Raw genomic sequence first — 123244 nt, 5'->3', positions numbered from 1 at the left:
CATTCTCAAGATGGCAAGAGCAGGCAGGCTCAAAGAAGAGCAGCTGCCCCAAAGAAAAGCCGGGCTTGGGAATTTATTACAGTTAAAATGAAGGCACAAAATATTCAAGACTTAGGGGTTCCTAGGTGTTCCTAGGTGGGGCCTTGCTGACTACTCTATCCCCTCTGGAGGAGGGATTTTTCTCTTTGTTTGGCTCTGTCGGAAACTGTCATGGTGACACAAGGGTGAAGATTTTCCTAAATCACAATGCTAATAATATTATAATCCATTAGAATTAGCTGAAGTTCACCTAAAGTGGCTCTGTTCTTCCTGCCAACAGTAACACATCCATTTTGTAATTATGCAGATAATTGTAATGGGTATAAAGCATAAAGATGTGACTTCCACATCGCTTTTCTTCCCTTTTAAACCCCTTCTCCCCTTTCCAAGTCTCTAGCTCTACTTCTATCACTTGACCTAAATATTTCTCTTCTTTCCCCTATCTCCTCTATCTTTCTCATTTGTTATTTTCTTAGTTGCGTTTAAACCTCAGAGCACCTAAGCTCATCCTTTATTGTCCTGACCTGTCTCCAGGCATGGGAGTGGAGCTAGGACGTCTACCTTCAATCCCGGTGTGCTGCGGCGCAACTCTTTTAATTTTTATATGGAGGTCCAGGCTGGGTTGTTTTCAAGGAGAGAGCTAGTTGCTCTGGATTTGTGTTGGACCACAACAGATCATTTCCAAAAGGAGGTTGAGCTAATTTAAGTGAGAGGAATAGGAAACTCATTTATTTTTGGAACCTAATCTAAAAAACCACAGGTCCAAAATGGTGTCATTCATATTGAAAGCCCATGTACCAAACCTAGTTTTCAGACCTGTTCCAACTGCGATTTCAACAAGAAACATAATCTTAATCAATCAGTCAGCCTGGAATTTTCTGGCCGGTAAGGTAATCTATTTATTACATGGGCCCATTCCATCCTCCATAGAAAAAAAAAAAAAGAGAGAGAGACAATCTGCATGATAAAAAACTGCTTCCTTTTCTTTCCAAAGAAAAGGCATCCTGGCTCAAAAATACTTTCTTTTTCTAACAGCTCCCCTTGCCCCGCCCTTCTTCCTATAAAAAATCTTCCTGATAAGACCACTGCCTTTCCCTGAAGGGAAGGTGACCTTGCCTGAAACAATCTATTCTTTAAACTTCTTAGTCCCACCCTTACTGTGCCTATAGAAACCTTCCATTTTGTACAATTCCTGGTAGCATTGCTAGATGGGATGCTGCCTAATTCATGAATTGCTTATTTAAAGCTAATTAGATCTTCAAATTTACTCAGTTGAATTTTGTTTTTTAACAAAACAAAGTTCTGTAGCAAGAAAAATTGAAGCTAATTCTTCAATTATAAACTGGCAAATTATCATGTTGTCTACCGAGCTGCTTACTTGACATCTCCATGCAAATATCTAGTAGGCATCTCAATTTTATCACATGGCCAAACCTGAGCTTCTCTATTACTATCAACCCCCAATTCTATTTCTACTGTGTCTTCCCCATTTTAGAAAATGGTGACTCTATTTTTCCAGTTACTCAGGAAAAATAAAATATGACCAATCATCAAATAAATGTCAGCACTACTATCAAAATGTATTCAAAATCCAACAACCATTTTTACTATTCTGGTACAAAACCACTATTTCTTACCTATTAATGCAAAAGTCATCTGACAAGTTTCCCTGCTTCCACCTGTGTACCCTACAGTCTATTCTCAATAGAGCAGCCAAAATTATGAATCATGTAATGTCAGTCTGCTCAAAACTGCAGTGGGTCCCTATTTCAGTTAGTGTAAAAGCCAAAGTATTCACAATGGCTTACAAAGTTCTGCCTATTTCTCACTGGGTACTTGTTTTTTGTTTGTTTGTTTGTTTCCTTAATTGTATTATAGTTGTTTTTAAATATATTTTATTCACTAGTCCTTTGTCAGATAAAGTTTTGCAAATATTCTCTCCTGGTTTGTATGGCAAGCCTATTCATTTTCTTAATGGTATCTTTGGATGAACAGAAATTTCCATTTTGATGGTCTAATTTATTATTTTTTAAATGGCATTGCTTTCTCTGTCCTTCCTAAACACTTTTTTTTACTTGATTTACTTTAATAATAATTGCTAAAATATATTGAACACATTTTTCAGTTACCATATTTTTTTATTGAAAATTTTTTGGGTGACAATGGTCAACAAAGCTACATAGGTTTCAAGTGTACAATTCTATAATGCATCATCTATATATTGCATTATGTGTTCACCACCCAGAGTCAGGTCTCCTTCCATCACCATATAATTGACCCCCTTTACCCTTTTCTACCATCTCCCTTCCCCCTGCCCCTCTGGTAACCACTAAACTGGGAAATAAGTCAGACAGAAAAAGTCGAGAACCATATGACTTCACTCATATGTGGGATATAAAACTGAAGACAACAAAGGAACAAGACAGATAAAGAAACACAAGCTCATAGACATAAACACTTTTGCCTATCTTCAAGATAGTCTTCTGTTTTCTTCTAGAAGCTTTATGGCTTTAGATTTTACATTTAGGTCTATGATTAATCTTGAATTAATTATTGTGTATAATAAGAGGTAATAGTCAAAGTTTATTTTATTTCCATGTAGGTATCCATGAGAGAGTAGCTTCTTTCCCTTACTGAAGGACTGATTTAGAAATAATTAGTATAATCCAAAATCAGTGCTCCCCAACCACCACCACCACATTGGAAGAACTGAGGTGTATGGGGCAGGTGGGTTGGAGGGGAAAGAAATGACCTAAAGAAAATCAGTTGATGACTTCTAGATCTTTTAAGACTTTCTGGGTTAATTATAATCTTTTTTTCTACCGAAACACAATATGCATCACTTCCTTCCACCCATTTCCTCAGTCAAATGGAAAAGCTGCTGGGTGGAGCCTGGCTGGCTGGGCAAGTTTGGTGGCTGTTTTATGAACAAAGCCACTGGCAATGGGCAAAGAGGTATCTAGTTTTTTAAGCATAATGTGTTGAAAAATCTTTCCTTCCTCCATTGGAATGCTTTCAAATATTTGTTGAAAATCAGTTTGTTTTTCATATATGTGAGGCTATATCTGGGCTCTCTTTTCTATTCTATAGATCTACTTGTATAATCTTATTCCCATTGTATTAATTATAATAGGTCATAATAATCAGTATTAAAATCAAGCAGTATGACTTCCAATCTTTTTATTTTCTTCATAATTACTTTGGACATTCTAGATTTTTTGCATTTTAACTTAAATTTTTGAATCAGCTTGTTAACACAGGATCATATTTTGATTGGAATTTCATTGACTCTCTAGGTAAATTTGAGATGAATTAACATTCTAAAGATATTGAATGTTTCAATCCATGAACATGGTATATCTTTAAATTTTTTTTCCATTTATTTTGGGTTTATTTTGCCCCTCTTTAAATTTTTAAGGTGAAAGCTGAGATGATTGATTTTAGACCTACCTTTCTTCTTTCTTTTTCTTTTTAAAGATTTTATTTTATTGGGGAAGGGGAACAGGACTTTATTGGGGAACAGTGTGTACTTCCAGGCCTGTTTTTCCAAGTCAAGTTGTTGTCCTTTCAGTCTTAGTTGTGTCGGGCGCAGCTCAGCTCCAGGTCCAGTTGCCGTTGCTAGTTGCAGGGGGCACAGCCTACCATCCCTTGCGGCAGTTGAACCGGCAACCTTGTGGTTGAGAGGATGCACTCCAACCAACTGAGCCATCCGGGAGCTCAGCAGCAGCTCAGCTCAAGGTGCTGTGTTCAATCTTAGTTGCAGGGGGCGGAGCCCACCATGCCTTGCGGGACTTGAGGAATTGAACTTGTGGTTGAGAGCCCACTGGCCCATGTGGGAATTGAACCGGCAGCTTTCGGAGTTAGGAGCATGGAGCTCTAACCGCCTGAGCCACCGGGCCGGCCCCCAGACCTACCTTCTTTCTTAATATAACTGTCTAAAGCTATATCTTTTCCTCCTTGAACTGATTAAATGACATTACACAAATTTTGATATATTACATTTTCATTATTGTTTAATTCAAATTTTATTCTCATTTCCCTTGTGAATTCTTTCATGCATGGCTTATTTTTAAGTGCTTTTTAATTCACAAATATTTGCAATTTGTCTAGATATATTATTATTGATTTCTAATTTAACTTTGTTGTGGTTAAAGAACATATTCTGCATGATTTTATTTCTCTTAAATTTATGGAGATGTGTATAATATTCCACTTTATGATTATCTTGGTGATAATCATGTGTACTTGAAAACAACATAGTTCCTGCAGATGTTGGTTGTATTGTTCTGTAAATATCAGTTATATCAAGAAGGTTGATAGTGTTCTTCAGATCGGATCTCTCTTAATTAAAGTTTTATCTAGTTGTTCTATCACTTGTTGAGAGAGGGGTATTAAAATTTTCAACAAAGATAATGGGTTTATCTATTTCTCAATTTGATTACGTCAATTTTACTCCATTATTTTGAATATCTATTATTAGGGGGTATACACATTTAGAACTATTATGACTTTTTGACAAATTGATCCCTTTAATTCTATGAAATGCCCCTTTTTTATTTCTGGTAATATTTTTGTTTGTTTGTTTTATTATCTATTATAGCATTAATATAATCACTCCAGCTTTCTTATGGTTATTCTGTGCATGGCACATATTTTTTCTTCTCTTTTCTCTTTTAATTATTATTTTTAATTTTTATATCTATATCTATCTGTATATTTAAAATACACTTCTTGTAGACAACATAGAATTCAGTCTTACTTTTCTTTTTAAAATCATTATTATTGAAGTATAATTTACATATAATAAAATGCACCCATTTTAAATATACATATAGTTCAATGAAGTTTGGCAAATTTTGACCCATGGAACTACCAGCACATTCAAGATATAGAACATATCCATCACATCCAAACTGCCCCCTACCCCTCCCTAGTTATTCCCACTTTCTGCCACTACAGGTAAGTTTTGCCTTTTCTAGCATTTCACATAAATGGAATCATACAGTACATAATCTTTTGTGTCTGGCTTTTTTCACTCATCGTAATTCTTTTGAGATTCATCCATAGTTCATTTCTTTTTATTGCTGAGCAGCATTCTATTGTATGGCTTTACCACAGTTTGTAGACCCTTCACTTGTTGATGGACATTTGTATTGTCTCCAGTTTGGGATTATTCATATTAAAACAGCCATAAACAATAGTGTACAAGTCTTTGTGAGGACATATATTTTCATTTCTTTTGGGGAAATATCTGGAATTGTTGGATCATCATTATGATTAAATGTATATTTAACTCATTAAGAAAATGACAAACTTTTTTTTTTTAGTTAAAGTTTATTGGGGTAACAATTGTCAGTAAAGTTACATAGATTTCAGGTGTACAATTCTGTATTACATCATCTATAAATCCCATTGTATGTTCACGACCCAGAGTCAGTTCTCCTCCCATCACCATATATTTGATCCCCTTTACCCTCATCAACCAACTCCCTCCCCCCTTACCCTCTGGTAACCACTAAACTATTGTCTGTGTCTATGAGTTTTTGTTTCTCATTTGTTTGTCTTCTTTTGTTGTTTTTGGTTTATATACCACATATCAGTGAAATCATATGGTTCTCTGCTTTTTTCTGTCTGACTTATTTCGCTTAGCATTATACTCTCAAGATCCATCCATGTTGTCACAAATGTTCCTATATCATCTTTTCTTACTGCCGAATAATATTCCATTGTGTATATATATCACAACTTCTTTATCCATTCATCTATTGAAGGACATTTTGGTTGTTTCCATGTCTTGGCCACCGTAAACAAAGCTGCAATGAACATTGGAGCACACGTGTCTTTATGTGTAGATATTTTCATATTTTTTTGATAGATACCCAGGAGAGGGATTGTTGGGTCAAATGGTAATTCTATTCGTAATTTTTTGAGGAACCTCCACACTACCTTCCATAACGGCTGCACCAGTCTGCAACAACAGTGTATGAGGATTCCTTTTTCTCCACAGCTTCTCCAACACTTGTTACTATTTGTCTTGTTGATGATAGCCATTCTGACTAGGGTGAGGTGATATCTTACTGTGGTTTTTATTTGCATTTCTCTGATGATTAGTGATGTTGAGCATTTTTTCATATGTCTATTTGCCATTTGTATGTCCTCTTTGGAGAAATGTCTCTTCAGGTCCTCTGCCCATTTTTCAATTGGGTTGTTTGTTTTTTTGTTGTTGAGTTGCATGAGTTCCTTGTATATTTTGGATATTAGTCCCTTGTCGGAGGCACTGTTTGCAAAAATCTTCTCCCATTCAGTTGGTTTCCTCTTTATTTTGTCAATGGTTTCTTTTGCTGTGCAGAAGCTTTTAAGTTTCATATAGTCCCATTCATTTATTTTAGCTTTTACTTCCATTGCCTTTGGAGTCAAATTCATAAAATGCTCTTTGAACCCAAGATCCATAAGTTTAGTACTTATGTTTTCTTCTATGCAGTTTATTGTGTCAGGTCTTATGCTTAAGTCTTTGATCCATTTAGAATTAATTTTGGTACATGGTGACAGATAGCAGTCCAGTTTCATTCTTTTGCATGTGGCTATCCAATTCTCCCAACACCATTATTGAAGAGGCTGTCTTTCCTCCATTGTATGTTTTTAGCTTCTTTGTCAAAAATTGTCTGTCCGTATTTATGTGGTTTTATTTCTGGGTTCTCAATTCTATTCCATTGGTCTATGTGTCTGTTTTTCTGCCAATGCCATGCTGTTTTGATTATGGTAGCCCTGTAGTACAAGCTAAAGTCAGGGAGTGTGATACCTCCAGTATTGTTCTTTTTTTTTAAGATTGCTTTGGCTATTCGGGGTCTTTTGTGGTTCCAAACAAATCTGATGATTTTTTTGTTCTATTTCCTTAAAAAATGCTGTTGGAATTTTGATGGGGATTGCATTAAATCTGTATATTGCTTTGGATAATATGGCCATTTTAACTATGTTGATTCTTCCAATCCACATTCTGAGCACAGAATGTCTTTCCATCTCTTTGTGTCTTCTTCAATTTTTTTCAAAAATGTCTTATAGTTTTCAGCATACAGGTCCTTCACATCCTTGGTTAAGTTTATTCCTAGGTATTTTATTCTTTTTGCTGCAATTGCAAAAGGAATTGTTTTTTGTGTTTTTTTTTTCTGAGATTTCATTGTTAGTATATAGGAATGCAATGGACTTTTGTACGTTGATTTTGTAGCAAGCAATTTTAGTGTATTCGTTGATTGTTTCTAGTAGCTTTTTGGTTGAGTCTTTAGGGTTTTCTATATATAGCATCATGTCATCTGCAAAGAGTGATAATTTAACTTCTTCATTCCCAATTTGGATGCCTTTCATTTCTTTCTCTTGCCTGATTGCTCTGGCAAGGACTTCCAACACTATGTTGAAAAGCAGAGGTGATAGGGGACAGCCCTGTCGTGTTCTTGAACGTAGAGCAAAGGGCTTCAGTTTTTCACCATTAATTATGAGATTAGCTGAGGGATTATCATATATGGCCTTTATTATGTTAAGGTATTTTCCTTCTATACCTATTTTATTAAGTGTTTTAAACATAAATGGATGTTGTATCTTGTCCAGTGCTTTTTCTGCATCAATTGATATAATCATATGATTTTTGTCCTTTATTTTGTTTATGTGATGTATCACATTGATGGATTTGCAGATGTTGAACCATCCTTGTGCCCCGGGGATGAACCCCACTTGGTCTTGATGAATGATCTTTTTAATGCATTGTTGTATTCGATTTGCTAGAATTTTGTTTAGGATTTTTGCATCTGTATTCATCAGAGATATTGGTCTGTAGTTTTCTTTTTTTGTGTTGTCCTTCCAGATTTTGGTATCAGGGTAATGTTGGCCTCATAAAATGAGTTAGGAAGTACTGTCTTTTCTTCAATTTTTTGGAAGAGTTTGAGCAGGATTGGTATTAGATCCTCTTTGAAGGTTTGGTAGAATTCACCAGTAAAGCCATCTGGTCCCGGACTTTTGCTTTTGGGAAGGTTTTGGATGACTGATTCAATTTCGTTACTGGTGATCGGTCTGTTTAGATTTTCCAGTTCTTCATGGTTCAGCCTAGGAAGGCTATATGTTTCTAAGAACTTGTCCATTTTTTTTAGGTTATTGAATTTGGTGGCATATAGTCCTTCATAGTATTCTTGGATGATCCTTTGTATTTCTGTGGTGTCCGTGATAACTTCCCCTTTTCCATTTCTGATTTTTTGTTAATTAGTGTCTTCTCTCTTATCTTAGTGAGTCAAGGGTTTGTCAATTTTGTTATCTTTTCAAAGAACCAGCTCTTTGTCACATTAATTTTTTCTATTGTCTTTTTGTTCTCTATTTCATTTAGTTCTGCTCTGATTTTTGTTATTTCCTTTCTTCTGCTGACCTTGGGTTTCACTTGTTCTTCTTTTTCTAGTTCTTTAAGCTGTAACATGAGGTTATTTACTTGGGATTTTTCTTGTTTCTTGAGATAGGCCTGTAATGATATAAATTTCCCTCTTAAAACTGCTTTCACTGCATCCCCAAAATTTTGGTAGGATGTATTTTCATTGTCATTTGTTTCTATGTATCTTTTGATCTCTCTTCTAATTTCTTCTTTGACCCAGTGATTCTTTAAAAGTATGTTGTTTAATCTCCATGTATTTGTGTTTTTTCCTGCTTTCTTTTTGCAGTTGATATCCAATTTCAAAGCCTTGTGATCAGAGAATATGCTTGGTATGATTTCAATCTTCTTAAATTTGCTGAGGCTGATTTTATGTCCCAATATATGGTCTATCCTTGAAAATGTTCCAGGTACACTAGAAAAGAATGTATAGTCTGATGTTTTAGGATGAAGTGCTCTATACATGTCAATTATATCCATTTCATCTAATGTGTCATTTAGGGCTGCTATTTCGTTATTTATTTTCTGTTTGGATGATCTATCCATACTTGTCAATGATGTATTTAAGTCCCCTAGTATAATTGTGTTTTGGTCAATTTCTCCTTTTAATTCTGTTAGTAGTTGCTTGGTATATTTCAGTGCTCCCTGATTGGGGGCATAAATATTGATGACTCTTATGTCTTCTTGTTGTATAGTCCCCTTTACCATTATGAAATGTCCCCCTTTGTCTCTTGTTATTTTTTTCAGCCTGAAGTCTGTTTCATCTGATATCATTATGGCTACACCTGATTTTCTCTGGGTACCATTTGCTTGGAGTGTCAATTTCCACCCTTTCACTTTGAGTCTATGCCTGTCCTTGTAGCTGAGTTGTGTCTCTTGGAGACAGCATATGGTTGGGTTTAGTTTTATGATCCAATCTGCTACTCTGTGCCTTTTTAGTGGTGAGTTCAGTCCATTTACATTTAGGGTGATTATTGACGTGAGGATTTCCTGTCATTCTACCTTTAGTTTTCTGTTAAGGCTGTGTCTCCATTGTTTCTTTGCCTTTTTGTTGTTGTCTATTATTTCTGTGCGGTGGTATTCTATGATGTTTCCCTCTGTTTCTTCTTTTATTACGGCATATATTTCACTTCTGGATTTTTTTTGAGTGGTTACCTTTAAGTTTATGTAAAAGAAAGTTTGATACTTAGAGTATTCCATTTTCTTCAGCACGCTTACTTTCTCCATTCCCATATTCTGGTTCAGGTCTTTACTCCCCACCTTTTTATGTTTTGGTTGCCACAAATTGTCCCTGTTGTTGGTGGTCGGATATCCTCCTTTAGTATTTCTTGTAGTGTAGGTCGTGTATTAGAAAATTCCCTCAGCTTCTGTATGTCTGGAAAGGTCTTTATTCCTCCTTCATATCTAAAGGATATCTTTGCTGGATATATTATTCTTGGCTCATAATTTCTCTCTTTCAATAGTTTGAATATTTGGTTCCACTCCCTCCTGGCTTGTAGAGTTTCTGCTGAAAAATCTGATGATAATCTAATGGGCTTTCCTTTGTAGGTTACCGTCTTCTTTTCCATGGCTGCCTTGAGGATTCTTTCTTTGTCATTGATTTTAGACAGCTTCAATACAATGTGCCTTCGAGAAGGCCAATTGGGATTGAGATAATTAGGTATTCTATTTGCTTCTTGGATTCGAGGATCCAGTTCTGTCCACAAGTTTGGGAAGTTCTCATCAACAATTTGTTTGAATATATTCTTTGTTCCCTTCTCTCTTTCTTCTCCTTCGCCCATTATTCTTATATTGCTCTTTCTGATGGAGTCAGAAAGTTCTTGTAGAGTTTTCATTTCTTTTAAGTCTCAAGTGTCTTTCTTCTTCCATCCGTGTAATTTCCAGGTTTCTATCTTTGATGTCACTGATTCTTTCCTCCATCTGGTCAACTCTACTACATAAGCTGGCTATTTCATTCTTAATTTCTTCTATTGAGTTCTTAATCTCCAGAAATTCTATTTGGTTCTTTTTTAAGATTTCAATCTCTTTCATAAAATGCTCATGTTGTTCTTTGATTGTGTTTCTGAGTTCATTAAACTGCCTTTCTGTGTTTTCTTGCATCTCGTTGAGTTTTTTTCAGAACTGCAATCTTGAAATCTCTGTCATTTAAGTCACATATTTCCATATCTTTAAGTTCCTTTTCTGGAGACTTTTCACTTTCTTTCTGAGCTGTCTTGTTGCCTTGGTCATTCATGGCAATTACTGTTTTATTATTTCTCTTCCTAGACATCTACAGGAGTGGCTTCTGCAACAGGTTGATAGGAAGAGGTCTCTTTTGTTTTCCAGTACTTGTTGGTATAATGTTTTATTTTCTCTCCGACTGCAGCCTTTTTTTCTCTTTCACACGGTAGTGCTATGTTTTCTCTGCACTATTTCAGCTTCTCACACAATGGGGGGATTCCCTGGGAGATGGACTTCTCCTCTGTTAATAGTTTGCGTGGGTCACAGGGCGCAGTGTCCCTGTGGGTATGCGGAGAGCTTTTGAAGTTCCAAAGCTCTTCCTGCACCAGATTCAGAGCCCATTTGTTTCAGCAGTTCTGTTTATTCCTGCAGGGATCCACCCAGATAGGTGGGGTCAGGGGTGGGGTGAGTTGTGAGAGATAACCCAGAGCCATGGTGGCGACCACCACCACAGCTGGTCCTATTTCCACAGCTCCCTCCCCTTTGCCGGAACTAGTTGGGCTGCGAATCTGTGTCTGCGGTCCACAAGTCTCAGAACAGCAAATATTCTGTTCTTTTGATCTGACACTGCTACTATTCCAGTTCTAGCGCTGGGCAGGTGGGGGCGGGGTGAGCTCTGGGAGGGTAGGGAGGGGGCGGCTAGTCTCAGTGCCTAAGGCTTCCATTCTCTGCTCAGCAGTGAGGGCTTAAACCACTGTTTTCAGCCTTCTTCCTTCAGTCTTTTCTCCGAGGTCTCTGCCTTGAGTGTTGGGGCCATAAGAGGAGCCCTAGCAGTCCAAGTTCTTCCCTCTCCAGCAGCTGTGGTAGTTCCGGGATGCAGCAAGCTTGGAGCACTGAGCTAGGTGTGTGTCCTGCGCCCGCCTGTGCGGCTCTGTCTCAGCACTTCTCCCTTCCCTCCTCCCCCGCTCACACGATTCGCTCACCTTTAGGTGACTTCAGTAGTGGGTCTCTTCGTCTTGCCTGTCTGCTGTGCAGGGAGTCATTTGTGGAGTTATTGTTGCTCGATTAGTTGTAAATTCCAGGGGAGCTTTACAGAAGCTCACCTCACGCCGCCATTTTGATGACGTCCCAAACTTATATTTTCAATTTAATGCTGGAATAAATTAAGACTTTTGGAATAGAATAAATTTTTGTTGTTGTTTTGTGTGATAAGGACATGATTGGTGGGCAGGGGAATAATGTTATGAACTGAATATTTGTATCCTTCCACAACTCATATGTTGAAATTCTCACCCCTAATGTGTATTAGGAAGTCAGGCCTCTGGGAGGTAATTAGATCATGAGTGTGGAGCCTTCATGAATAGAATTAATGCCCTTATAGAAAGAGACATGAAAGATCTTCCTTCCTGTCTCTGCTCGCTATCATGTGAGGATACAATAAAAAAGCAGCCATCTGCAAACCAGAAAATAGGCTCTCAGCAGAAGATTAACATGCTGGCATCATGATCTCTGACCTCCATCCTCAAGAAGTGTGAGAAATAAATTTCTATTGTTAATAAGCCACCCAGTTTATAACATTTTGTTATAACAGCCCAACTTAAGACACCATTCTTTCACTTTCAACTTATTTGTGTCTTTAGATTTAAAGTGTGTCTCTTGTAGACAGCATAGAGTTAAGTCATGTGTTTTTATCCATTCTTTCAATCTCTGTCTTTTGATTGGAGTATTTAATCCATGCATATTTAAAGAAATTACTTAGGTGGTGAACACACAATGTGATATATAGATGATGTATTATAGAATTGTACACTTGAAACTTATGTGATTTTGCCAACTATTGTTATCCCAATAAATTAAATTTTTTAAAAAAGAAAAAGAAAGGAAGGAAGGAAGGAAAGAAAGAAAGAAAAAAAGAAAGAAACAAAGAAACAAAACTAAGAGGAGGTGTAAAAAAATTATGAATAAAAAAAGAACTTCTGTAATTTTGCTATTTATTTTCTATATAATTTATAGCTGTTTTTGTCCATCATTTCATGCATTAGTGTATTCTTGTGTGTGTGTGTGTCTGTGTGTGTTTGGTTTTTTGTTTGTTTTTTGTAGTGAAGTGTTAAATTCACTACACTTACTCATTTCCTTCTTTGTATGTTCTAGCTATTTTCATTGTGATTACCATGGAGATTATATTTCATAGCATAAAGTTGTAGCTCTTTGATTTGAATTTATACTAGCTTCACTTTAAGAACATATAAAAACTCTTTTTAACAGCTCCATCTCCACCCTTTTCAGTTGTTCATGTCACAAAATTACACCTTTATACATTGTATGTCCAAAAACGTAAACTAATAAGTTTTTAAGCATTAGTCCATTAAATTATGTAGAAAATAGATTATGTAGATCATGTAGAAAATTATGTAGAAAATAGATAATCCTAGCTTTTAGACTAATATTTTTTTTTAAATTAAAATTTATTGGAGTGACAATTGTTAGTAAAGTTATATAGATTTCAGGTGTATAATTCTGTAATACATCATCTACATATATCACGTGTGTTCACCACCCAGAGTCAGTTCTTAATACACCTCAATTTAATATAAAATAATATTGAATGTCAAAAAAAGAAAACACACACAGAAAAAATGTTCTTTAAAAGTGAGGGAGATATTAATATAGTATTAGATAAGCAAAAATTGAAGTAATGTATTACCAGTAGACTTGCAGTGCAAGAAATGCTAAAGGGAGTCCAGGTTGAAGTACAAGAACACCAGACACCAACTCAAAGCTGTATAAAGAAATAAAGTCCTCAGTAATGGTAATGCTTAGGCAACTATATAGGCTACTGCTGTTTTTAAAAATGTATTTGTCTTTTTAAATCATATAGAAAACTACTAGTGGAGTAACATACCATTGTAACAATAGCAGTAGCTTTCATAGTTGCCTAAGCATTACCACTGCTGAGATCTTTATTTCTTTATACAGCTTCGAGTGGCTGTCTAGTGTTCTTGTACTTGAACCTGCAGGACTCCCTTTAGCATTTCTTGCACTGCAAGTCTATTGGTAATACATTACTTCAGTTTTTGTTTATCTAATGCTATCTTAATATCTCCCTCACTTTTAAAGGACAATTTTTCTGTGTGTGTGTGTGTTTTCTTTTCCTGACATTCAATATTATTTCATATTAAATTGAGGTGTACTAATTTCATAGTGGCTAGACATTTATATAAGTTATGAAGTGATGTGCCTGACTAGTCTAGTATCCACCTGGCACTATACATAGTTTTTACCAATATATTGATTATATTCCCTAGGCTTTACTTTACATCTTCAGGGCTATTTTATAACTACCAATTTGTATGTTCTAATCCCTTCAGCTTTTTAACCTTTTCCCCAACCTCTCTCCCATCTATCACCCTGATAAATCTAGTACCCATCTTACACCATACATAGTTTGATTATGTTCTCTATGCTTTACTTTACACCCCTATGCCTACTGTGTAACAACCAATTCATACTTCTTAATCCCTTTCCCTTTTCACCTACTCCCAACCCCCTCGCATGTGGCAACCATCAAAATATTCTCTGTATCTATGAGTTTGTTTCTGTTTCTTTTGTTTGTTTATTGTATTCTTCAATTTCCACATATAAGTGAAATCACATGACATTTGTCTTTTGCTGTCTGACTTACTATATTCAGCACAATACTCTCTTGGTCTATCCATGTTGTTACAGATAACAAAATTTCATTCTTTTTTTATGTCTGAGTATTATTCCATTGTATATATGTACCATCTCTTCTTTATTCATTCAATCATTCACAGACACCCAGGTTTCCTCCATATCTTGGCTATTGTAAATAATGCTGCAATGAACATATAGATGAATACATCCCCTCAAAGTAACATTTTGGGTTTCATTACATAAATACCCAGTAGTGGGATTACTAGGTCCTTCTTTGTCTCTTATAGCCTTTGTTTTAAAGTCTATCTTTGCTGTAAGTATTGTTACCTCAGCTTGTTTTTTTTTTTTAATTTCCATTTTTATGAAACATCTTTTTCCATCCCTTTACTTTCAGTCTGTAGATGTCTTTCAATCTGAAGTGAATCTCTTGTAGGCACCAAATATATGGGTTTTGTTTTCTTATCCTTTCAGCCACCTCATCTTTTGATTGGAGCATTTAATCAATTTACATTCAAAGTAATTGTTGATAGATATGTAGTTATTGACATTTTATTATTCATATTTTTGACATTCTTTTCTACTTCTTAAAGAAGTCCCTTTAAAATTCCTTGCAATACTGGTTTGATGGTGATGAATTCCTTCAGGTTTTTCTTGTCTGGGAAGATCTTTTCTGTCCTTTGATTCTAAATAATAGCTTTGCCAGGTAGAGTAATCTTGGTCCTTGCTTCATCACTTTGGATATTTCATGCCAATCCCTTCTGGCCTGCAAAGTTTCTGTTGAGAAATCAGCTGACAGTCTTATGGGTGCCCCTTTTTGATAATTAACTACTTTCCTCTTGCTGCTTTTAAGATTTTTCCTTTGTCATTAACCTTTGGCATTTTGATTAGGTGTCTTGATGTGGGCCTGTTTAGGCTTATCTTGTTTGGGACTTTCTGCACTTCCTGGGCTTGAATATCTGTTTCCTTCACCAGGTTAGGGAAGTTTTCTGTCATTATTTCTTCAAATAGATTTCCAATTCCTTGCTCTCACTCTTGTACTTCTGGTATCCCTGCAATGTGAATGTTGGTATGCTTGACATTGTCTCAGTGGCCCCTTAAACTGTCCTCATTTTGGGGGGCAGGGCGATTCTTTTTTCTTTTAGCTGTTCTTATTGGGTGCTTTTTGCTACCTTGTCTTCTAAATTGCTGATTAAATTTTCTGCTTTATCCAATCTACTGTTGATTCCCTCTAATGCAGTCTTCATTTCAGTTATTATATTCTTCATTCCTGACTGGTTCTTTTCTATGTTTTCTATTTCCATTTTAATGTTTCCTGTCTCTTTGTTGAAGTTCTCCCTGAGATCACTGAACATCCTTATAACCACCAGTGTTTTGAACTCTGCATCTGGTAGATTGCTTATCTCCATTTTGTTTAGTTCTTTTCTGGAGCTTTGTTCTGTTTTTCTGTTTGGGACATGTTACTTTGTCTCCCCATTTTGGCTGCCTCCCTGTGTTTGTTTCTATGTATTAGGTAGTGCTGCTGTCTCCTGGGCTTTGTAGAGTGGCCTTATGTAATGGGTGTCCTGTGGGTCCCAGTGGTGCAATCTCCCTAATTAGCAGAGCCAGGTGCTCCAGGTGTGTCACTTGTGTGGGTTGTTTGTGTCCTCTGTTGTACTTGAGCCTTGGTTGCTCTTTTCATGTTAATAGGAGGGATTGACCTTCATGCTCATTGGTTGTGAGGACTGGCCATGAGTACAGTGTAGGAGCTGCTATGCAGGAGCTGACTTACAGAGCAGGGTTTGCTTTACCATGTTTCCCTGAAAATAAGACCTAGCCAGACAATCAGCTCTAATGCGTCTTTTGGGGCAAAAATTAACATAAGACCCAGTCTTATTTTATTATAATTTAAGACTGGGGTTTTAATAAAATATAATGTAATGTAATGTAATGCAATGCAATGTAATGCAATGCAATGCAATACAATATAATAATATAATATAATAAATATAATACTGGGACTTATATTAATTTTTGCTCCAAAAGACTCATTAGAACTAATTGTCTGGCTTGGTCTGATTTTCGGGGAAAACACGGTAGGGCCCTGGTCCCTGCCCAATCTGCTCTTTGGGTGTGTTATCCTTGGAGGTGGCCAGGAAGTGGTCCAGCTCAGTTTGAAGCTGACCACTGGGTGTGCAAACCCTGGGGCCTCCTGTGAGGAGACCCACTGTAAGCCATTGAGCCGTAGCCTGTACCCTGCCTGGGGCCATCTGGCATGAACCCTAAAGCAATCTGCAGATGGCCACCACCTGCACTGTGCTTGGAGTTGCCTCAAGAAGCCAAACTATGAACCAATACTGGCTGCTGCTCATAGCGGGCTTAGGGTTGCTCAGCCAGAGGAACAGGACACACTGAATCCAGATAATTCTTGTTTGGGTTTTGTGAACATTTATGAGATTTTAGGAAAGTCTGCAACATGAACCAAGGCTGGAAGTTTGTATGAAAAAGCCACTGGAAGTGGAGTGGATGTGACTGAACTTTGGGTGGAGTGGGGTCTCAGATTCACCAGGGTGTGGCAAACGAATGGTGTTAGCCAGGTTGACAGAGACTCAGATATGGCAGCCGCCTGCATATGCATGCTGGGAGGGGGAGAGTTCAACAAAGAAACAATGGCTTCCACCAGCTTCTTTGTTTGGGAGAAAAGCTGCCCTTTCAGGCTTTACCCTGCAGCCAGACAACTCAGTTCCTCCCCATATAGGATTCTTGGTTGACAGTTTTTTTTTCAGTTATTATTTAAAGCAGTGGTTGTCTAGTCTGCTTGGCTGCTATGACAAAATGTCATGCACTGGATGACTTAACCAGCATACATTTATTTTTTACAGTTCTAGAGAATGGGAAGTTCAAGATCAAGGTGCCAGTGATGAAGTACATGGTGAGAGCTGCCTTCTCACTATGCTCACATGTTGTTTCCTGGGTGAGTACTCCTATCTCTTCCTCTCCTTTTAAGGGCACTAATCTCATCAACAAGGTTCCACCCTTATGAGGACATTAGCTAACCCTAATTATCTCCCAATGGCCCTTCTCCACATACCACCACACTAGGGGTTAGGACTTCAACATAAGATTTATGGGTACCTAAATTCCAGTTTCAAATGATGATTCAATAAATACGGTCCCAAACAATCAACATTAACATTACTGAATCAGAAACTATATTGGTGGAGCCTATCTGTTTTAACAAACTTTTAAGGTGATTCTAAGCCTACTAAAATTTGAGAACCTCATTTTTTAAAAAGCTGAAAAAAAAAGATATAATAAAAATGTTTTGAAACATACCTAACATACACACCATAAGATTCTGCCATAGTCAATCAACAAATCAGAGTATAGAAATACTATTCTAGTTTTGATTGGTATTTCTTTGTTTTTACCTAAATCCAATATTTTCTTTTCTTTGAACACATTGGATAATCTTGTTAGCAATTTTCTAAACAGTAGAAGGTACTATATAATGATGAGGACAAAAATTCACACACATACAAACACACATACACACACACACACACACACACACACACTTACACACAAAAAGAGAGAGAAACTATGAATTCTTTTAAGTCTCCAGGTCAGGAAAATGAATACATGTTTATAATAAGGAATAGTTTAATCAAACGTTACCAGTGTTCCAGACAACTCAGTGAACTTAGCAATATATCATTTTTTTACACCTAAATCAACATTAAATAATACATATGTAATTTCATAGTTTCTTTTTAAAGCAATCAACAGAGTATCTTGTCTAAAATGTGGTTTCTACACTGGTGTATATTTTACCTCTTTCCCAACATGCCATTGAAGTAACAAAAATTAAGTCCAAAAACTAAAAATATCTATAACAGAAGTGAGAATGGGATCACTTCAATGGATGGATTTTGCATGGATTTCTGGAAGGCATAAAGTAGTTGGGATTTCACTGAAGAAGAAACCAGAAAGGGGACTCTGTAGACCAGACATGTATAAGAGAAGCCTACACAGGAATTCTGAGTTTCTGAGAGGTTTTCAGCAGTTTTCCATAGTCACCCAACCTAAAGTAAGACTTGACAGGTAAGACACTCTGCTCAGATTTTCATAGCTTGATGTCAACTTTCTGATTCAAGGAAAAGAACAATTAGGGAAATAGATATTATGACGGCAAAAGTTGTTTGTATTATCGATTCTAGTTTTGGTGTCCTAATAATGAAAGAACAAGTAAAAAGACAAATGACAGGAAACCATCAGCACACTGAGAATATTATATAGCAACAAACATATAAAAAAAACTATAGGCATATGCAATAACGTGGATTTTCTGGGAAAAAAAGCATAAGAGCAACTGAACTCTGATCCATCACTCCCTTTCCTACGGTTTCAGGGTATACCTCAGGGGAACCAAAAAGAGGTCAGATGACATGGTCTAATCTATGAAGTAGACCTCCAGATTATAGAATAATTATATTTTTGAATGTTTATCTATTTTAAACAAAATATCTTTTAAAGCAACAAATGTTTAGACCCAATATCTAATTAAATAGGTTCTCCCTGATATTTTGCTATATTCTATTCCAGAAGCCAATCCTAGCAATAAGAACAAAAATAATTCGCTTTTAAATATATAATACTTGCTATTGTCATGAAAGAAATTTAAGCATCTATCCCAGGCACAGTAATCTCCTGGGGCTCATTATAATATTGAAAAAGAGTTAATGTACTCTTGCTGCATTCTATGTATTTCTGCTGTCAGATTCAATTTAATTTTACAAATATTTCACAAATACTTATTTAGGACCTTAGGTGTAGTGCTTGTGCCAAGCACTACAAATGATGGAAAGGGACTAGAACATCAAATTTATAATTAAAAAGATCTCGGCCCCCAAAATAAGTATTATGCAAGGTCAAGGCCTAATAAGAATAAATAAATTGCTAAATGTTTCAAATGAGTAAGTATTACTATCCTCATCAAGATAGACTGGAAATGCATCATAGAAGCTGTAACATTTGAGATAGGCCTTGAAGAAAGGACACCTTTACAACTGTAAATAAAGATGGAGGCAATTGTAGGGGGCATAGATTCTTTATAGAAAAATCCTTATTAGCAAAAGCATGTGCCTGAGTAAAGGGTGTCCAGAAAACTTTCTGCAATTCATTTTGGATATAACACAGGGTCCATTAGAATTCTGGAGGAAGAGACTGCAGAGCTAGACCAAAGTTTTATTTGAAAGGACCTCAAATAATGTCAGGGTGAAGAAATCAGGGTGAAGACAGAAGTAGAGATGGAGATAGACATGAGCTGGGGTTATAAGGAGGTATGGATATAGGTATAGATGTGTGTGTGTACACACACACACTCACACATGCACACATACATGGTGTGATAAAAAACTATGGCAAATGCTGCTGCCGAGTGCCATCCAACGGAAAGGCAGGGATCTTCAATAGGGGAAGCAGCACATCAAACCTTAGTAACAGTGCGTGACAAGTTTCAACTTGTTCAGTGCAGTCAGTTAGGTGTGAGCTACGGTTGAGAGAAGGTGTTTTAAATTGTGCCATAAATCATCCTCCGTCATGACAATGCTCTGTGTCACACATCGCTTCTGGTACAGCATTTTCTGTCAAATAGAAACATTACATCCTTATTCACCGGATCGGGCACCGTGCGACTTCTGGCTCTTCCCAAAAGTAAACATGACCATGAAAGGTAAACATTTTGAATCAATTCAGGACATCGAGGCAGCAGCAACAATGCAACTAAAGGCACTCATGAAAGAGGACTTCCAGAACTGGTTCAGAAAGTGGCAGGAACAATGGGATAAGTGTTTTTGAAGCAAGGGGAGTCCTTTTGGTGGGGGGGGGGGTAGTTAATGGCAATGTGTCTTTTATTGTAATAATTTTTTTAAAACTTAAACATTCACCACAGTTTTTGATCACACCATATATATATATGTGTGTGTGTGTGTATATATATATATATATAATGCAAAAAAATGTATACATATTTTAAGAAAGGAAAAAACTGCATTAAAATTGTGCTGATGGTAACCACTTTGAGCACCTCTTGTAATTGCAGACGTCAACCGTAACTTGTATTCATCTTTTGTTATCGGTATATATTGAGTATTACAATTTTAATACAGTTTTCCTTTCTTAAAATGTGTATATATTTTTTGGCACCCTCTGTATGTGTGTGTAGATATATTATATATGTATATAATGTATATAGTATATAGAGCGATCTGCGATCTCTCTCCTCTCTCTGTCTCTCTCTATGTATATATGTACACACACACACAATCTGGGCATGCAAATGAACAAATAAACAAATGCATGTGTGTGTATACAGATCTAGATACATATACCATATGTACATAATCTAATAGCAATGACAATCCGTTAAAAGTTATTGAAAAGGGATGTGGTTTAATCTGAGTTCTGTTTGTAAAGAATAACCTGACAGCTTTGTTTTGTGAGTTAGAGTATCAATAGGATATAGAAGATAAGTAACAAACTCATAGACACAGATAATAGTGGTTGCGAGAGTAAGCGGGGAGAGGGATAGTAAATGAGGGTAAATGGGGTCAAACATACAGTAATGGAAGGAGAACTGACTCTGGGTGGTGAACACACAATGTGATATATTGATGATGTATTACAGAATTATACACTTGAAACCTATGTAATTTTACTAACCATTGTCACCCCAATACATTTTAATTAAAATAAAGAGTTTTGGAAAACACAGAGGTGGGTAGTTTTTAGGTAAGGGTTTTAGTGTATCAATAAGAAAGTGTATGGATTTCAGTGTTGAGAAAGGAAGGTCCGGAGGGGACCTGAAAATGCGTCACTCATTATACTTTGAATATGGATTGAGATGAAAGCTAACATTTGAGGACTTTTTGGGCACAAGACATTCAAAGTCTTGTTTATTTTCATGTCTTTCCCAGCCATCCACTGGGCATTATGGTATCATATTATCTTAACATAATTTTAACTTTGGTAATATGCATTTAGAGCCCTCATGTGAACAACACATTCCAAAAAAAAAAAATTATATTTACTGATTTCTTTATCTCACTAGCTTCATTTTTTTTTTAATTCTAAGAAGATTGAAAATTTTCTTCCTGTTCTGCAACTTCTCTTTCCCTTTCTATGCCCATCCCAATTAAATTTTGCAATCTCCACCCTTAGTTTTCTGATTAGTGAAGCTTTTTAGAGTACCCTACAATACACAAACACGGCTGCAAAGTGCTTTTCAGGGTATCACAGACAGAGGCGACTTCCCTCTGTTCATTATTCATGAAAGTATACTGAGCTAAGAACATCCTCTTACAATTTGGCCTGATCTTCACTATCTTAACTTCCTTCTCATTTTTTTTTAATCATTGCTTTACCATTTCTGTTTATTTCTCTTTGTGATATAAGAGTTGAACCCCCAAAAGAAGTGAAATTTGCCATAACCCAAATGAAATGGAATGAAAGACCTTTTGATGACTAGCAGAATTTCTGGGATTTGTCTCTGTTCACTCAAATACAAACTTGCCTGCACTGTAGAGTTAAATGTAATATGAGTGTTCAGGCTGCACAGCTGTATAAGTATCGAAGTTGACGTAACCAAGTCCTGCTTAGAGGAACTATACTATTTCAGTGCTTAATAATTTCATAAAGCTACATATAAGAATATAAAAGTACGTAAAATGTTTTCATTTGTTTTTAGCTTTAATAATTCTGGTACATGGACAATTGTTTAAAATTATTTGTATACTTTGAACAACATATACAAGTATTTTAAGGAGTAGATTAGTACTACCAACTAAAGTCATTAAAATACTAAGGCAATTATAATTGCAAAAACTTTGAACATTAACCAAAACAGAGCTACATCTAATCTGCATAATTTTGCGACTGTCTCAATAGAAAAAGAACATATATAGTATGAGATCTAAAAATTTCTCCTCAACATTTTTGCCAGTGAATCTGTAACTTTCTTATTTCTCAGGCTGTAGATTATTGGATTTAACAAAGGAATGATGACAGCATAAAAGAGAGAATCCATCATAGCTTGGTCATCTGCTTGTGCAGATCCAGGACGCACGTACATGAAGAGAAGAGAGCCATAGTATAAAGACACAGATAAGAGATGGGCTCCACAGGTGGAGAAGGCTTTCCTTATGCCCTGTAGAGATTTCTTTTTTAAGATTGTAAAGATAACAAGTGCATAAGAGACAAAGACAAGAACAGTCACAATTGTGAACACCTGTATTGATCCAGAGAAAATAAAAACCATCAGAACATTAATTGAAGGGTCAGTACAGGAAATCTTAAACAATGGCAGGATGTCACAGTAAAAGTGATGTATTATATTAGAATTACAGAAGGTTAATCTGAATAAAAATCCTATGTGAATTAAGGCATGAAGAAAACCACCTACAAATGATGAGAGTACCAGCTGGATGCATAGTCTATTGGTCATAATCACTGGATAAAATAATGGTTTGCATATAGCTACATAGCGATCATATGCCATTGTTGCCAGCAGAAAACATTCTGTGGTTGCACTGAATGCAAAGGAAAACAATTGTGTCATGCATTCAGAAAGAGATATCATCTTACTCTTAGCTAGGAAGTTCACCAGCATCTTGGGGGTGACTGTGCATGATATCCAAGCATCCACAAAGGCTAAACACCCAAGAAGTAAGTACATTGGAATGTGAAGTTTAGGGTCATTGCAGATGAGAGCTATTAGACCAAAGTTTCCCACAATGGTGATGAGGTATATCACCAAAAATACCAAAAACAGAGAGATTTGCCATTCTGGTTGATATGTAAGTCCTGTGAGAATAAACTCTGTCAGCAGTGTTCCATTTTCAGTACCCATGTCATTACTGGATGGCCCCTGAAATGAAATGCAGTAAATGTAAAAAGAATGTTCACTAAGATTGTATAAAAAGAAAACTGGGAAAAAGTAGTTGAAGTAACACCGTACAGAATCAGAATGCCCTTGATTTAATTACTATTACTATAAAATATGGAAACTAATTTGGTGAATTGACATAATGGAAAATGCAATTATTCCAGTTCTAAAATTGTGCAGGAATTAACAAATTTAGAAAGAAAAACGACATTCTAAACATGAGCTAAATTTACCGGTATTCTTGAGTGTGTTAGAGAAACTGGGTGTCTGGGACATGGATGAATGTCTAGGGAAAAGAAGTTTGAATTGTTATAAATGAATGCCATGGGAAGGATTTTGAACTTCATTCCTCAGTCAATAGGCATGTACTGAAAACTTTTATAACAGGGAGTGACATGGAAAGATATTTTAAAAATTACACTGAAAAATATTTTTAATTAAGTATTTGGTAGTGGAGAAAATATGCTGCGGGGTGTGGGGTGGGGAACTAAAGTCAGGGACTGATCAGGAAGCTGCTACTATTGTCCAGTAGTTCCCAAACCAGATTATACTTTATAATAGTCTGGGAAAATATTGGTACAAAATATAGATTGTGAGGTATTACCGTAGATATTGATTCAGTGGGTCAAGAGTGAAATCTAATAATCTGCATTTAAAAAATGCCCTCTGGTTGATTGAAATGCACGTGAAGTTCTTAGTCCATATATGATGTGATATTGGGAGTAATGAGGAAGACAAAAAAACAGATCAAAATTAATCAGAATGTAGACTTATTAGGATTCGGTGACATATTAGATGTGAAGTGGTTAGTCAGTAAAGGAGAGAGGAGACACTTATATGTAGATGGTCATCAAAAATGCAACTTGAGAGCTCAGATGCCTTGGATAGTTTGTGAGGAGATCATCCGCTGAACATCCAGGTGAGATACGCTTAGTAGTATGAGTCTACTGAACCTTACTAGAAACAATGACGAGGAGTCATTGGATAGCCGAAGGCATACTTAGGGATGACCCATCCATTGGAGAGTGTGCCTAAGGTGAAAAGAAGAAAAGTATGGAAAGAAAGTTGAGTAAGTTATATTAAAGAGGTTATAGGTGGAAACATATTATTTTGAGATTGCTAACAACAGATCCCCTTTTTTACCACATGAGTCTTGGTGTCAGGCCAAGGCAACCACTCACTCTAGAAGCCAAATGAGCCAGAAACTCACTTTCCGATGCCCCTTGCACCTAGAGTGAGAGGACTTGCTCTAGGTTTCAGCAGTCAAACTCACCCCCACTGGATTTGGAATATGGGGGGGGGGGAGCCAAAGGGACAGGGGAAAAAGAGAATTTGGGGTTTCAAAGTCAGCCAAGGCAGCAATGTCAAGACCCCAGCAAACGCACCCTGCATCCGCACTAATGGCATTGTCACTGTGAGCTGTGGGTTCCCAAGTTCAGAAGCAGTGACAGCAACTCCCATTGGACTGTTGACTGGCTGTATTGCTTCCTTCTGTTCCTCCTCAATTTTCAGCTGATTCCTCCAATTTCCTAGAATTTCTAAGTTTGAGCCAGTTTCCATTCAACTATCTGATTTCCTGTTGCAACGAAGTGCTCTGACTCCGACCAAAGAGAGATAAGGGAGAAACCAGAAAATGATACTGAGCCGTGATCAGAGAAGCAGAAGGGTACATGGAGAGCTGAGTGTTGTGAACATAAAGATAAGATTCTCAAGATCATAATGAAGTACAGCAGTGATTGCTAACATGAACGCTGTGGTAAAACAAGGAGTGACCAGAAGTCATTTAGAGTGGGAAATAAGAGATTTTGAGTGTATTTAGTGAAAGCAGTTTCCATTACATGATAGAGTTGAGGCCAGAGAATAATGAGAAATGAATGGGAAACATGGTACACATGGTACACAGCATGAGGGGAAAGTATCTGAATACTCCCATAATGTGGAGAACAGTTGACATTTGTCTCCTGCCTGTAGGCAAAAGTAAACATTTTTTCCTGTACAGCATTTTAATAAAAGTTTTCCAAAGAGAAGAGAGGAACAGAAGACATCACGAAGAGAAAGGGGACAGGAAAAGTGGAAAGGGGAAATTTGGGTGGGTGAAAAAAAAAAAGGGAGAGGAAGAGAATAGCAGAGACATGGATAAATAAGGATGGGAAAAGGTAGGAGAGAGACAGAGGAAATGTCGGAGAAAGGCTGAAGAGGAAATGAGGAGAAAGGCTCACAGGTTGCAGATAAATTTTTGTGTTAACTTTGGTTTTCATTTAAAGTTGTCAACACTGGGAATCCTTTCTCTCTTTTTTATTCAAAATTTCAAATTATTTTCCTATGAAATTTGTGTATGAAAGAGAGATTTTTTTATTTTAAATTTTACTTTACAAAACTTGTGTTGTTCTTAATTATACTAGCACTGCCTGAAAGTTCTTTCCAATTTTAATAGTTGCTTAATCTTTCTCCTTACAAGTCCTGCTGGTTTTACTTCAGAGCACTTCTCCACCAGTTTTTTTAGTAGAAGAAAATTGATCCAAAGATTGGAACCTATTTCTGGCAATATAAATAACCAGTGCCAATAACTATGATGGATATATTTATTTTTATTTGGAATGAGCTTCTGCTATGTAATCCCAAATCAGTAACTGAAAATTCTCAAGTTCGATTTGTGTGTGGGTACTTATTAAGTCATAAAGCTGGAAGGAGCAGTGCAGGAACATTTTCTGCTATATGTATATAAAATACTCAATGAAGTTATTGTCAGAAGTGGGTGAAATGATAGAGGAGTTAATACATAAGTGACCTACCTTAAAAATTTAATCAGAGAATGTGATTAATTAAATAGAAGGGATCTTTTCATCAGAATAACCAGAAAGATTTCTTACGTAAGAAACATTATGACCTGATATTTAAACCCAGTTTAAATTGTTTAACATTCTAGTTTACCAAAACTTATCTTATAAAGTCATTCTAGTTAGGTCGAAAAGATAAATCATTTTTAAAGGGAACAATTAAATCTTACAGGTATTTTTCTTATTCAGATTTATTTACAAAAATAAGATATAGAAATAAATCACTAATTGCTTTACGTCTTTCATCTGATTTATTTGGCATCTTGTGAACTGAATCTAAAATATTACATCTTATACAGTTTTACCTTTTTATATAAAGAATAATGAATTATAGAATTCATTTCTCTCTTACCCATATCTTGTAAGAAATTGTGGAGATCTTTTCAAAGTGTTAGGCTTTCCAAAGTACAAAACAATACAATAGCACTAGACTAACAATAACGTAGGTAGCACCTCTTTGCACACTGATGCATTTTGGAGTCTTCATTTCCCAAGCTCAGGAATGTTGTATATATATATTTGATTTAAACACAGGAGTCAGCCAATTATACAACTGTGTGCTATTGCCAGAAGACAAAGGAGTACAGAACTAAAATTCCCCTAATAGCTCTCAAGGATTCCCTTTAGGACAAACTAAGCTGTTCTTCTGGGTATTGTAGATTTGAACATGTATAAAAGTCCATGTTGTCCCACAGGAGAGGGGCTCTGAAATTATGGGCATCAAGTCATAGACAGTTCCAGTTGAAATGAACAGTTGAAATTTCACTTTATGCCTCTGTTTATCTACCACAGATAGCATTTCTGACATGTTTATGCAAACTTCAATTTACCTAAAAAATTGTGATACTCTGAGTGCTTTGATGAGTATGGTCTTGTCTGAGTTAATCATACATGATTTTAATGAGGCCAGAGTTCTGGTTTCCCTTCAGAAGACAACCCCAAGTTGTCCTCCTCATGCAAATTGCAGCTCACATTCCAGACCTACTTCTCACTGGCCATTCTAAGCTGATGAAAAATCTTACTGGGCAAATGTCAGTGGAAGGAGCAAATGGTAACCAAGACAAAGGACCACAGTGGGAAGTGGCCTAGATCAGTGCTTCTCAAACTTTAATGCCTGTGAATCTCTTGGAGATTTTCTTAAAATATATATTGTTTCAAAAGGTCAGGGGAGGGGCCCCAAGGATCTTTATTTCTAACAAGGTGATGTCTCTGGACATTTGCCACCCTTAGGGCTTTCCATCATTGGAGAATCCAGATGATCAGAGAGCTATATCATTGGAGAAACAAACAAACAAACAAACAAACAAAAAATGCAAAGAGAGAAGCAAAGAGGAGCTAGATGGAGCAAGGGAGGCCAGCATGGGTGGGAACACAGGGGGTCCAGAGGCTAGGTCAGAGACTTTGTTCTTTAACCCCAATTTAAAGGAAAACGATTGAAGGATTTGAAAATGATGGTGAAGTGTTTATATTTCTTTTAAGTATTGACAGAGAAGTTGACAATGAATGTTCATTCAGAAAAGTAATGACATTATCTATGTGAAAATCATATAATGTGAAAATAGTAACATTTTGATTTGATATCTGAAGAGTAGAAATCATGTTAACCTCCACCTGCAACTTGATTGGCAGCTAGGGGGAAAGCAAACGGAATATATTTGGTAGACTCACTGAGCAATTATCCTGTGTGCTTAGAATTTTACTAGTAAACCAAAAGAGAGACAGACAGACAGAGAGAGAGAGAGAGAAAGAGAGAAAGAGATAACATAGATAAAAACAAGTCACTGTGAAAACTCATCAGGAGGGTGGAGTAAGCAATTTGTGTATTGATAGCTTCAACATAACACATACTTCACTTAAACGTACTGCTCCCTTTAATTTTGTGCAATTATCTGCTAACTCATTTATTGCCTATCTATGTTACAAAGGTCTGCATTGTTGCTCCAGTATGAGTAGTCTTCAGTTTTAGTCATTTTACTAAGTGGGTCATACTATCTCATTGTAGTCTTCATTTGCATTTCCCAAAATGACAAATTATATTGAGCATATCTTTGTCTTTATTTGATATCTGTATACTTTGTGTGTCTGTCGAAATCCTTGCCTATTTTTTACTTGAGTTATATATTTTCTTATTAGTGAGTTGAGAATTCTTATATATCCTGGATACAAGGCTTTTATCAGATACATGATTTTCCAATGTTTTCTCAAGTCCTTGATCTTTCCATCCTATGAGATATTGTACCGATCCATTATAGTGATTGGTCCTAGTGAGCAAGAAGTACCAACTACTGTAGATTTACTGGTTGATGTTTACATGCCAAAAGGTGAGAAATAAATTCAAAAAAAAATTGCGGGTCCATTTACCTCAGTGAAATTTCTAGGGTCCAATTGTGGGGGTCATGTGGAGGTATCTCTTCTAAGGTGAAGGATAAGTTGTTTCATCTAGCCCCTCCTGCACCAAAAAAGAGGTCAACACCTAGTGGGCCTCTACAGATTTTGGAGGCAACATTGTCCCCATTTGGATGTATTATTCCAACCCATTTGCTGGGTAACCAGATAAACTGTTGGTTCTGAGTGCAAGCTCAGAATAAGAGAAGGTTTTATAAGTCTAGGTTGCAGCATTAGCTGCTCTGCCATTTAAGTCATATGATCCCGCAGAAACAATAGAGCTTCAAGTGGTAATGGCAGGTAGGGATGCTGTTGGAGCCCTTGTCAGGGCCTCTATAGGTGATCACAGTGCAGAATCTTAGGTTGGAGCAAAGCCCTGCCATCCATTGCAGTTAACTACTCTCCATTTGAGAAATCTGTTGGCCTCTGCTACCGAGGAGACTGAATGCTTCACCATGGGCCACCAACTTCCCTTGTGACCAGAGCTGCCTTGCATGAACTAAGTGTTATATGATCCACCAGACCATAAAGTTGGGAGTGCACAGATACAACATCATCAAATGGAAGGAGTAAGTACATGACCTAGCTTGAATAGGCCCTAACGGCCCCAGAAAGTTCCATAAAGAAGTGGCCCAAATGCCCGCTGTCCCCAAACCTGCTACACTGCTTCTCAATCCCGGCCTGCCCTTATGGTCTCATTGGAGTCTCTGGAATCAGTAGCCAGAAGAGATGACCAGAGCGTGGTTTTACTGATGGTTCTGCATAATATGCAGACACCATCTGAAAGTGGGCAACTACTGCTGCATACTGCCACTCTCTGGGACATCCCTGAAGGACAGTGGTGAAGGAAACTCCTCCCAGTGGGCAGAACTTTGAACAGTGAACCTGGTCGTTCACTTGCATAGAAAGAAAAATATATGATTCACTTGCCATAGAAAGAAAAATATATGATTATATAACAGTTTGTGGGCTTTGATGAATGGTTTGACTGGATGATTAGGACTTTAAAGAAATATGACTGGAAAATTGATGACAAGAAAAATCGTGGGAGAGATATATGGATATTTCTCCAAATATGCCCCCCAAAATGAAGATATTTGTGTGCCATGTAAATGCTCACCAAAGCATGATCTCAGCAGTGCAGGATTTTAATAATCAAGTGGATAGGATGACCTATTTCTATGGACACCAATCAACCTCTTTCTCCAGCCACCCCCGTTATTACCAAATAGGCTCATATAAAAGAGATTATGGTGACAGGAATGGATGTTCTGCATGGCTCAGCAATGTGGACGTCCACTTAGCACGGTCAGCTTGCAATGACCGTTGATTAGTGTCCAATCTGCTAGCAACAGAGAGGAATACTGAGCCCTCAACATGGCACCATTCATTGGAGTGACCAGTCAGCTACCTGGTGGTAGGTAGATTATATTACATTCCAATGTAATGGAAGGGGCAGTGTTTTGCTCTTATTAGAATAGACACTTACTCTGGATATAGATATGTAATTCTGCAAGCACTGCTTCTGACAAACTCTATCCACAGTCTGATAGAATTCCTTATCCACTGTAATGGTATTCCAAACAGCACTGCTTCTCATCAAGGAACTCACTTCACAGTGCAGCGCTGGTCCCATGATTATAGAATGACTTGTCTACCCTTTTCCCAACCATCCTGGTTACAGGATGTTTGATAGTGTGGTAGAATGCCCTTTTGAAACTCAGTCACAGAACCACCTAGATGGCATTACCATGCAGGGCTACACAAGATTCTCCAGAAGGTTGTGTGTTTTCTGAATCAGCATCCAATATATAATACTGTTAACCCCATGATCAGGATTTCACAGGTCTAGGAATCAAGTGGTAAAAATGCGAGTGGCACCACTCACGATTACCCTTAATGACTTACTAGTATATTTTTGCTTCCTGTTCCTGTGCCTTTATGTTCTGCTGGTCTAGAGGTCTTAGAGCCAAAGGAAGGTAGGTTTTCACCACACACATGACAATGATTCCATAGAGCAGGAAGTTAAGACTGCCTTTGGGCCACGTTGTGTTCCTTATTACTCTGATTCATCATGCAAAGAAGGAAGTTACAGTAATCCCCCTTTATCCACGGGGGATACCTTCCAAGACCTGCAATGGGTGCCTGAAACCATGGTCAGTACCAAACCCTAATATATTGTACTAAGTTTTCTCTTGTGCGTATACACCCTTTCCACTTAAAGGAAGTATTTTTAAGTCTTCTCTTGGTGTATCTGAATTGACAGTCTCACCACTACTCTTGTGCTTTGGGGGCCATTAGGTAAACTAAGGGCTACTTGAATATAAGCACTGTAATGCCACAGCAGTCAATCTGATAACCTACATGGCTACTAGGTGACTAATGGACAGATAGTATATACAGCATGCATACACTGGACAAAGGGATGATTCACATCCATAGGAGATGTTATCACTCTGAATAGCTCACAATTTAAAACTTATGAATTATTTATTTCTGCAATTTTTCATGTAATATTTTTGGACCACAGTTGACTGTGGGTAAATGAAAACTTGGAAAGCAAAACTGCGGATAAAAGGAGACTACTGTATTGTGCTGGTTGGTGTGATTTATCCTAACTACCAAGGAGAATTAGACCACTATTACACAAAGGATATAAGGACAAGTATGTCTGATATTCACATTACTTAGGTGTCTCTTAGTACCCTTCTCTGTAATTAGGTCAATGGAAAACTCCAACACATCAATCCAAGCAGGACTTCTAATGGCCCAGACTCCTCAGGAATGAAGATAGAAAAAAAAAAGACCAGATAAAGACAATTGACCATTTGAGGTGCTTGCTGTGGGAAAGGGATTAGGGACTGGGTAGTGGAAGAAGGTAATTATACATACCAGCTATGACCACATGACTAGCTACCAAATTGAGGACTGTAATTGCCATGAATATTTATTGCTTAGTTTGGTAAGAATACATTTGTATGTGTGTGTGTATACACACACTTACATATTTGTATATTTATGTATGCATACATAGATACATAGCAAAGACCTTTGTTTTCTTTCCACTCTTATTCCTTATCATGTAACATAAAATGTGTTGACTTTATATCGTAGTAATTGAGTATTGTTAATCTGACCTTATAGTATTTAAGTTACCAGAAATCTAGGAGCAGAGTAAATATCACTCAAGGATTTTGCCTTCTTTCTGGGGAAGAGGTTAGTGCATTTTCAGTTTTACACGGCATAATTATATCAGGTTAGGTGGAATTATGACCTTGCTATTGTCTTTATTTGGTTTAAGGAATTGTGTATGGGTACCAAGCAGACAACAGATGGACTTGTGGTGGTTCATTTTATGTCTTGACTTGGCCATGGATGTCTAGATATCTGGTTAAATATTATTTCTGGTTGTGTGTGAGAAGAGATTGGTGTTTCTGGAACAGATTAGTATTAAATTAGTGGACTGAGTAAAGCAGTTGGTCTTCCCTAATGCTTGTGGGCCTCATCTAATTCATTGAGAAGCTGAATGGAACAAAAAGGCAGAGGAAGGCTGAATTCACTCTCGGCCTGACTCGTTAATCTGTGGCATTGATCTTCTCTTGCCCTTGGCCCTCTTGGTTCTCAGGCCTTCAGTTTGCTGATAACTATGCCACCGGGTTTCGATTGCCTATCACTACTGCCAGTCCTGGTTCCCAAGTAAATAAGAACAATGGGAATGTGACATAGCGATAAATATCAACAAATACAGATCTGTGCAATCCCATGGATTCTCCAGTGAGAAATAATAAAAGTGTCTGGACGGTGATATATTCACTCCCTTTCCTGGGAATAGTGGAAACCCCTCAGGGAAACAAAAAGAAGGCAGAACCTATCTAATCTTGTGAAGTATGTTTTCAGAAATATAGATTAATAATATTTGTTTTAAATACTTACTATGTTTTGTATCCTTTAAGGCAAATGTCTAGTTGAACAGCTTCTACCTGACATTTTATCATAGTTTATCCTTAGAGCCAATTCTAGTGATTAAAAGAGCAAGAATAATTCACTTTAAGTGTATGGTATTCACAATTGTCATTAAGAAACTTATGAAGGCTAGTTGACATGCAGCGGCCATCTCAGGCCCAGTAATCTTCTGGAGCTCATTATAAGATTGAAAAGTAATAAGGTGCTCGTACTGTATTCTATATACTTGTACAATTTTACAAACATTTCCCAAATATTCATTTAAGATCTCATGTGTGTAAACTACTGTGTTAAGCACTGCAAAAGACAAAAAGAGTACTAAGACTTCCAAATTATAATCTAAAAGCCTGAAAAAATAGGTATTATATAAAGCCACTTGTGTCTTAAAAGAATAAACTAGTGAATATTTCAGATGAGGGAGCATACTTATCCTCTTCAAAGTAATCTGGAAACGCATCATGGAAACTATAACAATTGAGATAGGTCGTGAAGAAAGGATAGCATTTAAATTGTAAAAGAAGACGGAGGCATTTTATCGGGGGTGGGGCTTTTGGTGTATTAATGGAAGCATGTATCTGAGAAGACAGTATGTCCAGAAGACTTCCAGTAACTCATATTATATATAACACAGGGTCAATTAGAAGAATTGTAGAGGAGGAGTTTGAGTCCGACCAAGGTTTTATTGGAAAGGACTTCAATAATTTCAGGAAGCAAATGTGGGATGAAGCATATATATATATATATATATATATATATTTATAATATATATGTGTTATAATATAATTATATATAACGATATATAATTATATGTATTTATATAGGTATTTTAATATATTATATATAATATTTACATTTTTATATGGATATGTATGTGTTCATATATGTATATGTTTATATATAATGTTATCTGATTTACACATAAACAAATAAACATAAAAATGCATATATACAGAGGGTGCCAAAAAATGTATACACATTTTAAGAAAGGGAAAAACTGTATTAAAATTACGCTGATGGTAATCACTTTGAGTACCTGTTGTAATTGCAGACATCAAACATGACTTTTAATCATCTTTTGTTATCAGTATATATTGAGTATTACAATTTTAATACAGTTTTTTCCTTTCTCAAATGTGTATATATTTTTTGGCACCCTCTGTATATACATGTACCGTGTTTTCCCGAAAATAAGACCTAGCGAGACAATCAGCTCTAATGTGTTTTTTGGAGCAAAAATTAATATAAGACCTGGTATTATTATTTTATTATATTATATTATACTGTATTGTATTATATTATATTATACCATATTATATTATATTATTATATTATAAGACCCAGTTATATTATAGTAAAATAAGACTGGGTCTTATGTTAATTTTTGCTCCAAAGACGCATTAGAGTTGGTTGTCTGGCTAGGTCTTATTTTCGGGAAACCTGGTATACAGGTCTAGATGCATATGCCATATATGCATATCATCTGTTAGCAATGGCGATCCATTAAAAGTTGTCAAAGAGGGGTATGGTTTAAATAGAGTTCTATTTGTGAAGAATAATCTGACAGCAATGTTTGGGCAGTAAGAGAGTACCAGCAAGATGTAGGAGATAAGGAGCTAGAGTTTTGCACATCAGAGAGGCTGTTAGTTATGAGGCTGAGGGCCACAGTGGTATCAGTAGGAACGTGTATGGAATCACTGGTGAGAGAGGAAGGGCAGGTGTGGACATGAACACAGATCATTCATTATACTCAGACTATGCAGTGTGACAAAAACTAACATTTAAGGACTTTGGGGGCACATACCATCCAAAATATTGCTAATTTTATGTCTTTCCCCGATACTCACTAGCCACTATGACATTATATCATCTTAACATTATTCGAACTTTGGTCACATGCGTTTGAAGCCTGTCATTTTCAACAATGTTTTCCAATAATCTTTCTATATTACTGTATTACCTATTGCTTTATCTTACTAATTTCCTCTTTCTTAATTCTAGGAAGATTGAAACAATTTCTTTCCTATTCTACCACTTCTTTATCCGCTCTATGCCCATTCCAATTAAATTCTTCAATCTCATCTTTTAGCTTTCTGAATTAGTAAAGCACTTATTGTTATCCTACAAAGTGCAAACAGCTGGGAAGGGCCTTTCCAGGAATCATACTCATAGATAGCGAGAGACAACTCCCTCTCCTTGTTTCTTGTGGAAGCTCACCAGGCTAAGAGCGTCCTCTTATCATTTGGCCCCACCTTTACTGCCTTAACTCTATTCTCATTTTTTCCTGCATTGATTCCCATTATTGTTTATTTCTCTGTGTGATATATGAGTTGAATCCCTACAAGAAATGAAATTCGCCATGTCCCAAATACATTGGAAAGAAAGACCATTTAATGATTAGCAGAATGTCTGGGATTTGCCTGTGTTCACTCAAACATAAACTTGCCTCCACTGGATTAAATGTGATATGAGTCTTTAGGCTGCATAGCTGTATTACTATCAAGATATCAGAATAAGTCCTGTTCAGAGAAACCACACTCTTTATTGCTTAATGCATTTATGAAGCCACAGTGAGAACATATATGTATCTAAAATACTTTGTTTTCCTCTTTAATTACTTTAATTAATTATTTATTATGACTAAATTGGTTTAGTCTAAAATGTTTTCTATGTTTTGAATAACATAGGCACATATTAAGGAGTTTATTAGGTACTTCCACTTTAAGTCATTACAATGCTAGAGCAATTATAACGGCAAAAATCTTGGAACACGAACCAAATCAGAGCTATATCTAATCTGCACAATACTTGACTGTTTTAATAAAAAGAGAACATATATTAGTATGAGATCTAAACATTTCTCCTCAACATTTTTGCCAGTGAATCTGTAACTTTCTTATTTCTCAGGCTGTAATAATTGGATTTAACAAAGGAATGATGACAGTGTAAAAGAGAGAATCCATCATATCTTGGTCATCTGCTTGTGCAGATCCAGGACGCACGTACATGAAGAGAAGAGAGCCATAGTATAAAGACACAGATAAGAGATGGGCTCCACAGGTGGAGAAGGCTTTCCTTATGCCCTGTAGAGATTTCTTTTTTAAGATTGTAAAGATAACAAGTGCATAAGAGACAAGAACAGTCACAATTGTGAACACCTGTATTGATCCAGAGAAAATAAAAACCATCAGAACATTAATTGAAGGGTCAGTACAGGAAATCTTAAACAATGGCAGGATGTCACAGTAAAAGTGATGTATTATATTAGAATTACAGAAGGTTAATCTGAATAAAAATCCTATGTGAATTAAGGCATGAAGAATACCACCTACAAATGATGAGAGTACCAGCTGGATGCATAGTCTATTGGTCATAATCACTGGATAAAATAATGGTTTGCATATAGCCACATAGCGATCATACGCCATTGTTGCCAGCAGAAAACATTCTGTGGTTGCACTGAATGCAAAGGAAAAAAATTGTGTCATGCATTCAGAAAGAGATATCATCTTACTCTTAGCTAGGAAGTTGACCAGCATCTTGGGGGTGACTGTGCATGATATCCAAGCATCCACAAAGGCTAAACTCCCAAGAAGTAAGTACATGGGGATATGAAGTTGTGGGTCATTGCAGATGAGAGCTATTAGACCAAGTTTCCCACAATGGTGATGAGGTATATCACCAAGAACATCAGGAACAGGGGATTTGCCATTCTGGTTGATATGTAAGTCCTGTGAGAATAAACTCTGTCAGCAGTGTTCCATTTTCAGTACCCATGTCATTACTGGATGGCCCCTGAAATGAAATGCAGTAAATGTAAAAAGAATGTTCACTAAGATTGTATAAAAGGAAACTGGAGAAACTAGTTGAAGTAACACCGTACAGAATCAGAATGCCCTTGATTTAATTACTATTACTATAAAACATGGAAACTAATTTGGTGAATTGACATAATGGAAAATGCAATTATTCCAGTTCTAAAATTGTGCAGGAATTAACAAATTTAGAAAGAAAAACGACATTCTAAACATGAGCTAAATTTACCGGTGTTCTTGAGTGTGTAGAGAAACTGGGTGTCTGGGACATGGATCAATGTCTAGGGAAAAGAAGTTTGAATTGTTATAAATGAATGCCATGGGAAGGATTTTGAACTTCATTCCTCAGTCAATAGGCATGTACTGAAAACTTTTATAACAGGGAGTGACATGGAAAGTTATTTTAAAAATTACACTGAAAAATATTTTTAATTAAGTATTTGGTAGTGGAGAAAATATGCTGCGGGGTGTGGGGTGGGGGAACTAAAGTCAGGGACTGATCAGGAAGCTGCTACTATTGTCCAGTAGTTCCCAAACCAGATTATACATTATATAGCCTGGAAAAATATTGGTACAAAATATAGATTGTGAGGTATTACTGTAGATATTGATTCAGTGGGTCAAGAGTGAAATCTAATAATCTGCATTTAAAAAATGCTCCCTGGTTGATTGAAATGCACGTGAAGTTCTTAGTCCATATATGATGTGATATTGGGAGTAATGAGGAAGACAAAAAACCAGATCAAAATTAATCAGAATGTAGACTTATTAGGATTCGGTGACATATTAGATGTGAAGTAGTTAGTCAGTAAAGGAGAGAGGAGACACTTATATGTAGATGGTCATCAAAAATGCAACTTGAGAGCTCAGATGCCTCGGATAGTTTGTGAGGAGATCATCCGCTGAACATCCAGGTGAGATACGCTTAGTAGTATGAGTCTACTGAACCTTACTAGAAACAATGACGAGGAGTCATTGGATAGCTGAAGGCATACTTAGGGATGACCCATCCATTGGAGAGTGTGCCTAAGGTGAAAAGAAGAAAAGTATGGAAAGAAAGTTGAGTAAGTTATATTAAAGAGGTTATAGGTGGAAACACATTTTTTGAGATTGCTAACAACAGATCCCCTTTTTTACCACATGAGTCTTGGTGTCAGGCCAAGGCAACCACTCACTCTAGAAGCCAAATGAGCCAGAAACTCACTTTCCGATGCCCCTTGCACCTAGAGTGAGAGGACTTGCTCGAGGTTTCAGCAGTCAAACTCACCCACACTGGATTTGGTATATGGGAGGGGGAGCCAAAGGGACAGGGAAAAAGAAAATTTGGGGTTTCAAAGACAGCCAAGGCAGCACTGTCAAGACCCCAGCAAATGCATCCTGCATCTGCACTAATGGCATTGTCACTGTGAGCTGTGGGTTCGCAAGTTCAGCAGCAGTGACAGCAACTCCCATTGGGCTGTTGACTGGCTGTATTGCTTCCTTCTGTTCCTCCTCAATTTTCAGCTGATTCCTCCAATTTCCTAGAATTTCTAAGTTTGAGCCAGTTTCCATTCAAGTATCTGATTTCCTGTTGAAACCAAGTGCTCTGACTCCAACCAAAGAGAGATAAGGGAGAAACCAGAAAACGTTACTGAGCAGTGATCAGAGAAGCAGAAGGGTACATGGAGAGCTGAGTGTTGTGAACATAAAGATAAGATACCCAAGATCATAATGAAGTACAGCAGTGATTGCTAACATGAACGCTGTGGTAAAACAAGGAGTGACCAGAAGTCATTTAGAGTGGGAAATAAGAGATTTTTAGTGTATTTAGTGAAAGCAGTTTCCATTACATGATAGAGTTGAGGCCAGAGAATAATGAGAAATGAATGGGAAACATGGTACCCAGGGTACACAGCATGAGGGGAAAGTATCTGAATACTCCACATAATGTGGAGAACAGTTGACATTTGTCTCCTGCCTGTAGACAAAAGTAAACATTTTTTCCTGTACAGCATTTTAATAAAAGTTTTACAAAGAGAAGAGAGGAAAAGAAGACATCACGAAGAGAAAGGGGACAGGAAAAGTGGAAAGGGGAAATTTGGGTGGGTGAAAAAAAAAAGGGAGAGGAAGAGACTAGCAGAGACATGGATAAATAAGGGTGGGAAAAGGTAGGAGAGAGACAGAGGAAATGTCAGAGAAAGGCTGAAGAGGAAATGAAGAGGAAGGCTCACAGGTTGCAGATAAATGTTTGTGTTAACCTTGGTTTTCATTTAAATTTGTCAACACTGGGAATCCTTTCTCTCTTTTTTATTCAAAATTTCAAATTATTTTCCTATGAAATTTGTATATGAAAGAGAGTTTTTTTTATTTTAAATTTTACTTTACAAAACTTGTGTTGTTCTTAATTATACTAGCACTGCCTGAAAGTTCTTTCCAATTTTAATAGTTGCTTAATCTTTCTCCTTACAAGTCCTGCTGGTTTTACTTCAGAGCACTTCTCCACCAGTTTTTTTAGTAGAAGAAAATTGATCCAAAGATTGGAACCTATTTCTGGCAATATAATAACCAGTGCCAATAATTATGGTGGATAATTATTTTTATTTGGAATGAGCTTCTGCCATGTAATCCCAAATCAGTAACTGAAAATTCTCAAGCTCGATTTGTGTGTGGGTACTTATTAAGTCATAAAGCTGGATGGAGCAGTGCAGGAATTTTCTGCTATATGTATATAAAATACTCAATGAAGTTATTGTCAGAAGTGGGTGAAATGATAGAGGAGTTAATACATAAGTGACCTACCTTAAAAATTTAATCAGAGAATGTGATTAATTAAATAGAAGGGATCTTTTAATCAGAATAACCAGAAAGATTTCTTACGTAAGAAACATTATGACCTGATATTTAAACCCAGTTTAAATTGTTTAACATTCTAGTTTACCAAAACTTATCTTATAAAGTCATTCTAGTTAGGTCGAAAAGATAAATCATTTTTAAAGGGAACAATTAAATTTACAGGTATTTTTCTTATTCAGATTTATTTACAAAAATAAAATATAGAAATAAATCACTAATTGCTTAAGTCTTTCGTCTGATTTGGCATCTTGTGAACTGAATCTAAAATATTACATCTTACACAGTTTTAACTTTTTACATAAAGAATAATGAATTATAGAATTCATTTCTCTCTTACCCTTATCTTGTAAGAAATTGTGGAGATCCTTTCAAAGTGTTAGGCTTTCTAAAGTAGAAAACAATACAATAGCACTAGACTAACAATAACGTAGGTAGCAACTCTTTGCACACTGATGCATTTTGGAGTCTTCATTTCCCAAGCTCAGGAAAATGTTGTATATATATTTGATTTAAACACAGGAGTCAGCCAATTATACAACTGTGTGCTATTGCCAGAAGACAAAGGAGTACAGAACTAAAATTCCCCTAATAGCACTCAAGGATTCCCTTTAGGACAAACTAAGCTGTTCTTCTGGGTATTGTAGATTTGAACATGTATAAAAGTCCATGTTGTCCCACAGGAGAGGGGCTCTGAAATTATGGGCATCAAGTCATAGTTCCAGTTGAAATGAACAGTTGAAATTTCACTTCATGCCTCTGATTATCTACCACAGATAACATTTCTGACATGTTTATGCGAACTTGAATTTACCTTAAAAATTGTGATACTCTGAGTGCTTTGATGAATATGGTCCTGTCTGAGTTAATCATATATGATTTTAATGAGGGCAAAGTTCTGGTTTCCCTTCAGAAGACAACCCCAAGTTGTCCTCCTCATGCAAATTGCAGCTCACATTCCAGATCTATTTCTCACTGGCCATTCTAAGCTGATGAAAAATCTTACTAGGCAAATGTCAGTGGAAGGAGCAAATGGTAACCAAGACAAAGGACCACAGTGGGAAGTGGCCTAGATCCGTGCTTCTCAAACTTTAATGCCTGTGAATCTCTTGGAGATTTTCTTAAAATATAGATTGTTTCAAAAGGTCAGGGGAGGGGCCCCAAGGATCTTTATTTCTAAGAAGGTGATGTCTCTGGACATTTGCCACCCTTAGGGCTTTCCATCATTGGAGAATCCAGATGATCAGAGCGCTATATCATTGGAGAAACAAACAAACAAACAAAAAATGCAAAGAGAGAAGCAAAGGGGAGCTAGATGGAGCAAGGGAGGCCAGCATGGGTGGGAACACAGGGGGTCCAGAGGCTAGGTCAGAGACTTTGTTCTTTAACCCCAATTTAAAGGAAAACGATTGAAGGATTTGAAAATGGTGAAGTGTTTATATTTCTTTTAAGTATTAACAGAGAAGTTGACAATGAATGTTCATTCAGAAAAATACTGACATTATCTATGTGAAAATCATATAATGTGAAAATAGTAACATTTTGATTTGATATCTGAAGAGTAGAAATCATGTTAACCTCCACCTGCAACTTGATTGGCAGATAGAGGGAAAGCAAACGAAGTATATTTGGTAGACTCACTGAGCAATTATCCTGTGTCCTTAGAATTTTGCTAGCAAAAGCCAAAGAGAGAGAGAGAGAGAGAGAGAGAGAGAGAGAGAGAGAGAGAGAGAGAGAGAGAAAGAGAGAGAGAAAGAGATAACATAGATAAAACAAGTCACTGTGAAAACTCATCAGGAGGGTGGAGAAAGCAGTTTGTGTATTGATAGCTTCAACATAACACAGACTTCACTTAAAGTACTGCTCCCTTTAATTTTGTGCAATTATCTGCTAACTCATTTTATTGCCTATCTATGTTACAAAGGTCTGCATTGTTGCTCCAGTATGAGTAGTCTCAGTTTTAGTCATTTTATTAAGTGGGTCATACTATCTCATTGTAGTCTTCATTTGCATTTCCCAAATGACAAATTATATTGAGCATATCTTTGTCTTTATTTGATATCTGTATACCTTGTGTGTCTGTTGAAATCCTTTGCCCATTTTTTACTTGAGTTACATATTTTCTTATTAGTGAGTTTTGAGAATTCTTATAAATCCTGGATACAAGGCTTTTGTCAGATACAGGATTCGCCAATGTTTTCTCAAGGCCATGATCTTTCCGTCCTATGAGATATTGTACCGATCCATTATAGTGATTGGTCCTAGTGAGCAAGAAGTACCAACTACTGTAGATTTACTGGTTGATGTTTACATGCCAAAAGGTGAGAAATGAATTCAACAAAAATTGCGGGTCCATTTACCTCAGTGAAATTTCTAGGGTGCAATTGTGGGGGTCATGTGGAGATATCTCTTCTAAGGTGAAGGATAAGTTGTTTCATCTAGCCCCTCCTGCACCAAAAAAGAGGTCAACACCTAGTGGGCCTCTACAGATTTTGGAGGCAACATTGTCCCCATTTGGATGTATTATTCCAACCCATTTCTTGGGTAACCAGATAAACTGTTGGTTCTGAGTGCAGCTCAGAATAAGAGAAGGTTTTATAAGTCTAGGTTGCAGCATTAGCTGCTCTGCCATTTGAGTCATATGATCCCGCAGAAACAATAGAGCTTCAAGTGGTAATGGCAGGTAGGGATGCTGTTTGGAGCCCTTGTCAGGCCTCTATAGGTGATCACAGTGCAGAATCTGAGGTTTGGACAAAGCCCTGTCATCCATTGCAGTTAACTACTCTCCATTTGAGAAATCTGTTGGCTTCTGCTACTGAAGAGACTGAATGCTTCACCATGGGCCACCAACTTCCCTTGTGACCAGAGCTGCCTTTCATGAACTAAGTGTTATATGATCCACCAGACCATAAAGTTGTGAGTGCACAGATACAACATCATCAAATGGAAGGAGTAAGTACATGACCTAGCTTGAATAGGCCCTAACGGCCCCAGAAAGTTCCATAAAGAAGTGGCCCAAATGCCCACTGTCCCCACACCTACTACCCTGGCTTCTCAATCCCAGCCTGCCCTTTTGGTCTCATTGGAGTCTCTGGAATCAGTAGCCAGAAGAGATGACCGGAGCGTGGTTTTACTGATGGTTCTGCATAATATGCAGACACCATCTGAAAGTGGGCAACTACTGCTGCATACTGCCACTCTCTGGGACATCCCTGAAGGACAGTGGTGAAGGAAACTCCTCCCAGTGGGCAGAACTTTGAACAGTGGACCTGGTCGTTCACTTGCATAGAAAGAAAAATATATGATTCACTTGCATAGAAAGAAAAATATATGATTATATAACAGTTTGTGGGCTTTGATGAATGGTTTGGCTGGATGATTAGAGACTTTAAAGAAATATGACTGGAAAATTGATGACAAGAAAAATCGTGGGAGAGATATATGGATATTTCTCTAAATATGCCCCCCAAAATGAAGATATTTGTGTGCCATGTAAATGCTCACCAAAGCATGATCTCAGCAGTGCAGGATTTTAATAATCAAGTGGATAGGATGACCTATTTCTATGGACACCAATCAACCTCTTTCTCAGCCACCACCGTTATTACCAAATAGGCTTCATGTAAAAAGAGATTATGGTGGCAGGGATGGAGGTTCTGCTTGGGCTCAGCAACGTGGACGTCCACTTACCACGGTCAGCTTGGCAATGACCTTTGATTAGTGTCCAATCTGCTAGCAACAGAGAGGAATACTGAGCCCTCAACATGGCACCATTCATTGGGGTGACCAGTCAGCTACCTGGTGGCAGGTAGATTATATTACATTCCAATGTAATGGAAAGGGCAGTGTTTTGCTCTTATTAGAATAGACACTTACTCTGGATATAGATAAGTAATTCTGCAAGCAATGCTTCTGACAAACTCTATCCACGGGCTGATAGAATTCCTTATCCACTGTAATGGTATTCGAAACAGCACTGCTTCTCATCAAGGAACTCACTTCACAGTAAATGAAGTGCAGCACTGGTCCCATGATTATAGAATTGACTTGTCTTACCATTTTCCCAACCATCCTGGTACAGGATGTTTGATAGTGTGGTAGAATGCCCTTTGAAACTCAGTCACAGAACACCTAGATGACATTACCATGGAGGGCTACACAAGATTCTCCAGAAGGTTGTGTGTTTTCTGAATCAGCATCCAATATATAATACTGTTAACCCCATGATCAGGATTTCACAGGTCTAGGAATCAAGTGGTAAAAATGCGAGTGGCACCACTCACGATTACCCTTAATGACTTACTCTTATATTTTTTTGCTTCCTGTTCCTGTGCCTTTATGTTCTGCTGGTCTAGAGCTCTTAGAGCCAAAGGAAGGTATGTTTTCACCAACACACATGACAATGATTCCATAGAGCAGGAAGTTAAGACTGCCTTTGGGCCACGTTGTGTTCCTCATTCCTCTGATTCATCATGCAAAGAAGGAAGTTACAGTAATCTCCCTTTATCCACGGGGATAACGTTGAAGACCTGCAGTGTGTGCCTGAAACCATGGTCAGTACTAAACCCTAAATATATGGTACTAAGTTTTCTCTTGTGCGTATACACCTTTCCACTTAAAGGAAGTATTTTAAGGCTTCTCTTTTCTGTATCTGAATTGACAGTCTCACTACTACTCTTGTGCTTTGGGGCCATTAGGTAAACTAAGGGCTACTTGAATATAAGCACTGTAATGCCACAGCAGTCAATCTGATAACCTACATGGCTACTAGGTGACTAATGGGCAGATAGTATATACAGCATGCATACACTGGACAAAGGGATGATTCACATCCATAGGAGATGTTATCACTCTGAATAGCTCACAATTTAAAACTTATGAATTATTTATTTCTGCAATTTTTCATGTAATATTTTTGGACCACAGTTGACTGTGGGTAAATGAAACCTTGGAAAGCAAAACTACGGATAAAAGGAGACTCCTGTAATGTGCTGGTTGGTGTGATTTATCATAACTGCCAAGGAGAATTAGACCACTACTACACAAAGGAGATAAGGACAAGTATATCTGATATTCACATTACTTAGGTGTCTCTTAGTACCCTTCCCTGTAATTAGGTCAATGGAAAACTCCAACACATCAATCCAAGCAGGACTTCTAATGGCCCAGACTCCTCAGGAATGAAGGTAGAAAAAAAAAAAGACCAGATAAAGACAATTGACCATTTGAGGGGCTTGCTGATTGGCAAACGAATTAGGGACTGGGTAGTGGAAGAAGGTAATCAGCTATGACCACATGACTAGCTACCAAAATGAGGAGTGTAATTGCCATGAATATTATTGCTTAGTTTGGTAAGAATACATTTGTATGTGTGTGTGTATAGACACACTTACATATTTGTATATTTACGTATGCATACATAGATACATAGCAAAGACCTTTGTTTTCTTCCACTCTTATTCCTTATCATGTAACATAAAATGTTTTGACTTTATATCGTAGTAATTGAGTATTGTTAATCTGACCTTATAGTATTTAAGTTACCAGAAATCTAGGAGCAGAGTAAATATCACTGAAGGATTTGCCTTCTTTTCTGCGGAAGAGGTTAGAGCATTTTCAGTTTTACAAGGCATAATTGTATCAGTTAGGTGGAATTATGACCTTGCTATTGTCTTTATTTGGTTTAAGGAATTGTGTATGGGTACCAAGCAGACAACAGATGGACTTGTGGTGGTTCATTTTGTGTCTTGACTTGGCCATGGATGTCTAGATATCTGGTTAAATATTATTTCTGGTTGTGTGTGAGAGAGATTGGTGTTTCTGGAACAGATTAGTATTAAATTAGTGGACTGAGTAAAGCAGTTGGTCCTCCCTAATGCTTGTGGGCCTCATCTAATTCATTGAGAAGCTGAATGGAACAAAAGGCAGAGGAAGGCTGAATTCACTCTCGGCCTGACTCGTTAATCTGTGGCATTGATCTTCTCTTGCCCTAGGCCCTCTTGGTTCTCAGGCCTTCAGTTTGCTGATAACTATACCACCGGGTTTCGATTGCCTATCACTACTGAGAGTCCTGGTTCCCAAGTAAATAAGAACAATGGGAATGTTACATAGCAATAAATATCAACAAATACAGATCTGTGCAATCCCATGGATTCTCCAGTGAGAAATAATAAAAGTGTCTGGACAGTGATATATTTACTCCCTTTCCTGGGAATAGTGGAAACCCCTCAGGGAAACAAATAGAAGGCAGAACCTATCTAATCTTGTGAAGTATGTTTTCAGAAATATAGGTTAATAATATTTGTTTTAAATACTTAATGTGTTTTGTATCCTTTGGGCCAGATGTCTAATTGAACAGCTTCTACCTGACATTTTATCATAGTCTACCCTTAGAGCCAATTCTAGTGATAAAAAGAGCAAGAATAATTCACTTTAAGTGTATGGTATTTACAATTGTCATTAAGAAACTTATGAAGGTTAGTTGACATGCAGCGGCCATCTCAGGCCCAGTAATCTTCTGGAGCTCATTATAAGATTGAAAAGTAATAAGGTGCTCGTACTGTATTCTATATACTTGTACATTTTACAAACATTTCCCAAATATTCATTTAGGATCTCATGTGTGTAAACTACTGTGTTAAGCACTGCAAAAGACAAAAGAATACGAAGACTTCCAAATTATAATCTAAAAAAGCCTGAAAAAATAGGTATTATATAAAGCCACTTGTGTCTTAAAAGAATAAACTACTGAATATTTCAGATGAGGGAGCATACTTATCCTCTTCAAAGTAATCTGGAAACGCATCATGGAAACTATAACAATTGAGATAGGTCGTGAAGAAAGGATAGCATTTAAATTGTAAAAGAAGACGGAGGCATTTTATCATGGGTGGGGGCTTTTGGTGTATTAATGGAAGCATGTATCTGAGAAGATAGTATGTCCAGAAGACTTCCAGTAACTCATATTGTATATAACACAGGGTCAATTAGAAGAATTGTAGAGGAGGAGTTTGAGTCTAACCAAGGTTTTATTGGAAAGGACTTCAAATAATTTCAGGAAGCAAATGTGGGATGAAGCATATATATATATTTTTGTAATATATATGTGTTATAATATAATTATATATAACTATATATATATTATATATATAATATATTAAATATATATATATTAAATATATATTATAATTATATATATTTATATTTATGTTTTTTATATATTTTATATATTTTATATATTTATATTTATATATATATTTATATATATTTATATATATATTTATATATATTATAATATAATTATATATATAGTTATATAGGTATTTTAATATATATTATATATAATTTTTACCTTTTTAAATAGATATGTATGTGTTCATACATGTATATGTTTATATATAATGTTATCTGATTTACACATAAACAAATAAACATAAAAATGCATATATGCAGAGGGTGCCAAAAAATGTATACACATTTTAGAAAGGAAAAAACTGTATTAAAATTACCCTGATGGTAATCATTTTGAGTACCTCTTGTAATTGCAGACGTCAAACGTGACTTGTATTCATCTTTTGTTATCAGTATGTATTGAGTATTACAATTTTAATACAGTTTTTTCCTTTCTCAAAATGTGTATATATTTTTTGGCACCCTCTGTATATACATGTACCGTGTTTTCCCGAAAATAAGACCTAGCGAGACAATCAGCTCTAATGTGTCTTTTGGAGCAGAAATTAATATAAGGCCTGGTATTATATTTTATATTATATCATATTATATTATATTGTATTATATTATATTATACTATATTATATTATTATATTATAAGACCCAGTCTTATATTATAGTAAAATAAGACTGGGTCTTATGTTAATTTTTGCCCCAAAAGACGCATTAGAGTTGGTTGTCTGGCTAGGTCTTATTTCGGGAAACCTGGTATACACAGGTCTAGATGCATATGCCATATATGCATATCATCTGTTAGCAATGGCGATCCATTAAAGTTGTCAAGAGGGATATGGTTTAAATAGAGTTCTATTTGTGAAGAAGAATCTGACAGCAATGTTTGGGCAGTAAGAGAGTACCAGCAAGATGTAGGAGATTAGGAGCTAGAGTTTTGCACATCAGAGAGGCTGTTAGTTATGAGGCTGAGGGCCACAGTGGTATCAGTAGGAACGTGTATGGAATCACTGGTGAGAGAGGAAGGGCAGGTATGGACATGAACACAGATCATTCATTATACTCAGACTATGCAGTGTGACAAAAACTAACATTTAAGGACTTTGGGGGCACATACCATCCAAAATATTGCTAATTTTATGTCTTTCCTCGATACTCACTAGCCACTATGACATTATATCATCTTAACATTATTCGAACTTTGGTTACATGCGTTTGAAGCCTGTCATTTTCAACAATATTTTCCAATAATCTTTCTATATTACTGTATTACCTATTGCTTTATCTTACTAATTTCCTCTTTCTTAATTCTAGGAAGATTGAAACAATTTCTTTCCTATTCTACCACTTCTTTATCCACTCTATGCCCATTCCAATTAAATTCTTCAATCTCATCTCTTAGCTTTCTGAATTGGTAAAGCATTTCATGTTATCCCACAAAGTGCAAACAGCTGGGAAGGGCCTTTCCTGGCATCATACTCATAGATAGCGAGAGACAACTTCCCTCTCCTTGTTTCTTGTGGAAGCTCACCAGGCTAAGAGCGTCCTCTTATCATTTGGCCCCACCTTTACTGCCTTAACTCTATTCTCATTTTTTCCTGCATTGATTCCCATTATTGTTTATTTCTCTGTGTGATATATGAGTTGAATCCCTACAAGAAATGAAATTCGCCATGTCCCAAATACATTGGAATGAAAGACCATTTAATGATTAGCAGAATGTCTGGGATTTGCCTCTGTTCACTCAAACATAAACTTGCCTCCACTGGATTAAATGTGATATGAGTCTTTAGGCTGCACAGCTGTATTACTATCAGAGATATCAAATAAGTCCTGTTCAGAGAAACCACACTCTTTTATTGCTTAATGCATTTATGAAGCCACAGTGAGAACATATATGTATCTAAAATACTTTGTTTTCCTCTTTAATTACTTTAATTAATTATTTTATTATGACTAAATTCGTTTAGTCTAAAATGTTTTCTGTGTTTCTGAATAACATAGGCACATATATTGAGGAGTTTATTAGGTACTTCCACTTTAAGTCATTACAATGCTAGAGCAATTATAACTGCAAAATCTAGGAACACGAACCAAATCAGAGCTATATCTAATCTGCACAATAGTTTGACTGTTTTAATAAAAAGAGAACATATACTAGTATGAGATCTAAACATTTCTCCTCAACATTTTTGCCAGTGAATCTGTAACTTTCTATTTCTCAGGCTGTAGATAATTGGATTTAACAAAGGAATGATGACAGTGTAAAAGAGAGAATACGTCATATCTTGGTCACCTGCAGATCCAGGACGTATGTACATGAAGAGAAGAGAGCCATAGTATAAAGACACAGATAAGAGATGGGCTCCACAGGTGGAGAAGGCTTTTCTTATGCCCTGTAGAGATTTCTTTTTTAAGATTGTAAAGATAACAAGTGCATAAGAGACAAGAACAGTCACAATTGTGAATACTTGTATTGATCCAGATAAAATAAAACCATCAGAACATTAATTGAAGGGTCAGTACAGGAAATCTTAAACAATGGCAGGATGTCACAGTAAAAGTGATGTATTATATTAGAATTACAGAAGGTTAATCTGAATAAAAATCCTATGTGAATTAAGGCATGAAGAAAACCACCTACAAATGATGAGAGTACCAGCTGGATGCATAGTCTATTGGTCATAATCACTGGATAAAATAATGGTTTGCATATAGCCACATAGCGATCAAATGCCATTGTTGCCAGCAGAAAACATTCTGTGGTTCCACTGAAACCAAAGGAAAAAAATTGTGTCATGCATTCCGAGAGAGGTATCATTTTGCTCTTGGCAAAGAAGCTGACCAGCATCTTAGAAGCCACTGTGGATGACATCCAAGCATCCACAAAGGCCAAACTCCCAAGGAATAAGTACATGGGGATATGAAGTTGAGGGTCATTCCATATGAGAGCAATTAGACCAAGGTTTCCCACAATGGTGATGAGGTATATCACAAAGAACATCAGGAACAGGGGGATTTGCCACTCTGGTCGATATATAAGTCCTGTGAGAATAAACTCTGTCAAAAGTGTTCCATTTTCAGTACCCATGTCATTACTGGATGGCCCCTGAATGAAATGTTGTAAATGTAAAAAGAACGTTCACTAAGATTGTATAAAAAGAAAACTGGGAAAAAGTAGTTGAAGTAACACCATACAGAATCAGAATGCCCTTCATTTAATTACTATTACTATAAAACATGGAAATTAATTTGGTGAATTGACATAATGGAAAATGCAATTATTCCAATTCTAAAATTGTGCAGGAATTAACAAATTTAGAAAGAAAAACGACATTCTAAACATGAGCTGAATTTACCGGTGTTCTTGAGTGTGTAGAGAAACTGGGTGTCTGGGACATGGATGAATGTCTAGGGAAAAGAAGTTTGAATTGTTATAAATGAATGCCATGGGAAGGATTTTGAACTTCATTCCTCAGTCAATAGGCATGTACTGAAAACTGTTATAACAGGGAGTGACATGGAAAGATATTTTAAAAATTACAATGAAAATATTTTTAATTAAGTATTTGGTAGTGGAGAAAATATGCTGCGAGGTGTGGGGTGGGGAACTAAAGTCAGGGACTGATCAGGAAGCTGCTACTATTGTCCAGTAGTTCCCCAACCAGATTATAGATTATATAGTCTGGGAAAATATTGGTACAAAATATAGATTGTGAGGTATTACCGTAGATATTGATTCAGTGGGTCAAGAGTGAAATCTAATAATCTGCATTTAAAAAATGCCCCCTGGTTGATTGAAATGCACGTGAAGTTCTTAGTCCATATATGATGTGATATTGGGAGTAATGAGGAAGACAAAAAAACAGATCAAAATTAATCAGAATGTAGACTTATTAGATTCGGTGACATATTAGATGTGAAGTGGTTAGTCAGTAAAGGAGAGAGGAGACACTTATATGTAGATGGTCATCAAAAATGCAACTTGAAAGCTCAGATGCCTCGGATAGTTTGTGAGGAGATCATCCGCTGAACATCCAGGTGAGATACGCTTAGTAGTATGAGTCTACTGAACCTTACTAGAAACAATGACGAGGAGTCATTGGATAGCTGAAGGCATACTTAGGAATGACCCATCCATTGGAGAGTGTGCCTAAGGTGAAAGGAAGAAAAGTATGGAAAGAAAGTTGAGTAAGTTATATTAAAGAGGTTATAGGTGGAAACACATTTTTTTGAGATTGCTAACAACAGATCCCCTTTTTTACCACATGAGTCTTGGTGTCAGGCCAAGGCAACCACTCACTCTAGAAGCCAAATGAGCCAGAAACTCACTTTCCGATGCCCCTTGCACCTAGAGTGAGAGGACTTGCTCTAGGTTTCAGCAGTCAAACTCACCCACACTGGATTTGGAATATGGGGAGGGAGAGCCAAAGGGACAGGGGAAAAAGAGAATTTGGGGTTTCAAAGTCAGCCAAGGCAGCACTGTCAAGACCCCAGCAAATGCATCCTGCATCCACACTAATGGCATTGTCACTGTGAGCTGTGGGTTCCCAAGTTCAGCAACAGTGACAGCAACTCCCATTGGGCTGTTTACTGGCTGTATTGCTTCCTTCTGTTCCTCCTCAATTTACAGCTGATTCTTCCAATTTCCTGGAATTTCTAAGTTTGAGCCAGTTTCCATTCAACTATCTGATTTCCTGTTGCAACCAAGTGCTCTGACTCCAACCAAAGAGAGATAAGGAAGAAACCAGAAAACGATACTGAACAAAGTGATCAGAGAAGCAGAAGGGTACATGGAGAGCTGAGTGTTGTGAACATAAAGATAAGATTCTCAAGATCATAATGAAGTACAGCAGTGATTACTAACATGAACGCTGTGGTAAAACAAGGAGTGACCAGAAGTCATTTAGAGTGGGAAATAAGAGATTTTGAGTGTATTTAGTGAAAGCAGTTTCCATTACATGATAGAGTTGAGGCCAGAGAATAATGAGAAATGAATGGGAAACATGGTACACAGGGTACACAGCATGAGGGGAAAGTATCTGAATACTCCACATAATGTGGAGAACAGTTGACATTTGTCTCCTGCCTGTAGGCAAAAGTAAACATTTTTTCCTGTACAGCATTTTAATAAAAGTTTTCCAAAGAGAAGAGAGGAAAAGAAGACATCAAGAAGAGAAAGGGGACAGGAAAAGTGGAAAGGGGAAATTTGGGTGGATGAAAAAAAAAGGGAGAGGAAGAGACTAGCAGAGACATGGATAAATAAGGGTGGGAAAAGGTAGGAGAGAGACAGAGGAAATGTCAGAGAAAGGCTGAAGAGGAAATGAAGAGGAAGGCTCACAGGTTGCAGATAAATGTTTGTGTTAACCTTGGTTTTCATTTAAAGTTGTCAACACTGTGAATCCTTTCTCTCTTTTTTATTCAAAATTTCAAATTATTTTCCTATGAAATTTGTGTATGAAAGAGAGATTTTTTTACTTTAAATTTTACTTTACAAAATTTGCATTGTTCTTAATTATACTAGCACTGCCTGAAAGTTCTTTCCAATTTTAATAGTTGCTTAATCTTTCTCCTTACAAGTCCTGCTGGTTTTACTTCAGAGCACTTCTCCACCAGTTTTTTTTAGTAGAAGAAAATTGATCCAAAGATTGGAACCTATTTCTGGCAATATAAATAACCAGTGCCAATAATTATGGTGGATAAATTTATTTTTATTTGGAATGAGCTTCCTGCCATGTAATCCCAAATCAGTAATTGAAAATTCTCAAGTTCGATTTGTGTGTGGGTACTTATTAAGTCATGAAGCTGGAAGGAGCAGTGCAGGAACATTTTCTGCTATATGTATATAAAATACTCAATGAAGTTATTGTCAGAAGTGGGTGAAATGATAGAGGAGTTAATACATAAGTGACCTACCTTAAAAATTTAATCAGAGAATGTGATTATAATAGAAGGGATCTTTTAATCAGAATAACCAGAAAGATTTCTTACGTAAGAAACATTATGACCTGATATTTAAACCCAGTTTAAATTGTTTAACATTCTAGTTTACCAAAACTTATCTTATAAAGTCATTCTAGTTAGGTCGAAAAGATAAATCATTTTTAAAGGGAACAATTAAATCTTACAGTATTTTTCTTATTCAGATTTATTTACAAAAATAAGATATAGAAATAAATCACTAATTGCTTTACGTCTTTCATCTGATTTATTTGGCATCTTGTGAACTGAATCTAAAATATTACATCTTACACAGTTTTAACTTTTTATATAAAGAATAATGAATTATAGAATTCATTTCTCTCTTACCCATATCTTGTAAGAAATTGTGGAGATCCTTTCAAAGTGTTAGGCTTTCTAAAGTAGAAAACAATACAATAGCACTAGACTAACAATAACGTAGGTAGCACCTCTTTGCACACTGATGCATTTTGGAGTCTTCATTTCCCAAGCTCAGGAAAATGTTGTATATATATATTTGATTTAAACACAGGAGTCAGCCAATTATACAACTGTGTGCTATTGCCAGAAGACAAAGGAGTACAGAACTAAAATTCCCCTAATAGCACTCAAGGATTCCCTTTAGGACAAACTAAGCTGTTCTTCTGGGTATTGTAGATTTGAACATGTATAAAAGTCCACGTTGTCCCACAGGAGAGGGGCTCTGAAATTATAGGCATCAAGTCGTAGACAGTTCCAGTTGAAATGAACAGTTGAAATTTCACTTCATGCCTCTGTTTATCTACCACAGATAACATTTCTGACATGTTTACGCAAACTTGAATTTACCTAAAAAATTGTGATACTCTGAGTGCTTTGATGAGTATGGTCTTGTCTGAGTTAATCATACATGATTTTAATGAGGCCAAAGTTCTAGCTTCCCTTCAGAAGACAACTCGAAGTTGGCCACCTCAGGCAAATTGCAGCTCACATTCCAGACCTATTTCTCACTGGCCATTCTAAGCTGATGAAAAATCTTACTAGGCAAATGTCAGTGGAAGAAGCAAATGGTAACCAAGACAAAGGACCACAGTGGGAAGTGGCCTAGATCAGTGTATCTCAAACTTTAATGCCTGTGAATCTCTTGGAGATTTTCTTGAAATACAGATTGTTTCAAAAGGTCAGGGGAGGGGCCCCAAGTATCTTTATTTCTAACAAGGTGATGTCTCTGGACGTTAGCCACCCTTAGGGCTTTTCATCATTGGAGAATCCAGATGATCAGAGAGCTATATCATTGGAGAAACAAACAAACAACCAAACAAACAAACAAAAAATGCAAAGAGAGAAGCAAAGGGGAGCTAGATGGAGCAAGGGAGGCCAGCATGGGTGGGATCACAGGGGGTCCAGAGGCTAGGTCAGAGACTTTGTTCTTTAACCCCAATTTAAAGGAAAACGATTGAAGGATTTGAAAATGATGGTGAAGTGTTTATATTTTCTTTTAAGTATTAACAGAGAAGTTGACAATGAATGTTCATTCAGAAAAATACTGACATTATCTATGTGAAAATCATATAATGTGAAAATAGTAACATTTTGATTTGATATCTGAAGAGTAGAAATCATGTTAACCTCCACCTGCAACTTGATTGGCAGCTAGGGGGAAAGCAAACGGAATATATTTTGGTAGACTCACTGAGCAATTATCCTGTGTCCTTAGAATTTTGCTAATAAAAGCCAAAAGAGAGAGAGAGAGAGAGAGAGAGAGAGAGAGAGAGAGAGAAAGAGATAACAGATAAAAACAAGTCACTGTGAAAACTAATCAGGAGGGTGGAGTAAGCAATTTGTGTATTGATAGCTTCAGCATAACACAGACTTCACTTAAACGTACTGCTCCCTTTAATTTTGTGCAATTATCTGCTAACTCTTTTTATTGCCTATCTATGTTACAAAGGTCTGCATTGTTGCTCCAGTATGAGTAGTCAGTTTTAGTCATTTTACTAAGTGGGTCATACTATCTCATTGTAGTCTTCATTTGCATTTCCTAAATGACAAATTATATTGAGCATATCTTTGTCTTTATTTGATATCTGTATACCTTGTGTGTCTGTCGAAATCTTTTGCCTATTTTTTACTTGAGTTATATATTTTCTTATTAGTGAGTTTGAGAATTCTTATAAACCCTGGATACAAGGCTTTTATCAGATACAGGATTCGCCAATGTTTTCACAAGGCCATGATCTTTCCGTCCTATAAGATATTGTACCGATCCATTATAGTGATTGGTCCTAGTGAGCAAGAAGTACCAACTACTGTAGATTTACTGGTTGATGTTTACATGCCAAAAGGTGAGAAAAAATTCAACAAAAATTCCGGGTCCATTTACCTCAGTGAAATTTCTAGGGGTCCAATTGTGGGGGTCATGTGGAGATATCTCTTCTAAGGTGAAGGATAAGTTGTTGCATCTAGCCCCTCCTGCACCAAAAAAGAGGTAAACACCTAGTGGGCCTCTACAGATTTTGGAGGCAACATTGTCCCCTTTTGGGTGTATTATTCCAACCCATTTGCTGGGTAACCAGATAAACTGTTGGTTCTGAGTGCAGCTCAGAATAAGAGAAGGTGTTACAAGTCTAGGTTGCAGCATTAGCTGCTCTGCCATTTAAGTCATATGATCCCGCAGAAACAATAGAGCTTCAAGTGGTAATGGCAGATAGGGATGCTGTTTGGAGCCCTTGTCAGGCCTCTATAGGTGATCACAGTGCAGAATCTTAGGTTTGGAGCAAAGCCTTGCCATCCATTGCAGTTAACTACTCTCCATTTGAGAAATCTGTTGGCCTCTGCTACTGAAGAGCCTGAATGCTTCACCATGGGCCACCAACTTCCCTTGTCACCAGAGCTGCCTTGCATGAACTAAGTGTTATATGATCCACCAGACCATAAAGTTGTGAGTGCACAGATACAACATCATCAAATGGAAGGAGTAAGTACATGACCTAGCTTGAATAGGCCCTAATGGCCCCAGAAAGTTCCATAAAGAAGTGGCCCAAATGCCCACTGTCCCCACATCTACTACACTGGCTTCTCAATCCCAGCCTGCACTTGTGGTCTCATTGGAGTCTCTGGAATCAGTAGCCAGAAGAGATGACCGGACTGTGGTTTAACTGATGGTTCTACATAATATGCAGACACCATCTGAAAGTGGGCAACTACTGCTGCATACTGCCACTCTCTGGGACATCCCTGAAGGACAGTGGTGAAGGAAACTCCTCCCAGTGGGCAGAACTTTGAACAGTGGACCTGGTCGTTCACTTGCATAGAAAGAAAAATATATGATTCACTTGCATAGAAAGAAAAATATATGATTATATAACAGTTTGTGGGCTTTGATGAATGGTTTGGCTGGATGATTAGAGACTTTAAAGAAATATGACTGGAAAATTGATGACAAGAAAAATTGTCGGAGAGATATGTGGATATTTCTCTAAATATGCCCCCAAAATGAAGATATTTGTGCCCCATGTAAATGCTCACCAAAGGATGATCTTAGCAGTGCAGGATTTTGATAATCAAGTGGATAGGATGACCTATTTCTATGGACACCAATCAACCTCTTTCTCCAGCCACCCCCGTTATTACCAAATACGCTCATGGAAAAAGAGATTATGGTGGCAGGAATGGAAGTTCTCCATGGGCTCAGCAACGTGGACGTCGCTTACCACGGTCAGCTTGGCAATGACCGTTGATTAGTGTCCAATCTGCTAGCAACAGAGAGGAATACTGAGCCTTCAACATGGCACCATTCACTGGGGTGACCAGTCAGCTCCCTGGTGGCAGGTAGATTATATTAGATTCCAATGTAATGGAAGGGGCAGTGTTTTGCTCTTATTAGAATAGACACTTACTCTGGATATAGATAAGTAATTCTGCAAGCAATGCTTCTGACAAAACTCTATCCACGGGCTGATAGAATTCCTTATCCACTGTAATGGTATTCCAAACAGCACTGCTTCTCATCAAGGAACTCACTTCACAGTAAATGAAGTGCAGCACTGGTCCCATGATTATAGAATTGACTTGTCTTACCATTTTCCCAACCATCCTGGTACAGGATGTTTGATAGAGTGGTAGAATGCCCTTTTGAAACTCAGTCACAGAACCACCTAGATGACATTACTATGCAGGGCTACACAAGATTCTCCAGAAGGTTGTGTGTTTTCTGAATCAGCATCCAATATATAATACTGTTAACCCCATAAATAGGATTTCACAGGTCTAGGAATCAAGTGGTAAAAATGCGAGTGGCACCACTCACGATTACCCTTAATGACTTACTAGTATATTTATTGCTTCCTGTTCCTGTGCCTTTATGTTCTGCTGGTCTAGAGGTCTTAGAGCCAAAGGAAGGTATGTTTTCACCAACACACATGACAATGATTCCATAGAGCAGGAAGTTAAGACTGCCTTTGGGCCACGTTGTGTTCCTTATTCCTCTGATTCATCATGCAAAGAAGGAAGTTACAGTAATCCCCCTTTATCCATGGGGGATAACGTCCAAGACCTGCAGTGGGTGCCTGAAACCATGGTCAGTACCAAACCCTAAATATATTGTACTAAGTTTTCTCTTGTGCATATAAACCTTTCCACTTAAAGGAAGTATTTTAAGGCTTCTCTTTGGTGTATCTGAATTGACAGTCTCACTACTACTCTTGTGCTTTGGGGCCATTAGGTAAACTAAGGGCTACTTGAACATAAGCACTGTAATGCCACAGCAGTCAATCTGATAACCTACATGGCTACTAGGTGACTAATGGGCAGATAGTATATACAGCATGCATACACTGGACAAAGGGATGATTCACATCATAGGAGATGTTATCACTCTGAATAGCTCACAATTTAAAACTTATGAATTATTTATTTCTGCAATTTTTTCATGTAATATTTTTGGACCACAGTTGACTGTGCGTAACTGAAACCTTGGAAAGCAAAACTGCGGATAAAAGGAGACTACTGTATTGTGCTGGTTGGTGTGATTTATCCTAACTACAAGGAGAATTAGACCACTACTACACAAAGGAGATAAGGACAAGTATATCTGACATTCACATTACTTAGGTGTCTCTTAGTACCCTTCCCTGTAATTAGGTCAATGGAAAACTCCAACACATCAATCCAAGCAGGACTTCTAATGGCCCAGACTCCTCAGGAATGAAGGTAGAAAAAAAAAAAGACCAGGTAAAGACAATTGACCATTTGAGGTGCTTGCTGATGGCAAACGGATTAGGGACTGGGTAGTGGAAGAAGGTAATTATACATACCAGCTATGACCACATGACTAGCTACCAAAATGAGGAGTGTAATTGCCATGAATATTTATTGCTTAGTTTGGTAAGAATACATTTGTATGTGTGTGTGTATACACACACTTACATATTTGTAATTTAAGTATGCATACATAGATACATAGCAAAGACCTTTGTTTTCTTTCCACTCTTATTCCTTATCATGTAACATAAATGTTGACTTTATATCGTAGTAATTGAGTATTGTTAATCTGACCTTATAATATTTAAGTGACCAGAAATCTAGGAGCAGAGTAAATATCACTCAAGGATTTTGCCTTCTTTTCTGGGGAAGAGGTTTAGAGCATTTTCAGTTTTACACGGCATAATTGTATCAGGTTAGGTGGAATTATGACCTTGCTATTGTCTTTATTTGGTTTAAGGAATTGTGTATGGGTACCAAGCAGACAACAGATGGACTTGTGGTGGTTTTCATTTTATGTCTTGACTTGGCCATGGATGTCTAGATATCTGGTTAAATATTATTTCTGGTTGTGTGTGAGAAGACATTGGTGTTTCTGGAACAGATTAGTATTAAATTAGTGGACTGAGTAAAGCAGTTGGTCCTTCCCTAATGCTTGTGGGCCTCATCTAATTCATTGAGAACTGAATGGAACAAAATGGCAGAGGAAGGCTGAATTCACTCTCGGCCTGACTCGTTAATCTGTGGCATTGATCTTCTCTTGCCCTTAGGCCCTCTTGGTTCTCAGGCCTTCAGTTTGCTGATAACTTTGCCACTGGGTTTCGATTGCCTATCACTACTGCCAGTCCTGGTTCCCAAGTAAATAAGAACAATGGGAATGTGACATAGCGATAAATATCAACAAATACAGATCTGTGCAATCCCATGGATTCTCCAGTGAGAAATAATAAAAGTGTCTGGACGGTGATTATTCACTCCCTTTCCTGGGAATAGTGGAAACCCCTCAGGGAAACAAAAAAAGGCAGAACCTATCTAATCTTGTGAAGTATGTTTTCAGAAATATAGATTAATAATATTTGTTTTAAATACTTACTATGTTTTGTATCCTTTAAGGCAAATGTCTAGTTGAACAGCTTCTACCTGACATTTTATCATAGTTTATCCTTAGAGCCAATTCTAGTGATTAAAAGAGCAAGAATAATTCACTTTAAGTGTATGGTATTCACAATTGTCATTAAGAAACTTATGAAGGCTAGTTGACATGCAGCGGCCATCTCAGGCCCAGTAATCTTCTGGAGCTCATTATAAGATTGAAAAGTAATAAGGTGCTCGTACTGTATTCTATATACTTGTACAATTTTACAAACATTTCCCAAATATTCATTTAAGATCTCATGTGTGTAAACTACTGTGTTAAGCACTGCAAAAGACAAAAAGAGTACTAAGACTTCCAAATTATAATCTAAAAGCCTGAAAAAATAGGTATTATATAAAGCCACTTGTGTCTTAAAAGAATAAACTAGTGAATATTTCAGATGAGGGAGCATACTTATCCTCTTCAAAGTAATCTGGAAACGCATCATGGAAACTATAACAATTGAGATAGGTCGTGAAGAAAGGATAGCATTTAAATTGTAAAAGAAGACGGAGGCATTTTATCGTGGGGTGGGGGCTTTTGGTGTATTAATGGAAGCATGTATCTGAGAAGACAGTATGTCCAGAAGACTTCCAGTAACTCATATTATATATAACACAGGGTCAATTAGAAGAATTGTAGAGGAGGAGTTTGAGTCCGACCAAGGTTTTATTGGAAAGGACTTCAATAATTTCAGGAAGCAAATGTGGGATGAAGCATATATATATATATATATATATATATATATTTATAATATATATGTGTTATAATATAATTATATATAACGATATATAATTATATGTATTTATATAGGTATTTTAATATATATTATATATAATATTTACATTTTTATATGGATATGTATGTGTTCATATATGTATATGTTTATATATAATGTTATCTGATTTACACATAAACAAATAAACATAAAAATGCATATATACAGAGGGTGCCAAAAAATGTATACACATTTTAAGAAAGGGAAAAACTGTATTAAAATTACGCTGATGGTAATCACTTTGAGTACCTGTTGTAATTGCAGACATCAAACATGACTTTTAATCATCTTTTGTTATCAGTATATATTGAGTATTACAATTTTAATACAGTTTTTTCCTTTCTCAAAATGTGTATATATTTTTTGGCACCCTCTGTATATACATGTACCGTGTTTTCCCGAAAATAAGACCTAGCGAGACAATCAGCTCTAATGTGTTTTTGGAGCAAAAATTAATATAAGACCTGGTATTATATTTTATATATATATATTATACTGTATTGTATTATATTATATTATACCATATTATATTATATTATTATATTATAAGACCCAGTCTTATATTATAGTAAAATAAGACTGGGTCTTATGTTAATTTTTGCTCCAAAAGACGCATTAGAGTTGGTTGTCTGGCTAGGTCTTATTTTCGGGAAACCTGGTATACACAGGTCTAGATGCATATGCCATATATGCATATCATCTGTTAGCAATGGCGATCCATTAAAAGTTGTCAAAGAGGGGTATGGTTTAAATAGAGTTCTATTTGTGAAGAATAATCTGACAGCAATGTTTGGGCAGTAAGAGAGTACCAGCAAGATGTAGGAGATAAGGAGCTAGAGTTTTGCACATCAGAGAGGCTGTTAGTTATGAGGCTGAGGGCCACAGTGGTATCAGTAGGAACGTGTATGGAATCACTGGTGAGAGAGGAAGGGCAGGTGTGGACATGAACACAGATCATTCATTATACTCAGACTATGCAGTGTGACAAAAACTAACATTTAAGGACTTTGGGGGCACATACCATCCAAAATATGCTAATTTTATGTCTTTCCCGATACTCACTAGCCACTATGACATTATATCATCTTAACATTATTCGAACTTTGGTCACATGCGTTTGAAGCCTGTCATTTTCAACAATGTTTTCCAATAATCTTTCTATATTACTGTATTACCTATTGCTTTATCTTACTAATTTCCTCTTTCTTAATTCTAGGAAGATTGAAACAATTTCTTTCCTATTCTACCACTTCTTTATCCGCTCTATGCCCATTCCAATTAAATTCTTCAATCTCATCTTTTAGCTTTCTGAATTAGTAAAGCACTTATTGTTATCCTACAAAGTGCAAACAGCTGGGAAGGGCCTTTCCAGGAATCATACTCATAGATAGCGAGAGACAACTCCCTCTCCTTGTTTCTTGTGGAAGCTCACCAGGCTAAGAGCGTCCTCTTATCATTTGGCCCCACCTTTACTGCCTTAACTCTATTCTCATTTTTTCCTGCATTGATTCCCATTATTGTTTATTTCTCTGTGTGATATATGAGTTGAATCCCTACAAGAAATGAAATTCGCCATGTCCCAAATACATTGGAAAGAAAGACCATTTAATGATTAGCAGAATGTCTGGGATTTGCCTGTGTTCACTCAAACATAAACTTGCCTCCACTGGATTAAATGTGATATGAGTCTTTAGGCTGCATAGCTGTATTACTATCAAAGATATCAGAATAAGTCCTGTTCAGAGAAACCACACTCTTTTATTGCTTAATGCATTTATGAAGCCACAGTGAGAACATATATGTATCTAAAATACTTTGTTTTCCTCTTTAATTACTTTAATTAATTATTTTATTATGACTAAATTGGTTTAGTCTAAAATGTTTTCTATGTTTTTGAATAACATAGGCACATATATTAAGGAGTTTATTAGGTACTTCCACTTTAAGTCATTACAATGCTAGAGCAATTATAACGGCAAAAATCTTGGAACACGAACCAAATCAGAGCTATATCTAATCTGCACAATACTTTGACTGTTTTAATAAAAAGAGAACATATATTAGTATGAGATCTAAACATTTCTCCTCAACATTTTTGCCAGTGAATCTGTAACTTTCTTATTTCTCAGGCTGTAAATAATTGGATTTAACAAAGGAATGATGACAGTGTAAAAGAGAGAATCCATCATATCTTGGTCATCTGCTTGTGCAGATCCAGGACGCACGTACATGAAGAGAAGAGAGCCATAGTATAAAGACACAGATAAGAGATGGGCTCCACAGGTGGAGAAGGCTTTCCTTATGCCCTGTAGAGATTTCTTTTTTAAGATTGTAAAGATAACAAGTGCATAAGAGACAAGAACAGTCACAATTGTGAACACCTGTATTGATCCAGAGAAAATAAAAACCATCAGAACATTAATTGAAGGGTCAGTACAGGAAATCTTAAACAATGGCAGGATGTCACAGTAAAAGTGATGTATTATATTAGAATTACAGAAGGTTAATCTGAATAAAAATCCTATGTGAATTAAGGCATGAAGAAACCACCTACAAATGATGAGAGTACCAGCTGGATGCATAGTCTATTGGTCATAATCACTGGATAAAATAATGGTTTGCATATAGCCACATAGCGATCATATGCCATTGTTGCCAGCAGAAAACATTCTGTGGTTGCACTGAATGCAAAGGAAAAAAATTGTGTCATGCATTCAGAAAGAGATATCATCTTACTCTTAGCTAGGAAGTTGACCAGCATCTTGGGGGTGACTGTGCATGATATCCAAGCATCCACAAAGGCTAAACTCCCAAGAAGTAAGTACATGGGGATATGAAGTTGGGTCATTGCAGATGAGAGCTATTAGACCAAAGTTTCCCACAATGGTGATGAGGTATATCACCAAGAACCAGGAACAGGGGATTTGCCATTCTGGTTGATATGTAAGTCCTGTGAGAATAAACTCTGTCAGCAGTGTTCCATTTTCAGTACCCATGTCATTACTGGATGGCCCCTGAAATGAAATGCAGTAAATGTAAAAAGAATGTTCACTAAGATTGTATAAAAAGAAAACTGGGAAATAGTTGAAGTAACACCGTACAGAATCAGAATGCCCTTGATTTAATTACTATTACTATAAAACATGGAAACTAATTTGGTGAATTGACATAATGGAAAATGCAATTATTCCAGTTCTAAAATTGTGCAGGAATTAACAAATTTAGAAAGAAAAACGACATTCTAAACATGAGCTAAATTTACCGGTTCTTGAGTGTGTTAGAGAAACTGGGTGTCTGGGACATGGATGAATGTCTAGGGAAAAGAAGTTTGAATTGTTATAAATGAATGCCATGGGAAGGATTTTGAACTTCATTCCTCAGTCAATAGGCATGTACTGAAAACTTTATAACAGGGAGTGACATGGAAAGATATTTTAAAAATTACACTGAAAAATATTTTTAATTAAGTATTTGGTAGTGGAGAAAATATGCTGGCGGGGTGTGGGGTGGGGGAACTAAAGTCAGGGACTGATCAGGAAGCTGCTACTATTGTCCAGTAGTTCCCAAACCAGATTATACATTATATAGCCTGGAAAATATTGGTACAAATATAGATTGTGAGGTATTACTGTAGATATTGATTCAGTGGGTCAAGAGTGAAATCTAATAATCTGCATTTAAAAAATGCTCCCTGGTTGATTGAAATGCACGTGAAGTTCTTAGTCCATATATGATGTGATATTGGGAGTAATGAGGAAGACAAAAAACCAGATCAAAATTAATCAGAATGTAGACTTATTAGGATTCGGTGACATATTAGATGTGAAGTAGTTAGTCAGTAAAGGAGAGAGGAGACACTTATATGTAGATGGTCATCAAAAATGCAACTTGAGAGCTCAGATGCCTCGGATAGTTTGTGAGGAGATCATCCGCTGAACATCCAGGTGAGATACGCTTAGTAGTATGAGGTCTACTGAACCTTACTAGAAACAATGACGAGGAGTCATTGGATAGCTGAAGGCATACTTAGGGATGACCCATCCATTGGAGAGTGTGCCTAAGGTGAAAAGAAGAAAAGTATGGAAAGAAAGTTGAGTAAGTTATATTAAAGAGGTTATAGGTGGAAACACATTTTTTTGAGATTGCTAACAACAGATCCCCTTTTTTACCACATGAGTCTTGGTGTCAGGCCAAGGCAACCACTCACTCTAGAAGCCAAATGAGCCAGAAACTCACTTTCCGATGCCCCTTGCACCTAGAGTGAGAGGACTTGCTCGAGGTTTCAGCAGTCAAACTCACCCACACTGGATTTGGTATATGGGGAGGGGGAGCCAAAGGGACAGGGAAAAAAGAAAATTTGGGGTTTCAAAGACAGCCAAGGCAGCACTGTCAAGACCCCAGCAAATGCATCCTGCATCTGCACTAATGGCATTGTCACTGTGAGCTGTGGGTTCGCAAGTTCAGCAGCAGTGACAGCAACTCCCATTGGGCTGTTGACTGGCTGTATTGCTTCCTTCTGTTCCTCCTCAATTTCAGCTGATTCCTCCAATTTCCTAGAATTTCTAAGTTTGAGCCAGTTTCCATTCAAGTATCTGATTTCCTGTTGAAACCAAGTGCTCTGACTCCAACCAAAGAGAGATAAGGGAGAAACCAGAAAACGTTACTGAGCAGTGATCAGAGAAGCAGAAGGGTACATGGAGAGCTGAGTGTTGTGAACATAAGATAAGATACCCAAGATCATAATGAAGTACAGCAGTGATTGCTAACATGAACGCTGTGGTAAAACAAGGAGTGACCAGAAGTCATTTAGAGTGGGAAATAAGAGATTTTTAGTGTATTTAGTGAAAGCAGTTTCCATTACATGATAGAGTTGAGGCCAGAGAATAATGAGAAATGAATGGGAAACATGGTACCCCAGGGTACACAGCATGAGGGGAAAGTATCTGAATACTCCACATAATGTGGAGAACAGTTGACATTTGTCTCCTGCCTGTAGACAAAAGTAAACATTTTTTCCTGTACAGCATTTTAATAAAAGTTTTACAAAGAGAAGAGAGGAAAAGAAGACATCACGAAGAGAAAGGGGACAGGAAAAGTGGAAAGGGGAAATTGGGTGGGTGAAAAAAAAAAGGGAGAGGAGAGACTAGCAGAGACATGGATAAATAAGGGTGGGAAAAGGTAGGAGAGAGACAGAGGAAATGTCAGAGAAAGGCTGAAGAGGAAATGAAGAGGAAGGCTCACAGGTTGCAGATAAATGTTTGTGTTAACCTTGGTTTCATTTAAATTTGTCAACACTGGGAATCCTTTCTCTCTTTTTTATTCAAAATTTCAAATTATTTTCCTATGAAATTTGTATATGAAAGAGAGTTTTTTTTATTTTAAATTTTACTTTACAAAACTTGTGTTGTTCTTAATTATACTAGCACTGCCTGAAAGTTCTTTCCAATTTTAATAGTTGCTTAATCTTTCTCCTTACAAGTCCTGCTGGTTTTACTTCAGAGCACTTCTCCACCAGTTTTTTTAGTAGAAGAAAATTGATCCAAAGATTGGAACCTATTTCTGGCAATATAAATAACCAGTGCCAATAATTATGGTGGATAATTATTTTATTTGGAATGAGCTTCTGCCATGTAATCCCAAATCAGTAACTGAAAATTCTCAAGCTCGATTTGTGTGTGGGTACTTATTAAGTCATAAAGCTGGATGGAGCAGTGCAGGAATATTTTCTGCTATATGTATATAAAATACTCAATGAAGTTATTGTCAGAAGTGGGTGAAATGATAGAGGAGTTAATACATAAGTGACCTACCTTAAAAATTTAATCAGAGAATGTGATTAATTAAATAGAAGGGATCTTTTAATCAGAATAACCAGAAAGATTTCTTACGTAAGAAACATTATGACCTGATATTTAAACCCAGTTTAAATTGTTTAACATTCTAGTTTACCAAAACTTATCTTATAAAGTCATTCTAGTTAGGTCGAAAAGATAAATCATTTTTAAAGGGAACAATTAAATTTTACAGGTATTTTTCTTATTCAGATTTATTTACAAAAATAAAATATAGAAATAAATCACTAATTGCTTAAGTCTTTCGTCTGATTTGGCATCTTGTGAACTGAATCTAAAATATTACATCTTACACAGTTTTAACTTTTTACATAAAGAATAATGAATTATAGAATTCATTCTCTCTTACCCTTATCTTGTAAGAAATTGTGGAGATCCTTTCAAAGTGTTAGGCTTTCTAAAGTAGAAAACAATACAATAGCACTAGACTAACAATAACGTAGGTAGCAACTCTTTGCACACTGATGCATTTTGGAGTCTTCATTTCCCAAGCTCAGGAAAATGTTGTATATATATATTTGATTTAAACACAGGAGTCAGCCAATTATACAACTGTGTGCTATTGCCAGAAGACAAAGGAGTACAGAACTAAATTCCCCTAATAGCACTCAAGGATTCCCTTTAGGACAAACTAAGCTGTTCTTCTGGGTATTGTAGATTTGAACATGTATAAAAGTCCATGTTGTCCCACAGGAGAGGGGCTCTGAAATTATGGGCATCAAGTCATAGTTCCAGTTGAAATGAACAGTTGAAATTTCACTTCATGCCTCTGATTATCTACCACAGATAACATTTCTGACATGTTTATTGCGAACTTGAATTTACCTTAAAAATTGTGATACTCTGAGTGCTTTGATGAATATGGTCCTGTCTGAGTTAATCATATATGATTTTAATGAGGGCAAAGTTCTGGTTTCCCTTCAGAAGACAACCCCAAGTTGTCCTCCTCATGCAAATTGCAGCTCACATTCCAGATCTATTTCTCACTGGCCATTCTAAGCTGATGAAAAATCTTACTAGGCAAATGTCAGTGGAAGGAGCAAATGGTAACCAAGACAAAGGACCACAGTGGGAAGTGGCCTAGATCCGTGCTTCTCAAACTTTAATGCCTGTGAATCTCTTGGAGATTTTCTTAAATATAGATTGTTTCAAAAGGTCAGGGGAGGGGCCCCAAGGATCTTTATTTCTAAGAAGGTGATGTCTCTGGACATTTGCCACCCTTAGGGCTTTCCATCATTGGAGAATCCAGATGATCAGAGCGCTATATCATTGGAGAAACAAACAAACAAACAAAAAATGCAAAGAGAGAAGCAAAGGGGAGCTAGATGGAGCAAGGGAGGCCAGCATGGGTGGGAACACAGGGGGTCCAGAGGCTAGGTCAGAGACTTTGTTCTTTAACCCCAATTTAAAGGAAAACGATTGAAGGATTTGAAAATGGTGAAGTGTTTATATTTTCTTTTAAGTATTAACAGAGAAGTTGACAATGAATGTTCATTCAGAAAAATACTGACATTATCTATGTGAAAATCATATAATGTGAAAATAGTAACATTTTGATTTGATATCTGAAGAGTAGAAATCATGTTAACCTCCACCTGCAACTTGATTGGCAGATAGAGGGAAAGCAAACGAAGTATATTTTGGTAGACTCACTGAGCAATTATCCTGTGTCCTTAGAATTTTGCTAGCAAAAGCCAAAAGAGAGACAGAGAGAGAGAGAGAGAGAGAGAGAGAGAGAGAGAGAGAGAGAGAAAGAGAGAGAGAAAGAGATAACATAGATAAAACAAGTCACTGTGAAAACTCATCAGGAGGGTGGAGAAAGCAGTTTGTGTATTGATAGCTTCAACATAACACAGACTTCACTTAAAGTACTGCTCCCTTTAATTTTGTGCAATTATCTGCTAACTCATTTTATTGCCTATCTATGTTACAAAGGTCTGCATTGTTGCTCCAGTATGAGTAGTCTCAGTTTTAGTCATTTTATTAAGTGGGTCATACTATCTCATTGTAGTCTTCATTTGCATTTCCCAAATGACAAATTATATTGAGCATATCTTTGTCTTTATTTGATATCTGTATACCTTGTGTGTCTGTTGAAATCCTTTGCCCATTTTTTACTTGAGTTACATATTTTCTTATTAGTGAGTTTTGAGAATTCTTATAAATCCTGGATACAAGGCTTTGTCAGATACAGGATTCGCCAATGTTTTCTCAAGGCCATGATCTTTCCGTCCTATGAGATATTGTACCGATCCATTATAGTGATTGGTCCTAGTGAGCAAGAAGTACCAACTACTGTAGATTTACTGGTTGATGTTTACATGCCAAAAGGTGAGAAATGAATTCAACAAAAATTGCGGGTCCATTTACCTCAGTGAAATTTCTAGGGTGCAATTGTGGGGGTCATGTGGAGATATCTCTTCTAAGGTGAAGGATAAGTTGTTTCATCTAGCCCCTCCTGCACCAAAAAAGAGGTCAACACCTAGTGGGCCTCTACAGATTTTGGAGGCAACATTGTCCCCATTTGGATGTATTATTCCAACCCATTTCTTGGGTAACCAGATAAACTGTTGGTTCTGAGTGCAGCTCAGAATAGAGAAGGTTTTATAAGTCTAGGTTGCAGCATTAGCTGCTCTGCCATTTAAGTCATATGATCCCGCAGAAACAATAGAGCTTCAAGTGGTAATGGCAGGTAGGGATGCTGTTTGGAGCCCTTGTCAGGCCTCTATAGGTGATCACAGTGCAGAATCTGAGGTTTGGACAAAGCCCTGTCATCCATTGCAGTTAACTACTCTCCATTTGAGAAATCTGTTGGCTTCTGCTACTGAAGAGACTGAATGCTTCACCATGGGCCACCAACTTCCCTTGTGACCAGAGCTGCCTTTCATGAACTAAGTGTTATATGATCCACCAGACCATAAAGTTGTGAGTGCACAGATACAACATCATCAAATGGAAGGAGTAAGTACATGACCTAGCTTGAATAGGCCCTAACGGCCCCAGAAAGTTCCATAAAGAAGTGGCCCAAATGCCCACTGTCCCCACACCTACTACCCTGGCTTCTCAATCCCAGCCTGCCCTTTTGGTCTCATTGGAGTCTCTGGAATCAGTAGCCAGAAGAGATGACCGGAGCGTGGTTTTTACTGATGGTTCTGCATAATATGCAGACACCATCTGAAAGTGGGCAACTACTGCTGCATACTGCCACTCTCTGGGACATCCCTGAAGGACAGTGGTGAAGGAAACTCCTCCCAGTGGGCAGAACTTTGAACAGTGGACCTGGTCGTTCACTTGCATAGAAAGAAAAATATATGATTCACTTGCATAGAAAGAAAAATATATGATTATATAACAGTTTGTGGGCTTTGATGAATGGTTTGGCTGGATGATTAGAGACTTTAAAGAAATATGACTGGAAAATTGATGACAAGAAAAATCGTGGGAGAGATATATGGATATTTCTCTAAATATGCCCCCCAAAATGAAGATATTTGTGTGCCATGTAAATGCTCACCAAAGCATGATCTCAGCAGTGCAGGATTTTAATAATCAAGTGGATAGGATGACCTATTTCTATGGACACCAATCAACCTCTTTCTCCAGCCACCACCGTTATTACCAAATAGGCTCATGTAAAAAGAGATTATGGTGGCAGGGATGGAGGTTCTGCTTGGGCTCAGCAACGTGGACGTCCACTTACCACGGTCAGCTTGGCAATGACCTTTGATTAGTGTCCAATCTGCTAGCAACAGAGAGGAATACTGAGCCCTCAACATGGCACCATTCATTGGGGTGACCAGTCAGCTACCTGGTGGCAGGTAGATTATATTACATTCCAATGTAATGGAAAGGGCAGTGTTTTGCTCTTATTAGAATAGACACTTACTCTGGATATAGATAAGTAATTCTGCAAGCAATGCTTCTGACAAAACTCTATCCACGGGCTGATAGAATTCCTTATCCACTGTAATGGTATTCGAAACAGCACTGCTTCTCATCAAGGAACTCACTTCACAGTAAATGAAGTGCAGCACTGGTCCCATGATTATAGAATTGACTTGTCTTACCATTTTCCCAACCATCCTGGTACAGGATGTTTGATAGTGTGGTAGAATGCCCTTTTGAAACTCAGTCACAGAACCACCTAGATGACATTACCATGGAGGGCTACACAAGATTCTCCAGAAGGTTGTGTGTTTTCTGAATCAGCATCCAATATATAATACTGTTAACCCCATGATCAGGATTTCACAGGTCTAGGAATCAAGTGGTAAAAATGCGAGTGGCACCACTCACGATTACCCTTAATGACTTACTCTTATATTTTTTGCTTCCTGTTCCTGTGCCTTTATGTTCTGCTGGTCTAGAGCTCTTAGAGCCAAAGGAAGGTATGTTTTCACCAACACACATGACAATGATTCCATAGAGCAGGAAGTTAAGACTGCCTTTGGGCCACGTTGTGTTCCTCATTCCTCTGATTCATCATGCAAAGAAGGAAGTTACAGTAATCTCCCTTTATCCACGGGGGATAACGTTGAAGACCTGCAGTGTGTGCCTGAAACCATGGTCAGTACTAAACCCTAAATATATGGTACTAAGTTTTCTCTTGTGCGTATACACCTTTCCACTTAAAGGAAGTATTTTAAGGCTTCTCTTTTCTGTATCTGAATTGACAGTCTCACTACTACTCTTGTGCTTTGGGGCCATTAGGTAAACTAAGGGCTACTTGAATATAAGCACTGTAATGCCACAGCAGTCAATCTGATAACCTACATGGCTACTAGGTGACTAATGGGCAGATAGTATATACAGCATGCATACACTGGACAAAGGGATGATTCACATCCATAGGAGATGTTATCACTCTGAATAGCTCACAATTTAAAACTTATGAATTATTTATTTCTGCAATTTTTCATGTAATATTTTTGGACCACAGTTGACTGTGGGTAAATGAAACCTTGGAAAGCAAAACTACGGATAAAAGGAGACTCCTGTAATGTGCTGGTTGGTGTGATTTATCATAACTGCCAAGGAGAATTAGACCACTACTACACAAAGGAGATAAGGACAAGTATATCTGATATTCACATTACTTAGGTGTCTCTTAGTACCCTTCCCTGTAATTAGGTCAATGGAAAACTCCAACACATCAATCCAAGCAGGACTTCTAATGGCCCAGACTCCTCAGGAATGAAGGTAGAAAAAAAAAAAGACCAGATAAAGACAATTGACCATTTGAGGGGCTTGCTGATGGCAAACGAATTAGGGACTGGGTAGTGGAAGAAGGTAATCAGCTATGACCACATGACTAGCTACCAAAATGAGGAGTGTAATTGCCATGAATATTTATTGCTTAGTTTGGTAAGAATACATTTGTATGTGTGTGTGTATAGACACACTTACATATTTGTATATTTACGTATGCATACATAGATACATAGCAAAGACCTTTGTTTTCTTTCCACTCTTATTCCTTATCATGTAACATAAAATGTTTTGACTTTATATCGTAGTAATTGAGTATTGTTAATCTGACCTTATAGTATTTAAGTTACCAGAAATCTAGGAGCAGAGTAAATATCACTGAAGGATTTTGCCTTCTTTTCTGCGGAAGAGGTTAGAGCATTTTCAGTTTTACACGGCATAATTGTATCAGGTTAGGTGGAATTATGACCTTGCTATTGTCTTTATTTGGTTTAAGGAATTGTGTATGGGTACCAAGCAGACAACAGATGGACTTGTGGTGGTTCATTTTGTGTCTTGACTTGGCCATGGATGTCTAGATATCTGGTTAAATATTATTTCTGGTTGTGTGTGAGAAGAGATTGGTGTTTCTGGAACAGATTAGTATTAAATTAGTGGACTGAGTAAAGCAGTTGGTCCTCCCTAATGCTTGTGGGCCTCATCTAATTCATTGAGAAGCTGAATGGAACAAAAAGGCAGAGGAAGGCTGAATTCACTCTCGGCCTGACTCGTTAATCTGTGGCATTGATCTTCTCTTGCCCTAGGCCCTCTTGGTTCTCAGGCCTTCAGTTTGCTGATAACTATACCACCGGGTTTCGATTGCCTATCACTACTGAGAGTCCTGGTTCCCAAGTAAATAAGAACAATGGGAATGTTACATAGCAATAAATATCAACAAATACAGATCTGTGCAATCCCATGGATTCTCCAGTGAGAAATAATAAAAGTGTCTGGACAGTGATATATTTACTCCCTTTCCTGGGAATAGTGGAAACCCCTCAGGGAAACAAATAGAAGGCAGAACCTATCTAATCTTGTGAAGTATGTTTTCAGAAATATAGGTTAATAATATTTGTTTTAAATACTTAATGTGTTTTGTATCCTTTGGGCCAGATGTCTAATTGAACAGCTTCTACCTGACATTTTATCATAGTCTACCCTTAGAGCCAATTCTAGTGATAAAAAGAGCAAGAATAATTCACTTTAAGTGTATGGTATTTACAATTGTCATTAAGAAACTTATGAAGGTTAGTTGACATGCAGCGGCCATCTCAGGCCCAGTAATCTTCTGGAGCTCATTATAAGATTGAAAAGTAATAAGGTGCTCGTACTGTATTCTATATACTTGTACAATTTTACAAACATTTCCCAAATATTCATTTAGGATCTCATGTGTGTAAACTACTGTGTTAAGCACTGCAAAAGACAAAAAGAATACGAAGACTTCCAAATTATAATCTAAAAAAGCCTGAAAAAATAGGTATTATATAAAGCCACTTGTGTCTTAAAAGAATAAACTACTGAATATTTCAGATGAGGGAGCATACTTATCCTCTTCAAAGTAATCTGGAAACGCATCATGGAAACTATAACAATTGAGATAGGTCGTGAAGAAAGGATAGCATTTAAATTGTAAAAGAAGACGGAGGCATTTTATCATGGGTGGGGGCTTTTGGTGTATTAATGGAAGCATGTATCTGAGAAGATAGTATGTCCAGAAGACTTCCAGTAACTCATATTGTATATAACACAGGGTCAATTAGAAGAATTGTAGAGGAGGAGTTTGAGTCTAACCAAGGTTTTATTGGAAAGGACTTCAAATAATTTCAGGAAGCAAATGTGGGATGAAGCATATATATATATTTTTGTAATATATATGTGTTATAATATAATTATATATAACTATATATATATTATATATATAATATATTAAATATATATATATTAAATATATATTATAATTATATATATTTATATTTATGTTTTTTATATATTTTATATATTTTATATATTTATATTTATATATATATTTATATATATTTATATATATATTTATATATATTATAATATAATTATATATATAGTTATATAGGTATTTTAATATATATTATATATAATTTTTACCTTTTTAAATAGATATGTATGTGTTCATACATGTATATGTTTATATATAATGTTATCTGATTTACACATAACAAATAAACATAAAAATGCATATATGCAGAGGGTGCCAAAAAATGTATACACATTTTAAGAAAGGAAAAAACTGTATTAAAATTACCCTGATGGTAATCATTTTGAGTACCTCTTGTAATTGCAGACGTCAAACGTGACTTGTATTCATCTTTTGTTATCAGTATGTATTGAGTATTACAATTTTAATACAGTTTTTTCCTTTCTCAAAATGTGTATATATTTTTTGGCACCCTCTGTATATACATGTACCGTGTTTTCCCGAAAATAAGACCTAGCGAGACAATCAGCTCTAATGTGTCTTTTGGAGCAGAAATTAATATAAGGCCTGGTATTATATTTTATATTATATCATATTATATTATATTGTATTATATTATATTATACTATATTATATTATTATATTATAAGACCCAGTCTTATATTATAGTAAAATAAGACTGGGTCTTATGTTAATTTTTGCCCCAAAAGACGCATTAGAGTTGGTTGTCTGGCTAGGTCTTATTTTCGGGAAACCTGGTATACACAGGTCTAGATGCATATGCCATATATGCATATCATCTGTTAGCAATGGCGATCCATTAAAAGTTGTCAAAGAGGGATATGGTTTAAATAGAGTTCTATTTGTGAAGAAGAATCTGACAGCAATGTTTGGGCAGTAAGAGAGTACCAGCAAGATGTAGGAGATTAGGAGCTAGAGTTTTGCACATCAGAGAGGCTGTTAGTTATGAGGCTGAGGGCCACAGTGGTATCAGTAGGAACGTGTATGGAATCACTGGTGAGAGAGGAAGGGCAGGTATGGACATGAACACAGATCATTCATTATACTCAGACTATGCAGTGTGACAAAAACTAACATTTAAGGACTTTGGGGGCACATACCATCCAAAATATTGCTAATTTTATGTCTTTCCTCGATACTCACTAGCCACTATGACATTATATCATCTTAACATTATTCGAACTTTGGTTACATGCGTTTGAAGCCTGTCATTTTCAACAATATTTTCCAATAATCTTTCTATATTACTGTATTACCTATTGCTTTATCTTACTAATTTCCTCTTTCTTAATTCTAGGAAGATTGAAACAATTTCTTTCCTATTCTACCACTTCTTTATCCACTCTATGCCCATTCCAATTAAATTCTTCAATCTCATCTCTTAGCTTTCTGAATTGGTAAAGCATTTCATGTTATCCCACAAAGTGCAAACAGCTGGGAAGGGCCTTTCCTGGCATCATACTCATAGATAGCGAGAGACAACTTCCCTCTCCTTGTTTCTTGTGGAAGCTCACCAGGCTAAGAGCGTCCTCTTATCATTTGGCCCCACCTTTACTGCCTTAACTCTATTCTCATTTTTTCCTGCATTGATTCCCATTATTGTTTATTTCTCTGTGTGATATATGAGTTGAATCCCTACAAGAAATGAAATTCGCCATGTCCCAAATACATTGGAATGAAAGACCATTTAATGATTAGCAGAATGTCTGGGATTTGCCTCTGTTCACTCAAACATAAACTTGCCTCCACTGGATTAAATGTGATATGAGTCTTTAGGCTGCACAGCTGTATTACTATCAGAGATATCAAATAAGTCCTGTTCAGAGAAACCACACTCTTTTATTGCTTAATGCATTTATGAAGCCACAGTGAGAACATATATGTATCTAAAATACTTTGTTTTCCTCTTTAATTACTTTAATTAATTATTTTATTATGACTAAATTCGTTTAGTCTAAAATGTTTTCTGTGTTTCTGAATAACATAGGCACATATATTGAGGAGTTTATTAGGTACTTCCACTTTAAGTCATTACAATGCTAGAGCAATTATAACTGCAAAAATCTAGGAACACGAACCAAATCAGAGCTATATCTAATCTGCACAATAGTTTGACTGTTTTAATAAAAAGAGAACATATACTAGTATGAGATCTAAACATTTCTCCTCAACATTTTTGCCAGTGAATCTGTAACTTTCTTATTTCTCAGGCTGTAGATAATTGGATTTAACAAAGGAATGATGACAGTGTAAAAGAGAGAATACGTCATATCTTGGTCACCTGCAGATCCAGGACGTATGTACATGAAGAGAAGAGAGCCATAGTATAAAGACACAGATAAGAGATGGGCTCCACAGGTGGAGAAGGCTTTTCTTATGCCCTGTAGAGATTTCTTTTTTAAGATTGTAAAGATAACAAGTGCATAAGAGACAAGAACAGTCACAATTGTGAATACTTGTATTGATCCAGATAAAATAAAAACCATCAGAACATTAATTGAAGGGTCAGTACAGGAAATCTTAAACAATGGCAGGATGTCACAGTAAAAGTGATGTATTATATTAGAATTACAGAAGGTTAATCTGAATAAAAATCCTATGTGAATTAAGGCATGAAGAAAACCACCTACAAATGATGAGAGTACCAGCTGGATGCATAGTCTATTGGTCATAATCACTGGATAAAATAATGGTTTGCATATAGCCACATAGCGATCAAATGCCATTGTTGCCAGCAGAAAACATTCTGTGGTTCCACTGAAACCAAAGGAAAAAAATTGTGTCATGCATTCCGAGAGAGGTATCATTTTGCTCTTGGCAAAGAAGCTGACCAGCATCTTAGAAGCCACTGTGGATGACATCCAAGCATCCACAAAGGCCAAACTCCCAAGGAATAAGTACATGGGGATATGAAGTTGAGGGTCATTCCATATGAGAGCAATTAGACCAAGGTTTCCCACAATGGTGATGAGGTATATCACCAAGAACATCAGGAACAGGGGGATTTGCCACTCTGGTCGATATATAAGTCCTGTGAGAATAAACTCTGTCAAAAGTGTTCCATTTTCAGTACCCATGTCATTACTGGATGGCCCCTGAATGAAATGTTGTAAATGTAAAAAGAACGTTCACTAAGATTGTATAAAAAGAAAACTGGGAAAAAGTAGTTGAAGTAACACCATACAGAATCAGAATGCCCTTCATTTAATTACTATTACTATAAAACATGGAAATTAATTTGGTGAATTGACATAATGGAAAATGCAATTATTCCAATTCTAAAATTGTGCAGGAATTAACAAATTTAGAAAGAAAAACGACATTCTAAACATGAGCTGAATTTACCGGTGTTCTTGAGTGTGTAGAGAAACTGGGTGTCTGGGACATGGATGAATGTCTAGGGAAAAGAAGTTTGAATTGTTATAAATGAATGCCATGGGAAGGATTTTGAACTTCATTCCTCAGTCAATAGGCATGTACTGAAAACTGTTATAACAGGGAGTGACATGGAAAGATATTTTAAAAATTACAATGAAAAATATTTTTAATTAAGTATTTGGTAGTGGAGAAAATATGCTGCGAGGTGTGGGGTGGGGAACTAAAGTCAGGGACTGATCAGGAAGCTGCTACTATTGTCCAGTAGTTCCCCAACCAGATTATAGATTATATAGTCTGGGAAAATATTGGTACAAAATATAGATTGTGAGGTATTACCGTAGATATTGATTCAGTGGGTCAAGAGTGAAATCTAATAATCTGCATTTAAAAAATGCCCCCTGGTTGATTGAAATGCACGTGAAGTTCTTAGTCCATATATGATGTGATATTGGGAGTAATGAGGAAGACAAAAAAACAGATCAAAATTAATCAGAATGTAGACTTATTAGATTCGGTGACATATTAGATGTGAAGTGGTTAGTCAGTAAAGGAGAGAGGAGACACTTATATGTAGATGGTCATCAAAAATGCAACTTGAAAGCTCAGATGCCTCGGATAGTTTGTGAGGAGATCATCCGCTGAACATCCAGGTGAGATACGCTTAGTAGTATGAGTCTACTGAACCTTACTAGAAACAATGACGAGGAGTCATTGGATAGCTGAAGGCATACTTAGGAATGACCCATCCATTGGAGAGTGTGCCTAAGGTGAAAGGAAGAAAAGTATGGAAAGAAAGTTGAGTAAGTTATATTAAAGAGGTTATAGGTGGAAACACATTTTTTTGAGATTGCTAACAACAGATCCCCTTTTTTACCACATGAGTCTTGGTGTCAGGCCAAGGCAACCACTCACTCTAGAAGCCAAATGAGCCAGAAACTCACTTTCCGATGCCCCTTGCACCTAGAGTGAGAGGACTTGCTCTAGGTTTCAGCAGTCAAACTCACCCACACTGGATTTGGAATATGGGGAGGGAGAGCCAAAGGGACAGGGGAAAAAGAGAATTTGGGGTTTCAAAGTCAGCCAAGGCAGCACTGTCAAGACCCCAGCAAATGCATCCTGCATCCACACTAATGGCATTGTCACTGTGAGCTGTGGGTTCCCAAGTTCAGCAACAGTGACAGCAACTCCCATTGGGCTGTTTACTGGCTGTATTGCTTCCTTCTGTTCCTCCTCAATTTACAGCTGATTCTTCCAATTTCCTGGAATTTCTAAGTTTGAGCCAGTTTCCATTCAACTATCTGATTTCCTGTTGCAACCAAGTGCTCTGACTCCAACCAAAGAGAGATAAGGAAGAAACCAGAAAACGATACTGAACAAAGTGATCAGAGAAGCAGAAGGGTACATGGAGAGCTGAGTGTTGTGAACATAAAGATAAGATTCTCAAGATCATAATGAAGTACAGCAGTGATTACTAACATGAACGCTGTGGTAAAACAAGGAGTGACCAGAAGTCATTTAGAGTGGGAAATAAGAGATTTTGAGTGTATTTAGTGAAAGCAGTTTCCATTACATGATAGAGTTGAGGCCAGAGAATAATGAGAAATGAATGGGAAACATGGTACACAGGGTACACAGCATGAGGGGAAAGTATCTGAATACTCCACATAATGTGGAGAACAGTTGACATTTGTCTCCTGCCTGTAGGCAAAAGTAAACATTTTTTCCTGTACAGCATTTTAATAAAAGTTTTCCAAAGAGAAGAGAGGAAAAGAAGACATCAAGAAGAGAAAGGGGACAGGAAAAGTGGAAAGGGGAAATTTGGGTGGATGAAAAAAAAAGGGAGAGGAAGAGACTAGCAGAGACATGGATAAATAAGGGTGGGAAAAGGTAGGAGAGAGACAGAGGAAATGTCAGAGAAAGGCTGAAGAGGAAATGAAGAGGAAGGCTCACAGGTTGCAGATAAATGTTTGTGTTAACCTTGGTTTTCATTTAAAGTTGTCAACACTGTGAATCCTTTCTCTCTTTTTTATTCAAAATTTCAAATTATTTTCCTATGAAATTTGTGTATGAAAGAGAGATTTTTTTACTTTAAATTTTACTTTACAAAATTTGCATTGTTCTTAATTATACTAGCACTGCCTGAAAGTTCTTTCCAATTTTAATAGTTGCTTAATCTTTCTCCTTACAAGTCCTGCTGGTTTTACTTCAGAGCACTTCTCCACCAGTTTTTTTAGTAGAAGAAAATTGATCCAAAGATTGGAACCTATTTCTGGCAATATAAATAACCAGTGCCAATAATTATGGTGGATAAATTTATTTTTATTTGGAATGAGCTTCCTGCCATGTAATCCCAAATCAGTAATTGAAAATTCTCAAGTTCGATTTGTGTGTGGGTACTTATTAAGTCATGAAGCTGGAAGGAGCAGTGCAGGAACATTTTCTGCTATATGTATATAAAATACTCAATGAAGTTATTGTCAGAAGTGGGTGAAATGATAGAGGAGTTAATACATAAGTGACCTACCTTAAAAATTTAATCAGAGAATGTGATTATAATAGAAGGGATCTTTTAATCAGAATAACCAGAAAGATTTCTTACGTAAGAAACATTATGACCTGATATTTAAACCCAGTTTAAATTGTTTAACATTCTAGTTTACCAAAACTTATCTTATAAAGTCATTCTAGTTAGGTCGAAAAGATAAATCATTTTTAAAGGGAACAATTAAATCTTACAGTATTTTTCTTATTCAGATTTATTTACAAAAATAAGATATAGAAATAAATCACTAATTGCTTTACGTCTTTCATCTGATTTATTTGGCATCTTGTGAACTGAATCTAAAATATTACATCTTACACAGTTTTAACTTTTTATATAAAGAATAATGAATTATAGAATTCATTTCTCTCTTACCCATATCTTGTAAGAAATTGTGGAGATCCTTTCAAAGTGTTAGGCTTTCTAAAGTAGAAAACAATACAATAGCACTAGACTAACAATAACGTAGGTAGCACCTCTTTGCACACTGATGCATTTTGGAGTCTTCATTTCCCAAGCTCAGGAAAATGTTGTATATATATATTTGATTTAAACACAGGAGTCAGCCAATTATACAACTGTGTGCTATTGCCAGAAGACAAAGGAGTACAGAACTAAAATTCCCCTAATAGCACTCAAGGATTCCCTTTAGGACAAACTAAGCTGTTCTTCTGGGTATTGTAGATTTGAACATGTATAAAAGTCCACGTTGTCCCACAGGAGAGGGGCTCTGAAATTATAGGCATCAAGTCGTAGACAGTTCCAGTTGAAATGAACAGTTGAAATTTCACTTCATGCCTCTGTTTATCTACCACAGATAACATTTCTGACATGTTTACGCAAACTTGAATTTACCTAAAAAATTGTGATACTCTGAGTGCTTTGATGAGTATGGTCTTGTCTGAGTTAATCATACATGATTTTAATGAGGCCAAAGTTCTAGCTTCCCTTCAGAAGACAACTCGAAGTTGGCCACCTCAGGCAAATTGCAGCTCACATTCCAGACCTATTTCTCACTGGCCATTCTAAGCTGATGAAAAATCTTACTAGGCAAATGTCAGTGGAAGAAGCAAATGGTAACCAAGACAAAGGACCACAGTGGGAAGTGGCCTAGATCAGTGTATCTCAAACTTTAATGCCTGTGAATCTCTTGGAGATTTTCTTGAAATACAGATTGTTTCAAAAGGTCAGGGGAGGGGCCCCAAGTATCTTTATTTCTAACAAGGTGATGTCTCTGGACGTTAGCCACCCTTAGGGCTTTTCATCATTGGAGAATCCAGATGATCAGAGAGCTATATCATTGGAGAAACAAACAAACAACCAAACAAACAAACAAAAAATGCAAAGAGAGAAGCAAAGGGGAGCTAGATGGAGCAAGGGAGGCCAGCATGGGTGGGATCACAGGGGGTCCAGAGGCTAGGTCAGAGACTTTGTTCTTTAACCCCAATTTAAAGGAAAACGATTGAAGGATTTGAAAATGATGGTGAAGTGTTTATATTTTCTTTTAAGTATTAACAGAGAAGTTGACAATGAATGTTCATTCAGAAAAATACTGACATTATCTATGTGAAAATCATATAATGTGAAAATAGTAACATTTTGATTTGATATCTGAAGAGTAGAAATCATGTTAACCTCCACCTGCAACTTGATTGGCAGCTAGGGGGAAAGCAAACGGAATATATTTTGGTAGACTCACTGAGCAATTATCCTGTGTCCTTAGAATTTTGCTAATAAAAGCCAAAAGAGAGAGAGAGAGAGAGAGAGAGAGAGAGAGAGAGAGAGAGAAAGAGATAACAGATAAAAACAAGTCACTGTGAAAACTAATCAGGAGGGTGGAGTAAGCAATTTGTGTATTGATAGCTTCAGCATAACACAGACTTCACTTAAACGTACTGCTCCCTTTAATTTTGTGCAATTATCTGCTAACTCTTTTTATTGCCTATCTATGTTACAAAGGTCTGCATTGTTGCTCCAGTATGAGTAGTCAGTTTTAGTCATTTTACTAAGTGGGTCATACTATCTCATTGTAGTCTTCATTTGCATTTCCTAAATGACAAATTATATTGAGCATATCTTTGTCTTTATTTGATATCTGTATACCTTGTGTGTCTGTCGAAATCTTTTGCCTATTTTTTACTTGAGTTATATATTTTCTTATTAGTGAGTTTGAGAATTCTTATAAACCCTGGATACAAGGCTTTTATCAGATACAGGATTCGCCAATGTTTTCACAAGGCCATGATCTTTCCGTCCTATAAGATATTGTACCGATCCATTATAGTGATTGGTCCTAGTGAGCAAGAAGTACCAACTACTGTAGATTTACTGGTTGATGTTTACATGCCAAAAGGTGAGAAAAAAATTCAACAAAAATTCCGGGTCCATTTACCTCAGTGAAATTTCTAGGGGTCCAATTGTGGGGGTCATGTGGAGATATCTCTTCTAAGGTGAAGGATAAGTTGTTGCATCTAGCCCCTCCTGCACCAAAAAAGAGGTAAACACCTAGTGGGCCTCTACAGATTTTGGAGGCAACATTGTCCCCTTTTGGGTGTATTATTCCAACCCATTTGCTGGGTAACCAGATAAACTGTTGGTTCTGAGTGCAGCTCAGAATAAGAGAAGGTGTTACAAGTCTAGGTTGCAGCATTAGCTGCTCTGCCATTTAAGTCATATGATCCCGCAGAAACAATAGAGCTTCAAGTGGTAATGGCAGATAGGGATGCTGTTTGGAGCCCTTGTCAGGCCTCTATAGGTGATCACAGTGCAGAATCTTAGGTTTGGAGCAAAGCCTTGCCATCCATTGCAGTTAACTACTCTCCATTTGAGAAATCTGTTGGCCTCTGCTACTGAAGAGCCTGAATGCTTCACCATGGGCCACCAACTTCCCTTGTCACCAGAGCTGCCTTGCATGAACTAAGTGTTATATGATCCACCAGACCATAAAGTTGTGAGTGCACAGATACAACATCATCAAATGGAAGGAGTAAGTACATGACCTAGCTTGAATAGGCCCTAATGGCCCCAGAAAGTTCCATAAAGAAGTGGCCCAAATGCCCACTGTCCCCACATCTACTACACTGGCTTCTCAATCCCAGCCTGCACTTGTGGTCTCATTGGAGTCTCTGGAATCAGTAGCCAGAAGAGATGACCGGACTGTGGTTTAACTGATGGTTCTACATAATATGCAGACACCATCTGAAAGTGGGCAACTACTGCTGCATACTGCCACTCTCTGGGACATCCCTGAAGGACAGTGGTGAAGGAAACTCCTCCCAGTGGGCAGAACTTTGAACAGTGGACCTGGTCGTTCACTTGCATAGAAAGAAAAATATATGATTCACTTGCATAGAAAGAAAAATATATGATTATATAACAGTTTGTGGGCTTTGATGAATGGTTTGGCTGGATGATTAGAGACTTTAAAGAAATATGACTGGAAAATTGATGACAAGAAAAATTGTCGGAGAGATATGTGGATATTTCTCTAAATATGCCCCCAAAATGAAGATATTTGTGCCCCATGTAAATGCTCACCAAAGGATGATCTTAGCAGTGCAGGATTTTGATAATCAAGTGGATAGGATGACCTATTTCTATGGACACCAATCAACCTCTTTCTCCAGCCACCCCCGTTATTACCAAATACGCTCATGGAAAAAGAGATTATGGTGGCAGGAATGGAAGTTCTCCATGGGCTCAGCAACGTGGACGTCGCTTACCACGGTCAGCTTGGCAATGACCGTTGATTAGTGTCCAATCTGCTAGCAACAGAGAGGAATACTGAGCCTTCAACATGGCACCATTCACTGGGGTGACCAGTCAGCTCCCTGGTGGCAGGTAGATTATATTAGATTCCAATGTAATGGAAGGGGCAGTGTTTTGCTCTTATTAGAATAGACACTTACTCTGGATATAGATAAGTAATTCTGCAAGCAATGCTTCTGACAAAACTCTATCCACGGGCTGATAGAATTCCTTATCCACTGTAATGGTATTCCAAACAGCACTGCTTCTCATCAAGGAACTCACTTCACAGTAAATGAAGTGCAGCACTGGTCCCATGATTATAGAATTGACTTGTCTTACCATTTTCCCAACCATCCTGGTACAGGATGTTTGATAGAGTGGTAGAATGCCCTTTTGAAACTCAGTCACAGAACCACCTAGATGACATTACTATGCAGGGCTACACAAGATTCTCCAGAAGGTTGTGTGTTTTCTGAATCAGCATCCAATATATAATACTGTTAACCCCATAAATAGGATTTCACAGGTCTAGGAATCAAGTGGTAAAAATGCGAGTGGCACCACTCACGATTACCCTTAATGACTTACTAGTATATTTATTGCTTCCTGTTCCTGTGCCTTTATGTTCTGCTGGTCTAGAGGTCTTAGAGCCAAAGGAAGGTATGTTTTCACCAACACACATGACAATGATTCCATAGAGCAGGAAGTTAAGACTGCCTTTGGGCCACGTTGTGTTCCTTATTCCTCTGATTCATCATGCAAAGAAGGAAGTTACAGTAATCCCCCTTTATCCATGGGGGATAACGTCCAAGACCTGCAGTGGGTGCCTGAAACCATGGTCAGTACCAAACCCTAAATATATTGTACTAAGTTTTCTCTTGTGCATATAAACCTTTCCACTTAAAGGAAGTATTTTAAGGCTTCTCTTTGGTGTATCTGAATTGACAGTCTCACTACTACTCTTGTGCTTTGGGGCCATTAGGTAAACTAAGGGCTACTTGAACATAAGCACTGTAATGCCACAGCAGTCAATCTGATAACCTACATGGCTACTAGGTGACTAATGGGCAGATAGTATATACAGCATGCATACACTGGACAAAGGGATGATTCACATCCATAGGAGATGTTATCACTCTGAATAGCTCACAATTTAAAACTTATGAATTATTTATTTCTGCAATTTTTCATGTAATATTTTTGGACCACAGTTGACTGTGCGTAAATGAAACCTTGGAAAGCAAAACTGCGGATAAAAGGAGACTACTGTATTGTGCTGGTTGGTGTGATTTATCCTAACTACAAGGAGAATTAGACCACTACTACACAAAGGAGATAAGGACAAGTATATCTGACATTCACATTACTTAGGTGTCTCTTAGTACCCTTCCCTGTAATTAGGTCAATGGAAAACTCCAACACATCAATCCAAGCAGGACTTCTAATGGCCCAGACTCCTCAGGAATGAAGGTAGAAAAAAAAAAAAGACCAGGTAAAGACAATTGACCATTTGAGGTGCTTGCTGATGGCAAACGGATTAGGGACTGGGTAGTGGAAGAAGGTAATTATACATACCAGCTATGACCACATGACTAGCTACCAAAATGAGGAGTGTAATTGCCATGAATATTTATTGCTTAGTTTGGTAAGAATACATTTGTATGTGTGTGTGTATACACACACTTACATATTTGTATATTTAAGTATGCATACATAGATACATAGCAAAGACCTTTGTTTTCTTTCCACTCTTATTCCTTATCATGTAACATAAATGTTGACTTTATATCGTAGTAATTGAGTATTGTTAATCTGACCTTATAATATTTAAGTGACCAGAAATCTAGGAGCAGAGTAAATATCACTCAAGGATTTTGCCTTCTTTTCTGGGGAAGAGGTTAGAGCATTTTCAGTTTTACACGGCATAATTGTATCAGGTTAGGTGGAATTATGACCTTGCTATTGTCTTTATTTGGTTTAAGGAATTGTGTATGGGTACCAAGCAGACAACAGATGGACTTGTGGTGGTTCATTTTATGTCTTGACTTGGCCATGGATGTCTAGATATCTGGTTAAATATTATTTCTGGTTGTGTGTGAGAAGACATTGGTGTTTCTGGAACAGATTAGTATTAAATTAGTGGACTGAGTAAAGCAGTTGGTCTTCCCTAATGCTTGTGGGCCTCATCTAATTCATTGAGAACCTGAATGGAACAAAATGGCAGAGGAAGGCTGAATTCACTCTCGGCCTGACTCGTTAATCTGTGGCATTGATCTTCTCTTGCCCTAGGCCCTCTTGGTTCTCAGGCCTTCAGTTTGCTGATAACTTTGCCACTGGGTTTCGATTGCCTATCACTACTGAGAGTCCTGGTTCCCAAGTAAATAAGAACAATGGGAATGTGACATAGCGATAAATATCAACAAATACAGATCTGTGCAATCCCATGGATTCTCCAGTGAGAAATAATAAAAGTGTCTGGACAGTGATGTATTCACTCCCTTTCCTGGGAATAGTGGAAACCCCTCAGGGAAACAAAAAGAAGGCAGAACCTATCTAATCTTGTGAAATATGTTTTCAGAAATACAGATTAACAATATTTGTTTTCAATACTTACTATGTTTTGTATCCTTTAGGACAAATGTCTAATTGAACAGCTTCTACCTGACATTTTATCATAGTCTACCCTTAGAGCCAATTCTAGGGATAAAAAGAGCAAGAATAATTCACTTTAAGTGTATGGTATTTACAATTGTCATTAAGAAACTTATGAAGGCTAGTTGACATGCAGCGGCCATCTCAGGCCCAGTAATCTTCTGGAGCTCATTATAAGATTGAAAAGTAATAAGGTGCTCGTACTGTATTCTATATACTTGTACAATTTTACAAACATTTCCCAAATATTCATTTAGGATCTCATGTGTGTAAAGTACTGTGTTAAGCACTGCAAAAGACAAAAAGAGTACGAAGACTTCCAAATTATAATCTAAAAAAGCCTGAAAAAATAGGTATTATATAAAGCCACTTGTGTCTTAAAAGAATAAACTACTGAATATTTCAGATGAGGGAGCATACTTATCCTCTTCAAAGTAATCTGGAAACGCATCATGGAAACTATAACAATTGAGATAGGTCTTGAAGAAAGGATAGCATTTAAATTGTAAAAGAAGATGGAGGCATTTTATCGTGGGGTGGGGGCTTTTGGTGTATTAATGGAAGCATGTATCTGAGAAGATAGTATGTCCAGAAGACTTCCAGTAACTCATATTATATATAACACAGGGTCAATTAGAAGAATTGTAGAGGAGGAGTTTGAGTCCAACCAAGGTTTTATTGGAAAGGACTTCAAATAATTTCAGGAAGCAAATGTGGGATGAAGCATATATATATATATATATTTATAATATATATGTGTTATAATATAATTATATATAACGATATATAATTATATGTATTTATATAGGTATTTTAATATATATGATATATAAAACTTACATTTTTATATAGATATGTATGTGTTCATACATGTATATGTTTATATGTAATGTTATCTGATTTACACATAAACAAATAAACATAAAAATGCATATATACAGAGGGTGCCAAAAAATGTATACACATTTTAAGAAAGGAAAAAACTGTATTAATATTACCCTGATGGTAATCATTTTGAGTACCTCTTTTAATTGCAGACGTCAAACGTGACTTGTATTCATCTTTTGTTATCAGTATGTATTGAGTATTACAATTTTAATACAGTTTTATCCTTTCTCAAAATGTGTATATATTTTTTGGCACCCTCTGTATATACATGTACCGTGTTTTCCCGAAAATAAGACCTAGCGAGACAATCAGCTCTAATGTGTCTTTTGGAGCAGAAATTAATATAAGGCCTGGTATTATATTTTATATTATATCATATTATATTATATTGTATTATATTATATTATACTATATTATATTATTATATTATAAGACCCAGTCTTATATTATAGTAAAATAAGACTGGGTCTTATGTTAATTTTTGCCCCAAAAGACGCATTAGAGTTGGTTGTCTGGCTAGGTCTTATTTTCAGGAAACCTGGTATACACAGGTCTAGATGCATATGCCGTATATGCATATCATCTGTTAGCAATGGCGATCCATTAAAAGTTGTCAAAGAGGGGTATGGTTTAAATAAAGTTCTATTTGTGAAGAAGAATCTGACAGCAATGTTTGGGCAGTAAGAGAGTACCAGCAAGATGTAGGAGATAAGGAGCTAGAGTTTTGCACATCAGAGAGGCTGTTAGTTATGAGGCTGAGGGCCACAGTGGTATCAGTAGGAACGTGTATGGAATCACTGGTGAGAGAGGAAGGGCAGGTATGGACATGAACACAGATCATTCATTATACTCAGACTATGCAGTGTGACAAAAACTAACATTTAAGGACTTTGGGGGCACTAACCATCCAAAATATTGCTAATTTTATGTCTTTCCCCGATACTCACTAGCCACTATGACATTATATCATCTTAACATTATTCAAACTTTGGTCACATGCATTTGAAGCCTGTCATTTTCAACAATATTTTCCAATAATCTTTCTATATTACTGTATTACTTATTGCTTTATCTTACTAATATCCTCTTTCTTAATTCTAGGAAGATTGAAACAATTTCTTTCCTATTCTACCACTTCTTTATCCGCTCTATGCCCATTCCAATTAAATACTTCAATCTCATCTCTTAGCTTTCTGAATTAGTAAAGCACTTCATGTTATCCTACAAAGTGCAAACAGCTGGGAAGGGCCTTTCCTGGCACCATACTCATAGATAGCGAGAGACAACTTCCCTCTCCTTGTTTCTTGTGGAAGCTCACCAGGCTAAGAGCGTCCTCTTATCATTTGGCCCCACCTTTACTGCCTTAACTCTATTCTCATTTTTTCCTGCATTGATTCCCATTATTGTTTATTTCTCTGTGTGATATATGAGTTGAATCCCTACAAGAAATGAAATTCGCCATGTCCCAAATACATTGGAAAGAAAGACCATTTAATGATTAGCAGAATGTCTGGGATTTGCCTCTGTTCACTCAAACATAAACTTGCCTCCACTGGATTAAATGTGATATGAGTCTTTTGGCTGCATTGCTGTATTACTATCAGAGATATCAAATAAGTCCTGTTCAGAGAAACCACACTCTTTTATTGCTTAATGCATTTATGAAGCCACAGTGAGAACATATATGTATCTAAAATACTTTGTTTTCCTCTTTAATTACTTTAATTATTTTTTATGACTAAATTCGTTTAGTCTAAAATGTTTTCTGTGTTTTTGAATAACATAGGCACATATATTGAGGAGTTTATTAGGTACTTCCACTTTAAGTCATTACAATGCTAGAGCAATTATAACTGCAAAAATCTTGGAACACGAACCAAATCAGAGCTATATCTAATCTGCACAATACTTTGACTGTTTTAATAAAAAGAGAACATATATTAGTATGAGATCTAAACATTTCTCCTCAACATTTTTGCCAGTGAATCTGTAACTTTCTTATTTCTCAGGCTGTAGATAATTGGATTTAACAAAGGAATGATGACAGTGTAAAAGAGAGAATACGTCATATCTTGGTCACCTGCAGTTCCAGGACGTATGTACATGAAGAGAAGAGAGCCATAGTATAAAGACACAGATAAGAGATGGGCTCCACAGGTGGAGAAGGCTTTCCTTATGCCCTGTAGAGATTTCTTTTTTAAGATTGTAAAGATAACAAGTGCATAAGAGACAAAAACAGTCACAATTGTGAATACTTGTATTGATCCAGATAAAATAAAAACCATCAGAACATTAATTGAAGGGTCAGTACAGGAAATCTTAAACAATGGCAAGATGTCACAGTAAAAGTGATGTATTATATTAGAATTACAGAAGGTTAATCTGAATAAAAATCCTATGTGAATTAAGGCATGAAGAAAACCACCTACAAATGATGAGAGTACCAGCTGGATGCATAGTCTATTGGTCATAATCACTGGATAAAATAATGGTTTGCATATAGCCACATAGCGATCATATGCCATTGTTGCCAGCAGAAGACATTCTGTGGTTCCACTGAAACCAAAGGAAAAAAAATTGTGTCATGCATTCAGAGAGAGATATCATTTTGCTCTTGGCAAAGAAGCTGACCAGCATCTTAAAAGCCACTGTGGATGACATCCAAGCATCCGCAAAGGCCAAACTCCCAAGGAGTAAGTACATGGGGATATGAAGTTGAGGGTCATTCCATATGAGAGCAATTAGACCAAGGTTTCCCACAATGGTGATGAGGTATATCACCAAGAACATCAGGAACAGGGGGATTTGCCACTCTGGTCAATATATAAGTCCTGTGAGAATAAACTCTGTCAGCAGTGTTGCATTTTCCTTTCCCATATCCTCACTTTGTGTTGCCTGAAATGAAATGGAGTAAATGAAAATATATCACTAACTATTTATAATAATAAAATATGGGGGTGGGTGGGTGGGATGAGGGTTGAAATAAAACCATGCACATTGGAATTCCCTCTTAATTTTATTACCTCTATAATAGATGGAATAGATTTTGGGGCATTTGCACAGAGGGAAGAAAATGCAATGATTTCAGGTTAAAAATGTACAGCAATGAGCAGATTTAGAAAAAAAGAAAGACATTCTAAATGTGTGATATATTTATGGGGATACTACTGAGTGTGATAGGGAACTTTTGTATATGAAGCACAGATGTAGGATTAAGTGAAGAGAATTTTGAAGGGCCTGGGTAATAAAATGAATTGCATGCCATGTAAAGGACCTTAATCTTTATTCCTCAGGCAATAAGCAGGCACCGAAAATTAAGAGATGTGGAATGGTACTGTGAGATATTATAAAAAATAAATATGTGGTAGTGTAAAAAATAGGCTGTGGTGGTGGGGGAATCAGAGTCAGTAATACTAGTCAGAAAAGTGATACTCAGATTACACGGGAGGATTGTCTGGGAAATTGTGCCAAATGTAGATTGTGGGGTATTACTGTAGAAGTCGATTCAGTGGGTCAAGCATAAGGTCTAAGATCTGCATTTAAAAAATGCTTTCCAAGTTCATGTCAAGTGTGTAGTCAAGGGGTGAGTTTACATTGGGAATGATAAGGAAGAATGAGAGAGAGATGCAAAAGAATTCAGAATGTAGAGTCACTAGGATTTGCTGAAATATTAGATATGAAGAGGATGGTCAGTCAGTAAAGGAGAGGGGAGTCACATGTTAACTGAGCAGATGGTCATAAAAAACTGAGATGAAGAACTCAAATGCATGAAGTGGCTAGTTTGCGGAGAGAGCGTCTTTTGAGATGTACTTACTGTAGTAGTGTGAGTCTACCAGAGCTTAATATAAATAGTCTTAAGAGTCATTGGAGATGCCTGAGGCATATTCAGTGATGACCTATCCATTGTGTATAAAGTAACGAGAAGAAGTGCATGGAAAGACAGTTGAAGACATTATATTAGAGGTTATAAAGTGGATACATAGCATATATTACCATTTTTCCCCGAAAATAAGACCTAGCCAGACCATCAGCTCTAATCTTTTGGAGCAAAAATTAATATAAGACCCAGTCTTTTATGTTATATTATATTATATTATATTATATTATATTATATCATATTATATTATACCATATTATATTATACCTGGTATATTATATTATACCCGGTCTTATATTATATTATATAAGACCTGGTATATTATATTATATTATACCTTATATTATATTATATTATATTATATTATATAAGACCGGGTCTTATATTAATTTTTGCTCCGAAAGATGCATTACAGCTGATGGTCTGGCTGGGTCTTATTTTCAGGGAAACAAGGTAGATCCCCTTTTCTGCCACATCGTCTTGGTTACCAGCAGACGTTACACCCACATAAGAAGCCCAAAGATCTAGAAACTGACTTTCCCATCTCCCTTGCATCTACAGTGAGGGGATTGCCTTACCGTGTTTCCCTGAAAATAAGACCTAGCCAAACAGTCAGCTCTAATGCGTCTTTTGGAGCAAAAATTAATATAAGACCCGGTCTAATTTTACTGTAAGACCCGGTGTAATATAATATAATATAAATAACATAATATAATACCGGGTTTTATATTAATTTTTGCTTCAAATGACGCATTAGAGATGATTGTCTGGCTAGTTCTTACTTTCGGGGAAACACAGCAGATTTGGCATATCAAGCCCACCCAACCTGCATTTAGAATATGGAGAGAGGGAGAAAAAGGTTTAGGGGAAAAAAAGAATATTGGTTGCAAACGAGCAGTATGAAGACTCCAATAAATGTATCCTGCATCTACGATACTGGCAGTGTCAGTGTGAGCTGGCATTCCAAATTCAGCACAATTGACCCCAGGTCTCATTGAGCTAGTGTAGGGACTTGATTTTGGCTGTTGATGGGACTGTTGCTTTCTTTTGTTCCTGCTTCCCCCCCTCCCCACACCTGATACCTCCAATCTCTCTTACACTTCTGTAAAAGCTAATTTCCATTCAATTAACTAATTTCCTGTTACCTGGCTCACACCAAAGAAAGACTTGGGAGAGACCAGAAAAGGATACTGAGCAGAGTGCTAAAAGAAGCAGAAGGGAAACTGGACAGCTGAGTTTTAAAAGAGAAAAGATATTCAGGAAGAACGAAGTGAAGTACATGTCAAATGCCAAAATAAATGCTCTAGTAGGACAAGAAGTTACCACATTTCACTGAGTGTGAAAATCAAGAGATTTTTAGTGGCTTTAGTGAGAGCAATTTCCATCATATGATGGAGTTGAGGCCAGAAAATAAGTAGTGAACAGGAAACAAGTGGGTGGAATCATACAGAACACTCCCAGAAAGGTGGAGAAGAGTTGGCAGTTTTCTACTTCTCCTAGACGCATGTAGGTTTTCTTTTTTTCTTCTAGAATATTTCAATAAAAGTTTTCAAATGAGAAGAGAGTATAGGATGGCATGGAGAGGAAAAAGGGAACAGGAAACGTGGGAAGTAAAATGAATTGGTGAAAAGCAAACAGGGAGGTGAGTAACAACTGGAAAAATAACAGACATAGACGGGTAAGTATAGGAAAGACAAGCCAAAGAAGACAGGGAGGTACCATATTTTGCTATGCATAATGCACACTTTTACCCCAAATGTGTGAGGGAAAAATAAGGATGCACATTATACATGAGTAGTACTAATTCCATGTCTATATAAATGTTTTTAATTCTTTTATTTATGCTTATGTGTTAAAACTGTAATAATAAATAAATGCAAAAATTCCTTTAAATACAAAAAACAAGTACCTAAATATAAACAAATAAAAATTTGAATTAAAAAATTAAAATGAAAGATTATTTTTTCCCTGAAAGTTTGGGCCAAAAACATGGATGCACATTATACATGGGAGGGCATTATACATGTACATGACAAAATACGGTAGTATCTGAGAAAGGCTGAAGGGAAATAAAAGGAAAGACTCAGAGGCTTGGGTGAATGTTTCTCTTAACTCTGGAATTCCTTAAAAGTTGCCAGTCCTGAGAGTTATTCTTTTCTTTTTTTAAAAAATTAAAAGTTTATTTTCCTAAGGAATTTGTATATGAAAAAAAGATTTGAATTTTAAATTTTATTTTATAAACTTTGTATTGTTCATAAATATATTGGCACTGCCCCAAAGTTCTTTCCATATTTAAAAATTGCTTTCTTTTTGTTATTACAGTGACTAGAAGTGATCTTCTATAGAAATTCTGCTTATTTTATTTGAGAACACTTTTCACTCCACCAGTTGTGGGGGTTTTTTGTTTGTTTGATGTGTGTGTGTGTGTATGTGTGTGTGTGTGTGTGTTAGCAGAATAACACTGAGACAAAACTAGATCCTGAATAGAGACAATATAAATAATGAATGTCAATAATTCCAGTTGTTAAGTAGGTTTTTATATGAAATAGCCTTCCTTCTTTCCTGCAATCCTAATCACTAAATAATTGAAAACTCTCAAATTCAATTTATGTGTGGGTACTTATTTATTCATAAATGATGTAAAACATAGTGGAGAGACATTTTATACATATTTCCTAATATATATATATATATATATATATACTAAAATTTACCTTATAAAATTATTATGGGTAGGTTAACAAAATAATAAAACACATTAAAGGGAACAATTTTGTCTTACAGATTTTGCATGTCTAAATTTTAGCACAAAAATAAAATACACAATTAATTCACTAGTTTTTCCCATTTCCCCCGGCTATTTTGACATGTTTTAAATCCAATCTAAAATATTTATAAATTAAACAATATTTAAATTTTTCTATGTAAAGAATAATGAGTATTGTACAAATAATTTCTCTCTTACACATATTTTTTTTTGAGAAATTGTGGAGATTCTTTCAATCCATTAGGCCTTCTAAAGTAGAAAAATATATAGTAGCACAAGACTGACAATAACATAGGTAGCAATTCTTTGCACACTGATTCATTTTGTAGACTTCATTTGCCAAACTCAGGAAAATATTCTTTATATTAATTTGCTTTGAACAGAAGAGTCAACTAATTATACAACTGTGTGCTTTTGCCAGAAGAGAAAGGAATGCAGAACTGAAATTCTCCTAATAATGCCAAAGGATTCCCTCCAGGGCAAAGCTACTGGGCATTATGGAAAGTCCATGTTGTCCCACAGGGCATTACAGAATGAAGTAATAAAATGAAGTCATTGTAGACAGTTCAAGTTTTAACAACTGTAATTGCACTTTTTGCCACTGTTTTCTACCATAGGGGACACTTCTGTCATGTTTGTACAAACTCCAGTTTATGTATAAATTTTGGTGCTCTGCGTGCTTTGATTCATATGCTTTTGTCTGAACTAATCATGCATGATTTTAATGAGGCTGAAGTTCTAGATTTTCTTCAGGAACCAATACCAAGGAAAGTTCTCATGCAAACTATAGGTCACATTTTAGACCTATAGCTAACTCCCCACTTTAAGCTGAAATGCGATGAGAAATCACAATGGTCAATGAGAGAATTTTGGTCAATACCTTCCATTCACTCTTTTAATTGTTTATCAAAAATACTGTCCATTATAGGAAGATTTGAAAATAATGATAAGCAATAAGAAAATAATAATATCCTGTAATCACCTACAAATAGATACTATTAATATTTTAGCACGAGTCTTTTCAATTTTTTTCTATCATATATTATACCAACATCTATATGTCTACATGTTCGCAGATAAGGAAATTATACATATGCATGTAGTTTTGTAATCTGCTATTCCTACTTAATAAATTTAAAGTGATAGCTCTAGAGAAAGGAATTGAAGTCGCTACTTTGATCCCTCTGCATTTTTCTTTTTCCCTCTCCCAAAGAAAGGAGATACTAATATAATGTGTGAAATGACAAGATTCTGGTAGGACCACATGTTGATGGGGCATCCAAAGGTCAGCCTGTGTCTTTGACTTACCATTGCTTTTCTCTTCTTTTAGCAAAAATGCTTAGTCCTGGGCGTGCTCCTTTGAAACGTGCTCCAAGTCATTCCACTCTTCTTCCTGACCAGAGAAGTAAGTTCGCTTGTGGAAAGCTTTAGAGCACCCAGAACCACCACACCTCATTAGCTGCTCAACTCCTGCGCAATTCCTGTCCCACATGAAGGGTAGCACATAAGGGGAATGTCAGAAGCCCAGCCATGTCAAAGCGTCAACTCAGACCAGCTCCAGCCCTGCTTGCCCATCACCTACACCATCCTCTGGGAGTGAAAAGACAAAATTTGAAGTCAGGTGTCCCATCATGGCGAGGAAAGGAAGTTATTTTTTATTGGTTATAGAATTCTGAGTTGGCAGGCTTTTTTCTCCACAATTTGAAATATGTCACTCAATTATCTCTGGCTGTGTACATTTCCCCCCCTCCAGCTATCTTCAGACTTTCCTTTTTATCTTTGGTTTTTAGGCACTTCAGTTAATGTGCCTAAGTGTGTTTTGTATTTTTATTTTGTTTGTGATTTGCTTTCTGTTTGTTTGGGTATTTATTCTGCTTCAGGTTCTATGTGCTTCTTGGATCTTTGGTTCGATGCCTTTCATTATTTTTGAAAAATTCTGGACTTATGTTTTTAAATCTTTCATCTGCCCCACTCTCTTTTCCTCTCAGATTCCAATTACATTTACATTAGATAATTTGATATTCTTTCAAAGTACCTGAATGTTGTCTTTTTACTCTTTGAGCTTAATTTTGATAATATCTATTGACCTAATTCAAGTTCAATGTTCTTTCTTCCACTGTATCTAATTTGCTGATGAACTCACCAAAGATATTTTTTACCTTTGTTCTTATGGTTTTTATTTTTGTTTTTCGCAAGGATCAGTTTATTCAAGCAGAGGAGAAGGAAGACGTTGACTACTGCATAGAGTAGTTGCAGTCCTGTTGGGATTTAAACCTATTATCAGCATCCCTGTAATCAGGAGCTGTACATTCAAATATGTGGGAGGAATATTTAAGGATTTTCTGGGAAAGGGTAAAGATTTCTCTGAAGGGCTTCCTTGGCCATTTTGTGCCGTTTAATAGTCTTTTCATTTCTGACACTGGCAGTGTGCGGGGCAGGGAGGGGTGTCTTTTAGCATGCTAATGCATTGTAATGAGTGTATAATGAGTCTTAGGGTAACTGCTAGGTGAAATCTGTTGCCATGTTGGTTTTAGCTGGTCATAGTCTGTGTTAAACCAGCACCCAGACTACCAACCATCCATCCCGCCTTGGAGTCATGCCTGGGGTCTGATGATAAGTTTCAGAAGGGTTGAGATTTCTTATCCTGTAGCCAGCCCTGCATCCACAGCGGGCCTTTCATCTGCCTCATTTTTGCCTCAGAGATCTTATTCTACCTTATTCTTAAAGGTTGATGAAGGATGGAGATCTGGCTTCTGTAGTTGCTTCAGGCTGTTACAGGACCGCTGACCTTACCTAGGGGGCGGAATAAAAATTTCTGGATGCCTGATTTAAGGGGCCTAAAGGAAGAGGCTGTAGTGGCCCTGCTGTGACTGACTGATACCCTCACATGACCATTAGTCTTACATGGAATTGTTGGAACCAAGAAGATATAAACTTAACTAAAAAATTAAAAAGGCAAGGACAGAAGAGTAGCAGTAGTAGGATAGTTATTAAAGGCCTTAAAATGGATAAAAACTAAGTAAAGCTGGGGATGGCTCTCTTAATTATTGACCAAATTTTGTTAGGACCTGTGTTTTGGTTACAGCAATAGCAGAAAAAGCCGTGCAGGGCCTTTAAACTTCCTCAGATTCACTAGCAGTCTTTTTTTCTCATATTTAAAAAAAAATTATATCTGGCATTTTAGCTTGACTTTTAAAACATATTTTCTGTTCCTGTCTCTGAAGTTCTCCATCTGGTCATACATGGAAACTTTAACATATTAATCATGATCATTTTAGATTTCCTGACTGATAGCCCCAACCTCTGAGTCACATCTGAGACTTGTTCTTTTTATTGCTGTGTCTTTTAGCATTTATTTCTTGCTTTTTTTGTTTGTCTCGCAGTTGTGAATAGTTGATGAGTAAGAACGTGAGGAAATGAGATAGGAAAGGGAATGTAGCCAATGAAGGGTGATTCATGAACCAAGTTACAACTTCAAGCTTCATCTTTTTTGGAAACACCATGAGCCAGTGTAGACCATGAACTTCAAAGTTATATCAACCAAAGAGCAAAGGATTGGAGGGCATTTATTCACCAAGTCCCATCAGTCGTTGGTTAATAAATGGTCTGGAAGAGATTCTATGAATACCATTCATTTCCCAGTTCTTATACTGTGCCTTAAGTGTGGGTGGAATAGTCCCGGCCATCAGAGAAAGCCCTCAGATGTCGATGTACAGTTAGCGAAGATGTGGGCAGGCACTAGCAGTATCTGTGATAAGGAATCTATAGGAAACAATGGACAATGCGATCTATGACTCACACTGAATGAGCCATTCAACACTAACTATTATAATGGGTCAGAGTATCCTTCAAGAAACCCATTCATGAAAAACTAAAGGTGTGGTTTGTTCACACATAAACAAAGAGGTGATGAAATTTGCTTTCACGGGTTTAGAAAAGTGGAAAACAGTTTCTCAAAGTGAGTCATTGCATACAATTTGTACTACTTAACTCTTAACGTAGGTCCTCTTAACTGGAAGAGACTCTCCACTGATATTGGCCAAAATTCATGATAAATGTTAATTTATTTTAGTCTTTAAAATCTAAATAAATACTTATAATACCGTTCCCAGTCACATTATTACCATCCATTGGCTCAGTGTTTATGGTATCTTATACACAGGGCAGCCAGCCACACAATATTGTATCGTGAATAGTGCCCCGATTTGAGCAGTGCACAGTCTGCTCGGCCATTCACAATCCCTCTGCATACACTTTGTCTCAACACTACTCATGTAACCCATTATTTTTCTGTCAATAGTTTATAAGTGTTGTCCCATTGTCTTTGTACTTTCAGTACACCAGATAGGAAGTCAGATGCTACTGCACTTTCCTTTGTTAGTAACCCAGTCTCTCTGTCTCTCTGTCTGGAAGCTTGTAGGTCTTCTCATTACCCCTGGAGTCTTAGACTATTTGCCAGAAGCATATTCTACTTGTAGTTAGTAAACTCTAAGTGATATCCATTATTTCTAGGAAATGGCTTGAGGAGCTGCAGTTTAGACTGAGTTGCCCATTCTAGAATCGCCAGCTTAGAAGGTGTAAATGCTCTATAGAGCCCTTCCAGTAGTACATTCTCTCCTAAATTGAAAGATAAATACTACAACTTTTGAAATTTTCTGAGGAGTTTTAATATTGTATGACTTTACAGCTCTTATGTTTTGAAATAGCATCCTTCTTTACCATCTAAGCCATTTTGCTCTACCTGGTCAAAGACAGGGCAGGAGACCTAACAGAAGCATGGATGGATTGGGCATTTTGGAGCTCCATTAGTATCAAAGATACTTCTGTTAATCCCTCCTATTAAATAACAATGACAGTTTTCTCCTAGTACTGATTTGATTTGAAGAAATTTTTAATTCGGTTGGCTTCAGTGTGTAGAGTGCAGTGCTGTGCTTCAATCCTCAGCCTTGAATACCTGTTATGTCCATACATCAGATTTTCTGTATACGTGATTCTTCCTCTTAACTCTTCCTTACTGCTCAGCAATACAAGGCCATCACCTGGGGATTTTGCTGAAGACATGGGTAGCCAAAGATATTACAACTTTAAACGAATCACACACTTACCACTTTAGAGTTCTTCTAAATTTAGGAGATGACCAACAAAGAAAGTTACTACACATTCCTTACAAAGCAGTCAATGAAAGAAAAATAAATATTGCATTGAAGGTTTTTATAGTCATTTCAGAAATGAGAATCATTCCATAGTGGCACCCAAACTAACATATGTTTCATCATGTAATTGCAGAAGTAAATTATTTTTACTTAAATAATAATAAATATGTAAGAAATTATAAGAAGAGTGATAGCTAAACAATTTCTCAGTTTCTGCTTTATTAAACATGTAAAGATAAATACAGTAGACTTCAAATATTTGAGGGGATATATGCTGAAATCTTCCAAAATCTGGAAATTCTTGAATACTAGTATTGCCTGTATTTTCCTTGATAAAAACATGCACTATGTGTTTTCATATATTTGAGTCGTACTTTTAATCACTAGTCCACTTTTATTTTATCCCAGTTTCCGTTATTCTCAATAAAATCTACCAATCTCTTACATTCTATGCTTTTAAAAAAATTTCTTTACTACAAAGAAAGTTTTCTCTTCTTTCCTCCAAGAAGTCACTTCACCTGAGTCTCAGAACAGTTGAGAAGCAATGATAAATTTGATATGCAAGCTCTGAACAATTGTCTTAGTTCAGTCACACCAGCCTCAAAGAAACATGCCAATGTCTGCAATAGTAAAATTACAAACTACTCTAATTTAGAGTGAATTTACAAAGAGTTAAAAATTGCAAATTCTAAATGCTTAATTTTAAAAGGGATATTCTATTTTTCATAAAGAATTCTGTTTTATATGATATGGAGATTTTCCATTAAAACAAAAATCCATTGAAGCTGACTTTCATCACACAGCAACTGCCACAGACACAGGCCATCTGTTAAAATTATAAAATTATGATTTTCATAACTCCAGATGCCTTGTGTTGTGAAGTTTGAAAAGAACAAGTTTGAAATTTGCTTTAAAAACTGTTTATTTATTTATTATTCTCCTCAAGGCACCGATAACCTCTCTGTTTCTCAGACTGTAAATAAAAGGATTTAGCAGGGGAATTACGATTGTATAAAATAAAGAATACATTTTGTCATAATCTTCAGCGGGGCCAGACCCAGGACGCACATACATGAAGAAGAGAGTGCCATAGAACAAGGAGACAGAGAGCAGGTGGGCACTGCACGTGGAGAAGGCTTTGCTCCTGCCTTTTTCAGACTTCTTTTTCAGGATGGCAAAGAGGACACGGGTATAAGAGACCATGATGGTCATAAAAGTGAAAGCTTGTATAAAGACTGAAAATATAAAAATCAGGAGCATATTAACTCCAGGATCAGTACAGGAAATCTTAAACAGTTGTAAAATTTCACAGTAGAAATAATGTATTACATTGGACTTGCAGAAAGTTAATCTAAATAACAAAGCAATATGCATCATGGGATGAAGAAACCCAATAATATACGAAACACTTAATAATTGAATGCAGAAGATATTGGACATCACCACTGGATAAAGCAAGGGGTTACATATGGCTACATAGCGATCATAGGCCATCACTACCAGGAGGAAACATTCTGTGTTTGCACTGGAAGCAAAAATATAAAATTGGGTGATGCACTCAGCAAGGGATATCATGTGATTCTTAGATAAAAAATTAATTAGCATCTTAGGAGTCACAGAGGAGGAAGAACAAGCATCTGCAAAGGCTAAACTCCCAAGGGATATGTACATGGGGATGTGAAGGTGGGGGTCCCTCCAGATGAGTAAAATCAGTCCCAGGTTGCCCAGCATGGTGGTGAGGTAGATGACCAAGAACAGCAGGAACAGGGGGACCTGCAGCCCTGGACGATCTGTAAGTCCTGTGAGAACAAACTCAGTCACCTGTGTTTTGTTTGCCTCCATTATATTCACTCAGGCTGATCACTGCAATGAAAGAATAAGTGAAGAACACAGTTATAAATGACCATGAAAATAACATCATTTTAAATATGCAAAAAAAATGCATATTCCTTGTTTATGTATCCCATTTAATCACAACATTTACCTTTACCCTTAAGTAAAAATTCTTTACAAACAATGAGAATCTGGGATCCTGGTCCTAAAAATTAGGGGGAAATATGTAAAATGTAAATATTTTTAATTTGGAAAAATTGATTGCAATTTAATAATTATCTTCTAATTTTAAAATCCTTAAAAATAGAAATAAAACTAATCTTTTTAAATATACTAAAGATTAGTTATCAAAACTAATAACACAGATTCTAAATAATAAAGCATGTCTCTTCAAGTTAAGAACAGATTGTAATGTCCACTCTATTATTATACAGTATTATCTTAGAAACTGTAATACTTCTAAGATACTAAATAAAATAATATAATAATGATATAAAATATAAAAATTATAGGACATTAATTTATATTTTTTGGTGATATTATATTGCTTTAGTAAATAAATAACATGACTTTAATAAGTACCAAGTGGAGGATGAATATAAAAATAATCACTAGATTGTTTTCTATGAAAACAACAACCAACAAAAGAGAGAGATAAAAGAAAAATGTATCCATTATATTAGCCAAAACACTTTAAAATATATTGAGATAATTTTTTAAATATGTAAGACCTATGTGAAGAAAATTACAAAAACTAACCAAAGGGCATTATACAATTTCTGAAGAAATAGACAAAATATATTCTTAGGTAAGAAGATTTAGTATTATAAATATGTCAGTAGGATTGAAATTAATTTCAATTAGAATCCTAATCACTTTCTAGTATAGTAGCATCAGCATAAAATCCATATAAAAAATTATTTTGAAGAGACAAGGAAAATATGAGCAATAAGAAGTCCAGTGTGTAGCAGTAAGTGTTAAAACAAAGCTATTCAACAGAATATAATATGGCATGGAAACAGGAGAATATAATAGTGAAACAAAATAAAGATTCCAAAGACAGATTCAAATATGTATTGGAATTTAATATATCACATGGGTGATTTTTCATTTGAGAAAAATGATAATTTATTGAATAAATATTATAGCTATATTTGCCTATCTGGGAAAAAAGTAAGAATGGTTCCCCTTCCTATGTCTGTTTTAGAAAAGCTGTCAGATCAAGGACTTAAAAAGTAAAAAGAAAAAGCACTTAAAAGATTCTAAGAATGGGCAGCCAGCTGGCTCAGTTGGTTAGGGCGCCAGTTCTGAACAACAGGGTTGCTAGTTCAATTCCCACATGGGCCAGTGAGCTGCGCCCTCCACAATTAAATTGAAGGACAATGACTTAGAGCTGATGGGCCCTGGAGAAACACACTGTTCCCCAACATTCCCCAATAAAATTAAAAAAAAAAAAAGATTCTAAGAAAATTCATGAAATAAATATAATTTATTTCCCATCTTCACTGAAACTAAAACAAGAAAAAAACTAGCTTTAAAATTTTATCTTTTGAAGTACTATAAGGAGCCCTGGAAACACAGCACAAGCAGCAAGAAGACTGACTGATATGTCTCTGCTGAAAATTGGCCTTGTGGACACTGAGGGCAATCATTGTTTTCATAGTGGAGGTTTTGTCCTCAATTATCTTACCTAGCCTTCTTGCCAACTCCAAACGCGTAATTGATATTTCTAATTTTCATAATTAGGTGAAGGGCTATTAGGCATTTCGGATCTTACACACACACACACACACACCTCACCATACACTTTAAGGAACCTCAAGAAGTTATTATTGATGACTTTAGCTCATCTTCTCATGATTCCACAAATAAATTAAAATTTTCTCCAGTTGAAATAACCTCAAATTTTCGAGTCATTATCATTATTTTTTCCATTTGTCTCATTGTTCTATTACTCCAAATTTACTACTAAAAAGAAATCTTATTATGTATGTAAAATGTCTAGTATTTATGACAGTCATCAAGAATTTTCTGTACTGAAGAGAAACAGAAAATCTCATAGGATTGCCAAAATTTTCATTTCTTACCTGGACATTTCATTATCAAATAGGCAAATTAAAAAACTACAAATAATAAAAATTGGGCAGGTCTTGATGTCCTTACTGACTTCCTGTTAGTCTGGGAGATTGAGAAAAATAGTTGATTTTTGAGGTAAGCTGTTGGGGTTTCAAAGGAAAAAAGAAGAGGAAAAAAATGTAAATTTCCCTCTACCATACTCCCCACTAGGGCTAGAGTCATCTTTATAAATTGCCAAACCGATGAGGCTACCACTGCCGTCATATCCACAGCTGCATTCCTCTTAAAACCCTTATATAAAGAAAAGTGGAAAGTGCAGAATGAAGCAGTGTTTACTTATTCAAAGTTTTTCCTTGGAAACCTCAATGGCAGGGACATATTTATTTGTACTCTTTCAAATCTGTTCATAAAAACATGAGAACATTAGAATTCCCTCAATGGAAGTTACCAATGGATTCCCTGTAGGATAAAGGCAAAGTTGTTCTACTGGGCATTGTGAGCTAATCATCAAATCACCCCAGACACGCCCAAGTGTAACAATTAGAACCACACTTTGTATCATTAGGGTTCACTGTGAGGACACCTTGAAACTGATTTTGTGCAGTTTTTAGGACGTATTCATTTCCTTTATCTTATTACTCTTGATGTTGCCATATTCCAACTACCTAATATTTTCTTCAGACATCTCAAAGATTCATCAAATTCAACATGTCCAAATCCAAACGGAGCCTTTTCAAACCCTATCACTAAACCTGGACCTCAGCCTGTCTTCCTGTTCTCTGTTAATGGCATACTCCATTTTAAAGAAACAAACCTGAGAATCACCTTGATGTTGAATTCCTCCCATCACAAATCTTTGTCAAAACCATGATCAAATCTACAGCTTGTATGTCTTTAATGTCTGTTGACACCATCCATTTTGTTCCAAATTCAAGAAAACTCCATCTCCTGCCTGGAATACTGACATAACCTTTTAATAATCTATCTGTATCTTCTAATATTTTGTCGTACCATTCTCGACATTTGGGCCAATGTCATCTTTATAAAAAGCCAACTGCTGAGATTCACTCTTCTAATGCCCACAGTCACAACTCCACTTAAAACCCTAAATAACTTCCATTGGCTCTTAAAAGAAAGATTGAAATCCTTAAGCCTATATATCCTTCCTCTCATCCTAAAACATATCCAATAATCCCCTATCCAAAGTTTCTGTTCAATGAAGTTAGTAGATTTTTCAAGAACATGATTCTGCTATTTCTTTGGCAATAAAATGAATCTAAGAGTTGAAGTTAAAAATCAGAATTTCATTTGCTATTTCTGTATGCGATGTTGCTAAGAAAAAAATTCAGAGTTCATTCCTTTGTTTTTCTAATGTTATAAGAATGAAAATCATTCTCCTTGAAAAGTGGCCAAGTTACCTGTATCTCTTCAGGCCCATTAGGTTTCTGCCTGACATGCTGCCCCTGTGAGAAGAGGAACACACGTGCTTTGTGAGTGAAGCTGATTGAGCTCATGCACCCAGGTAAAAGCCCTGAAATTGCCAACTGTTGGTACTATGTTTTCTTCAGTAACATAAGCAGGCCACAAAAATTTCCAAGTCTGAAAATGACAAACAAGAATTATGAGCTTGTCCTTTTCACTGACTTGGGTGTAGTAGAACATACAACAAAATCTGATCTAGGTATAAGATACTAAAATTCCAAATTTCTGACAAATATGAGAATTTATGGCTCAGCTCTTTTCAGTTGTAAAAGTTTCCTCTGAAAGATATTTCTGGTGTAGTAAATGAGTAAGATTCACTCGGTGAAAAAGGAAAGAATGCTGTCTATGAGTAGCTCTATGGTTTGTGCAAATTTAATACCAAAGGCTTTGTGGTATCTTGTCAGAGCAATAACTTTTAAACATTGCGTTGTATTTTACTCTTGGGCATAGAGGCTTTCCTATCCAGTGCCGCTGGAAGCTTTTTTCTCCCCGCCCTGCCTCAGAGCAGTCTGGCCCATTCCTCCTCCTCCTCCTCTTCCTCCTCCTCCTCTCTCCTCCTCTTCTTCTTCCTCCTTTTCTTCTTCTTCCTCTTCTTCCTCTTCTTCCTCTTCTTCCTCTTCTTCCTCTTCTTCTTCTGTTTACTGGGGTGACAATAGTAAAGTTACATAGGTTTAAGGTGTACAATTTTGTAATACATCATCTATACATCACCACCCAGAGTCAGTTCTCCTTCCATCACCATATATCTGATCCGATTTACCCTCATCCACCACTCCCTCCCCTCTTACCCTCTGGTAACCACTAACTATTGTCTGTGTCTATGAGTTTTTGTTGCTTTCAGTTTTATATCCCACATATCAGTGAAATCATATGGTTTTCTACTTTTTCTGTCTGACTTATTTTGCTCAGCATAATAATCTCAAGATCCATCGATGTTGTCGCAAATAGCACTATTTCATTTTTTTTAAGATTTTTTTTTTGAAGATTTTCTTTTTATTGGGGAAGGGGAACAGGACTTTATTGGGGACAGTGTGTACTTCCAGGATTTTTTCCAAGTCTAGTTGTTGTCCTTTCAATTGTAGTTGTGGAGGGTGCAGCTCAGCTCCAGGTCCAGTTGCCATTGTTAGTTGCAGGGGGCGCAGCCCACCATCCTTTGCGGGAGTCGAGGAATTGAACCAGCAACCTTGTGGTTGAGAGCCCACTGGCCCATGTGGGAATCAAACCGGCAGCCTTCGGCGTTAGGAGCACTGAGCTCCAACTGCCTGAGCCACCAGGCCGGCGTTATTTCATCCTTTCTTATGGCAGAGTAGTAAACTATTGTGGCCTCCTTCTAATACTCTCTTACTCAACTGGTACTTAGTGACTTCATTCCAATTTCTGACTTTTGCTGCAGTTGACTTGTTTCACCATTTCTCATAACACAAATCCTGAGCCTAATGACTGCAATGGACTCTTGAACTCTGATAATTAATGGTGTCTCTTCTTCCCAGATGGTAGCTTGTTGAATATAGAGATATTAAAATGAGCATTGAAGTGATAAAGAGCTGCCTCTGCTAATTCTGCCTGGTGTAACAATAACACTTGTAAACAATGAAGATGTTTGCCTAGAGCAGGGGTGTCCAAACTTTTTTCAACATTTTTCACCAAGGGCCGTGTGCGGTAAAATACACAAACATCCGGGACACTCACTCGAGGTGAAGTACGTATTGCCTCACCTGGTTTATTTAAGTAAACTAAATATATTTTCAGGATTTGCTGCGGGCCAATACAAAATGGATTGCAGGCCGCAGTTGGCCCGCGGGCCGCAGTTTGGACACCACTGGCCTAGAGGATCCTAACTCCTTTACAAGTCTACTCTCCATTGGGCCTGGAATTCTGAGGAGTTTTTGCTTATTGGGATCTGTGAGCATTTACAAAGATCATGGAAGTAGAAAAGTAGAAAGGGGAAGAAAATATTCTTTTCTTCTCCTTGATTTATCTTCTTCTTGATAAATATATATATAATATATGTATATTATATATATAATATATATAACATATATATATAGCCAAAAAATGTATACACACTTTAAGAAAGGAAAAAACTGTATTAAAATTGTAATACTCAATATATACTGATAACAAAAGATGAATAGAAGTCACATTTGACTTCTGCAATTACAAGAGGTGCTCAAAGCGGTTACTATCAGCATAATTTTAATACATTTTTTTTCTTTCTTAAAATGTGTATACATTTTTTGACACCCTCTGTATGCCTCTCTCTCTCTCTCCATATGTGTGCGTATATATATATATATATATATATGTATATATGTATACGCACACATATATATGTGTATATATATACATATATGTATATATATGTGTGCGTGTTTATATATATGTGTGTATATATAAATATATACACACACATATATATATATACATATATATATATATATATGGCATATTACTGAGAGTAGAGAGGTGGAAATTTGTAGGACAGATTTTCCCATGTAAGAAGTAGCCTTATTCCCAAGTATACTACGGAAAGAAATTATCTTCCTGAATGTCTCACTAGTGTTCAGTATTCAGACGTTTTAATGCTTTTCTCCAAATCTTGGATCAGTGAGAAAGTAACACAGCAGTAACTTAAAGATTTGTATTTCTCTCCCTATAGCTAGAATGCTAATTAATTACTATTAACATAGTGGCATAAATTAAAATATTCTACAGTGTCTCTGTTCAGCTGCTATGATTTTGTCTTAATCCAATTAACTGTTCCAATGAAATCAGACAGCCAGTCTTCTATCAATAGGGCAGTTTTGTTGTTTGTTGTAATGGTGGCATTCAGTGAAACAAGGTTTTATTGGTTTGGGGATGGTGTGTGATGGCAGGAGATTTATTTTTAATTTCTCACTTAATTTGCCTTTTTCCTATATTTTATAATATGGCTAATGAACCATAGCTCTTTAGTTCATTGATTATGTTGTCTAATATTAGTCTAATAATAATAGTCACTTCTGTTTTTAAAACACATGAACTTAATATTATTTAATCACAAAAAGTTTTGTATGTGAAATGCTTGCAAAGCAATTTGATCAAGAATAATATAGTTGAATTGTGGCGAATTACTTTGAGTTTTTAATGTTAAACAAAACCAATCTTGATTTCCTGAAATGAACTCAATTTAGTCACCACTTTTCAATATGTTACCTTTTTAATGTATCACTGAATTTGATTTGCAAATATTTTAGTTGAGATTTTTGCAGTTATGCTCATGAGAGAAACTTGCCAGTAATTTTATTTTATTGTAATGCCCTTGTTAGGTTTGGGTATCAAGAATAGTCTTTTTCTGTTCTCTGGAAGATTTTGTAATTTTGTGTTATTTTTTCCCTTCATGGATTGGAAAAATTCATGTGTAAAGCCATGTAGCCCTAGAGATTTTTTCTCTCTCTGTTTTTCTTTTAGTTACTAAGAGAAAGAGGTATGTTATTTATCACTTTATATCTTTTACCTTATGTCATTATATGCATATAAATTTAGGATTATTATATTTTCTCTTTGAATCAATTTTTAGTGAACTATACCATTTTATCTTTAATAATACTTCTTGCTTTCAAAATTACTTTATTTGTTATTAATATAGTATATTAACTTTTCTTGTCTGTACACCTAAGGTTTATATCATAATGAACATATAGTTGATTTTGTTTTCTCCATTAAGTCTGACAAACTTAGGTGTTTAATTGTAATATTTAGTACTTGCATTTAATATAACCACTGATATATTTGAGTTTAAACATGCTACTTCTATTTGTCCCTTTTAGTGTGTTGCTTTATTTTTCTTTGCCATGTACTAATTGTTTAAAAAGTTATTGTATTTCTCTTCTCTTTGCATATTTATACTTTCTTTTATAAATTTTTACTGGTTATCCTGTAGATTAAATATGCATCATTGACTTAAAAAAAAAAAGAATAATATAGTTGAAAATTGTTTGGTTTTATGGGAGGTTTTAAAAAAACTTACGTCAGCTTCAAACCATTCCCAAAAAGGGCTATTATTGGAGTAAGAGCTCTCATGCATTGACTCATGCAATGATTATCCACTGAAATGATGATATAGTAGTAGATACAACCAAAACATTCCTCCATTCTTCTCTATAGATGAAAAAAATCATACATTCTGACAAATTAGTTGAGTTTTTCTAAGACCTAATCACTTACAATTATCAACCATATTTTTATAGCATAGTCATGTAAAGTTTGCACCTTTTCCAGTTGTTCAGTAAAAACTTTATTGAATATTATGAATGTGCAAGACATCCATTAGGTGTTGTGATTTACATTAATAGATACTGAAAAAATACTAAGGATATTTTATTGAAGAAACATGTATCCCTTTATCATTTTATTAGTGCATCTAAAATGGTTTTGTTTGCTGTACAAAAAAAGATTTTGCAGCTAACTGCAATAATATACAACAAAGAATACATTTTTCCCTGTTCTTCATCTGGGCCACATTCAAGAATCACACAGCTGAGAATACAGCATGATAATAGAACAAAATAATAGGGAGCAGTTAGGTACAGCTGTGAAGAAGATGTTACTTCTGCCTTTTTTATATATATTTTTTCAATATGGGAAAGAAGGCGTGAGTGTAAGAGACAATGTTATTTATAAGAGTGAAGTTTGAGTAAAGACTGAGAACATAAAAAGAATCAATGTATGGATTCATCTGTTTGAAAATTTACTGTTAATGTTGATAGATATGTTGTTGCCATTTTAGTATTCATATTTTTGACATTTTTTTTCTTCTTCTTCTTAAAGAAGTCACTCTAGTAATATTCCTTATAATACTGGTTTGATGGTGATGAATTCCTTCAGCTTTTTCTTGTCTGGGAGGCTCTTTATCTGTCCTTCAATTCTAAATGATAGCTTTGCTGGATAGAGTAATCTTGGTTGTAGGCCTTGCTTTTCATCACTTTGAATATTTCATGCCAATACCATCTGGCCTGCAAAGTTTCTGTTGAGAAATCAGCTGGCAGTCTTATGGAAGCTTCTTTGTAGGTTACTTTTTTTCTAGCAGCTTTTAAGATTCTCTGTTTGTCTTTATGCTTTGATATTTTAATTATGACGTGCCTTGGTGTGGGCCTCTTTGGGTTCATTTTGTTTGGGGCTCTGCACTTCCTTGGCTTGTATGTCTATTTCTTTTGCCAGGTTAGGAAAGTTTTCCATCATTATTTCTTCAAATAGGTTTTCAATTCCTTGTTCTCTCTCTTCTCCTTCTGGTACCCCTGTGATGTGAGTGTTGGTACACCTGATATTGTCCCAGAGACCCCTTAAACTATTCTCATTTTTTTTCTTTTTCCTTTTAGCTGTTCTGATTCGGTGTCTTGTGCTGCCTTATCTTTCAAATTGCTGATTTGAACCTCTGCTTCATCTAATCTACTGTTGATTCCTTCTAGTGTATTCTTCATTTTAGTTATTGTATTTTTCATTTCTGACTGGTTCTTTTTTTATGGTTTCTATGCCTATTTTTATGTTTCCTGTCTCTTTGTTGATGTTCTTACTGATATCACTGAGCATTCTTATAATCAGTATTTTGAATCTGTTTCTGGTAGATTGCTTGCCTCCATTTTGTTCAGTTCTTTTTCTGGAATTTTCTCCTGTTATTTTATTTGGGATTTTTTTTTTGTTTCCTCTTTTGGCTGCCTCTCTCTGTTTCTATGTATTAGGTAGATCTGCTATGTCTCGCATTCTTGGTTGGAGGCCTTATCTTGTAGGTGTCCTGTGGCACTCCATAGCGCACTCTCCTTGGTTACTTCAGCTGGTGCTCCAGGTGTGTGCCTTGTGTGGGTTCTGTGTGCCCTCTTGTTTTAGTGGAGCCTTGATTACTGTTTGCGCATCAGTGCTTGGGATTAGCCCTCAGGTTGACTGGCTATGAGGATTGTCCATGACCACAGCATAGGAGCTGCCCTGTGGGGGTTCACCCCACAGAGCAGGGATTCAACTCAGCAGGCTCTGGTACCTGCTGAGACCACCCTTTGTGTGTTCTACATATGGAGCTATTTGGGTGGTGCTCTGTTGTGGTCTGAAGCTGGCCACTGGGTGTGTTGGTTTTGGGGCTTCTTGGGAGGGGCTCTAATGCATACCAAGGTCAGCCCCTACCTGTGACCAGCCAGTGGCTACCTGGTAGGAGCTACAGAGCAATCCGTGTTTGGTCACTGCCTGTACTAAATCTTGAAGCTCTTAGGAGAGGCCTCACTGCTTACTGATGTCAGTTGTCACCAGTACCGGTCCTGGGGCCGATCAGAAAAAGGCATAGGGAACCGTGTGACCTGCTGCTGTCTGCCTCTAAGACTCAGCAGGTAAAAGAGCCTGGGGTGGTATGTAAGTTGAGTGAGGTGGGGTCTCAGGGAGTCTACTGGGGTGGAGTGAGTGTTATTCACCAGGTTAATGCAAATTCAGGTTCATTCTGCAAAAGGCTCAAAGAGCCGTGAAACCAGCTACAGCCTAACTAGGGCCTGGGACCCCTGATAGCTATCCAAGTAAGTCTACAGCACCAGCCAACACTGTCTGCCCATGAGCTGCTGAAAATCCTCTAGTGGTGCAAGAGTTGGGTGGAGTGGGGTCCCAATGAGTCACCAGGTTGGAGCCAGCAGATTTCACCAGGCCAATGAAAATTCAGCTTTAGCCATGGAGGGGAGGGCTCAATACAGGAAAGTTGGCATCTGCCCACTGGCTACATGGGAGGAGAGTTCAACATAGATACGATGACAACTGTCCCTCCAGCCCTTGCCATGAAGCCACTCAACTCAGTCTCTCTATATATGTCTCTGGCACTTACCAAGCAGCTGTCTCTCCAGGGCAGCCCAAGATGAGTGCCTGGGAGTAAGTCTGTTTGCAGGTCCTTTAATAGGAACACCTGGGTTTCCCACAGGCTTCCATCTAGCCTAGATGGAAGGAATCCCCGCTGATTTTCACAGCCAGATGTGGTGAAGGCTCCTCTTTCCAGCTCTGGTAATTTGGGCTGGGGTACCCAGTGTGGGGCTAGGGCCCTTCACTTTTCCAGGAGGGGCCTCTGCAGCCAAAATATCTCTCCCACACATGTGAGTGTGGAACTAGATCTTTTCATATCTCTAGCCCTCCTACCAGTCTTAAGGTGGCTTCTTCTGTATATCTTTAGTTATAGCGGTTCTGTTCAGCTAGTCTTCAGATCATTCTCCAGGTTGATTATTCTATGATTTAGTTGTAATTTTATTGTGGTTATGGGAGGAGGCAAGCACAGTATTTCCCTACTTTGACATCTTGACTGGAACCTTCTCAAGATACCTCAATTTTTTTAAACTTTTTTAGTTTTCGTAATTTTCATCCCTTTTATTTCAGAGACATTTCTGACAATAATCTAAGTTTTTTATCATTTTGTCATGGTGTGGTAGAGCATCGCAGAATCCTATTAACATACAGGTCTAACTCAGTGAACCAAATGACTCACACTTATATGCTAGCCTAATTCACTATCAATTATTAAATATAATTGGGAGGTGGAGTGTCAGAACATTTTCAAAAACTAAACGTTCAGACGAAAAGGAATTAATTATAATAGTAAATCAACTGTGGATGATGTGAGTCATCTTGACTGGAGTAGTAATTTCAACTGGACCCATGTCAAAGTACACATTATGTGAAGCTGAGTTCCTTTGCCCAGTGTTCAGTGACCACTTAACCACTAGCCCTCTGGTGAAAGGGCAGAGCCATTGCTAATCTCCAAGATTCGGGGACTTGTTTATGCAAAGGGTGAAAAGAGAAGCAGTTTAAAATTTCCCTCGTGAACTATTTACTTATTTGCAATTCTTCTTAAGGCACCTATAATATCTTTATTTCTCAAGCTGTAAGTAAATGGGTTCAGCAGGGGAATTATAATTGTGTAAAACAGGGAATACATTTTGTTCTGATCGTTAGTTAGGCTAGATGCAGGACGCACATACATCAAGAAGAGAGTGCCATAGTACAAGGAGACAGAGAGCAGGTGGGCACTGCACGTGGAGAAGGCTTTGCTCCTGCCCTTTTCAGACTTTTTCTTAAGAATGTCAAAGAGTACAAGAGTATAAGAGATTATGATGGTCATTAAAGTGGATAGTTGTATAAAAGCTGCACAAATAAATATGATCAGTGCATTAATAGATGGGTCATTGCATGAAATTTTGAACAGTTGTAAAAATTCACAGTAGAAATAATGTATTATATTAGACCTGCAGAAAGTTAATCTTAGTAACAAACTCACATGAATCAGAGGATGCAGAAAACCTATTGCATATGATATACTTATCAACTAAGTGCAGAGTCTGTTGGACATCACCACTGGATAAAGCAAGGGGTTACATATGGCTACGTAGGGCATCTCTACCAGGAGGAAACATTCTGTAGTTGCACTGGAAGCAAAAAAATAAAATTGGGTGATGCACTCAGCTAGAGATATCATTGCAGTCTTGTCTAAGAAATTGACCAGCATCCTGGGAGTTACAGAAGTTGAAATGCAAGCATCTGCGAAGGCTAAATCACCAAGGAACAAGTTCATGGGTGTGTGAAGGTGGGCATCCTTTCAAATAAGAACCATCAGTCCAAGGTTGCCCACCATGGTGGTGAGGTAGATGACCAAGAACACGAGGAAGAGAAGGACCCTGCAGCCATGGTTGCTGTGTAAGTCCTGTGAGAACAAACTCTGTCACCAGAATATTGTTTCCTTCTGGCATATCCACATTTGATCACTGCAATGAGAAAGGTGTGACAAAGACAATTGCTAAAGATAATACAAATAGTGGTATTTTATTAGCAAATTAAATTATACCCTAAGGTTGTTTTCCATTTAATTAGTAGTGTTTAAAGTTTAACTTTTATCCTATAATAAGTCTGTTTACAAATTCTGTGTTTAGGTATCTGCTCCAAAGTTGGAAAAAAATTGAAAAAATGTAAATATTTGAGCCAATATTAAAACTATGTGAGACTACTGCATGTGGAAGAGATGCAAATGCAAAACCATTGCATATGGAAGAGACATAGATTAACAAGGCATAACTACATACTTTTTATTGCAGGGACAAAGGGAAAGGACAGAAATATGTTGGGAAAACGTCTTAGCATACAAGGTCAGACAATTAAGTTCACGAACTCATCCTAGAAAAAGTGCTACATACCTTATTGCTGAATATCACTATGGTCACCTTCAAAGTACTCCTCTTCGGAAGCTATGCACTGACACCAGCATCTCATCAACCCTCCAAAGTAGTTTTGGAACTCTTTTTCTTGAATGGCCATCAGAGCTGTCATCGTATTACTCTTGATGTCCTGAATGTCATCATTATCTCTTCCTTTCAGTATTTCCTTTATCTTCATTCTCCAGGTTGTCTTCTCCAGGTTCTCCAGGTTCTCCAGGTTATCTTCAGGTAAAGAAAGAAGTCATTGGGGGCCAGATCAGGTGATTAGAGAGGGTGTTTCAATACAGTTATTTGTTTACTCTCTCACAGATGCTGCCATGTGAGCTGGTGCATTAACATGATGCAAGAGCCATGAGCTGTTGGCAAAAACTGTTGGCAAAAAGTTCAGGTTGTATATCTTTTTCATGCAGCCTTTTCAGCACTTCCAAATAGTAAACTTGGTTAACTGTCCAGTTGGTACAAATTTATAATGAATAATCTCTCTGATATCAAAAAAGGTTAGCAACATTGTTGCAACGAGTTCATGAATTTAATTGTCAGACCTTATTTTGCATATATAGGGTTAATAATTATAAAATACACACACACACACACACACCCCTACCTTCTTACAATTACGTGAAAACAAGTTAAACAACCCAATGAAACAAATGAACAGAAAATATGAACAAACATGTTTATGGAAGAGAAAGTCAATGTGACTCTTGAAACCTATATAATTTTATTAACCAATGTCACCTCAGTAATTTAATTAAAAAACAATTAGGAATATTTTTAAAATTGATGCATTGTTTTCATTTGTTAGATAAGCAAAAAAACAAAATGAGAAATAATATCTGCTAATGATAAGAAAGTGAAAAAAGAAGGCTTTTTAATATAACTGGCAAAAATATACACCATAACAGACTTTTGAATCTAACATTATCTGTCAAAATTAGATATGTATATAAACTTTGATCTACCATCTTATACCTGGATATATATATTTGAGAAATAATATCACTCATCTGCAAGCATGAAGTGTCACCACACAAACAAATAAGCATTGTTCATGAGGGGGAAACCTGGAAACAAAAAGCAAAAAGAATACTCACAGCTATAGAATGGTGGAAAAAATTATCATACAATCTTGCCCTGGAGTATTAAACATAAAAGAAATGTATTTGAACTGTACTAGTTAATGATGGGAGGATTTTCTCAATGTATTATTAAGTGAGGGAATCAAAATATTTAAAACTTTATATTTTATGGTCCCATTTTTTATAATTTTCAAAACATTGTTTATAAATATAAATAAATATGATGATATGAGTATGGATAAAGATGTAGAATAATATAACAAGTTGCTAGCATTGGTTTTCTTTCTCAGGAGTAGATGCAGTGGTAGGAATAGAGAAAGCAGAGGAGAGAGAGATTCTTTGTCACCTCTTCTCCCCCACACACAACTTATGATAAAAACCATATATACATATATATAAAAACCATATTATATATATACATATATAATATATATATATATATATTTCACATGCCCTTTTATAATTTTGTTATATGTGTGTGTCTGTGTTCATGTCCATGTGTCTATCCAGATGCATGTGTGTGCCTAGAAAGATATTTAAAAAGGACAGTCACAAATAGATTAATAAAAATAAGAAAAATAAAATTTTATTGTTACCTTTAACAAGGAGTATTTGTCACTGAAAATTCTAATGTAAAATTTGGAATAAAAATCTGTAAATTTTTCTAGAAAAATATTAATGATCTTTTTTTAAAAAATTAATTTAAATACAGTTGGTATACAATATTATATTGGTTATATTGGTTTCAGGCATGCTATACAGTGATTCAACATTTTTACACCTTATAAAGTGATGAACCTACTAATTCTAGTGATCATCTGTCACCAGACAAACTTATGACAATATTATTGACTATATTCCCCTTCCCTTTTTACCCATCCCCCCATGCCCTCCCTTCTAGTAACCATCCCTTTGGTCCCTGTTTTTATGAGTCTGTTTTTGTTTTGTTTTGTTTGTTTGTTTTGCTTTTTTAGATTCCACATGTAAGGGAAACCATACAAGTACGGTACTTGTCTTTCTCTGCCTGACTTATTTCACTTAGAACCATGATCTTTAATTCTTAATGATACCTTCCATTTAAATAGACCTTTGACTATTGAGAGGAGGAATGATTTTTTAAAGTAGTTTAAAGGTATTTTGAAATTGTGTAAGATGATGTCCAAGTATAGTAGTCATTTTTTAGTTTTCTTCATATAATATCAGTATTTTTCTTGTTAAATTTATTCCTAAAGATTTCATAGGTTTTACTGCTATATGAATACAATATCTGATATTTTCATGAAGTGATAAGATTGGTTTTCTTTTATGATTTATAAACTATATATATCTGAAAGAAAATTCAGTATAGAATTTCCCAAGTATTTTGAAATAAAGTGTAACCTGTAATGTTCCTTGAAAGAAGCGAAAATACATTTATCACAATAATAACAGTTGAAATGAATAAAAATTTACTCATATAAAGACATTTTCATAATTTTACAGTCATATGTCTTGACACTTATAATACATAGAAGTGTCGCATGACAATGCATTAAAAGAACTAGGTTTGTTTAATCATTGGAGAATGATCAGTTGTTATTCTCCATTTTCCTAAGCTAAAAAAAAATTAATAAATTTAAATTACTAAACACATACCTTCAGGGAATATATTATTAATGTATACACCTAAAAAGATTCACTGGAGTATATTTACTGAAAATGGACTATATGAATGTTAAGGAGATATCATTTTCTTTCTAAAGTGGAGATTTTGTCCTAAATAAAGTGGCCTTGCTTTCTTTGCAATCCAAACCATTAAATAATAGATATTCCTGGTTTCATTTTATATGAATTGAGTATAATTAAGCCAAGTGGCAACAAGATTTGGATTTTTTTCTTTAAGACTAATATGAAGGAAATATCTCTAAGTTAGAGTAAAGGAAACAGTGTTAACTATATAATATATTATATATTTATAGTATAAGAGCCACATTACTGACTTTAACCCTTATTCTCATGATTCCATGAAATTTTAAAAGCTGTATATTATAGACAGCCACCAAACTCAAAGGCTAGGATGATCTTTTTGAAAAATTATAAATAAGGCAGATACAAGCTATACGGCTATGTCGCAATTCTAAACTCTTTACATTATAAAATAAAATTTAAAGCTGTTGAATCATTGTGATTATGATTAATTTTCCCCATTTACTTTATTTTTTTATCAAAGCTTATTATTTATAAAATTTTGTGATAAATATGTCTCCTTTCCAATAAGCCATCCTCTCTCATCTGTCCAGATATTTTGAAAACTGATTGAGAAAAATCTCAATACCTCACTGGATATTAATTTCTTATGTAGATATCTTACATAAATATATTGTTACATCTAGAGATAAATTTTAAGTAATAAAAAATGTGTAAATCACTGCACTCTCACCCAGTTCCTGCAGAACACTGGAAAACTGGAAAGTGATAGTTTTCCTGACGTAAATTAGAATATACAGAAATGAGGCCGTTATTATGGGCACACTGATTCTCATCAGTAACTCCAAAATGAATGGAGGTAATATTTATTACTTGTATTTCCAAACTTGTTCTATAAAAAACAAAGTAAAGATAAGAAAGGTATTCCCTTTATGCTTCCAAAGAATTCTCTGTAGGATGAAGTCAAATTCATTCTACTGGGAGATATGAGTTAAGCATGTTTTCACCTCCATAACTATCTGTAACAATTAAAAACTGTATTTATAACCCACAGGATTACTGTGGGGACATCTATACAGAACATCAATGAACGGGTTTTGGGAAATATTTGTTTTCCTTTCTCTTGTTTCTTTTAATGATGTCATCATCCAAATATCTACTTTTCATGTTTCTTTGGAAGTCTGAAAATTACCTAAAAGTCAACATGTCCAAATTTGAAATTAGGATCTTCTGTTATCTCACCCCCAAACCTTCCAATGTTCTCTATTTTGAGGAAAAACAGCACTAAGCAATCAGTTATTCAAGCCATAATACAGGGAGATGTTCTTGACAGTGAACTCTTCCTTAGGTTCCATAGATCAACTATTGCCCAGTTGTAAGTTTTATCCTAAAGTCTCTCATATCTACCCACTTCTCACATTCTCTATAGGCACAACCAAATTCTAGCTACATTCACCTCTTGCATGGACTACTAAAATAACCTCCTAATAATCTATCTAAATCCATTAATACTCCCATCCAGTTCATTCTCCACACAAATCTTATAAAATGTAAAACTTGTTATGTCACTACCCAGACTCCACTCTTATTCACTGTTATGGGCTGAATTACATCCCACAAAAATTCGTATGTAAAAGCCCTAACTTCCAGTACCCCAGAATGTGAGTGTATTTAGAGACAGGGCTTTTAAAGAGGTGACTAAGTTAAGATAAGGCCATTAGGGTGAGTCCTAATCCAACTGGTGTCTTTATAAGAAGAGGAAATTTGACGACACAAAGAGACACCAGCTATGACCACACTCAGAGGAAAGACCATGCGAGAACACAGTGAGTGTGCAGCCATTGGCAAGCCAAGGAGAGAGGCTTCAGGAGAAAACCAATCTCTGTTGACACCCATCCCATCTCCACTTAAAACTTGTAAATATTTTTTCCATTGCACTTAAGCCAAAGCCCCAAATACTTAAGCCTAGTTTTCCCTAATCCTATATCATAAAGCAGACCAAATATTTAACTACCTATACTGCGTGTTGTTTTTTTTCTTTTGCATTGAGTAGCTGTATTGGTTGTAGGAACCCAAGCTGCTTTAAGAAATGGACCTTAGTATCTTAGTGAGTTAACACAGTAAGCTTATTTCTCTGACAAATAAAATATAAACAAGTTTCTTAGTTGGTTCTATTCTAATTGAATCCTTCCATCTTGTCTCTCCACCACTTCAATACATGACTTCCATGTATGCTGTGCTCATCTGGATCAATGATATTAAAAATATTTACTTGTTAAAACTGAGAGAGTCTGGAAATTAAGGGACTTGTAGGCTGAAAGAAGAAAGCTATTCAACCTCAACTGAAAGAAGCCCTCTGAGCAATGAAGGCCCAAAAAAACTCAGTCTTGAGATGAGGGTTAATTCAAGACCACTGCTGTCAACTCATTGTTAAAACCTTTGAATGGTTAAAGTGCCTCAGAGTAAAGGTTCAACTAAAGGTGTGATGACTAGAAAATCCTTTCTACTGGAAGAAAGGTCTCAGTCAATAGAGGCTAAAAGTGTGAGTCTTACATCTAAAGGTCCTGGACGATTAATGTGAGAGAAAGAAGTTGTAGGGATGACAATGCAAAAAATTATAGAAAATTTTAAGGATTATGATGAGAAAAGAATTGTGGGTGTGGCTACATGGATCTGAGAGGAATCAACTAGATCAGGATCAGAAAATTTTTTTCTATAAAGGGACATATAGTAAATATTTTAGGTCTTGTAGGTCATGTTGTCTCTCTTGCAACTACTTGATTCTACTGTTGTAGAGTCAAATCATCCGTAGATGACAATGTGAATGAATGAATGAATGTCTCTGTGTTCCAATAAAACTTTATTAACAAATATACATATATATATACACACACACACACACGTGTACACACACACACACACACACACACACACACACACACTTGTTGAAGAGAATGGGCCAGAAAGTCCTACAGTCTCAATTTCTCTTGTAAAAACAATATAAACAGAGCCACTTTAAAAATAGAGTCAGAGCTTCCATCCCAGAGGAACTGCCTTGCAAGTCTTATGCCTCAAATCTTTGGAATGTAAAAATCACCTTTAGACTGGGCCTAAAGCAACACTGAGTCTCAAAGAACTGTTTGTAGAAAAAACAAGAAAACAGATATTATGACTACCAGACTGAAAATTGAAAGCATTGTTTAGAATTAGTGTCACTATGTTGGCTTATCTGCACCAATAGAAACGGCTTCCTTCTATTGATGTAATTGTTCCCCTTCCCTTTCTCAGAAATACCCTTTGCCTTTGTCTCCTAATCGGAACACTATTTGGGCTTCTGCTAAAATCAGTACTTCCCGAATAGCTATTCTTTTTTTATTGTTTTAATCTTAAATAAATGCTATTGCCTCTCACTTTAAAAAGGCCTTTTATCTTTTGGTTAAGAGTCTTAGTTTTCTTCATAATGGGTAAACGTGTATTTGTATAGTGAACTATTCTTACCAATATACTTCCAAATATTCTGTGTTAAATAGTTATTCAAAGAATGAGACAAATGTGATTTCTTAGGTGTACAATTCAACAGTGCTAGTATATTTATATAGTTGTGCAACCATCACCACAATCTAATTTTAGAACATTCTCATCATCCCGAAAAGAAACTTTATACCTATTAAAGTCAAGCCCCATTTCTCCTTCCCTCAGTCTTGGGCAACCACTGATCTACTTTGTGTCTAGATCTGCCTATTCTGGACATTTCATATAAATGGTATCATATAATATGTGATTTTACTGACTTCTTTCATTTAGTGTAATGTTTAAAGTTTCATTTATATTGTAGCATGTAACACCCTTTATTCCTTTATATTGCTGAATAATATTTTATTGCTTGACTGTACCACATTTTGTTTATCCGTTTATCAGTTGATGGACACAGGTTGTTTACCCTTTTTGGCTCTTATGAATGAGTAATGCTACTGCAAACAGTCATGTATAAGATTGTTCATTTGCACGTGTTTTAATTTACTTTGATGTTATGGTAAACAGAATTGTTTTCTTAATTTTATGTTTTGATTGATAATTGCTATTGCATAGAAATATAATTGTATGTTAATCTTTTATCCTGCAACAGTGCTGAATTCACTTATAAGTTCTGTTTGTTCTTTAGCAGATTCCTTAGGATTTCCTATAAAAGATCATGTCATCTGCAAATAGAGTTTTACTTCTTTTCAATCTGGATTAAATTTTATTTCTTCAGTTTGCCTAATTCTAAAATTATAAGGTATATTTTTTAGTTTTCTTTTCTTGTGATGTCTTTGCTTTTGTGATCAGAATAACACTTGTTGTTATAGTCAGTTCAGGTTGCTATACAGAATACCATAAACTGGGTAACTTACAAACCACAGAAATTTAGTTCTTACATTTCTGAAGCCCAAGGTCAGCGAGGCAGCATGGTGAAATTCTGGTGAGAACCCTCCTTTGGGATGCAACCAGCTGGTTTACAGTTATATCCTCACATGCTGAAGAGCAGAGAGGGGAGCAACTCTCTGATAACTGTTAGAAGGATACCAATCCCATTCATGAGGACTCTACCCTCATGACCTCATCAAATCCCAGTTTCCTTCCAGATGCTCTCCCTCCAAATAGCATCACCTTGGGGATTAGATTTCAACATATGAAATTTGAGGAGCAAAATATTCATTCTATAACATTGGGCCTATAAAATGAGTTGGGAAATGTTTCCTCCTCCTCTATTTTCGGAAGAGTTTGTGAAGAATTGGTATTTTTCTTTAACTGTATGGTAGAATTCACCAATGAAGCCATCTGAGCCTGGACATTTCTTTGTGGAAAGTTGTAAAGTTACCAATTCATTCTCATTTAGGTCTATTCAGATTTTCTATTTTTTTTGGGGGGGGGTAAGTTTTGGCAGTTTTTTGCTCCCTAGAAATTTATCCATTTCCTCTAAATTATCTAATTTATTGCTGTAATGTTGTCCATGTTATTCCCATGTATTTCTTTTTATTTCTGTATGATCAATAATGATGTCTCCTTCTTGATTCCTGATTGTAGTCGTTTAAGTCTTTTATTCTTGATCAGTCTAGCTAAAGGAATATCAACTTTTTTTCAAAGAAACAACTTTTGGTTTTGCTGTTTTTTTCTATTGCTTTTCTATTCTCTGTTTGATTAATGCTTGGTCTTCTTTCCGTTATTTCTCTCTTTATGCTTGCTTTGTATTTAACTTGTCTTTCTTTTCCTGGTTTCTTAAGGTGGAAGTTGAGGCTGTTTATTTCTGATATTTTTTTCCCTTTGAAAAAGTTCCCTTTAAGTACTAATTTAACTACATTCCATAGTTTTGATGCGTGTTTTTTTTCTGGTTTATCTAAAAATATTTTCTAATTTACCCTTTGTCTTGAAGCCCATTTTATCTAACATTAGTATAGCCACTCCAGCTTTCTTGCTGTTGCTGTTTGCATGGGATAAATTTTTCTGTTTAAAGGAAAAATCTTTCAATCTAAAGTGTATCTCCCATAGACAGCATGTAGTAGTATCATGAAATGATGATGATGAAGATAGCAATGTATGAAAATCTTTGCCTTTTGATTGGATTGTTTGATCCATATGTATTTAATGTTATTATTGATATAGTTGGACTTCTGCCATTTGCTTTTTGTTTTCTATATGTCTTATGCCATTTTTTTTCCTCTACAAGTATTCTTCCTTTGTTGCCGTTTTTAGTATTAGGTAGATATTTTAAGTGTATCATTTTAATACCTTTAATGATTTTTAAGTATATTTTGAGTTATTTCCTTAGTGGTTGTTGTAGGGCTTATAATCTGCATCTTCTTTTATCATGATCAACTCAGACTTATACTCATTTAAGACCAGTAAGGTAAGTAAGACTTATACTGTTATAGCTATACAAGTTTTGACAATTAAGTTCGTGAACTTGCCACCGTGCACTTACATTGGCAGCACTGTACAAACAGCTCGGTAGGGTTTCATAACCTTGGTTTATCAGTGTCTCACAGCTGTGTTCATGTCGATGTGTGGTGGTGTTTTACTGTGTGGTGTTCATTACTGTTGTTGCATGTTTTTGTGTGCCTTTGCAAGAATGTCTGCGCTTAAATTAGACCAATGAACAAACATTAATTAGAGCAATGAACAAACATTAATTAATTAGAGCAATGAACAACATTAAATTTCGTGTTGAACTTGGCAAGAGTGGAAGTGAAATCAGGGACATGTTAGTCCAAGTTTATGGGGTAATGCAATGAAGAAAATAGCAGTGTAAAAAGGGATTAAACATTTTTTTGAGGGGAGAGAATGCGTCACTGATGAAGAGATTTCAGGCGGCCAGTAACAAGCAGAACTGACGATAACATTGCAAAACTTCAGCAAATTGTGCATCAAAATTGTCAGCTGACTGTGAGAAGCACAGCAGACCAAGTAAACATCAATAGAGAAAGAGTTAGGAAAATCTTAACTGAAAATCTTGACATGAGAAAAGTGTGTGCAAAAATGGTCCCAAAGGAGCTCACCGAAGAACAAAAGCAAAGAAGAGTCAAAATTTGCCAAGTCTTTTTGGGAAGGCAAGACGATGTTTTGGGCCATATTATCACTGGTGATGAAACATGAGTGTACCAATACGACCCTGAAACAAAGCGTCAAAGTGCACAATGGAAGTCAGCCAATTCTCCACGACCAAAAAAGTTCCGTCAGCCCAAATCAAGAGTCAAAATGATGTTGCTAAACTTTTTTTGATATCAGAGGGATTATTCATTATGAATTTGTACCAACTGGACACACAGTTAACCAACTTTACTATTTGGAAGTGCTGAAAAGGATGCGTGAAAAAGTTAGACGAAAACGACCTAAACTCTTCACCAATGATTCATAGCTCTTGCATCACGATAATGCACCAGCTCACTTGGCACTGGCTGTGAGGGAGTTTTTAGCCAGTGAACAAATAACTGTATTGGAACACCCTCCCTACTCACCTAATCTGGCTAATGATTAGGTGAGTCACCTAATCTCACCCAATGACTTCTTTCTTTACCCAAAGATAATGGAAATATTGAAAGGAAGGCCTTTTTATGACATTCAGGACATCAAGGGTAGTATAACGACAGCTCTGTTGGACATCCCAGAAAAAGAGCTCCAAAATTGCTTTGAAGGGTGGACTAGGCGCTGGCAGCAGTGCATATCTTCCCAAGGGGAGTACTTCGATGGTGACTGTAGTGATATTCAGCAATGAAGTGTGTAGCACTTTTTCTAGGATGAGTTTGTGAACTTAATTGTCCGACCTCATATTGATTGTGATAATTTCCTTATCAAACTCATCTAGTTGTACACTTTAAATAAGTGAAGGATTTTTGCATGACAAGTATGCTTCCAGAAAGCTAGAGAGGAAAAAGATGCTGTATTTCTCTTCCTCTTCCTTACTGTAATAATTAAGTCTTATAGCCATTAGCTGAGCCGTGCAAAATAGACACCCACACCACAAGGGGATGGAGGTGGACAGTTAGAGAGGTGTTGGCAATGTCACCAACATAAGTGTCAAAGCTCAAGCAGGGTGAAGAGGGCTTGGCATAGAAGGATTTCCTGGTGCAGAGTGCTGGTGCCTATATACAAAAGCTGCCAAACACGTTAATGTCTCAGCACATGTGGCAGAAGAGGACAACCATGCATCAAGGGGACTGTGGTCATGAGAGAATGCTTACATACAGGAGGACTGATTAAGTGAATATACATAGGGTGTCAAAAAAATGTATACACAATTTAAGAAAGGAAAAGACTGTATTAAAATTGTAATACGCAATATATACTGATAACAAAAGATGAATACAAGTCATGTGCATACATTTTTTTGGCACCCCCAGTATTAAGGACAATAGAACCAGATTCCTCATTGTTGGAGAAAGAAGTTACAAACGTGGAAAGGGAGAAAACTAGAATGAACCTGATAGTGTCTCAGTGCAACTGGAGGTACTGAGGTAAACCCACAGTTTTCAGCATATATAGATATAGAAATAAATTAATATTTAAGTGTGTGAGTGTGTGTGTGTGCGTGTGCATATACATACACATATTCCCAGCTGTGTTCACTAAAAGGGCCTAGAAGCAGTGACATCCTGATAATAATGAGCACATCTAGCACCTTGACCTTGGATTCTAAATACCATTCTCCATTAAAGGATTAAGAGCACTTGGAGAAATGGCTGAAAGTTTCCCAGGGCTGGTATAAGGAAAGTATACAATCAGCCTGAAGCATCCTTTTGTATCAGAAAGTAAGACATTATAGAGATAAACCAAAAGAGCACAGAAGTCACACTGAAGTAACTAGCTAAATCTGTGAGATTTGGGAACCAAAATAAATATTGGTAGTTACAGAGTGAATTGAACTAACTAGGAAAATGAGAGAGTCTATATTGATATAAATAGCGAGGAAATAAGCAAATGAAGGAATAAACTCAAATTTTGATGTGGAATGTGATATT

At 36.4% G+C, this 123244-nt stretch overlaps 4 protein-coding genes and 4 pseudogenes across 4 annotated transcripts; all 8 read right to left on the bottom strand.

Annotated features, from left to right (window-relative positions):
- Positions 1-22223: 22223 nt before the first annotated feature.
- LOC117014533 (olfactory receptor 5H2-like) lies at positions 22224-23159 on the bottom strand. The gene has a single exon (XM_033092561.1). It carries the CDS (start codon positions 23157-23159, stop codon positions 22224-22226), a length of 936 nt encoding a protein of 311 aa, XP_032948452.1.
- A 12068-nt stretch (positions 23160-35227) lies between these two features.
- Positions 35228-36154, bottom strand: LOC117014538 (olfactory receptor 5H2-like). The gene is given in 4 exon segments (XM_033092575.1): positions 35228-35292; positions 35295-36029; positions 36032-36082; positions 36085-36154. Coding segments are annotated over 4 exon segments (921 nt in total).
- Positions 36155-48372: 12218 nt separating this feature from the next.
- LOC117014554 (olfactory receptor 5H2-like) lies at positions 48373-49294 on the bottom strand (annotated as a pseudogene).
- A 12096-nt stretch (positions 49295-61390) lies between these two features.
- LOC117014542 (olfactory receptor 5H2-like) lies at positions 61391-62314 on the bottom strand (annotated as a pseudogene).
- A 12231-nt stretch (positions 62315-74545) lies between these two features.
- LOC117014547 (olfactory receptor 5H2-like) lies at positions 74546-75469 on the bottom strand. Its single transcript, XM_033092601.1, has one exon. The coding sequence runs from the start codon at positions 75467-75469 to the stop codon at positions 74546-74548; it is 924 nt and encodes a 307-aa protein (XP_032948492.1).
- Positions 75470-87554: 12085 nt separating this feature from the next.
- LOC117014570 (olfactory receptor 5H2-like) lies at positions 87555-88518 on the bottom strand (annotated as a pseudogene).
- A 9802-nt stretch (positions 88519-98320) lies between these two features.
- Positions 98321-99244, bottom strand: LOC117014579 (olfactory receptor 5AC1-like). Its single transcript, XM_033092632.1, has one exon. It carries the CDS (start codon positions 99239-99241, stop codon positions 98321-98323), a length of 921 nt encoding a protein of 306 aa, XP_032948523.1. The 5' UTR covers positions 99242-99244.
- An 11365-nt stretch (positions 99245-110609) lies between these two features.
- On the bottom strand, positions 110610-111525 carry LOC117014565 (olfactory receptor 5AC2-like; annotated as a pseudogene).
- Between the last annotated feature and the right edge of the window lie 11719 nt (positions 111526-123244).

Source organism: Rhinolophus ferrumequinum, chromosome 2 (genome assembly GCF_004115265.2).
Source record: "Rhinolophus ferrumequinum isolate MPI-CBG mRhiFer1 chromosome 2, mRhiFer1_v1.p, whole genome shotgun sequence".
Taxonomy (NCBI): Eukaryota; Metazoa; Chordata; class Mammalia; order Chiroptera; family Rhinolophidae; genus Rhinolophus; species Rhinolophus ferrumequinum.
Note: the sequence above shows the minus strand (reverse complement) of the source record. Positions and strands in the feature narration are given on the sequence as shown.

Coding starts and splice junctions, on each gene's coding strand:
- LOC117014533 (XM_033092561.1), bottom strand. CDS start 23,159: ATGGGTACTGAAAATGGAACACTGCTGACAGAGTTTATTCTCACAGGA.
- LOC117014547 (XM_033092601.1), bottom strand. CDS start 75,469: ATGGGTACTGAAAATGGAACACTTTTGACAGAGTTTATTCTCACAGGA.
- LOC117014579 (XM_033092632.1), bottom strand. CDS start 99,241: ATGGAGGCAAACAAAACACAGGTGACTGAGTTTGTTCTCACAGGACTT.